Genomic DNA, 124,730 nt, shown 5'->3' with positions numbered 1-124,730 from the left:
TCTCTCTCTCTCTCTCTCTCTCTCTCTCTCTATATATATATATATATATATATATATATATATATATATATATATATATATATATGAGAGAACATTTCCTACACACTTGTGTAGGTAAGTTACCTATACACTACCTTAAAATACAGTGGGGGCCCACATTGTTTGGGTGATCCAAACCATTCATTTGAATGGTCCTCACATAGATAGGGTGTCTACAAAAAATCAGATCCATAGGATCATCCTAACCATTCAAACTATGGAGGCAAAAAATGGACTAATTTGTGAAGGTTTATACACGTCCATTTTACCTCCACAAATCGTAGGGTTGGGATGATCCTATGGATCTTATTTTTTGTGGACACCCTATCTATGTGAGGACCATTCAAATGAATTGGTTGGATCACCCAAACAATGTGGGCCCCCACTGTATTTTAAGGTAGTGTGTAGGTAACTTACCTACACAAGTGTGTAGGAAATGTTCTCTCTCTCTCTCTCTCTCTCTCTCTATATATATATATATATATATATATATATATATATATGAATTGATGGGGCCTGTTATGCCCGAAATCGGTAACAAATACGACAATGACGAAAGCGCTGATCTGGCGGGCCCAAGAGACTGAGTTGAAGGAACTAAGCCCTGCACAAGAGCGCACGAAGTCAGAAGACCAACCCGGAGTAGTTGCTCCGGACAGGCCCTTCAACACTTAAGTCAGCATGAGCAGAAGTGCAGAGCCAAAACTTTAATAGTGGTAGTTTAGAAGTTATTACCCCCTTCTTTGAGCCTTAGGAGGCTTTTTATAGAGAGGGCTTTGGGGTGGTTGAATTACCTATCCCAGGACAGGTGTCCGCCCATTTGTAGGTTTAGGTTTACCTGCTCTTGGCAGATTACCAGACTTCCCCTGGGCAGGTGCCAAATTCGTGGTGAGCCCTCTAAGGGCTACGTGTCAACAGCTAATTGGTCGTTGCTTTTCATACCCCATCAGTTGCCCACAGTTCTCCAAGTCATTGTGGTGATTTGGGGAAGTATGAGGCTGTGTTCCTGAGCGATTGAGTGAGCCAGCGCTCTGTCCGGCTTGGGATGGGCAGAGATGAGAAGTAGAAAAATCTGTTCGGCCAAGCCGTCTGTCCAGCCTGGGACGGGCAGAAAATTGAAGTGGAAAGTCTGTCCGGCCAAGCTGTCTGTCCGGCCTAGGCCAGCAGAGATGAGAAGTGGAATCTATCCGGCCAATCCGTCTGTCCGGCCTGAGATGACAAGATTTTTGTCGTTCTCTGCACGCGTAATATCCTTGCCGTCTTGGGACGACTAGATTTTTGTCGTTTTGCGAAACACATCGTATTCTGGCCAGCTGGGGACAACCAGATTTTTGTCGTTTTGCGAAACGCGTCGTATTCTGGCCGGCTTGAGACGATTAGGTTTTTGTCGTTTACTGAACGCGCCATATCCTGGCCGGCTCGGGATGACCAGATTTTTGTCGTTTTCTGCATGCGCCATATCCTGGCCGGCTTGAGACGGGCACAAACACTTGGAAGATTTTCCGCGCCCAAACACTTTGAGGATTTTTTTCGCGCCCAAACACTTAGGAGATTGTTCGCATCCACCTTGTACGTGTATACATAGAAGGTACGATCATAGTCTATATACGTACGTATTATACGTACCCCTATACGTATACATACGCTTGCCTCGCGGTGTGTGCCCTTCATTAATGAGGGACACGCGGCACCACCTGGTTCGGGCACACGAACCGCCACAAGCCTCTAGGCTATAAGAGGAGGTTTTCACCCTTCATTCTTCACTTTTCACTTTTTACTTCTGCCTCTTTTTGCTTTGCCTGCTCGGCTATGGTAGCTTGTGGTCGTCTGCGAATTAGGAGCCTTTCTCTTCAGACCGGTAATCTTCCTTTTAGCGCGTCTCTATTTGATTTCTCTTTTGTGTTCTTGATGTCCAGTAGTTCCTCTAGTTCTGAGTCCGGTTCTAGGTCGTCTTTAGGGGAGTACGCATCTTCTAGTAGTTCAGGGTCTAGCTCGTCGGAGAGGACCCAAACTAATTCGACCAGGACTCCCGGCCCCTTTATGGCAAGCCCTAGTATTAGTGTAATTGCTCTTGATGAGCCCATAGATAGTGGGGACGAGGTGATTTTAGATTTAAACACCACCCCCATCCGAACGGACAGCTTCTTCCGGGCAGAGGAGAGTGGAGGTAGTGATGTTGCCGAGGCGTCCATCACATTCATTCTGGGCCCGACTGTAGAGGTCATAGCTGAGGCTCGGATGGACGCCAACCCCTTGTACAACGTTCAAGCTCTTTACGAGGAGAACTACCTCGAAGTGTCCAAATTAGGGGAAGTTCGGGATAGGTACTGCATTCCTGAGCGGTTCATTTTGAGGACAACAATAGAGGGAGATAGGGCTTGTAACGATAGTACCGATGTATGCATCTACGAGGAATCCCTAAGAGCCGGGCTTAGGTTTCCCCTGCACCCCTTCTTCACAGAGGTTCTCCTGTATTATGGCCTAGCTCCACCTCAGGTTGCGCCGAACTCATGGAGAACGCTGATCGGATTTATGTACCTGGTATGGGGCCGGCTCTAGAGAAACTTGTCCATTCCGTTGTTCCATATGTGCGCGCATTTGAAGAGGCACAAGGACGGAGGTTGGATTTATATAAGCCAATGTCCGGAGGTGAAGATGATCACCGGCATCCCATCCTCCATACACGTATGGAAGAACATGTTCATCTACGTCGAGGACAGCAGAGCTACTGAGCCTTGGCCGTTTCCTTTAAAATGGGACACCCCGGACACGCTGGCGCTAAGCCGCAAGCCGGTCCTTGAAGGCGTGGATAAGCTTACGTTTACTCAGGTCTGCGAGGAGCTGCAACGAGAGGGCTTGATTCACTGTGGGGGGTTCTCTAAGGAAGAGATTCTGGTCGGGCTCGGCATTAGTACTGCGACCCAGGCACGTATGTGGTTTTAGGCTAGTTTTGATCTTTAGTCTTCTCTTTTGCTACTACTGACCGGTTTGTCATGTCGAATTTCAGAGATTCAGAAGCAGTCCGCGCTGGAGAAGGTAAGGCAGCCTTTGGGAGGGGCCAGGGCGAGAAAAGGAAGGCCCTCGAGATTTCTTGTCCTGCAACTGTGCTGGTGTGGGACCCGATCTCGCGAGAGGGGTGGGGCGCGAGCCGCCACGCTCTCTCTTGGTCTCTCGTACCCACGCGATTGGCGTGTGCTCTTTTATTATTGATTTTAATTCATCTTTTTATGTGAACTTATGATCACTAAGGCAATCCGAATTCCACACAAAAGAGACTGACAGAGTCACCACCTAGATGTGGGATCTAGGACCCATAATTAACCAGAAATCTAGACTCGTTACCTGGTTACAAGAATGGAAGGTATGTGGAATTATCCACCACATGCACCATTCCTGCCCGATAATTGGTCTTCAATTCCAAAAGTTAACTCTTTTAAATTTATTTTAAATGGCTCATTCAACTCTCTGTTAATGTGCGAACTAAGTGACATGCATCCTAAAGACTAATTTCAATATGAATCCTAAATGTGTATCTTGATTTCTTAATTTGTCTGGATTCAATCTAAGTGAAAGTTTTCCTAAAATTCTAATTTCATTGAAAGTCCTAAGTGATTAAATTTTACAAGAAAATTAATATACAAAACCCCACAATTTGTTGTGGAGCCGACTCGCGGTTGGTATGCCATCAGACATCCAAGATGCCTACGTACCCAAGCCTCACTGGGATCAGAGTCGACGTAGGTCGGTGCACCTAAGCTAAGCTACTTATGCCTAACCCAACTAAGACACCGACCTAGACGGGATTGACTGTTTCAACAGTTTTAAGAGAAGTTATTTAATTCAAGTTGAAGATTTTATTATCCTAGGATTTCATCTAAGATGCTGCATGATTCTTATCTAAATGCAAGTTGTTCCTTAGACTAATGCAGGTTAGCCTACATCCTAGTTTACTAGGCTTGTCCTAGGGAAAGATTTGGGTGACTAGTGTAACTAGACCTATGGCGCGGTTGCTATCTATAGCAAACGTCCATGATGAGGCTGGACTCCTAACTCTAGGACTCCCTAAAACCTAAGACTCCCTAAAACTTAGGACACGACACAACGTAAGTGTTCCTAAATTGGGCTCTAATGGTTCTTATATCGGAAACCATAATCCAATGGTTCCGAAAGACTCGAGACAAATCGATTCAAGTTCTTGAAGTTAATTAATTTCAGATTTCAAGGATTTTCAGTTTCTGGACATTTAAGGAATACCAAAGGTTCTAGGGTTCACCAATTTTGGCCTCGAATGGCATCCAAAGAACGGAATCGTGCGCTCTTTCCTTGTGCAATTTAATACTTAGGTTATAGCACCTTATTGCCTGGCATATCTCAGGATTTCCGTGGACAGTAACCTCGGAGCCAAGAACATGTTATAGCTTAAATATTCAAATTGTCAAAGATCGATTGCAATTGGGATACGATTATGGACGCAATGGCCATTTTACCAGAAATATCTAAAGATCCTAAGATTTCTGTTTCAATGGATTGAGGAGTGAATATGTGACAAAAATTTAGGATTCTTTAGAAATTTTGTGATGATTTTTAATTAATTTCAGTTTTTCAATGGATTTTATCAATTTTAAATCATATGAGTGATTTTACAAGTGAAATTATTGCAAACGAATTCAAAATAAATTAAAACTTCTACAGCAGCAAGATGGGAATGTATGTAGCATACTGGCAGAGTTCTATAGATTTTTATATTAAGCTCATATTTAATTTTGATTTAACCATAATGAGACCAGATTGCAAAAATAACACAGAAACTACTAGAAATTGAAATCTACATTCATTGAAATTTCTACAGAAATAAGATATGAGTAAACATAGCATGCTGTGAGATTTCATGAATTATAAAGACTATTTACTACCAATTTCGGATTTTTCAATTTTATGACCAGATTATGAATTTACACTACATCCCTAAGGAAACAAGATCCAAATCAATTGAAAATTTTACAGGAAAAAGATATATGAAATCTAAGACTAGTGTAAAAAGTTTGAGAATTTTAATTGTGATATGATGTCAGTAAGAATTCTCACAAAATCTGATAATTTTCAAAGAAAGCATTAAATAATATATCAAACAGAATCCAAAAATCCTTAAAAATTCATGGTAGAATGTATCAGTACCATATTATTTTTCCCATAAAAGTTTATTAATTTTAGAATCTATTTAGTATATATTTTATTTTTCTTCGTCAAAAAGACATTTTTGAAGAGTTTTCTATTTTTCAAACGCGCTTTTCGAGAAAATTACGACTCCGGAAAATGTCCTTTAATCTTGTTCTGATGTAATGAACACAAGAAAAATTTAAAATTTCAAAAAATAGATCATCCTGAGATAGCTATTTTTTCGAATTTTGTAATTTCTCAGCCATTATTTTAAATAAAATTCCATTCTTCCCTCAAATTTTCAAAACCCTTTGATCCAATGTCCGATCCGATCCGATGGTTATTTTAGTCTATTTAAGTAGATCATTGTATTAAATTTCGGGATGAATTGGAATTGAAACCCTCATGCAGATCATGATTTTTAGCACACACATATAATTTGGAATTAAATATAATTAAATGCTAAAAATCATGCAAAAATATATAAAAATGCCAAATAATCCTGGAAAAATCTGAGAATAATGCACCTACCTGTGGTGGAGATCCTCGCCCAATCCAAGAGCCGAAAAATCCGGAAAATCTCGCCGACGCCTAATTCGATGTCCGCTTTCTTTCTTTCTTTCTTTGTTTTCTCTCTTCTTCTTTTTTTTCTTCTTTACTAAGAATGGGGAGAGAGAGAGCTAGGGAGGGACTTTGAGAGAGGAAGATAGAAGGATGTGAGAGTAAGATAGAATGAGTGAGATAGAGAGTGTGTGTGTGTGTGTGTGAGAGAGAGAGAGAGAGAGTATGAGTATGAGAAAGTGATAGTAAAAAAAAAGGCCGAGAGAGACACGGAGAGATTGAAAGGCCAAGAGGTTGAGAGGCCGAGAGAGACAGAAAAAGAGGGAGAATAAGTAAGTGAGATACACAGAGGGATAGAGAGGGAGGGCGTGAGGAACAGAATGATTGAGAGAGAGAGAGCGTCGGCTGGTGAGAGATAGATTGAGAGTTAGAGAGGGTGAAGGTAAAACAAAGGGTGATAGGGAGTGAGAGAGAGTGTGGGATATAGAGAGTTTGTGAGAGAGATGGGGAGGAATATAGAGAGAGAGAGGGAGAGAGAGAGAGATAGAGTGTGAGTGAGTATTTGAAAACAGAAAACAGAGGGAGAGTGAGGAGTTAACGAAACAGAGGGTGAGAGGAGATTAGTGAAAACAGAGTGAGAGAGGGGAGAGGGAATGAACGAGAAATCCTCTGTTGCCTTCTTTTTTCCTTTTCCTTCTCACTGAACTGCTGCCGAGAGAGAGCGGGTAAGATAAGAAATGACAGAGGGAGAAGTGAAGATGGCTGAGAGAGGTGGATATGGCTGATGTGGAAGAGAAGAACATACGAATGGGGAAGAGGGCTGCTGCTCCTCGATCTTCTCCCCCAAAAAACAGAGTCTCGAGCTCATGTCCTCTTTCCCAGTGATAGCGTGCACAAATTACTAAATTAAAGAGATTTTCATTGCCTGGCTGAGAGATTGATTCCATATCTTTGGCCATGCCATAATGGAGGCTTCCTACCAAACGTATGTAACATGAATAGAGTAACAATGACATTCCTTGGCAACATTCTTTTTTACGTGTAAGTGGGTTGGCAATTTTAAATTTTAGAGAGTCTTGAAGAAGACTTCTAATAAAGTAACATATGCACCGTTTTTTTTTATAAAAAAAATTAAATTTATGGTAAACATTCGGCCCATGGTAGACGGTTTTGGAAAATAAGATGGGATAGAAATGTATGCACTGTCACACTCCCCCACGTTGGGAAACTTGAGGGCTACTCATGGAAAAGAGAGAAAGCAACTTGCCAAAATTAAGAAGATTACTCATGACCTTATAACCAAGATGAGGGTAAGAGGATTGGACGGTCGGGACTCTTTCCCATTCATTAGATGGTTAGGATCATGCCTTGGTGTGGCAGTACACTCCTTTAATATATATATATATATATATATATATATATATATATATATATTTTTTTTTTGAAAGGTACCTGTATGCCCATTTCGTTGGGTGATCAAGACCATCCCATGGGCTGATCCGAGCCATGCGAATGTCGAAATAGATGTGGATTGGTAGCACCCCCTAACTCATTTCCTTATAATAATCGAGAACTTCCCATTAATGGACCACAAAGCAAATTAGCCGCGCCCTCTTAAACCTTTTCCATCTGATAATCCAAACCGGGCTGCAATGTCCATTGGCCGAAATGCGCTATGCCCGTTATGAAAACAACGCAGTTCACACTTGCTTGATCCAAATCTAATCGAAATGCTCAATGCGCGGCCACCCAGTGGGTCCAAATTCTCTCTTGCTTGGATTCCTGCGAATAACCCCTCTCAACACTTAGCGGAAAAATGCGAAACATGACGGAAATGATTGAAAAGATCGAGAAAGCATAATGGACGGACACGGGAACAGAAAACACTGAAACTGACAGCGACACACTAACTTCTTCGTTGACTAAAACGGAGCAAAATGGGGGTGTCTACAGATGCCCCTCTTTGGTAGAGATGACATAGTCATCGAATATCAAAGCAAAAATGACAGGACCATTTTGCGTAGCTTTAATCGACAAAGGACTCTCTAGACACAATGCAACCTAACGAAATGCAAGACTCTAGATGAAATTCCAGAATTTGGACATCTATCAAAAATCATTTACTCTAAAATCCATGAGATGACAGTTTAGAAACACAGAGAATCAGATTTACCCTGGGTGCAAAAATTTTTGCAATCCAAAACAAAAGATGATTATGATGCGGCGCCGTTTTCGAACGGGCAATCAAGGAATGGGATACCATTTGCAAATGGATTTTCGGAGGGAAAGGAATACCGTTTTTAAACGGCTTCAGAGGAAACTAGACGCCATTTTCGAATGGTCTTAGAGAAAATGATGGATGACTTTCGAAAGATTTTTGAAGGAAACGAAGCATCATTTTTTAACAGGCTGAGACATATTTATATGGATTCAAAGGACATGAGATATCATTTTGAATGGATTCAACAAGAATGAGGCCTCGTATTTGTACGGGGTCGAAAGGCTAAGAGACCGTATTTGTACGGTTTCCCAAAAGAATGAGCAACCATATTTGTATGGATTCCAAAGAGGAATAAGAGACTATTTTGGAATAGACTGAGGAAGGATGAGATACCATATTTGTACGGTGCTCAAAAGAGAGTAAGAGACCATTTTCGAATGGACCTGGAGAGAATGAATCAACATATTTATATGAATTCCATGGAAATGAGTCATCACATTTATATGATGCTCAAAGAGATCAAGAGACCACTTTCGAATGATTTGAAAAGAATGAAATACCGTATTTTTACGGTTTCCAAGGAGACGAGACATCATATTTGTATGATGTTCAAAGAGAATAAAAGACCATAATTGTATGGACTCGAAGAGAATGAAATACCGTATTTATACGGATTCCAAGGAAATGAGACATCACATTTGTATGACGCTCAAAGAGAATAAAAGACCATGGTTATATGGACTTGAAGAGAATGAAATACCGTATTTTTACGGAGTTCAAGGAAAACGAGACACCATATTCATATGATGCTCGAAGATAACTCAGAGATAATGGAATATCGTATTTATACGAATTCCAAGGAAATGAGACATCATATTCGTATGATGTCCAAAGAGAAAATACCATTTTCAAATGGACTCAGAGAGAATGAAATACCGTATTTATACGGATTTCCAGAAAATGAGACACCATATTCATATGATGCTCAAAGATAGCTCAGGGACAATGGAATATCGTATTTATACGAATTCCAAGGAATGAGACATCACATTTATATGATGTTTAAAGAGAAAAGGCCATTTTCAAATGGACTCCGAGAGAATGAAATGACGTATTTATACGGATTCCATAGAAATGAGACATCACATTTATATGATGCTCAAAGAGAACATATCATTTTCAAATGGATTCAGAGAGATATGATAATTTGAGTTTTGACAAAGATTATCAAAAAATGGAAATCGAAATCTTCAATTAACAATTTTGGAAGCAAATGATTTAATAACACCATGCAACAAATTACTTTCAGGGCTCGAACATGAGATGCTACTTCATTAGCAACCTGCCCCAGTTTGAGGCATTCGATCATTCTTCTATTCATTAACCAGAGATCATCCTTTCAAAGATTTTTCGCCATTCGTGACAGTCTCACCTTTTCCAAGTTTCTCGGAACCTGTTAGTGAACCTTCCTTTAGGGTGATTGCACCCTACAACAATTCTTAAAATAGCATTCGTAAATTTTTCTAAAAATAGAACCACAAATATTTGTAATAAAAAGACAAAATAAGAAAGATTACTCCAGTAATCTCGTGATGCTTCTGACTTGTCAGTATTTTCTTTTGGGTTAGGTTAGCCTCTTTTAAAGAATATTTCTCCATTGATAAACATCTTCACTTATTTTTAAGACAGTGATACTTCATGTATATTTCTATCAACTTTCGAATTGCTTTGAAATCAATGCCCCTAGTTTCGGGAATCGTTGTTATTTTTGCTTGATCTACTGTGATTTCAGAGATTGATGCAATTCTTCTGGCGTGAATCCAATCTTACCACGACCAAGTCTTCCTTTTTGGATTTTCAACTTGGCGGACCGCTTGGCCTTAACTTTTGCCTGAGCCGCCTTTCCAGGTTTTCGACTCAGCAGGCTACCCCCTTAACTTTTGCCTAAGCCGCCCTTTTAGGTTTTCAACTTAGCAGGGGAATGATCCTAAATTTTGCCTAGATCGCCTTTTCAGGTTTTCAATTTAGCGGATCTTCAAGCTCCATTTCTTCTTTTTTCTTTTTTTTAATTTTCTTCTTCTTTTTTTTTATTTTCTTTTTCTTTTTACTTGAACACCAAAAGGACTTTATAGGTGAGGTAGGGCTTTTCAAAGAATGGTTTAAGGTTTTGCAAGAATTTTGACCGAACCTGTGAACAGGTTGCCTACGTATCCCAGTGTAGGAATCAGGTCATGCGTAGTTCAGGGCGAATGCCCCTAGTTTGAAGATATTTTAATTTTTCTTTTCTTTTTGCATGGATTCTCTTTTCTTTTCTTTTTTCAATTTCTTTTTGGAATGATTGATTTTCTTCTTTTGAAACAACCGAACTCGGTTTGGCCGAGCTGCCTACGTACCCCAGTGTAGGGATCAGGTCATGCGTAGTTCAGGGCGAATGCCCCTAGTATATTGGTTTTTTAAAGGAAAATGTTATTTAGGCTCAAAAGGGTTCGCAAAAGGTTATATATTTTTTAATTTTGGGTTATGAATTTGGGATTTGTTCGGCCAAAAGACGGCCTTCTGGTGTTCAAGCATAGAACCTCTTGAGTTGATCAAGATTTGTTGGTTCCGGTAATATTTCTCCATTTAAATTACGGAGCTTGACGGCTTTTCCGGGTAAGATTTGGTCCACAATGTATGGTGCTGACCAATTTGGTTTGAACTTGCCCCTTGGGTCAAACACTGGTGCTCGATTCTCTTTCAGAACAAGATTGCCTTCTTCTAAATCTCTAACCTTAACCTTTTTATTAAAAGCCCTGGCTATTCTGCGCTGATAACCCTGCACATGGTAAAGCGCCTTTAACCTCTTCTCATCTAGCATGTTCAGCTCTTTATATCTGGCCTCTACCCATTCATTTTCTGGCAACTTGACTTCAGTCAATATTCGGAGCGAAGGTACACGGATCTCAACAGGTAGCACTGCTTCCATCCCATAAACAAGAGAGTAAGGGGTTGCCCCAGTTGAAGATCTAATTGATGTTCTGTAAGCCCACAAGGCGTACGGCAACTTATTCGACAAATCCTTATAAGTTTCTGACATTTTGCTAATGATAGTCTTGACATTTTTGTTTGCAGCTTCCACCGCTCCATTCGTCTGCGGACGATAAGGTGAGGATTTATGATGCTTAATCTTGAACTCTTCGCAAAGAGTGATTACTTCCTTCTTGAAATGAGATCCGTTATCTGAGATGAGTTCATGGGGAATTCCATATCTGCATATGATATTGGTTCGTATGAATTTGGCAACTGATGCGGATGTAAGCTTTGCATAAGAAGCGGCCTCAACCCACTTGGTGAAGTAGTCAATTGCAACGAGTATGTACTCGTGACCATTAGATGACCTAGGAGAAATCTTGCCAATGATGTCAATTCCCCACATCGAAAATGGCCAAGGAGAGGTAAGAGAATGCAATTTGGTGGGTGGTACATGGATGAGATTCGCATGTATCTGACATTTATAGCATTTCTTCACAAATGTATAACAATCTGCTTCCAATGTTGGCCAATAGTACCCCAGACGTAGGATCTTCTTTGCCAGCATCGTTCCATTCATATGAGGCCCACACACCCCTTCGTGGATATCTGCGAGAATTTCTTCTGCCTGATCTTCAGTGACACATAAGAGTTGAATTCCGTCGAAAGACCGTCGATACAACTCTCCTCCACAAATGACAAAATTAGCTGCCAATCTCTGCAAAGTCCTTATTTCTTTATTCGACGCCTCATTGGGATGCCCTTGGCCTGAGATGTAGTTCTCTATGTCCGTATACCATGGTTTACCATCGGGACATCTTGCAGCTATTTCTATAGCATCTACATATGCAGGAGCCCATTGCTCTTGAACCGTGATGGGTTTCATCTTCATATTGTGAGGTATGTCGATCATAGAAGCTAATGTCGCTAAGGCATCGACGAATCTATTCTTCAACCTTGGTAAATAACTGAAAGTGATGCACTGGAATTGTTGAGCGAGAGCATCCAGGTATTCATGATATGGCTGTAGCTTTTCTTCTTTGGTTCTCCACTCTCCTTGAGTTTGGCAAATAATTAACTTCGAATCTCCATATACGTCAAGATTCTCTATGCCTAAGGCCAATGCGGCCTCAAGCCCAACAATGCATGCTTCATATTCTGCCATATTGTTGGTGCAATTAAATTGCAACTTAACGGCAAGGGGAACATGCTCATTTCGAGGTGACACAAGCAATGCCCCTACTCCTTGCCCTGCTTGGTTTGCTGCTACATCCAAATAGAGGGTCCAACCAATTTTTGGATATTCATCTTCTATCATCATGATCTCTTCATCTGGGAACATCGGCTTGAAAGGCTGATTTTCTTCTCGGGGTGCTTCCGCCAATTGCTCAGCAATGGCTCGGCCCTTTACTGATTTTTGGGTTACATGGGTGATGTCGAACTCAGACAACAATAATAACCATCTGGCAGTCCTGCCTGTCAGGGCTGGTTTTTCAAAGAGATACTTCAGAGGGTCCATCCTTGACAAGAGCAAGACCTTATGTGATAAAAGGTAATGCATGAGTCCCTGAGTATCCCAAACCAAGGCTAAGCAGGTTTTTTCTAGGACAGTATACTTCTGTTCATATTCCAACATCTTCTTGCTAAGATAATATACAGCCCTTTCATGCTTGGTTTCTGGATCTTGCTGTGCTAACATACAACCCATAGTGGTTTCTGTTCCTGACAAGTAAAGCAGCAATGGATGTCCCGGTATTATTGGTGCTACTATCCGTGGTTCAGCCAAACTTTGTTTTATCTTCTCAAAGGCCTGTTGACATTCCTTCGTCCATTCTTTGGAAGTATTTTTCTTTAGGAGCTTAAAGATAGGTTCACAAGTTGATGTCAGATGAGCGATGAATCGCCTTAGGAACTGTATCCTTCCTAGGAATCCTCGAATTTCCTTCTCGGTTTTAGGCGGCGGCATCTGTTGGATAGCCTTAATCTTCTGAGGATCTACCTCTATGCCCCTTTGGCTCACCATGAATCCTAGCAACTTACCAGAGGTAACCCCGAACACACACTTACTAGGATTAAGGCGAAGCTGGTATTTGAGTATTCTTTCAAAGAACTTCTTAAGGTTCGGGATATGATCTCTCCTTTCCTTGGCTTTTACAATCATATCATCGACATAAACTTCGACTTCTCTATGTATCATGTCATGGAGTAAGGCTGTAGCTGCTCTTTGGTATGTCGCACCGGCATTCTAGAGACCAAATGGCATTACCCAATAGCAATAGGTCCCCCATTGTGTAATGAACGAGGTCTTAGCCATGTCCTCGGGTGCCATCTTAATTTGATTGTAGCCCGAGAAACCATCCATGAAAGATAGTAATTCATGCCCGGCCGTATTGTCTACCAGGATATCGATATGTGGTAGAGGAAAATCATCCTTTGGACTTGCCTTGTTCAAATCCCTGAAATCTACACACATTCTCACCTTTCCATCTTTCTTTGGTACAGGTACCATGTTTGCGAGCCATTCTGGATATTCTACTACTTGCAGAAACCCAGCATTCAACTGCTTAGTAACCTCTTCCTCTACTTTCAAGACCCACTCGGGCTTCATTCTCTTTAGCTTCTGCTTTTTAGGTTTAATTCCAGGTAACAAAGGTAGCTTGTGCTGAACAATGTCTTCGCTCAACCCGGGCATATCTTTGTAGGACCAGGCAAAAACTTCTTTATATTCCTTAAGTAGGTTTATTAATTCATTGCGCTCTTCAGAGGATAGAGTATTTCCAATTCGTATTTCCTGTATTAAATCTTCTGTTCTGATGTTTATAATTTCGATTTCATCTTTAAGAGGCTGGGCTCGGCGCTCCTCCTCTTGTTTGAGCATATGCTGCAATTCAAGGGGAGTTTCGTCGATCCCTTCTTCCTTGTCTGAGGAGGGAGTGTTATCATTATTAAAGTCAGAAGCAAACACAGAGACATACTGAGAATCTGATTTCATTGAATTGAAAGGAATTACATCATTATCATTGGACTCATCCTGAACAGGCTCAGGATTCATATAGTAAATAAAATCAGAAAATGACTCGCCTGGACTAGGCACTGACTCGGATTCAATCGATTTGATGGGACTTGACTTAATAAAATAAGTAGGAAAAACCCTAAAACTCCAATTTGAAAGATTTTCTATTGCAGGTGCAATCTGACTCTGAGGTTCAGTAAATGTATCATTGCTCTGAATAACTGCTACTAGCACATCTTCACAGTCTGTCTCTTCTTGCTCTTCAGAATGGTCTAAAACTGACAACTCTTGCCAAGCAACATCAGGCACATCTTCTTCAAACAAGGACCCCAACACATCTGGCTCAAGGTAGACTAATCAGTCATCAACAGTCTTCTCAACATAATATGCCGGCGGTTCTGTTTCTGGGAGAGCAAGGCCACTAAATATTTCAAAACCAGGTATTGTGATCCCTGTCACTGAGTCATACCATGGTTCAGAAAACCCATAGTACGGAGAAGTCTCGCCTTCTTTGATAAAGTGACCATTCATTGATAAGGAATATGGAGCCATTGGGAGTATCCTTCCGGTGCGGCGGATTTCTTCCTTCAATTTCAACAATTCTTCCTCCTCCTCAGTAGGTACATATCCAAGACCGAAAACTCCATGATTTGCTTTGATTGGGCGCCAGTGAGATGCCTTGCTTGGATCACGGCCCAAATTCATACTAGGAAAGTAATTCATTTTTCTCATCATCTTGGCAATCACAGGACTGATAGCAAAAGGTAAATACAACTCCTCCCGAGAGGCCTCTTCATAGGAAATAGCAGCAACGTCGAAACCGAAACCATTCAAGTTGTAGTCTTCTGCTCTTGCAACTGGAAGGATCAGAGTTTCTCCTGTTATCTGTCCTATTTCTGGCACTTCATCACCTCTGACAGTGAACAACTTCTCATCTTTGATGAACTTCAATTTTTGGTGAAGGGTTGAAGCGACAACGCCCTCCTTATGCAACCAGGGACGTCCCAGAAGCATATTGAACGAGGCCTTGATATCAATAACTTGAAACTCAACCTCAAATTCTTGACCGCCTATAATGATCCTGGTGGTGAGGACCCCGACTACATTTCTGCGGGGGTTGTCATATGCGAGGATACCAAGGGTTGATTCGGCAAAATCAGTGGGACCGAAACCCAAGGTAATGGCAGTTCTCAATGGACACACATTCAACGCGGATCCGTTATCTACCAACACGGATGGTACTTTCTTGCCTCTACAGACAATGGTGACATAAAGAGCTCTAGCGTGATTCCGACCTTGAGGAGGCAGCTCCTGATCTGAGAAATTAATGACCCCGGTGGCCTGGGTTAGAGTAACAACTTCAGCCAGCTGCTCCGGAGATATTTCTGAGGATACCTGTGTGGTGTTCAATTCTTTCAACACGGCTTCTCTGTGTTTCTTTGACGCTATCAACAATCCCCAAACAGATATAACGGCCTGAGTTTTCTTCAACTGTTGCACAACTTCATCATCTGGATCTTTCACATATTGCGGCTCCTCTCCTCGAGCCAATGCCCCTGGATTCTTGACTCTCAATTCAGCAGGTTTGAAAATTCTTCCTCCCCTTGTAACTTGTCTAACTTCATCCAATTCTGGCTCATTATAAGTAATAACTTGAGGGACTTGTGGCTCATAGGTGATTACCAAGGGAAGTACAGACTCTCTTAGGTATGACTCATCACAGAAGATGATTTGGGGTTCACAAATGGGTTCTAAGGCACATATGAGGGTGAGAGGGTCAAACTCAGAATCTCCTATGGTTATGGCATTAACGGCAGCAGGAGGGTTAGCATGACCGGGTAGCGGGTTTTGGGTAACATTGGGTCTCGGCTGGAATGCAATGACTTTCTCATCAATGAGTTTCTGGAATCTAAATTTCAAGGCAATGCAATTGTCAGTAAGATGACCAGGACCCCTGTGATACTCACAGTGTAGGTCAGCTCGCCAATTTGCAGGTAGAGGATTGGGGGGAGGACGGATGGCAGGTAGGGTTATGCGACCTGAAGCAAGACACCGCTTAAGCACCTCTGAAGATGGAATGGGAAGAGGGGTAAATTCTACCCGGGTTTGTTGCCGAGGTGCGGTCGCGGGTTGAGCATAGTCCATCACTAAAGGTTCTTGGGATTTAGAGGGCTGAGCTTTGGAACGAGAGATACTACTGACTTGGGCTGGCGGGGATTTTTTGAAATCTCTGGGGTTTGGGTTGCTACGGTTGAATACACCTTGAGCTATAGCCTCCTCTATCTGGGTGCCTGCCACAATGAAGTGCTTGAAGTCTGGATAATATTGCAATGACATGTGATACTGGAGTTGGGGGGAAATATTTTTCATGATTATTTGAACTTGCTCTTCCTCAGACGGGCGCTCCATCATCTGAGCTGCTAGTCTTCTCCATCTCTTCACAAAAATTAGAAAAGATTCCCTCGAATCTTGCTTGGTCCTTTCCAAATCCTTTCTAGTAATTTCTGTCCCATCGTCATATTTGAACTGCCTGATGAATTGCTCACCGATGTCTTTCCATGTCCTATAACGAGTCTTGTCTAGGACCATGAACCACCTTCTAGCGACCTTGGTTAGGGAAACCGGGAACAATTGAGCCATTTGCTCAGGAGATAAGCCTTGAGGCTGACACATGATGGTAAACATCTGTAAATGGGTGATTGGACAACCCACACCATCATATTTGTCGAAATCTGGCATTTGAAAATTGGCAGGGAGACGGATTTCAGGAAATAGCGTAAGATCACTTGGATTGAAACCACCCTGGTCTTGAAACTGGATGTCTTGAACTTTCATGGCAAGACTTTCTAATTTCTCCATAACTGTCTTATCAACCACGGACTGAGAAGGCCTATTGCGATCCTCGTTGTACTGCTCTTTTCCCAAATCTTCTTCAGTTTTGTCAGGGATAGGGATGAACACTGGCTGGGCAGGTGCGGCTGCAGTAACTGCTTGGTGCATGGGCCCTTTATCTTTGGACAACGACGGTCCCAAATTCTCAGAAAGCTGAGCCTTGATAACTCAGTTCTCTTCTTTGAGTTCTTGAAGCTGCTGGAGAATCAAGGTAAGAGTATCGGTAATAGCAGCGGGTGGAAGGCCATCTTGGTTGTCTGCCATTGGTGAGGATGAGAAAGAAGGAGATGCTGGGGTTCTCAGAGAGGGTGGTGGAGAGACAGAATTCCTCTCCAATCGTGAAGAGATCCGAACCCAAGGAGTAGTAGGGTTAGCTATGGTGTTTACTGCCCTGAAATATTTGAAAGACATATTTTAAAATCAGAAAGAAGTAGACAATGATGTACGCATAGACCAAGATAATGAGAGAGAAAGATGAACTTTATTGATCAATCATTAAAGTTTGAGTACATGGTTCAATCTTTCAAAGATAAACGGATAAGATTAAACATGGAACTAAGCATTCTTTCTAGACTTCTTCTTTGGACGACAATTTTCCTCAGTTGACTCCTTTAAAGGTTTGATGATTCTGACATCCCAAGCAGATAAAACGGCTTTGACAATCTTGGGCTTGAGATCCTCAGGCGGATAGAAATGACGAAGGGGAGGCACAATAGATTGCTCCCTTCCATACTGACGCAGGATCCTGGCAGGAACATAAAAGGAAGTCTTTTTGAGACCAAGAAGGTGAACGTAGTTAGCTTCTCCGGTGTTGAAGACAGCTTCTTGGATTCCAGGAATTTGCCAATAAATCTGATCTTCTTGGCGAGAATTTAACCATTCAACCCAATTGCTTTTATGATCGAAAGAAACATCATGACGCCATACACTGAAGGTGTATAACGTATGATCGAAATGAACAGGAGCTGCAATTCTTAGCTTGTGGCACAACCACACCTAGAGTAATGCAGGACATCCTGAGAAGGACCCAACGAAGGAGCGAACATAAGAGCCTGGACCTGAGCTGGCACGAAGGCGAGCCATATCATCCAATCCATTGAAGGTTTATGCAAGTATAGTAGGAATTGGATTGGCGCCACAATCCATTTGATCAACGAGGTCCAAAAGAACAGCTGACGCAAAGCGAGAAGGTTGGACAGTGAGGAACCTAGCAAAGGAGCAGAATCTCAGAGCGCGACGTCGGGCTTTCTGAATATCAACAGCACCAATGTGTCCAACAGGAGGGTAAATGTCAATCAGTTGTTGCATGGACACTTCTTGGCCTTTCATGAAAGAGTTCATGGATTCATCTGGATTATTCATCAAGCGAAGGAACAAAGGATGATCATCTGGTACACAGGATGGCTTCACCAGAGGGCCATCCACAGGATATTCCAATAAGGCACACCATTCTTCAAAGGTGAGACACATTTCTTGGTTGCCAAAACGGAAGACATGATGATCGGGATCCCAACACTCTGATGCAGCATAGAGTAATCCCCAATCGAGCTTAATGGTTGCCACGTAGCCGAAGAGATTTTTCTCTTGCTCACTTATGGCATAGATGTGAGATTCTCTTAATGTACCACGGATCCAATCAAGAATTGTACGAGTAGACATGGTGCCTGTAAGCCAAGAGAAGGGATACGAGAATGATCAAGAATACATGGACACGAGATTGGGATAAGTTCCTGCCAGTACAAAGAAAGTATGAATACATGATCGAATCACATGATAGAAGATTGAAAGGTGCACGATCAAGAGATGAGATGAGATAGCATAAGATTGCTTTCAACGGATAGATCATGAATGACTAATCCTATGAGATCTTTGGAAATGATGGGATTTATATCCTAACCCCAAAGGGAAAGTTTTTAATCTTCGCACATTTTAATAGTGTTACCTGAAGGCATCAAACCCTAATCCTAATCTAGCGGAGTGGAGAGAGGATCTCGACTCATGATTTTGTTTGTGTACCTAAGGACCGATCGTAGCCATTGGAAGATGGACCACGGCCTATCTAGACACAAATGGATAGGATATCCTAAGCTAGGCTCACACATGTGATGCACATGTGTTCGTATACTACATGCATGTGTGGGTTAATCTAAGGGTAAGGCCAAGAGTTGCCTTAGCGCGAATCCATGTTCGATATACTGTACCAGTGTCCGACGTATCAGTACGTGAACAAGAGATCCGTTTACGCAACATAAGGTGCTAGGCTAAGGGTGGAATGCTTTTCTAGCACAGAGGCACCAGGTGATGAAATCCCAGTCAACCATGCTAGATAACACTCCGGGTTCCTAAATATGATGCGTGTGCATGTGAGATGCAAGAGTTTAGATGCAAGTGATGTAAGTGTGTGCAATATGTTTGCGCAATCTATGATGCCTTCAGGTTTTGTTAGATTAAGTTTGAGTATGATGTGATGAGAAAATAAAACAAGACAAACTAATCTAACAGGTATATAAGAGATAGAGTTTTTATGAGCCAGTTAAATTAAATCCAAATGAGTTATCCTTTGAAGTTTTGGTGAAGTTAGGTGATCCCCAGCAGAGTCGCCAAACTGTGGGACCCGATCCCGCGAGAGGGGTGGGGCGCGAGCCGCCACGCTCTCTCTTGGTCTCTCGTACCTACGCGATTGGCGTGTGCTCTTTTATTATTGATTTTAATTCATCTTTTATGTGAACTTGGGATCACTAAGGCAATCTGAATTTCACACAAAAGAGACTGACAGAGTCGCCACCTAGATGTGGGATCTAGGACCCATAATTAACCAGAAATCTAGACTCGTTACCTGGTTACAAGAATGGAAGGTATGGGGAATTGTCCACCACATGCACCATTCCTGCCCGATAATCGGTCTTCAATTCCAAAAGTTAACTCTTTTAAATTTATTTTAAATGGCTCATTCAACTCTCTGTTAATGTGCGAACTAAGTGACATGCATCCTAAAGTCTAATTTCAATATGAATCCTAAATGTGTATCTTGATTTCTTAATTTGTCGGGATTCAATCTAAGTGAAAGTTTTCCTAAAATTCTAATATCATGGAAAGTCCTAAGTGATTAAATTTTACAAGAAAATTAATATACAAAACCCCACAATTTGTTGTGGAGCCGACTCGCGGTTGGTATGCCATCAAACATCCAAGCTGCCTACGTACCCAAGCCTCACTGGGATCAGAGTCGATGTAGTCGGTGCACCTAAGCTAAGCTACTTATGCCTAACTCAACAAAGACACCGACCTAGACGGGATTGACTGTTTCAACAGTTTTAAGAGAAGTTATTTAATTCAAGTTGAAGATTTTATTATCCTAGGATTTCATCTAAGATGCTGCATGATTCTTATCTAAATGCAAGTTGTTCCTTAGACTAATGCAGGTTAGCCTACATCCTAGTTTACTAGGCTTGTCCTAGAGAAAGATTTGGGCGACTAGTGTAACTAGACCTATGGCGCGGTTGCTATCCATAGCAAACGTCCGTGATGAGGCTGGACTCCTAACTCTAGGACTCCCTAAAACCTAAGACTCCCTAAAACTTAGGACACAACACGACGTAACTGTTCCTAAATTGGGCTCTAATGGTTCTTATATCGGAAACCATAATCCAATGGTTCCGGAAGACTCGAGACAAATCGATTCAAGTTCTTAAAGTTAATTAATTTGAGATTTCAAGGATTTTCGGTTTCTGGACATTTAAGGAATACCAAAGGTTCTAGGGTTCACCAATTTCGGCCTCGAATGACATCCAAGGAAGGGAATCGTGCGCTCTTTCCTTGTGCAATTTAATACTTAGGTTATAGCACCTTATTGCCTGGCATATCTCAGGATTTCCGTGAACAGTAACCTCGGAGCCAATAACATGCTATAGCTTAAATATTCAAATTGTCAAAGATCGATTGCAATTGGGATACGATTATGGACGCAATGGCCATTTTACCAGGGAAATCTAAAGATCCTAAGATTTCTGTTTCAATGGATTGAGGAGTGAATATGTGACAAAAATTTAGGATTCTTTAGAAATTTTGTGATGATTTTCAATTAATTTCAGTTTTTCAATGGATTTTATCAATTTTAAATCATATGAGTGATTTTACAAGTGAAATTATTGCAAAAGAATTCGAAACAAATTAAAACTTCTACAGCAGCAAGATGGGAATGTATGTAGCTTACTAGCAGAGTTCTATAGATTTTTATATTAAGCTCATATTTAATTTTGATTTAACCATAATGAGACCAGATTGCAAAAATAACACAGAAACTACTAGAAATTGAAATCTACATTCATTGAAATTTCTACAGAAATAAGATATGAGTAAACATAGCATGCTGTGAGATTGGCATGAATTTTAAAGACTATTTACTACCAATTTCGGATTTTTCAATTTTATGACCAGATTATGAATTTACCCTACATCTCTAAGGAAACAAGATCCAAATCAATTGAAAATTTTACAGGAAAAAGATATATGAAATCTAAGACTAGTGTAAAAATTTTGAGAATTTTAATTGTGATATGATGTCAGTAAGAATTCTCACAAAATCTGATAATTTTCAAAGAAAGCATTAAATAATATATCAAACAGAATCCAAAAATCCTTAACAATTTATGGTATATTGTATCAGTACCATGTTATTTTCCCACGATATTTCATTAATATTGGAATCTATTTAGTATATATTTTATTTTTCTTCGTCAAAAGACATTTTTGAAGAGTTTTCTATTTTTAAAATGCGCTTTTCGAGAAAATTACGACACCGGAAAATGTCCTTTAATCTTGTTCTGATGTGATGAACACAAGAAAAATTTAAAATTTCAAAAAATAGATCATCCTAAGATAGCTATTTTTTCGAATTTTATAATTTCTCAGCTATTATTTTAAATAAAATTCCATTCTTCACTCAAATTTCCAAAACCCTTTGATCCAATGTCCGATCCGATCCGATGGTTATTTTAGTCTATTTAAGTAGATCATTGTATTAATTTTCGGGACGAATTGGAATTGAAACCCTCATGCAGATCATGATTTTTAGCACACACATATAATTTGGAATTAAATATAATTAAATGCTAAAAATCATGCAAAAATATATTAAAATGCCAAATAATCCTAGAAAAATCTGAGAATAATGCACCTACCCGTGGTGGAGATCCTCGCCCAATCTAAGAGCCGAAAAATCCGGAAAATCTCGCCGACGCTCAATCCGATGTCCGCTTTCTTTCTTTCTTTGTTTGTTTTCTCTCTTCTTCTTTTTTTCTTCTTTAGTGAGAATGGGGAGAGAGAGAGCTAGGGAGGGACTTTGATAGAGGAAGATAGAAGGATGTGAGAGTAAGATAGAATGAGTGAGATAGAGAGTGTGTGTGAGAGAGAGAGAGAGTATGAGTATGAGAAAGTGATAGTAAAAAAAAAGGCCGAGAGAGACACGGAGAGATTGAAAGGCCAAGAGGTTGAGAGGCCGAGAGAGACAGAGAAAGAGGGAGAATAAGTAAGTTAGATACACAGAGGGATAGAGAGGGAGGGCGTGAGGAACAGAATGATTGAGAGAGAGAGAGAGCGTCGGCTGCTGGTGAGAGATAGATTGAGAGTTAGAGAGGGTGAAGGTAAAACAGAGGGTGATAGGGAGTGAGAGAGAGTTTGTGAGAGAGATGGGGAGGAATATAGAGAGAGAGAGGGAGAGAGAGATAGAGTGTGAGTGAGTATTTGAAAACAGTAAATAGAGGGAGAGTGAGGAGTGAACGAAACAGAGGGTGAGAGGAGATTAGTGAAAACAGAGTGAGAGAGGGGAGAGGGAATGAACGAGAAATCCTCTGTTGCCTTCTTTTTTTCTTTTCCTTCTCACCGAACTGCTGTCGAGAGAGAGCGGTGAAGATAAGAAATGACAGAGGGAGAAGTGAAGATGGCTAAGAGAGGTGGATATGGCTGCTGTGGAAGAGAAGAACATACGAATGGGGAAGAGGGCTGCTGCTCCTTGATCTTCTCCCCCAAAAAACAGAGTCTCGAGCTCATGTCCTCTTTCCCAGTGATAGCGTGCACAAATTACTAAATTAAAGAGATTTTCATTGCCTGGCCGAGAGATTGATTCCATATCTTTGGCCATGCCATAATGGAGGCTTCCTACCAAACGTATGTAACATGAATAGAGTAACAATGACATTCCTTGGCAACATTCTTTTTTTTTCTTTTTTTTTTTTTTTAGAAACAATCCAAAAAACGTGTAAGTGGGTTGGCAATTTTAAATTTTAGAGAGTCTTGAAGAAGACTTCTAATAAAGTAACATATGCACTGTTTTTTTTTTTTTAAAAAAAAAATTATATTTATGGTAAACATTCGGCCCATGGTAGACGGTTTTGAAAAATAAGATGGGCTAGAAATGTATGCACTATCACACTCCCCCACGTTGGGAAACTTGAGGGCTACTCATGGAAAAGAGAGAAAGCAACTTGCCAAAATTAAGAAGATTACTCATGACCTTATAACCAAGATGAGGGTAAGAGGATTGGACGGTCGGGACTCTTTCCCATTCATTAGATGGTTAGGATCATGCCTTGGTGTGGCAGTACACTCCTTTAATATATATTGATGGGGTGCGAAAACGCAGCAGCCTGTTAGCTTCCAACACGTGGCTAGAGGAGGGCCCACTGCAGAACCCACGTCAGCAGGGGTAGTTTGGTAATTCCCTCGGAGTAGGTGAACCTGAACCTATAGCTGGTCGACACCTGCTTTGGGGCATTAACTCCCCACCTACCCCAAACTTTCCTTATAGAAAGGCTTCCAAAGCTCATAAATCAGGGTATTGAATTCTTACCCACCACTCTAAAAACCACCTCTTCACTCCGGCTCTTACTAACTTGAGTGTCGAAGGGTCTGTCCGGAGTACACTCCGGGTCGGCCATTCTGACCTCGTTTGCTTCTGTCCAGACACAGTTAATCAGGACTCTACCCTCCATTTCACCTCACTCGAGCCCCCCAGCTCGGCTCTTACGTCACTGTCATATCTGTTAACCAATTCGGGCCTAACAGATTGGCGCCATCCGTGGGACCCCAGAACTAAAGGCTGTTCCAATCACTTTACAAAAATGGCAGGGCGCAAGAGCGCGCGGGTGCCAACCGCACGGACTACCCGAGCCGTGCTACTCGGCAGGACTCGGAGTGAGCGACTCGCATCGCTGGTGGTGGCAGCTTCTGCTACGGCCGAACAGAGCCAGCCTCGTTCGGAGCACCTCAACCCCATGCCCACTCCAGAGCAAGTTCAAGCCCTCTTTCGGCAAATGACAGCTCTCGTTGGGCAGTACCAGCAGTTACTCCAGGCGCCCCCACAACCTCCTCCGGAAGCTCCACGACCTGTCCCCGAGAGGCCAGATATTCACAGGGGAGAGTCGTCGCGCCATGGTGAGGACCGAACTCACCACTCCACCAGACAAGTCCGTCACCCCGCGGCCAGGCACGCACAGACAGAGCCGCACCACCGTCGAAGGTCGCGGTCTCTCTCTCTGCAAAGGCACCGAGCTCATGAAGAGCGCGTGCCACAAGCAAAATCTCGGTCCCGTCGTAGAAGTCCGGAAAGCCACTCCGGCTCCGCGGCGAGCCCATTTGCGGAAAGAAACAGGTCCCCAGACCGTAGAGTTGACCCGGTGCTGCGGAAAATAGAAGAGATGGACCACAGAATTGAAGAGCTGGCTAAAGATCAAAGCCGGCCTGTTTCTAGGGCGTTCACGAGTAGAACGCCATTCACCGACGACGTCATGGCCGCCCCTGCACCCAGGGGATTTAAAATACCAACTATTCCGCAGTATGATGGGACCACTGTCCCCGTGGATCACTGGGAGACGTTCCGAACAATGATGCTCCTCCATGGTGCGTCAGATGGCTTCCTTTGCAGAGCATTCCCGACGACCCTGACAGGTGCAGCAAGGGACTGGTACTCAAGGATCAGACCGAACTTCATCAGCAGTTTTGATGACTTCGGGGAAGACTTGGTCCGCCACTTCATGAGTAGCCGCAGGCCAAGGAAGACAACAGCATCCTTAATGGCATTGCGGCAGGAGGATAATGAACCTCTCAAAGCCTTCGTCAGCCGATTCAACAGGGAGGCGCTTCAAGTGCCAAATCTAGACCCCTCGGCCGCTACAAATGCACTCCTCGCAGGTGCTAGATCCAATGACTTCCGCCGAGCAGTGGGCCGCCGGAATCCACTCTCCTTAGCGGACCTAATGGCTGCGGCGGAGGAATATATTTCAGTAGAAGAGACTCTGGCTGCTCTGGACTCGAATCGGAGGAGGGCCGCTGATGATATGAACCGAGACAAGCACCCTGCTAAGCCGCGTAGGGATGACAAGGTTGTTAGAAGAGACAAGTCCCCCCAAAGAAGGGAGGAAAACTTCACCCTTCTCAACACATCCCGAAGGCACATACTAGCTGCTATCAGCAGAGAGGAGTTCATAAAGTGGCCAACCCCAATGATCTCCAAGGGGAACAAGAGAGATAAGTCAAAATACTGCCGTTTCCACAGGGACCACGGCCACGACACGGACAACTGCTGGCAGCTGAAGGAGGAGATCGAGCAATTGATCAGCCGGGGCTATTTGAAAAAGTATGTCCGAGGTGACACCCACAGGAACGAACCCAAGGAGAGAGGTCCCCAGGGCCGGAGTCCTCGGCGGTCTCAACCGCCCCCAGCCCGAAGACAGTCTCCTCCACCGCCAAGTCCACAACCAGAAGTACCCCGCTCCCAACCAAGGGGAGTCATCGGCACAATCATGGGCGGTCCGGCAGCTGGTGGTACCTCATCCTCTGCACGAAAAGCTTATGCACGCCGAGTCAATGCCGTGCACGCATGCGACAAGAAGATGAAGACGGAGAATGAGATCTCCTTCTCAGACGCAAACCTCGACGGCCTGATATTACCACATGACGACGCCCTAGTCCTAACCATGCTCGTCGCGAACTGGGAGTTGAAGAAAATCCTGGTAGACAATGGGAGTTCAGCCGACATCCTGTACTATCACGCCTTCGAAAGGATGATGATAGATGACGACCGCTTAAGGCCGGCAAACTCATATCTCTTCGGCTTCTCGGGAGAGGTAGTCAAGGTTGAGGGACAGATCGAACTTCCTGTCCTCGTCGGAGAGTCACCCTGCCAAGCCTTCACCATGGTCAACTTCCTAGTAGTGAGGGCCACTTCGGTCTATAACGCTATTTTAGGACGGCCGAGCCAGAACCAAATCCGCACTGTCGCATCTGCTTATCACCAAAAGATGAAGTTTATTACGCCCAATGGCGTTGGAGAAGTAAGGGGGGACCAGCCGCAGTCTAGGGAGTGTTATGCAATGGTACTGAAAGGCAAAATCGCGACAGAGTCATTTCCGATTGAGCTACTCGACATGAGGAGCGAAGCTCAGGGATCTCAACCCGCAGACGACGTTATCTCCATCCCCCTGTGCAGAGGCGATGATGAAAAGGTCGTTAAGATCGGCTCCTCTCTAGACGACGGCACCCGGCGCAGCCTCACCCAATTTCTTCAGAACAACGCAGATGTCTTTGCTTGGATCTCCGCAGACATGCCCGGTATTAATCCGGAGGTCAGTACGTATAGGCTGGGTGTTGACCCAACCTGCAGGCCAGTAAAGCAGAAAAGAAGACACTTCGCCCTCGAGAGGCAGCGGGCGATCAAAGAAGAAGTGGAGAGGCTCCTGAAAGCCGACTTCATTCGAGAGATCCAATACCCGGACTGGTTGGCAAACGTAGTCCTGGTAAAAAAGGCAAATGGGAAATGGAGAACCTGCGTCGACTTCACTGATCTGAATAAAGCCTGTCCCAAGGACAGCTACCCACTCCCAAAGATCGATCAGCTCATCGACGCCACTGCAGGTCACGAGTTGCTGAGCTTCATGGACGCCTTCTCCGGATATAACCAGATCAGAATGTATGAGTCAGATATCCCGAAGACCTCCTTTGTAACAGACCAGGGGACCTACTGCTACCGTGTTATGCCCTTTGGCCTGAAAAACGCCGGGGCCACATATCAGAGGCTCGTAAACAAACTCTTTCGGACTCAGATCGGCCGCAACATGGAAGTCTACGATGACGACATGCTGGTCAAAAGCTGGAGTACGCAAGATCATGTCTCCGACCTGGAAGAAACGTTCCAAGTCCTGAGGGAGCACAGGATGAAGCTCAATCCCACCAAATGCACCTTCGGTGTCAGCTCTGGAAAATTCCTAGGGTTTATGGTTAGCCAAAGAGGCATAGAAGCCAATCCAGAAAAAATCAAGGCCGTGGTGGATCTCACTCCACCTAAAACCATCAGAGAAGTGCAGCGACTGACAGGGATGATAGCCGCGCTGGGGCGCTTCGTTTCAAAATCTGCGGAGAGGTGTCTCCCTTTCTTCAACGCAGTCAAAGGATTTAAGACCGCGCCTTGGACAGAGGAATGCCAGGCCGCCTTCGAGGAGTTAAAAAGATACTTGTCCTCTCCACCGCTATTAACAAAGCCTGAGCCTGGTGAGGAGCTACTCTTGTATCTATTTATAAGCCCCCTTCCTCTGGCAGTAGTCCTAGTTCGTGAGGATCACAGTCAACAAAAGCCGGTCTACTACGTTAGCAAGGTCTTACACGATGCTGAAATAAGGTACCAACGGGTCAAAAAATTGGCTTACGAGCTGGTGATGGCGGCCAGGAAGTTGAGACCGTATTTTCAAGCTCACACGATAAAGGTCCTTACTGACCAGCCGCTCAGGCAAGTTCTCCATAAGCCGGACACCTCGGGGCGACTCGTCAAGTGGGCCGTGGAACTGAGTGAATTTGACATCTGCTACATGCCCAGGCCCGCAATCAAGGCTCAGGTATTGGCAGACTTCGTAGCTGAATGCTCCATCCCCCGACAGGCTGCCGAATTTGAAATTGTTCAAACCCCAGTCACGAAAAATTCGGTAACTCATGAGGAGCGAGCGGCGGATGAGGCTGAGGTAGAAATCGTCCCCACGCCAGTAGAACAGGATCCATCAGCCGCCGAGCCCCTCTGAGAAGTGTACGTGGACGGGTCTTCGAACAGGGGTGGCTGTGGCGCCGGTCTGATTCTCACCGAACCAAACAGCTTCACCGCATATTATGCCCTAAGGTTCAGATTCCGCGCATCTAATAATGAGGCAGAATACGAAGCCCTCCTCGCCGGGATGAATCTCGCCGTTCAAGTCAAGGCCCAAAGGCTGAAAGCCTACTGTGATTCCCAGTTGGTTACAAATCAGATTCAGGGAACGTACGAAGCCCGCGACGAGCGTATGATCAAGTACCTGTCCCTGGTCCAACAGTTATCCACCAAGTTCAAAAGTTTCGAGGTCGTCAGAATCCCCAGAGCAGAGAACACAAAAGCAGACGTACTATCTAAGCTAGCCGCATCCGGATACACGACTCTCGGGAATATATGTATGGAGTTCCGACAGAGATCCAGTATCGAGAGAAAGGCCGCTGAAATCATGGAGGTAGAGCACGAGTCCTGCTGGATGGACGAAATCGTCGACTACGTGCGTAGTGGGAAACTACCCGAGGCGAAGAAGGAAGCCCGCAAGGTGATCCAAAGGGCAGCCCGGTTTTCACTCGATGGCGAGAGCCTGTTCAAAAGATCCTACACCCTCCCATACTTAAAGTGCCTCCGGCCCACCGACGCCGCGTATGCCCTGCAAGAAACACACGAAGGTATTTGCGGAGAGCACCTGGGGGGCAAGGCCCTGGCGATCAAAGTTTTGCTGAGAGGTCTGTACTGGCCGACCCTGAGACAAGATGCCCTGACCCTGGTCAGGAGGTGCGAGAGATGCCAAAAGTTCTCCCCCACCATCTATCAGCCTGCTGTATCCATGGCTCCAATTATCAGCCTGCTACCCTTCGCGATTTGGGGGATGGATATCTTGGGCCCCTTTCCACCGGCCTCCGGAAGGCGCACCTTCGTAGTAGTGGCCATTGATTATTTTACCAAATGGGTGGAGGCCGAACCTCTAGCCCATATCACCGAGCAGAATGTACAGAACTTCTTCGGGAAATCAGTGGTCTGCAGATTCAGGATTCCTCGCGCCTTGATAACAGATAACGGCAAACAGTTCGACTGCCGAAACTTTTGGAAGTTCTGCTCCGACCTGAAAATTGAGCAGAGGTTCACCTCCGTAGCACACCCGCAGACCAACGGGCAGACAGAAGTCACAAACCGAATCCTACTGCAAGGGATCAAGAAAAGACTGGACGAAAAAGTTGGTCGATGGGCAGATGAGCTCTATCATGTCCTATGGGCTTATCGCACCACCCCGCGCACACCAACGGGTGAGTCTCCATTCAACCTGTCCTTCAGAGCAGAGGCGGTAATACCTGTCGATGTAGGCACCCCGTCCGCTAGAATTTCCAACTTCAACGAACAGCTCAACGGTGACGGGCTCCGCGTGAATCTTGACTTATTGGAGGAGGCCAGAGAAGAATCCCGAATAAGAGTCGCCGCCTACAAGCAGAAAGTATCTCGCTATCATGACTCGAAGATACGCCCTAGAGAGTTTCGAGTTAGAGATCTGGTCTTAAGGAAAGCTGCTATCTCCCTACCCAAGAAGGCCGGAAAGCTTTCCCCAACCTGGGAGGGGCCTTACCGAGTAAAAGAGGTGATTCACCCGGGAAGTTATAGACTGGAAACACTCGAGGAACAACTACTACCACATGCCTGGAACTCAAAGAACCTTCGCAAATACCATCAGTAGCGAAGTAGCCGGCACACACAACAAAAAAAAAAACTTTGTAAATATCTCCTGAATGTGAATGAAAGAACTTTTTTTTTTTTACAAATGCCTTCGTGTCCGTCAAATTGGAAAACCCAGTTCACTAAAACTAGGGTACTCGACGTTTGGTTCACCACGGCTCGTCTCCGCAAAGACTGGGAGCCCACTCCTGGTCTGGAACCAGCCTGGATGCAAAAACCAAAGCTCCTTCAAAACCCAGTTCACTAAAACTAGGGTACTCGACGTTTGGTTCGCCACGGCTCGTCTCCGCAAAGACCGGGAGTCCACTCCTGGTCCGGAACCAGCCCGGATGCAAAAACCGAAGCTCCTTCGAAACCCAGTTCACTAAAACTAGGGTACTCGATGTTTGGTTCGCCACGGCTCGTCTCCGCAAAGACCGGGAGCTCACTCCTAGTCCGGAACCAGCCCGGATGCAAAAACCAAAGCTCCTTCGAAACCCAGTTCACTAAAACTAGGGTACTCGACGTTTGGTTCGCCACGGCTCGTCTCCGGAAAGACCGGGAGCTCACTCCTGGTCCGGAACCAGCCCGGATGCAAAAACCAAAGCTCCTTCAAAACCCAGTTCACTAAAACTAGGGTACTCGACGTTTGGTTCGCGACGGCTCGTCTCCGCAAAGACCGGGAGTCCACTCCTGGTCCGGAACCAGCCCGGACGCAAAGACCCAAGCTCCTGAAAAACATAGCACGTCAGGACCACCCTAAGTCCATGACGCCTACCCAGAGCGATAGCTACGCAGCATACGGCCAAGCAGTATAAACTAGAGACGGACAAGCATAGAAGAGGTAAACAATAAAAGTTTGCTTTCCATTCATATGTTGGGGCCTCAGAGGACCATTACAAAAGAGACGCCTCAACGGGCTGTTAAAAAAAAGAGGGAGTTGGGCCTCCAAGGGGCCGTTACAAAAAGGAATCAAGAAATCGCCAAAAAAGGGGAGAAAGAGAACTCAAGGCCCCTCATTGCCCCCATCCCGTGCTGAATCTGCCCCCGGGGGCAAGAGTGCGTAAGCTACGGCCGGCTCCTCGCCAGTAAGCGTCGGTGGGTCAGGTATAACCATCCTCGACAGGTCAACGCCCGGATTGGAATCCTTGACCTGCCCAAGGCAGTAAAAAAACCCTATCTTGTAGGCCTCACTGGATAGAAGAAGGAGTTCGTCCTCCTTTTCCTGAATGGCAGTCGCCTGCCTCGATAGGGCTCTCTCCCTCTGAGCGTTGAGGGCTTCCGTCGCTTCCTCCTTCTGCACGGCCAGCTGAGCGGCAAAATCCTCTCTCAGCCGCTTGATCTCGTCGGCAGATTTTTCGACGGACTTCTTCAGCTCCTTCGCATCCTTTTTCAGCTTCCCATTCTCCTCCTCAGACTTGGTTATAGCATCAAAAAATTTCTTACTCTTCCCCCGAAGATCATTGAAGTACACTCCGATCTATAAAATACAGATGAGCAAGTGTTAACACAGGTAAACGAAGTAGAAGGCGAACAAAAAGTGAGCGTACTCGTTAGCCATCTTACCTGATAAAGAGAAGAAAATACGGCCTCTTCGGCCATAGCTGGCGGCTCGTGGAGAACCTGTTGCTTGTCTTTGTCAAGAATACATTTACTTTGAATCTCTACAGCAACCGGCTCTCTCCAAGGCCGGTATCAGTCTTTTGGACGGCCCAATTTGGCCGAAAAACGTTATCTCCGGACCTCGCCGGAGGCGGGAGGATGCTAGCAGATGTCGCCACAGTCCTCGAAGACCCTGCGCCCCGGCCGGATGAACTCACCAATTTCACCGAACTCTTGGCCTTAGGCGGGGGCGGCGCGTCCTGGGTTGGAGCCGGACTCGCCGTCTCTGGGGCCTTCCTTTTCTGGCCCTGACGGACCGTCCCAAAGGCCCCCTTCCTCATCTTATCGACTAACGACTGCTGCTGCATCTCTGAAAGGTAGACGAAAACAAAACCAGTCAGAGACAAGAAAAAAGGAAAGACAAATTTTAAAGGAGGCTATCTACGTACGTGCCCGGGTCGCAGTACTAAGGCCCAACCCAACCAAAACCTCTTCCCCTTGGAAGTCTGAACAATCAGTAGGCCCCTCCCGGTCCAACACCTCCCGAAGTAGAGCGAGGGCTCTCGCATCTTCACCCTCAAGGAACGGCTTGCGACTCATCGCGACTGTATCCGGGGTTTCCCATTTCAAAGGGACCGGCCAAGGCTCGCTGGACTCCGCGTCCTTGACATAAAAGAACCTGTTCCTCCACAGGTGTATGGAGGAGGGAATGCCAGTGATCATTTTTATCTCCGGACGCTGGCTAATGTAAATCCAACCCCCACCCTTGTGCTTCTTCAATTGTGCACACGCGCGGAACAACGGTACTGACAAGTTCCTCTGAAGCCGGCCCTGAATGAGGTATACAAACCCCGTCAGCAGCCTCCATGAGTTCGGCGCCACCTGGGCCGGGGCCAGCCCATAATGCTGAAGCACCGAGGCGAAGAAGGGGTGCAGAGGAAATCTGAGTCCGGCCCTCAGTGACTCGTCATATATGCAAATGTCGGAGCTTTCATTACAGGCTCTATCTCCCTCCATCGCCTCCCTCAGTCCAAACCGGGATGGGATGCAGTACTTATCCCTAATCACTGCCATGGCGGACTCGTCCAGGTAGTTCTCCTCATTGAGAGCCTGTATGTTGTATTTAGGATTGGCATCCATCCGGGCCCGTGCCACGACCTCAATGGCCCGGCCCGGGTGAAACGTTGTAGATGCCTCGCCGGCGTCACTACCAACACTCCCCCCTTGTGGGACATAGCTATCCGTCAGAAGCAGAGCGTTGTTCAAGTCCAATATTGCCTCGTCCTCCACCTCCTCATCACTACCTATAACAGTCACACTCACCATTTTCGGGGCCGGTGACCAGGTAGGCCTATCCTCGGTCCTAATCAACGATCTAGACCCTGAACTACTAGAAGACGACTCCCCCGAACCGGACTCAGAACTAGAGCTACTAGACATGAAATCAGGAAAAGAAATGAATGAGACGCGCTCAAGAAAAATTACCGGATCACACTGAATGCTCCTGAATCCACCGCCGTTCACAAAAACTACACGATCCGAACTGGGCTTCGCCGAACCGACAGAGAGAAAAAGAGAAGGAGAAGGAGGAGAAGTAAAAAGTGAAAATGAGAAGGTAAAACCCACTCTTTATAGATTTCTCAGAGGCGGTGTACATTAAATGAAGGGCACACGTTTCGAGGACGCCCGAGTGGTGCCGCATGTCTTTTATTAATGGCGGGCAGAAACTTCGAGACAAGGGCGTAAGCGAAAATACGCGCGTACCTCTAAAAACCAAGGGGAGTCATACAAGTGCTCGTGCGGAGAAAGGCAGTCCGGCTCAAGCTGGACTGAAAAAGCGCCGGACTGGGTCGCAAAACGACAAAAAGCAGTCCGGCCCAAGCCGGACTGGATATGACGCGTTCCGCAAAGCGACAAAAAGCAGTCCGGCCCAAGTTGGACTGGGTCGCAAAACGACAAAAAGCAGTCCGGCCCAAGCCGGACTGGATATGACGCGTTCCGCAAAGCGACAAAAAGCAGGCCGGACTGGGTCGCAAAACGACAAAAAGCAGTCTGGCCCAAGCCGGACTGGATATGACGCGTTCCGCAAAGCGACAAAAAGCAGTCCGGCCCAAGCCGGACTGGGTCGCAAAACGACAAAAAGCAGTCCGGCCTAGCCGGACTGGATATGACGCGTTCCGCAAAACGACAAAAAGCAGTCCGGCCCAAGCCGGACTGGGTGGCTAAACGACAAAAAACAGTTCGGCCCAAGCCGGACTGGATATGACGCGTCTCGCTAAACGACAAAAAGCAGTCCGGCTTAAGCCGGACTGACAAAAATCCGGACTGACCCAAATTCTGGACTGCCTCCATTTTCGGACTGCTCCAAAATCCGGACTGCCTCCATTTCCAGACTGCTCCAAAATCCGGACTGCCCCCAGAATCCGGACTGCTCCAATTTCCGGACTGCCCCAGATTCCGGACTGCCTCCATTTCTGGACTATTTCAAAATCCGGACTGCCCCCAGAATCCGGACTGCTCCAATTTCCGGACTGCTCCAGATTCCGGACTGCTTCAGATTCGGGACTGCCACAGGCCAAGCCTCGACCACTTCCAATCAGAAATGTACTCTACCACATTTCCCCAAGTCACCATAATAACTTGGAGAACTGGAGGGCAACTGATGGGGTGCAAAAACGCAGCAGCCTGTTAGCTTCCAACACGTGGCTAGAGGAGGGCCCACTGCAGAACCCACGTCAGCAGGGGTAGTTTTGTAATTCCCTCGGAGTAGGTGAACTTGAACCTATAGCTGGTCGACACCTGCTTTGGGGCATTAACTCCCCACCTACCCCAAACTTTCCTTATAAAAAGGCTTCCAAAGCTCATAAATCAGGGTATTGAATTCTTACCCACCACTCTAAAAACCACCCCTTCACTCCGGCTCTTACTGACTTGAGTGTCAAAGGATCTGTCCGGAGTATACTCCGGGTCGGCCATTCTGACCTCGTTTGCTTCTGTGCAGGACACAGTTAATCAGGACTCTACCCTCCATTTCACCTCACTCGAGCCCCCCAGCTCGGCTCTTACGTCACTGTCATATCTGTTAACCAATTTCGGGCCTAACAGATATATATATATATATATATATATATATATATATATATATATATATATATATATATATTTTGAAAGGTACCTGTATGCCCATTTCGTTGGGTGATCAAGACCATCCCATGGGCTGATCCGAGCCATGCGAATGTCGAAATAGATGTGGATTGGTAGCGCCCCCTAACTCATTTCCTTATAATAATCGAGAACTTCCTATTAATGGACCACAAGGCAAATTGGCCGCGCCTTCTTAAACCTTTTCCATCAGATAATCCAAACCGGGCTGCAATGTCTATTGGCCGAAATGCGCTATGCCCGTTATGAAAACAACGCAGTTCACACTTGCTTGATCCAAATCTAATCGAAATGCTCAATGCGTGGCCACCCAGTGGGTCCAAATTCTCTCTTGCTTGGATTCATGCGAATAACCCCTCTCAACACTTAGCGGAAAAATGCGAAACATGACGGAAATGATTGAAAAGATCGAGAAAGCATAATGGACGGACACGGGAACGGAAAACACTGATACTGACAGCGACACACTAACTTCTTCGTTGACTAAAACAGAGCAAAATGGGGGTGTCTACAGCAGGACGCGCCGCCCAGAGGGAGCAAGCCTTCAGTAAAGATTGTTGGCATCTACGGACGGGGAGCTGGATCCTCGAGGCAATCGGACGTGGTCCTTAGCGTCCAATCCCCGCCGCAAGGCTTGTGGACAATGTTTTTCGTCCCAACTGGGATGTTCAGAAAAATGACACCGGCCTGGGTGACAGCCGGGGAGCCATGGAGATATTCACCAAGGGCTTGTTGAAGCAAGGCAAGCTCAAGGTCCTGCACGAGTCTCCGGACAAGGCCGATGAGGCCATGTTCTCCTCGATCTATCAGGTATATTTATTTATTTATTTTGCTTATACCTCACTTAATCCGCAGATCGGATGCTACTATAGTGACCTACGCGCGAAGAGCTGTGGCTTCTCCGCTGCGATCACCAAGTCAGAGGAGTAGAACGGTAAGCTAAAGCAGGACGTCATCGAGCTCAATAGGTCCATTCAGGAGCAGGACCAAGAGATCACGAGGCTGAAAAATGAGGTGGCCGTTCAAAAGGAGAAGGCCAGCGATGCCCTCAATCAGCAGAGGGAGAGGGCTCGGGAAAGGCTGAGGGAGGCCGTGAAGGAGGCCGTGTAGAAGAAAGAGGACGAGCTTGCTAGCTTGTCCACTGAATCTTATATGTTGGGTTTCATGGATTGCCTTGATCAAGTCAAAGGATCCAACCCAAATGTTATCCTGGAAGACCTTGTTCTGCCTGAGCCGGTGGCCGGGGTTCAGGATGTAAAACTATTAGTTGTAAATGGATTCTTAGAAGAAAACTAAAACCAGATGGAACCATAGATAAGTTTAAAACAAGGCTTGTGGCCAAAGGCTTTAAATAGAAAGAGAACATAGATTTCTTTGATACTTACTCTCCTGTTACTGGAATTACATCTATCAGAGTCTTAATTGCAGTGGCAGCCATCCATAACCTTGTTATCCATCAAATGGATGTAAAGACTGCATTTTTAAATGGTAGTTTAGAAGAGGAGATATATATGGATCAACCTGATGGTTTTGTTTCCTTTGGTCAAGAAGACATAGTGTGTAAATTGTTGAAATCACTTTATGGTCTTAAACAAGCACCTAAACAATGGCATGAGAAATTTGATAGTGTTGTGATATCAAATGGGTTTAAGAAAATAAAAGTGATAAATGCATTTACTGTAAGTATTTTGATTCATGTTGTATTATCATTTGCTTGTATGTTGATGATCTTTGGATTTTTTGGTTCTAACTTAGAAGTAGTTAATAAAACCAAAAGCTTGCTTATGCAAAACTTTGATATGAAATATAAGTTTAAAACAAGGCTTGTGGCCAAAGGCTTTAAATAGAAAGAGAACATAGATTTCTTTGATACTTACTCTCAAGTTACTAGAATCACATCTATTAGAGTCTTAATTGCAGTGGCAGCCATCCATAACCATGTTATCCATCAAATGGATGTAAAAATGGTAGTTTAGAATAGGAGATATATATGGATCAACCTGATGGTTTTGTTGCCTTTGGTCAAGAAGACAAAGTGTGTAAATTGTTGAAATCACTTTATGGTCTTAAACAAGCACCTAAACAATGGCATGAGAAATTTGATAGGTTGTGATATCAAATGGGTTTAAGGAAATGAAAGTGATAAATGCATTTACTATAAGTATTTTGATTCACGTTGTATTATCATTTGCTTGTATGTTGATGATCTTTTGATTTTTGGTTCTAACTTAGAAGTAGTTAATAAAACCAAAAGCTTGCTTATGCAAAACTTTGATATGAAAGATATTGGTGAGGCAAATGTAATCTTGGGAATTAAAATAACTAGATCTGAAAATGGTATTTCACTTGATCAATCTCATTATATTGAGAAAATACTTTAAAAGTATAAGTATTTTGATTGTAAACCTGTTTGTACTCCTTTTGATCCAAGTATTAGATTGTATTCTAACGATGGTGACAGTGTGAATAAAAAAGAGTATGCTAGTATCATTGGTAGTTTAAGATATGCTACAGATTGCACTAGACTTGATATTGCATATGCTGTTTGTTTGCTATGTAGATATAGTAGTTGTCCTAGTATAGAACATTGGAATGCTATATCACGTGTAATGAGATATCTTAAACGTACAATTACTAATGAGATTCATTTTCAGAGATTTCCTGCTGTCTTGGAAGGATTCCAAAGCTACCACAGGTTATGTATTTACTATTGGTGGTGGTGCTATCTCTTGGAGATCCAAGAAACAAATTATAATCGCTCAATCTACTATGGAATCAGAACTTATTGCGCTAACATCTGCTTCTGAATAAGCTACTTGGTTAAAAAAAATATTTATCTGACATACTTGTGTGGTATAAACATGTGTCTGCAGTTTTGATTCACTGTGACAGCATGGCAGCCTGAAATCTAAGTAGTGACTTGGTTTGGCAACCTAGAGGGGGGGTGAATAGGATGTTTATAAAACCTTTACCATTTTAAAACTTTTGCTAAGATTTCTCCCAAGACTTATCCCTTGTTTAATTAAGTTTGAAATAGTTGAACTTAAACAATATTACAAATTAATATAAGTTCAAAACACTTGTTGATTAGCAAACTTAATTAGGTAATTTTAATAGCCTAGTTAGCAAGGTTATGATATTTAGGTTGATTATCAATGCTAACTACTCACTCAATTCTATGCACAACTAATCAAATAAGAGAGTGAGAGGGAGTGAGAGAAATACCAATCACACAAGTGACACAAAGATTTATAGTGGTTCGGCAAACGGCCTACTCCACTCTTCTCAAGGTCGCACTTGAGGATTTCCACTATTGAGACCTCCACGACGCCCGGCTCCAAGGCTTTTACAATCCAAGGAAATTAAATAAGGATGCCCTTCCACCTTTACAATGACTCTCCTTCTCCGCCGAGTTCTAAGCGCTTCACCCAAGGGAATTAAAAACAACGGATGCCCTTGCCACCGATCGAATAAAGAAGAAGATAAAAGCTTTGCCTCTATGTAGGCTATAATGCAAGTTGAAGCTCCAAGGATGCTCTCAAGAATAAACAAGTTTAAGCCTAAACCAATCTCAAATCAAGACACAAAGAGTTTGGTTGGTGAGAGAATTTAACCCAAAAGTAGTTCACAAATGATTTTCTAGGGTTTGTTGAAGTTGGACAATGTTCATCTTATGTTTTAGACCCATTAGATGGGTATATATGGTGTCCCAACTCCATGTGACCATTTGGGAGGCAAAACAGTCAAAACTGGGTCAAATAGTCAACTAGCCGTTGGACCACAACGGCTATTTTTTTTGAAGAAAAACAATTCTCGGAGGTCCGAGAATTATTCTCGGAGGTCCGAGAATTATTCTCGGAGTTCCGAGCAAATTCTCGGACTTTTGAGAATTCAAACGGAGATTTTAATTTTAGAACCTGGATCATTTCTCGGAGCTCCGAGAATAATTCTCGGAGCTCCGAGACTGGATTTCCAGCAAACAGTGTCTCATTTGAAAAATTCATATCTCCTTCATTTCTCGTCGGATTTTGATGTTCATGTACTCTACGGATATGAGAAAAATGAGAGCTATCTGTTAAAAATATTTTAAAAAAATATTTGAAAATGTCTTAAATAAGTTTTGATAGGTTTTAGTTGCTGGTCCAGGTTGTTGCTTCGGAACTCTGTTTTGTTTAATATTGTGTTGAATGCCATATGGGTCCCAACATGTTGGTACACCACCATGGCCATTCACTTATCCATTTAAGTCCTTAAAGGGTGTGTTAGTCTCTTTGAAAAATATATTTTTAGGGGTTTTAAGATGCGCCTTGATAAGAGAAAACATAATAGAGATAGGTGATACAATCTACCATTTTTACCACTTTCTTGAATGAACTCTTGAGGTAGCCATTGCTTGATCTTCTCTTTGAGTGCATGGCTTGCTTTGGGATCTTCAAGGTTGAGCTTCTTTGCTTGACACCTTCCAAGGATGATGCCACAATTTGGTTCAAGCTCGTTTGCAAGTTGTTGATCCACAAGCTTTGGCCTTCATTGATCTTCCTTTGTTTTTACAATGCTTTGAGATGGTTGATGATGAGCTTCTCCTTGGTACCTCCAAGGTGTGATTGGTCCAAGTATGTTCCGAGCTCTTTCGCCATTGTGTTTGGTTCATCTTCAAGCATAGGCCAACAAGGTGTGTGCTAGTATGATTTGACTTTTGTAGGACCTGTCTAAAGCACAACACTCAAGGCAAATGATCAGTCCATAAACGACTAATCAATTTGCGTTTGTTAATCATCAAAACAAGATGATTGAATAAACCCTGGGGAACCCTTGGGCTTACAATCTCCCCCTTTTTGATGATGACAAACCAAATTGATTAGATAGGTGGGAGGAACCTCTTATGAGGATTAGATAGACAATTTAATCATTACTACTCCCCCTCAATATATGCATGAGTTATATTTAACAAGTTATAATACAAGAATGTATATGATAATGGATCTAATCAATTATACAAATTCTCCCCCTTTTGGCATTAGCAAAAAGGAATGATTAAGCATTTAAGCACAATTAGATAAAGTATCAAAGATATTCAATGAGAATATGATGCTCCCCCTAACTTCTTATCATGAGTTACTAATTAAAATCAAAGTATAATCCAAAGTATATATGGCATGATAAGAGACAATCAACATAGGAAATGAATTATCATAAAACAAATCAAGCCTATGTTGGCAAAACAAAGAGATATTTCAATTTTAGCACAGATTTTTAGGGTATATTATAGTATATGTATAAATCCAATATTAATCTACCCTATGACCCATAATATAATAACAGATTAGCAAGTTAACGCTTTTGTGTAAAATGATAGATCATTTAAGCTTCCCCTTTTATTATTATTTTTTTTTTTAAATAATGATATGCAATTTTTAGCATATTTAGTGGGAAAATGTTTGAATGGATAGTGTAAGCATCTTACAATGATCCATATAAACATAAAGATAGCAACAATTAGCTTTCCCCCTTAGTATTTGTCATTGGTCTTGGATAAACCTAAGATTTAAGACATGGCATGACAGAATAGGCTAAAGATATAACAATGGAATACTTGGCCACCAAAACTTATTCTTGGAATAGATGATATCATATTAGACCATCCAAGATAACTGAAGACGCCTAAATGATATGACACTAACACCTAGGCAATGTGCTTCTTATCTTCAACTACACTTGAAAACACAAGACAAGCCCGATCATAATCCATATGGAGTAACAATGCTCCAAATGAGTGTACTTATCATATGCATAATGATATACACATTTAATATCATATGATAAGCCATTTAGGACAAAATCTTATCATACTAAGCTCCCCCTTTGAAAATGAGTCATGCAATGCATGAATCCAAAGTGATGTCCTTGCATAGACTCCAAAGGTTTTTGGATATATTTTCCAAAAGATACCAAGTTAAACTCAACCCTTGGGCTACAATGACACTTACTCTCCAAGTGTCAGTTTATCATGATAAAATGATAGTCATAGTCTAGCTTATCATGATAAACAAGCATAGCACAAAAGATTTTCAATCTTTGGCTCATGCTCCCCCTAAATGTGATATCATATTTTCTAATTCACGCTTTACTTCCCTAAGTATGTAACATTCATAACTAGTTAGGGAGATCACATATAAATGTATACCTATTCATGTTTGAGATGTTGGCACAAGGCCAATTTGTTAGATATTTTAACTAAGGTGAATGTACCATCTCCCTCTTAGAATCTAATAAGGCTAAGGGCACCAATTGAGTGACTTTTAAGATTAAGGTTTAACATCTCATATGTGTAAATATAATCAAACAAGGGGTGATAACTATAGAATATGTATATACCAATTTAAGTTCAATTCTATAGGACTAAGACATAGTGAGAATGGTCAATAAAATACCATGTCTTAGAGAGACATCCATGATTCATGAAGGTGAGAGTATACCTTATGAGAAAGATATGATCATCAAGGTTTTCATGGATAATCTACCATATTTGGACACAAAGGACATGACACATAATGTGCATGGTCCAAACATTACATCTACATCCACAACCACATGTAAAATGACAAGGCATTAGGCACAAAGTACATAAGCCCATTGAAAACCAAAAATGTGTGGGAGACACACGTTCCCATCACAATCTAATGTATACAACCACCTTAGTGAATTTTAATTTTACTCAAGTGAGTAAATGCCCAAATATGATTCTAGATTTCTATGATATTTTCATATCAAGTCATACATTGAATCTAGATTCATGATTTAACTTTCCTATATAATATATATCATTTTATGAACTTAGGGGAAGATCCAAGGATTTTATAATATATATGTATCAAATGAGGCAAACTATCTTGGACACATGTATTCCATTTATGAACTTTCATGACTACTTGAACAAAATACATATAACATATGTATACATATTATGGTTCATCTTAGTCATGAGATTATTCAATTAAAGCTCTTTGTAAATACACTAATTTTTAACACATCTATGATTCTTATTAGATTTGATGAAAATCATTAAGCATGTAATAGAATGAGTTTTGATAGGACAACTAGGTGCAAAGTAATAAACATGTTTGTTCACCTAAGGCACAAAAAGATGTCTAAGAAGGGATTTGAGTTGTTTTCTTAGACATGACATTTAATACCTTAGTTTTGCTAGAAATGATATATTAGAACAATTCGAGTACATAATTATCTAGCAAGTGCCGTATTTGTCCAAAATAGAGTTTAAAGAATGATACTTTGGCAATTTCTTAAATTTTTGTAAGTATTATTTGATTGCCAAAAATTTTCATTTAAGTTCAAGTCTTTAAACCTATGGGTTTCTTCCCTTTTTGGTTTTGCTAGAGAGATGTGATAGATCGTTCAACCTAGCTTCTAGCAACTACCAAAATAATGTTCAAATATGATGATATACTTGTCAGTACAATTTGAACACAAGGGCACAAAGGTGTGGTTGAATATCCTGTAAGCACAATTTATGGTTTTCACATTAATGTTCTCTAGAGTGGCTTTCTTTTGTGGATGATCATTAAGTGCAAGAAGATCTAAATCATAATGTATACATTTAGAGAGATGTTTCTAATTATGATATTCAATTAAGCTGTGGTGTGTACACTTAGTAAAAATACATATAGATATATACAAGTCAAACAATATAAGTATATTGTATCTATAGGTTGTTTCATCACAAATGATGTGATCATGAAACACATATCGACTAGATATCAAAAATAAAATATCTAGGGAATCTTTTCCAATAGATATAACATTTTAGTGCAAGATATCAAAGTCTTGGAAAAACTAAGTTTCAAGCATAAAGACTTTGAATTTTCAAAAGATAATCATTTAAAGCACAAAATATGGATACATGGCATTCAAGCAAGACAAGTATATTGTATCCAAACAAATTTTCATATGATATAAAATTAAAGCACATCCCCTAATCTAAGATAAACACAATACAGATCATGCTGGGGGTTTTGGAACCCAAACCATATTGGTTCTAAGCAAGTTTGTCCTAGGTGATAAGTCCCTTTTAACCCAAACAAACTTACTACTTTTTACAAGTTTAAATGTACATTTAAACTTGTAATGTCCAAATCTACCACAATAGTCACAAGATGCATAAGAGTAGGTAGATGGACAGGATGAATAAGATGATTTACAAAAATGACTATGATGAAAACTATGTTTTGCACTTTCTTGTAAATAATGATTTTCCAACATTAATGTTTCATTCTTGATGTTTAAGTCATTGATTTCCATTTTAAAATTTATTAATTCAAGAGATGAAAGCAATTTGATTTTCTCTTCTTCTTCTTTAAGGAGTTGATTTTTCTCTCTTAGTGAAGCAATAGTATCACTTAGTTCAATAAAATCTTTTTAAAAAATTTCATTTCCTTCACTAAGATGTGCATGATCTATTTCTAGTGGCTTAAACTCCTTGTGAATACTAGCTAAATTGTTTTTCAAGTTCGAATTCTTAGCTAGTTGATCCTCAAGTTTCTTATGTAATTCTTGGACATTTTCAACAAGTTCTTCAAATTCACATGTGAATTCTTCAAATGTGAATTCGGTCTTCATTAGATAATCCCATTAAGCACATGCTTTGATTTTGAAGATTTTCAATAGAGTCCAAAACATTTTTAGCATTTTTACAAGAGGATACTTTTTCATAAATGTTAGGTGGTAATGCACAACATGTTGCAATTAGGGCTTTTGTATTTAGTAAAGATAATTTTTTATTATATTCATTTAATTCTTTAGATTTAGCATTTGAAATAAATCCATTTTCAATTATCTTTACCATATCTTTCTCTAGACCTTTTAAGTATGTCTTCATACGGATCAACCATGATCCATAATCCGAACCATCCAAAATAGGTAGTCTAGATCCCATCTTTTAAGTTGCCAAAAAATTTGATCTTTTAACTCTTAACCGGTTAGGGTCTTAATCAAGAGCCCATGCTCTAACACCAATTGAAATCCAAGTAGTGACTTGGTTTGGCAACCTAGAGGGGGGGTGAATAGGATGTTTATAAAACCTTTACCTTTTAAAAACTTTTCCTAAGATTTCACCCAAGACTTATCCCTTGTTTAATTAAGTTTGAAATAGTTAAACTTAAACAATATTACAAATTAATATAAGTTCAAAACACTTGTTGATTAGCAAACTTAATTAGGTAATTTTAATAGCCTAGTTAGCAAGGTTATGTTATTTAGGTTGATTATCAATGCTAACTACTCACTCAATTCTATGCACAAATAATCAAATAAGAGAGTGAGAGGGAGTGAGAGAAATACCAATCACACAAGTGACATAGAGATTTATAGTGGTTCGACAAACAGACTACTCCACTCTTCTCAAGGTCGCATCTGAGGATTTCCACTATTGAGACCTCCACGACGTCCGGCTCCAAGGCTTTTACAATCCAAGGAAATTAAATAAGGATGCCCTTCCACCTTTACAATGACTCTCCTCCGCCGAGTTCTAAGCGGTTCACCCAAGAAAATTAAAAACAACGGATGCCCTTGCCACCGATCGAATAAAGAAGAAGATAAAAGCTTTGCCTCTATGTAGGCTACAATGCAAGTTGAAGCTCCAAGGATGCTCTCAAGAATAAACAAGTTTAAGCCTAAACCAATCTCAAATGATTTTCTCAAATCAAGACACAAAGAGTTTGGTTGGTGAGAGAATTTAACCCAAAAGTAGTTCACAAATGATTTTCTAGGGTTTGTTAAAGTTGGACAATGTTCATCTTATGTTTTAGACCCATTAGATGGGTAGATATGGTGTCCCAACTCCATGTGACCGTTTGGGGGGCAAAACAGTCAAAACTGGGTCAAATAGTCAACTAGCCGTTGGACCACAACAACTATTTTTTTTGAAGAAAAACAATTCTCAGAGTTCCGAGCAAATTCTCGGAGTTCCAAGACTTCAAACAGAGCTTTTAATTTTAGAACCTGGATCATTTCTCAGAGCTCCGAGAATAATTCTCGAAGTTCCGAGACTGGATTTCTTGCAAACAGTGTCTCATTTGACAAATTCATATCTCCTTCGTTTCTCTTCGGATTTTGACATTATTGTACTCTACGGATAAGAGAAAAATGAGAGCTATCTGCTAAAAATATTTTCAAAAATATTTGAAAATGTCTTAAACAAGTTTTGATAGGTTTTAGTTGCTGGTCCAGGTTGTTGCTTCGGAACTCTATTTTGTTCAATGTTGTGTTGAAAGCCATATGGGTCCCAACATGTTGGTACACCACCATGGCCATTCACTTATCCATTTAAGTCCTTAAAGGGTGTGTTGGTCTCTTTGAAAAATATATTTTTAGGGGTTTTAAGATGTGCCTTGATAAGAGAAAACATAATAGAGATAGGTGATACAATCTACCATTTTTACCACTTTCTTGAATGAACTCTTGAGGTAGCCATTGCTTGATTTTCTCTTTGAATGCATGGCTTGCTTTGGGATATTCAAGGTTGAGCTTCTTTACTTGACACCTTCCAAGGATGATTCCACCACTTGGTTCAAGCTCGTTTGCAAGTTGTTTATCCACAAGCTTTGGCCTTCATTGATCTTCCTTTGTTTGTTCAATGCTTTGAGATGGTTGATGATGAGCTTCTCCTTAGTACCTCCAAGGTGTGATTGGTCTAAGTATGTTCCGAGCACTTTTGCCATTGTGTTTGGTTCATCTTCAAGCATAGGCCAACAAGGTGTGTGCTAGTATGATTTGACTTTTGTAGGACCTGTCTAAAGCACAACACTCAAGGCAAATGATCAGTCCTTAAACGACTAATCAATTTGCATTTGTTAATCATCAAAACAAGATGATTGAATAAACCCATGGGGAACCCTTGGGCTTACACAACTATTAGAAGAGTTCAGAACAAGTACCATAATGGAAACTCGCGACAGATCCGAAGAAAGCACAGTACTGTGAGAGAGTTGATATCCAATGGCGCAATCACCGTTGATTTTGTGAGATCAGGTGACAATTTAGCAGATCCCTTAACTAAGGCCTTATCAAGGGAGAAATCTGCTTTACATCGAGGGGGATGGGACTTAAGTACATAAATGTGTAATTACCTATGATGGATACCCAATCTAGGGACTGGAGATCCCAAGAACTAGATTTTCAATGGAAAAAATGAGTCATAGAGTAATTGGTGGATGGAGCCACGATCATACTAAATATGAGTTTATCTCGAAGTCCATCCCTATGGTGTAACCCATCATGATATCCTGAAGCTTTGTGAGGTTGAGTATTTTACTCTTAATGAGATCTATAACTCATATGAGTGGGATGTCTAGGCTACATGAGCATCCCAAATAGACTCACCTACATGTTTGCTAGGAAGTGGGCCACTTCCAAAGAGAATGTGAGCTTAATTCTCTTCTGCTTACATGGACACAGGGATGTGCACAGGGCCGTAATGTGAAAACTTGGAAGAACCAATAGAACACTTTAGCCTCATGCGTGTGGTGTATTTCTTTCTAGCCCCCAAGGATTGTAGTTCAAGACATAGTCACTTCAACTCCATGCAGTTAGAAGACACTTACACTAAGTAAAGGCTCAAGACATAGTCACCTTTATTATGCGTGTTGCTTCTCCGATTGCCCAACACAAGCTATATTTTATTTTAAAATATTTTCTATTAAAATAAGTGGGGGATTGTTGGTATTTTAATACAAAATAGCCCTTGTTGGAATTTTACAAAATTCTTTTGTTTACAAAAAGAAGCCACTTTGGTTTTGGAAAATGGGTTTGCTCACTTCCTTCACAAAAGCGAATAGTCCCGTATTGGAAAGTGAAGAAAAGCTTCATGGATTTTGTAGACACCCCATTTTGACTAGGCCCTATATCTCTTTGTTTGAACAAAACCTTTTCAAATCAGTGATTTAGATCTCCAAATTTTACCCTAGCGTAGCTTAGGGTCCCAGGTAGGTCTCTGCAAAATTTTGTCCAAATCCGAGCTGAATTACCAAATAAGACGAGCCGAGTGGGAACTGTATTGTAAATATAGCGGGTGCATTTATTCTGGGAAGGGCCAAACAGGGGCCAGAATAGGACACGATTTGTAATGCGCCTATCAAAAATTGCGCATCCGCGCGCCCATCAAAACCGGTAGTGCCAATATCAACACCCAAAATTTTCTATATATACCAACTTAACCCTCATTTATCATTAATTAGAGTTTTCATAGATTTTTAGAGAGAGAAAGAGAGGGAAAATCCAGAGAGAGAAACTAGATCTCATTAAACCAAACCCTAATTTTCCATTTTTTCCGATCACTCTTCATCTTCTCCAGTCAAGCTCCGGTGAGATTCCGGCTAAAATTCCGATCACATTAATTCCACTAGACTGCTCTGATCAAATAAAAAACTCTATTATTTCTACCCTTGATCTTATAAAGAGGAGTAGAGGGGAGAATGGGTTAGCTTCTTCGGCAACGATTCTTTTTCACAGATCCCTCGGCTTGCCATATTCTCCTTTAACGATCAACAGGTTGCTCCAATTTCTGCAAATCCAAGGTAATCCTAACTAACTCTTAATCTCTAATTGTGTTGTCTAAATTGGTTTTTTAGAGAATATATGCAAAGAATGGAGATAAGGCCATGGTAATTGGGCTAATTTGAGCCCTGGGACTTACATATTTCATGCTTGAAAGTTTGGGTATGTTGGGAAGATATCTATTAGCTTCAAAATACATGTATTTGGAAGATCCCTCTCATTTTCTTTTTACCTTCAATTTCATTTTAGTTTTTCTTATGCTTGTGATGCTCATTGTTTTCCCCTCTTAACCTCTGTTTTCAACTCTTCGCATGTTATTTGGTTGTGAGTACATTGATCCTATTTCAATCTCACCGAATGTTAGTGAGAAATATGCATTGAGTTCAGTTTTGCTCTCATATGCCAAGGAGCAAGTGGACTAGTGAGTTAAACTTATACAAATCAGGATAAAAATTTTAGTGGATTGGTTTCTTGGCAGAAAATGTACTTTTAGGGGGGGGGGGATGCTATTTGGGCTAGCTTGGATTATGCTTTAGATAAGAATGTATAGGAACTAACCTAAATCTGTGAAATTTTAAAGCAAAGTCCCAAGTTGAGTCTCCAAGGGATCAATCCGGGTAATTTTCCTGACCTGTGAAATTTTATGATGCCATTTTGGCATATGGTTTAAATTCTCTTCCTTTTGATATAATGAGGTGTAGGATTTTTAGTTGGTGCTAAATGTCAGTCGAATCCAGGCTCATTGTGATTTTGGTGGTTGATGTTTGCAGCTCAAAACTGTCATAAAAAACTGCTTTTACATGCTGTAAGTTACGGAGTTTTCAAATTTTGGAGCTGTTCTGGTTGGAATCAGCAGAAATGTTCAATGTCAAAGTTGTAGACTAACTTAAGTACATAAATTTTGATATAAATTTCATTAAATTTGGTGAAGCAATGAGTAAGTTACATTGATTTTAAGATTTTAGTTTAAAAAATAACTTAAATGAAGATTTTCATAATTTCTGCTAATTTCTAATGAAAATTAGCTGAAAGCCTCAATATAAAGGTTGTTAAGAATGATGTTTAGAACAAGTTCTATGTTCACAAGAGTTTTTGATTTGAAGTGTGTAAAGGGTTATAATAGAAATACTATTTTATTTTATGCATTCTATTTTTCTGGAAATCAGATTGGAAATGTCAATTTACCGACCGTTTCCGGCCAGATGTGGCCAGAGTGGTGAATTAAAAAAGTGTTCTCCGATCTGTTGTATAAAACTTTGATGTTGAGTACTTTTCTTGAATTTGAGATTTGATTGGTTAAAATTGCAATTCAAATTTTCACCCTTCTTAAAAACTGAGATTCTGAGATCAGCACAGAGATGACCATTTTCCGATCATCTCTGGGAAGATTTGGCTGGGGAGATGAACTAGAGACATGTTCTTTAATGATTCCTCTAAAACTTTGTTGTTGTCCGTGTTTGATGAAAATGAGGTTTATTGTGTGAAAAATTCAATACAAAATCTCAATTTTTGCTGCATTGTGCTTTTAATGGCAATCAGCCCAGAGATGGCCATTTTCAGGCCACTTCCGGCCAGAACCAGCCGGAGATGTAAAGTAGGAAAATGTCATTCAAGTTTAGATCTACAACTTTGATGTTTATGGTGTTTTATGAATTCGATGTTTGAGTGGTCAAATTTTCCATTTCAAATCATATTTTTCACATCAAATGTCATTATTATGTCTTTTCATGCAAGTCATGGATAATTTGAGCTTTAGGCAATACAAATGATTGTTTTTTGGATGTTGTGAACTTATTAAGATGTCATAAATCATATATTAGATAATTTCCAGGATTTACTTTCTACTTTTGGGCATATTTTGTGAAAATCCGATGTTGTTTGAAATTTTAACCTTGCTACTCTTCTCGAATGATTTAACCTGTCACATGAGTAGATTTGTGGGACTTGCCTAGTCTTTTAAGTACCTTTAGATATAAGCTCTCCCTCATTGCAAGGGCAATGAAATGGATACTTAGAGCCCATATTTAGGGGACTTGCTCAGTCCTAATAGCACTCCCCTCTTTTATAAAACTAGCCCAGTCTTTTAAGTACCTATAGACATTAGAACCCCTATTCATTACAAGGGCGATGAAGGAGTCATCCCAAGCCCATCCTTAGGGGATTTGCTCAGTCCTAATAGCACTCCTCTCTTTATTTAGTAGGCTAGCCTAGTCTTTAGACATCTTTTAGACATTAGAACCCTTTCCCCAATGCAAGGGCAATGAAAGAGTCATCTAGAGCCTACTCTTTTTTGGAGACACGCTATGTCTCATGTAGAAAAGCCGCACCCTTGAGAGATATGCTTTGTTTCATTAGAGAGTTTACCCATAGGAGACTATCTAAGTCTCACAACAAGTTGTCCCCCCTCTAAGTTAAAGACTAACTTAGTCTCTCCAGTTGCCTTAACCCTTTTTATCATAGCATGGGCAATGATAATGTTACTTGGAGCTCTCCATAGGAGACATTCTGTCCAACTCCCGGAAAGTATAGGATTCTGTCCAACCTTTGCTCGATGCGGGAATCTGTCCTACCCTTATGATGATAGGAATCTGTCCTCTTGAGTAAAAAATATCAAAAATATTTTAAAAACATCAAAACATCTGAAAAGTCGTGAGTCATAAGGAGAGTAGTTTGAAAGTCTGTTTCCAAACTACGGTGGCTTGATCACCTCCCACGAGGTACGTAGGCAGCTTGAGGTTGTCACCTCAGGTCCAGTCACCATTTTGTAAATATTTCTCACCATTTTGTAAATAAATAAATCAAAATCTTTAAAAATTATTAATGAATTCAAAACCCTAAAAATAAGTGAGAAAAAACTCTTAAAAAATCAAATATTTTTCTAAAAGCTCTTCCCCTTAGTTTCTAGGATGGTGTGAGAAGGGGTTTAGATTGTTTAGAGTCTTGTTTGGTATTGTTCGCTGTGTCATGTCGTGTGAGTGTCCCTAGAGTTAGGAGGCCTCGAGTCGAGGTCGGTTAGACACTTAGTCGAGCCGATGGCTAGATTAGGATGCACTTAGTCAGCCCACTTTCTAGGGTCTCAGCCTAGTCACACATAGGATGTAGGGTCCACCTCCATTAAACTAGGTTGACTTGCATTAGTTTAGGACCATATAGGCGTGTCTAAAATATTTAAATAATTTAAACATGAGTCGAGTAGTGTCGTATCGAGTTTAGTGTGGTCTAGGCACATTTAGGCATCGTAGCTTAGAATAGGCCACCGAACTACGTTGACTCTGATTCTTTCCTAGGCTGGGATACGTAGAGCAGCTGGGATGACCATCCTGGTCCGAGTCAAACTTCACATTAGAGTCTTAGGGTTTTTGTTTGTGTTTTAGGGTTTGTAATTGTGGTTATCACTATTTCTTGCATAGGATCATGACAGTGTGTTTTCTTTTAATCGAGATTATTTCTTTATGTGATTATTTCTTTACTTGCTTACTCGCATGCTTAGTTGTAGCTCTTTACTGCTTATCAGTTTATTGCTTTTAATTATATTGCTTAGCTGTAGCTCTTACATGCTTAGATGTAGCTCTTTATTATTGCTGATTATTACTTTTGTTATCATCTACTGACGTTTGCTCACTGTGCAGGTTCATTTCTTTAGCTATAGTTGTGCATGTGTATGCTTAACTGCTTTCTAGATGAGATGAGTTAGGACTAGATATGATTGGTAGAGATCGGTAACATGATTATCTGTTATTAGATCAACATTAGTCTTCTCTGCCTCTATCTGAGAGACGGTGGATTATAGTGTTCATTTTAATGACAGATGATATCGGTACCAACGCTCTTTAGGCATGGATGTTAGACATGATGTATGGAGATAGGTAGCAGGGTTATCTTATATTGGATAAACATTAGTCTTTTACGCCTCTCTAAGAGACGTTGAATTCTAGTGTTCGTTCCAATGACAGATGACACTGATATCAACTATTCTTAGGACTTGGATGTTTGTTTTTCTTTTTGAAATAAAGGTGTGACAACCTAAGATGGGGGTGAATTGGTCAATTAGAAATTTTAGGCTTAATTAGGAGAAGATTAAATTTAATCCACTAATTAAACACTAATTAATTTAACCCTTGTTCAAATAGGCATATTAATCAAAGCTAGTGTTTTGACATTCTAATCATGCACATTTCCTAACCCTTGTTCAAATAAATATTATAATGCAATTAGGGTTTAAACATTTTAACCAAGTGTATTTACTAACCCTTGTTCAATTAAAAGCTCAAATACAAGTTAGGGTTAGAGTTTACCAATCACCACACGTGCAAGAGAAGGAAAGGAAGAGAGAGAGAGAGAGCGAGAGGGTGAGAGAGAGACAATGAACACAAGATTTATAGTGGTTCAGTCTATCACAAGACCTACTCCACTCTTCACGTTCACGCGCGAGTTCCACTATCTCGATCCTCCTTCAAGGCCGGATTAATGAGCCATTACATGACCAACCTTTTCCATTCTCAAGGGCCAAAGCGAAGCCCATCTGCACGAAGTCTTCGGCAAGGGGACACACCCTCATATGCCAGATTCACCTTTGTTAACGGGTCGAATCGGAAACCCTCTTCTTCACTTTTCTTAACGGGCCGAAGAGAAGACCCTCAATGAAGAACAAAGAAAAATAAAAACTCCCAATGCCTCTTAATAGGCTGATTACAACATTGATAGCTCACAATCACTCTAAAAGAATAGCAAAGTAAAAGCCCTATGGAGTGCCTCCTGACAAGATGTAGAAATGCAAGTTCAAAGAGGTTTCGCTTTTGATTTTCAAAGATGAAGCTTAAAGAGAAATGGGATTTGATCTTTCTCAAATGTTCAAAAGCATGTTTAGATAGGTTTAGATAGTGTATTTACAGTGTATTTAAAAATATGACCGTTTAGGGGTAAAACCGTAAAAAACTGGGTTGAAAAAGTCAACCTGCGAAAGCCCCAACGGCTAGTTTGCCAGAGTGTCGCGGTCGACCGGGCTATATCGGTCGCCCGCCCCTATCGGGCGCACTTTTTTGTTTTCAAATTTCTTATCGTCGCGATCGACCGGCGAGGGCTACCTGTTGGCTAAAAAATTTGGCTCTCAAATCCTATCTCGGTCGACCAACCCACTGTGGTCGCCTACCCAAACCCATGATGGAGTGTTCCTGACTTTCAAGGACACCTCCACGGTTGCCTGACTTTTCCCGGTCGACCGGCCCGCTAAAATTCGCAAGAGCTGGATTTCCAGCTATCTTGCTGCGGTAGCTCAGGAGACCCCCGGTCGACCGGCCCTGGTAAAAATTTCATTTTAACTTTAAAGTTCAGGGACTTTTGGGCTATGGTTTTTGGGCTTAAGTCCTAGGTTTTCAAACACATTTTTGGGTGTGTGTATGGTTTTCAAAGATATAAAAACTTAAGTATGAAAATCATTTGAAAACCTTTTGAAATTGCATTTAAACATAAAATCAAGAGGACTCCAAATACAATCTAAAAGATGTAACCTTGAGTATTCTTGGAATGTATAGGCTCATTTGCACTTTCTTAAACTTCTTTGGCTTGAGTGAACATCTTGACCTTGTCTTGGCTCTTGTCACTTGTCCTCCAATTTTCATTGCATGTTGAGGTACATGAGGTGTCACCCTGGCATGTTCAACTCCAAGCTCATTCTTGACACTTGTTGGGAACTTGTGGAATCTTCATGTTGAGCTTCTTGACTTGAGCATCTTCAAATGAGGATGTCTCCAATGTATGTGCAAGCTCTTGGTTCTTTTGATCCTTGACCCACAAGTCAAGTGTTGAGAAGAGTTGTGTAATGGCGATTATGACATGAAATTCATGTATACAACACAACATCTCAAAGCAACACATCAGTCCATAAATGCTAATCAATTTGGTTTGCTATCATCAAAACAAGAAGGTAAGGTGAATGATTAACCCATTGGAACCCTTGGGCTTACACTTTTGCTTATCCCCGGTACATGCATGCTTAGGTAGACGTTATCTCGGGGATATCTGTTGCCATTTCATATGATTTTTGCCTAAAATTCTTCAAAATTAATAAATAAATGGCATAAGAGACCGAGTGCTTGCACTCGGGTTGATGGGGTGCTCTTCGGACCTTCCTCATTCGTAATCAGGCACGGACCCAAATTATATCTTTGGATTTTATCCATTGCACAGAGTAGATTTTTTGTTCCATGGCCTATCCATGGATGGCGACTCTGAGCTATTTTAGGTACGTCTTTGTTCCGGGTTAGTCCTCGAATCAAGAGGTATCTCACATATATCGCCACTCATGCTGTGAGGGGCACTCTTTCGAGAGTTCCTTGTAGTGCTCTCCTTCAGATGTGGAGATCTTAGAGGCCGTTGGGGGCTCGCCCCTCACCAATCTCGGGATCGGGGTCCACAGGCTAGCGACTTTGCTGGAGATCTTTCGAGATATTGCCTAACTCTGCTAAAAATGCCATTTAAATTAATTTTGATGAAATTTGGGCTAAAATCATTATAAATGGGAACCTTTTCGTTAGAAACCAGGGGCACCAAATAGGTGCGTAATAAAATAAGGGCTCACACACCACTCTCATCCCTGCATATATTATACCGTTTTGTGGTTACTTTCCTACTGTGGTTTGTTGTGGAAGTGCTATCAGATGACCTATTCGGGACACTATGAGCAGGAGCTGTGAGGGTTATACCCGCCTTCTAGGGAATGCCTGCACTAGTAGTATACTCAACACTTGGACACTTCATGTGTAAAACGAACATAGTTCGTATGATGGGCGACAGTCACGGCATACACATAAAAGTAACTATGCACCCGGCCAGGTGGACCTCGCAGCCTTACCCCGTCTATATATTGCATTGTCCTTTTGTTTGCATATAGGGATGAACATGTGTTACTTACACATGTGGAGCCTAAAGCTAGGGGCATTGTCCTATCTATAGATTAGGGTAGTTCACCTTGTGTGGCTTCAACACGGTCCTACTACACTCATCAGTCTATCATGAGTCAAGACTTCCTTGACTCCGCTAGATTAGAATTAGGGTTGGTGCCCCTGGTTAGGATATATATATATATATGTATTGATTATTAGATTAGGGCCTACTCCTTAGTGAGGCTTCCTTATCTAATTCAAATCAATTATATTCATCCATTGTTCAGACCCAGATCTGGTCTGTAGTTCCTACTCGCCATCATTATGGCCATAGTCTATCCTTTGCCCCTTTTAGTATACATTTGACACATATCTTGTATCATTGATCTATATCCTATACATTGATATTTAGATTAGGGCCTATTTCTTAGTTAGGTTTTCCTTCATAATCTAGTCAATTATTGTTATCTATCCATTCTGTGGATTGCAATTAGATTATTGGTTCTTTACCCACAATCTATTCCTTGATCTATTGGTTATAAAATTGATCCGTGTTTTCCATCATGGATTTACATTATTATATTAGGGCTTTCTTCTTAGTCTGAGTTCCTTATCCAATTTAGGCAATTATCCTTACCTATCCATTATCTGGATTCTAATCAGATCATGGATTTCTCACCACCATCATTATAGTCATGATCTATTATCCATGGACCTCATCCTATGATTGATTCTGATCCGATTGTGTTCCACCTGTTGATTGAGAGTTTATCTAGCTGACATTTACTCGAGTGTGTGTACTTGCTGAGAGCCTTACTTTATCTTAACCCGTTGGAATACCCTTTATGATTAACTGTTTCAAAGCCTCTCTATATAGCTGTTATGCTGCAGAATTTTCTCCAAATTTGTTGACAAACTTTATGTTCTTATCCTACCATTTCTCCCTGCATAGTTGTTTTGCTGCCGAATTTTCTCCAAGTACCTTGAGTTTGGTCATTATCCTTTAGACGTGTTACAAACTCTATATGCTTATCTTACCATAGCTCCTTGCATAGATGTTATGCTGCCGTATTTTATCCATGGGAAAGATATGTTTGTGTCATCTCTTGTCTCCACTTGCATATGGCATTTTCATTTGATTACCCTATACTGAATTCTAGTGTTTGACAATTCCATGGCAGGGGTCTGACTTTGTTGGCTTCACTCATTTGTTGCACCTATTTCCTTTCACCTACCCCAGTTCAAATGGCTGAATCTGAAAATACTTTAGTAGAAATGATCGAAATGATGAAAGCAGTGCTCCAACATATGAATAGCATGGATGATGAAATAGCTCGTTTGAAAGCTGATAGACCCCCTACTTCTAAGGAACCTGTTCCATCGAACTCTCGACCAATGGAAGAATCTTTTAAAAGTTCGGCATTCATCAGAATGGAAAACTGGATAGTTAAACTTTTTGGTGAGATGATCATGTTAACTGAAGAAGTGAGAGAGATGAAAGTCCAGATGCAATACTTGTCCACCAAATGTGATTCGCTCCTAAGCAATTTGCCGATATGGATACTCTGACAGAAAAGACATCAGTTCAGAGTTTGATTCTCGAAAGATCTGTTGAGTTGCATAACAAGGAAAGACATTCTATTGTTTCTAAGGAGGTTAAGAATGTTGGACCCTATCATCAACCCCTTAAGAATTCAGTGGTAATGGAAGAAAAGATGGGTCAGCAACTGAAGAGAGAATTCACTCAGCTGCCATGTTCTCTTCTGTTATCATGAACAAGTGGATTAATGAAGGGAGTCTGACACTCCCAGATCCGAGGCCTTTTCCTAACCAACTCCCTAGAAGTTGGAAAAAGGATCAGTACTGTGAGTACCACAGAAGTATTGGTCATATAACAGATAAGTGTTTGACTTTGAAACACATGATCCAGGACAAGATAGAAGGAGACCCTTCGTTTCTTTCTGAACTCCATGCTTTTGTGAATCCTGCACCTGTAAGACCTATTCAACCCTTCAAAGGTCCCACCACCTCTGCTTATACCACCTCAGAGCTGAGAAATGAATCGAAAGGAAAAGGAAAGATGTCAGAATTTGAACATCTGAAGAATGTCAGGGCAGAGAACATGATGTCACCAACAGGTTTTCAAGGACAGTTTGGGCTAGTCCACAGAACTACATTGGACCACCTCTTCCGAGATTCCTATACGAGGGTCGAACTCCTTAGCCAGCTTTATCATGGAGGAAGGCATGCTACTCGTAAACTTCAGTGCAGAGTCCTTGTCCAAGTCTAAGTGTTGTGTTTCAAGTGATGTGTTCCAAGTGTCATGTTTTAAGATTTATTTTTTGTCAAGTGTATACCAATTCTTGTGTTGAAAGTTGGTGAGTCTTGTTAGTGTTAAAAAAATGTGTCAAGTCTGTCAGTCTTTCTCATTCAGAGTCAGTGTTTTGTTTTCTGTTAAATCTGATGTAGAGCCCACTGAGGCGCGTTGAAAATTATTGATGTACTTAGAAGCTTTCAATTCAATAAACATTTGGTTTCATATCTTTGATGTTTTAGGATTCACTCTTAGATCTGATGTTTAAACAAATTAAAAGACACCCTCCTCAGATGAGGATGCAGACGAAATTCCCTTCGAGATCTGAAAGATGATCAAACGAGAGGAAGAGCGTTGAGCATAGCCACTCGAAAAAGAAATCGAAGTTATTGATAGTGGTATCAAAATCTGAAATTCGGGAAAGATGGCTTGGTAAAATTGTATCCCCCGATGAGCGTGAAGAATTGATAAACCTATTTAGAAGGATTTGAGGTAGTCTTGCTTGATCCTATAAGGATAAACCGGGTGAATGCCCTAGTGTGGTGCAAAGCAAGACTCCATCGGCTTTAGACATCTAGTCGAAAAGCGGAAGTTCAAGAGAGTGAACATCAAAATCCAGTGGAGCTGATGAGAATATTGAGAGAAGACTTTCAGATAGTGATGTCATGGTTACAGGATTAAGCCCTAAAAGAATGCTTGTGATGTGTATTTTAGTATGATTCCGAGGTGGGACATTTCAAAAATGACGATATTCCTAATGTCTAATGGTAAAAGGAAAATGAAAGAGAACATCCAATAGAAAGAGAACATAAAAAAAGAAGAGAACGTCGAAAAGAAAGAAAAGTGTGAGAGAAAGAAAAAGGAGAAGGGAATGTGTCCCTGAGACAACTCCTTCAGAATGTCAAAGACCCAGATGATGGAATCAATGAGATGGACTGAACATGGGACCCGTCTTCAGCATTTGGAAGACTAATAAGAGTTATAGAATCTTGAGCATAAAGTCAAGATCTTCAAGATGAGAAGTTGAGTATTATGGTTAAAGTCTTGCCTAAGAATACTGCCAGACTCTTTGATAAAAATATTCAAAGCCGTTGAACCTTATTCTTCAAAAGCTTGTACAATAAAACACCAGGAGGCCATCCTTGGACGTTTGAGCCCTTATAGCCAAAATCCTGACATCTAAAAATCCGTTTGTGAACCTTTGAGACGAAAAGTAAAACCAAACAATTCTTTCAACCACATTATAAACTAGGGGCATTATGCACCCGAACTACGTCGGACCTAATCCCCAGCTCTTCAGGAGTACGTAAGCAACTTGATCAACTCAAGTTCGGTCAACCTTTGGGAAAAAGTTAAATTATTTCCTTTCAACATTTGAAGCTAAAAGCTAAACCATTCTTTGTTAAACCCTAAAGTGAATTACGCGGACCTGATCATCAATTTTTGGGGTACGTAGGCAATCCGGCAAGACTAGATTCGATCAAAATCATTTGAACCTAAGAGATATCCTACCCTTTTGAACCCAAGCCTACCTAGGAAGTCCTTATGGTAAAACGAGCAAAGGTTCAAGGCAAATAAAAGCAAAAATAGAAGAAAAACAAAAGAACGAGAGTCTGAAGACCCGCTAGGTTGAAAACCCAAAAGGACGGCCTAGGAAAAAGTGAAAGGCATGTACCTGCTAAGTCGACAACCAAAGGGGGTTGGCTTATGCTAAAGCAAGGGTAGCGGTCTGCCGGATTGAGAACCTGAAGAGGCAATCCAGTCAAGGGCAAAGACTTCCCAGGAAAATCGAGTTGCAGAGATATAAAAAGAGTTCCTTAGTCATGAAGGATTCCAAAGCTTGAGTAATACAAGTGATCCAGGAAAAAGTCAAGACAAGCGATCTGCAAGATCGAAACCCTGGAAGATAATAAGTCATGGCTTCTTGTGAAAGAGAGAAGTCAATGAGATGGAGAAACAGTCTTCAAATAGGGCAAGCTCCCGGAATCCAAGTGGTGTCGGCAGGGCTTACTTTGATACCTTTCTAAACTAGGAGCCTTAAGAATAAGCAATCCGAAGGGGGTAATAACCATGACAGAAATCCTGATGGAGAAAATTAGAGCTTCTTGACATAGTCTTCGAGATTACTCTAAAAGCGGCTAGCCTTACCATAAAACATATAACACATCAGATCTGAGAGTAATTCAATAAGTTAGTCGAGTTCTTAAAATAAATGGTGAGTCTCTTGAAAGTGAGTTAAGTCTATTGAAAAATCTGAATCCTCCTTGATCGAGTCCTCGAAAGTCATTTCCTCATTCATATCCATTTCTCTTTCGAAGTCCAAAGTTGTCTGGTACTGAAAAGAATGGGTGTATACCTTCTGAAATGAAAAAAAACAGAGTAGATCCTGGCTTACGAATCAAAGCAGGACAAGAAACATATTGTTCAGACCCACCAAAGACATTGAGCCTCAATCAGTGAGTAGTAAAAGAGGGAATTCTCAGACTCAGCCATTGTGGAGACTGTCCTATCACTGAACCAAAGAAAGAACTCATACAAACTCAGATTTTTCCTACTTATCCTGGTGTGGACCCCGATCCGAGAGGGGCGGGGGACGGCCCCCCACACTCATCTCAGGATCATCCACGAGAATGGAGAGCTCTACCAAGGAACTCTCGAAGAAGAATGCCTCTCACAGCATAAGTGGCGATACAAAGAGAGATACCTCTCGATTCGGGAACTAGCCCAGATTCGAGGCGTACCTTAAACAAAGAAGAGTCACCATCCAAGGAAGTGGGCCAAGGATCTCATACTATGCTCTGTTGCAACGGATAACCAGAGATTATAAAAAGAAGGTTCGTGCCTGGTTACGAATTTGGAAGGTCCGAAGAGCACCTGGTCCGCCCAACTGCAAGCACCTGGTCTCTTATGCCATTTATTATTGATTTTGAAGAGTTTTGGGCGAAAGTCATATGAAATGGGAACGAAGTTCTCCGAGAAGACGTCTATCTAATCATGCATGTCTCGGAGATGATTAATAAGCACACACAAAATAAATGAAAGTAGTGTCGCCTAAGAATAGCTAAGTTATGAGCGTCATACCTAATTGCTGTCTGAGTTCTGGTGTGAAAACACATGCATGCTACCGCTAAAGGTATAGGATCTGTACATGAAAGTAAGAAAACACAGCAAAACACACAACACAAATCAACTCTATATATGACTGGACAAGATGAATCCTAAAACTCTAATGTGACTTGACTCGGACCAAGATGGCCGTCCATCCCAGCTGCTCTACATATCCCGACCTCGGGAAGAATGGGAGTCAAGGTAGTTCGATCACCTATTCTAACTACGATGCCTAACCATCTAGAACCGCTATCCTAGACTCGATCCACTAGACTCGACTGATTTTTAAAGCTTTTTATACAATTGCTTAAGTTCAGGTGAATTGTAATTTTTAGGACTCTCTATATGCCCTAACTAATGCAAGTTGGTTAGCCTTAAGCTAATGCAGGTGGGCCCTACATCCTATGTGTAACTAGGTTGTGCATCCTAAAGAAAATCACGGGCTGACTATATGCTTCCTAGTCTAGCTATCGGTTCGACTAAATGTCTAACCGACCGATTCGAGGCCTCCTAACTCTAGGGACACTCACACGACAGGACACACCATATCAATACAAACAAGACAGACTCTTAACTCTAAAACACCCCAAACAATCTAACACAGACTCCTAACTGTAGGGGAAGATCTTTTTGAAAAGGTTTTAAAGAAGTTTTGTATTTTTGGAAGGTTTGAAATGTTTATTTTTAAAGGTTTGGCTGGACTTGGGATTAAGATCCCAAGCTGCACTACGTACCTCGTGAAAGAGGATCAAGCCAACGTAGTTCGGAACAGAATTCCTAACTACTCTCCTAAAGACTCAAAAATTTTGAGATTTTTGGTTTTTCATATGTTTTGAGTTTTTAAGATTTCTGAATGTTTTTGAGTTTTTGACACAAGAGGACAGATCCTATCATTATAAGGGTAGGATAGACTCCTAATATCCCGCAAAGGTTAGACAGCATCCTATGCTTTGCGGGGGAAAGGCAGAATCACGATTCTGCAAGGGTTGGACAGCATCCTATACCTTGCAAGAGTGGATAAAAATCACATTATTTAATGAGAGGTTGGAAAGAATCCTAACCCCTATGATAATAGGACTGACTCCTGAAAGATTGACTCTCTTACTAAAGACAGAATCCCTAGCTAAAGACTGACTCATTGTAAACACCCCCATTTTGCTCCGCTCTAATCAACAAAGAAATTAATGTTTTGCTATCGGTCTTTTTCAGTGTTTTCCATTCCCATGTCCGTCCCTTATGCTTTATCGATCTTTTCAATCATTTATGCCATGTTTCGCATTTTTTCGCCAAGTGTTGAATGGTTATTCCAGAATCTAAACTAGAAAGAATTTGGACCTATTTAGTGGGCCCGCATTGAACCTGTTGACTAGATTTGGGTCAAGCAAATGTGCCCCGCATTATTTTTAATAAAAAGCATGAGTTCTGAATTTATTGGGATCGAATAGGCAAAGCTGACTTACCTGGTTGCCATAATGTATTTCGGCCAATCTAGCATGGGCACTCGGTGTGGGACCCGATCCCGCGAGAGGGGTGGGGCGCGAGCCGCCACGCTCTCTCTTGGTCTCTCGTACCCACGCGATTGGCGTGTGCATTTTAATATTGATTTTAATTCGTCTTTTATGTGAACTTGGGATCACTAAGGCAATCCGAATTCCACACAAAAGAGAGTAACAGAGTCGCCACCTAGATGTGGGATCTAGGACCCATAATTAACCAGAAATCTAGACTCGCTACCTGGTTATAAGAATGGAAGGTATGGGGAGTTATCCACCACATGCACCATTCCTGCCCGATAATCGGTCTTCGATTCCAAAAGCTAACTCTTTTAAATTTATTTTAAATGTCTCATTCAACTCTAAATTAATGTGCGAACTAAGTGACATGCATCCTAAAATCTAATTTAAATGTGAATCCTAAATGTGTATCTTGATTTCTTAATTTGTCTGGATTCATTCTAAGTGAAAGTTCTCCTAGAATTCTAATTTCATGGAAAGTCCTAAGTGATTTGATTAAGCATTTACAAGAAAATTAATATACAAAACACCACAATTTGTTGTGGTGCCGACTCGCGGTTGGTATGCCATCAGACATCCAAGCTGCCTACGTACCCAAGCCTCACTGGGATCAGAGTCGACGTAGTTCGGTGCACCTAAGCTAAGCTACTTATGACTAACTCAACTAAGACACCGATCTAGACTGATTTGACTGTTTCAACAGTTTTAAGAGAAATTATTTAATTCAAGTTGAGGATTTTATTATCCTAGGATTTCATCTAAGATTCTATATGATTCTTATCTAAATGCAAGTTGTTCCTTAGACTAATGCAGGTTAGCCTACATCCTAGTTTACTAGGCTTGTCCTAAGAAAAGATTGGGTGACTAGTGTAACTAGACCTATGGCACGGTTGCTATACATAGCAAACGTACGTGATGAGGCTGGACTCCTAACTCTAGGACTCCCTAAAACTTAGGACACGACACGACACGACACCAGTGTTCCTAAATTGGGCTCTAATGGTTCTTATATCAGAAACCATAATCCAATGGTTCCGAAAGACTCGAGACAAATCGATTCAAGTTCTTGAAGTTAATAAATTTCAGATTTCAAGGATTTTCGGTTTCTGGACATTCAAGGATTACCGATGGTTCTAGGGTTCACCAATTTCGGCCCAAGATAGCATCCAAGGAAGGGAATCGTGCGCTCTTTTCTTGTGCAATTTAATACTTAGGTTATAGCACCTTATTGCCTGGCATATCTCAGGATTTCCGTGGACAGTAACCTCGGAGCCAACAACGTGCTATAGCTTAAATATTCAAATTGTCAAAAATCGGTTGCAATTGGGATACGATTATGGATGCACTAGTCATTTTTCCAGGGAAATCTAAAGATCCTAAGATTTCTGTTTCAATGGATTAAGGAGTTAATATGTGACAGAGATTTAAGGTTCTTTAGAGATTTTCAGATGATTTTCGATTGATTTCGATTTTTCAATGAATTTTATCAATTTTAAACATATGAGTGATTTTACAAGTGAAACTGTTGCAGACGAATTCAACATGAGTTGAAACTTCTACAACAGCAAGATATGATGAAATGCAGCTTACTGAAAGATTTTTACAGATTTTTACATTAAGCTCATATTTAATTTTGATTTAACAATTAATTGATCAGATTGCCAAAATAACACAGAAACTACTAGAAATAGAAATCTAAATTCAATGAAATTTCTACAGAAATAAGATATGAGTAAAGATAGCATGCTGTAAGATTTTCATGAATTTTAAAAACTATATACTATCAATTTCGGATTTTTCAATTTTCAAACCAGATTATGAATTAACACTACATCCCATATGAAACAAGATCTAAATCACTTGAAACTTTTAAAAAAACTAGAAATATGGAATATAAGACTACTGTAAAAATTTTGGGAATTTTATCTGTGATCTGATGTTTGTAAAAATTCTCCCAAAATTTGATAATTTTTAAAGAAAACATAAAATAATATACCAAACAAATTCTAAAAATTCTCAAAACTTCATGGTAGAATGTACTAGAATCGTATTATTTTTCCACGAAATGTCATTAATTTTGGAATTCGTTTAACATATATTTTATTTTTCTTCGTCGAAAAGATATTTTTGAAGAGTTTTCTATTTTTAAAACACGATTTTCGAGAAAATTACGATTCCGGAAAACGTCCTCCAACCTTGTTCTGATGTGATGAACATAAGAAAATTTTAAAATTCCAAAAAATAGATCGTCCTGAGATGGCTATTTTTTCGAATTTCGTAATTACTCAGCCATTATTTTAAATAAAATACCACTCTTCACTCAAATTCTAAAAAACCGTTGATCCAATGCCCGATCCGATCCGATAGTTATTTTACTCTATTTAAGTAGAACATCGTATTAAGTTTTGGGACGAAACGGATTTGAAACGCTCATGCAGATCATGATTTTAAGCACACACATTTAATATTCAATTAAATTCAATTAAATGTTTAAAAATCATGCAGAAATCTAGAAAAATACCAAATCATCCGAGAAAAATCTGAGAATAGTGTACTAACCTGCGATCGAGATCCTCGCAGAATCCGAGAGCCGAAACATCCGAAAAATTCCACCGCCGCTCGATCCGCTCCGCTTTCTCTTTCTTTCTTTCTTTTGTTTTTTTTTTTTTCTTTTCTGTTTCTTCGCACTGCTGAAAAAAAAAGAGTTCCACCAATGAAACTTCCTGTTACCGCAAGGATCCACCGAGGAGGGTCTCGGCTCTTAAGAATTTGAGCCAAGGGTGGCTCGAATATAAATTTTGCCTCAAAGAGACTTGCGGCCACAACTCACAAGTGATTTGAAGAAAGAGGGCTGCCAATATCAAATAGCAATTGGGATGCAAATATCAAGTGATTTGAAAAGGGAACTGCCAATATCAAGTGGTGAGAGGAATACTAATGGAGGTGAGAGAGTGATGAGATAACCAATGAGAGTTATGACCGTCTGTTGGGAGATTTCAAAAAGATGCCGTGTGAGGATTGAGCTGATGAGATGTGATTTACTATGGGTGATGATAGCTGGGAATTAAAACATATGGTAGATGGGATGAATAGGTGGCTCAACCAAAATTATAAGAAGGACGTAATTTGGCTAGGTAATAGGGGAGATTAAGATGTGATAAGAAGTGAGATGGGATATGAGAGGGCTGAGGAGAGTGGTGGAGGGCGGCTCTTGGGGATATGGAAACAGAGGGAGGGAGAGGAGAGTGGTGGAGGGCGGCTCTTGGGGATATGGAAACAAAGGGAGGGAGAGAAGAGTGGTGGAGGGCGGCTGTTCGGATCTGGAAACAGAGGGTGAGTGGGGTGGTGAGGAGGAAAAACAGAGGGCGTGAGTGAGATGGTGAGGAAAAAAAAAAAAAAAAAACAGAGTAAGATGGGAGATGGAAAAAAACAGTGGAGAGGGTAAGGGAATAAGAGAGAGAGAGAGAGAGAGAGAGAGAGAGAGAGAGAGCAAAACAGAAACAGAGCCGTGGAGATGCTCTGTTTTCTGTTCTTCTTCTTTTTTATATATATATATCTTGAGAGAGAGAAGAGGATAGTGATGGAGAGTTGCTGTTGAAGGGATAAGAGAGGGAGAGAAAAATTGAAAGAAAGTGATTGAGAGATGGAGATGTGAAGGCTGTGAGAGAAGAGGGCTGTGGAGAGTGGGGAGAGATGAGAGTGAGAGAGAGGGTGGTGAGAGGTTGAAGGAGATGCAGAGGGTGAGAAACGAGAGAGAGAGCCACAAAGGGTCGTGAGAGGAAACCAGAAAAACCAGAGCTTCTCCCCCGAGGCTCCCTCCTTTTCTTTTTTTTAACCTTTTCTTTTTTAGAATCCCAGCAACCCCTCCTAAGATTGTCGGCCAATTCTTTCTATAGCCAGCTCTTGCCAAAACTTCAATCCCTTCCAAAAAAGAAAACCTTGTTCTCTATTTCCATATACGTACATGCATGCCTTTTTCTTGCTTACCATGCTAAGAAAGAAAAGCAACAAAATTTTTTATTCACCTTCTAATAACCCAACATGGGATAACCGAATATGGGTAGGACCCATTTGGAATGGTAGCGCGATACATGGATAATGGTGGATCCACAGACACATGGGTTGATGATGACCTTACCCACATCCAATACAAGTGAAGCTAGTAGGCCCCACTATAAATCCTGATGTGTAGAATATGATGCATCGAAAGGTGGGTCCCGCTCATGACCGAATTCCCTATTGTGATTAAAGTCCATGCTTATAACATAATATGCCCCACTCCATAGGATGATCCGAACTACTTAATTGATGGATCCCCAACATGAATAATCATACCATACAAATCAGCCATTGGATGATCCAATCCGTCCAATTTGACGAGCCACAGCTTTAAACTTTAATTTTTCTTGATGATGGGTCCATATCAGATTGGCAAAAATACACTATACCCATCGTAGAAATTGATCTCTGAAATACTCAAGAGGGGGGGTGAATTGAATTTAACTCAATATTAGGCCTTTTGAAAATTATCTATAAACCCTAATTGGAATTTTTCTTCACTTAATTAAATATTTGGTTAGTGCAAATATAATTGAAAGAACAAAGTGAAATGCCAAACCAAAACAATAATGGAAATGCAAGAGTGAGAAATGACACACCGATATATAGTGGTTCGGCCAACGGCCTAATCCACTCTACTCAAGGTCGCACTTGAGGGATTCCACTATTGGAGACCTCCACGATGCCCGGCTCCGAGGCGGTTACAATTCCAAGGGATATTAAACAAGGATGCCCTTACACCTTTACAAAGACTCTCCTTCTCCGCCGAGTTCTAAGCGGTTGCTCTCTAGGGAATTAAAAAGGGAATGCCCTAGCCACCTATACAAGATATGGAAGATTTGATAGCTTGGCTTCTTCTTGAAAGCTTGATGCCCTTTGTAGTTCCTTGATTGCTCTTCAACAAAGATTGCAAGTGATAGCTCTAAATCCAAACTCAATAGGTTCACAAGTGAAAGGCAAGTTTGGGAAAAACCAAAAATCTTAAGCTTGAAAGGGTTGCAAGTTTGCTTGAGTGCTTAAGAGGGTTTTTCAAAAATCAAGAGAGAGGAAATAATCCTCTAGATATTGTATAAATAGTCTCTCCTCAAAATATGACCGTTTGGGGGTGTAGATAACAAAAAAAAAATTTTAATTCAAAACCCAACGGCTCTTTTTTGAGCTGTCGCAAGGTTCTCGGAGTTCCGAGAACCATTCTCGGAGTTCCGAGAATTCTCGGAGTTCCGAGAAATATTCTCGGAGTTCCGAGAAATATTCTCGGAGTTCCGAGACAACGGCCAGAAGAAATAAAATTTCTACTGGACCATTTCTCGGAGTTCCGAGAAATTTTCTCGGAGTTCCGAGAAAATGTCCAGATGCTACTGGACCTTTTCTCGGAGTCCCGAGGGAACTCTCGGAGTTCCGAGCTCGGAGCTCCGAGAAGCCTAAAAATCCGCAGTTTTTGATTTTTATTGCTTGTTTGATTTTTAGCTTTTGGAACTCAACTCCTATGGTTATTTTGGAATGTTTATGAGGGTCCCAACATGTTGGTCCACCACATAACCATTCACTAATGCATTTTAAGTTCTTAAGTGTTCTTTGAAAACCAAGTTGAAAACACTTTGAAAAACGTTTTGCCTTGACTTGAAAATCTAAAGAGAAAGGATGTACAATGATACCTATGTAGCTTTCAACTTCTCTTTAGTCTTGGTCTTCAATTGATCTTCCATCTTGTGTATGCTTGCTTGAGAGATGAGGTGAGCTTCACTTAGCTCCTTTGACTCTTGTATGGGATATCTCCAAGCATGACCATGTTGTGTGTTGGTTTCTTCAATGATCAATCCTATCTCAAACACAACACTTCAAAGCAAATTGATTAGTATTCAAAAACACAATCAATTATGTTTAGAATCATCAAAACAAGATAGGAGAGTAGACCCTTGGGCTTACAATCTCCCCATTTTTGATGATGACAAACAAAATTGATTATGAGGTGTGTGTGGAGTGACATAGTAGGCAAGTGAATACTAGAACTCCCCCTCAATATATGCACACATATAAATGATACAAGTTATAAGCATGAGGTGCATATAGTAAATTTGAATAGATAATCAATTTCAAACCTTCTCCCCCTTTTGTCATCGACAGAAAGGGTGTAAAAAAAAAAAATTTAGGAGTAGATAACTCCCCCTAAATCAATGCTTATGGTATAAAAATATTTAACCAAGTAATGCACATATACCTGTTCATGATTGAGATGTTGACATATGTCAAGATGTTAGGTATTTTAATTAAAGTGAAGATACCTCTCCAAATTAGAAAAACTAAGAAGGCTAAGAATATCAATTGAGTGATTTTTAAGATTAAAAGTTTGACATCTCATTCATGCAGATACTACCAAACAAAGATTATATATATAAATACTATATAAATAAGCTGGTTAAAGGCACAAAGTATTTATTTGGCAATTTCTTTAATTTGATCCGCACTCCAAATGTTTAAGGCACTTCGGATATAACAAATTCTATCATCACTAAGGGGTTTTGTAAAGATATCCGCTAATTGATCTTCAGTGTTGATATATTTTAAGCAAATATCCCCTTTTTGTGAGTGATCTCTGATGAAGTGGTGCCTAATCTCAATGTGTTTTGTTCTTGAGTGTTGTATGGGGTTCTTTGTTAAGCATATAGCACTAGTATTGTCACATTGGATGAGAATATTTTCCATTTTGATTGCATAGTCCATCAATGTGCTTTTCATCCATAGGACTTGAGCACAGCAAGCTCCAGCTGCCACATATTCTGCTTCTGTTGTGGACAGAGCTACTGAATTTTGCTTCTTGCTAAACCATGAAACAAGTGATTTACCCAAGAATTGGCAAGTCCCACTAGTGCTTTTCCTATCTACTCTACATCCAGCAAAGTCTGCATCTGAATATCCGATGAGAGTGAAGGAAGATGATCTTTCATACCACAGTCCTAGACTTTGGGTTCCTATTAAGTACTTGAAGATCTTCTTAACTGCTGATAGGTGAGATTCTTTAGGATCCGATTGAAATCGAGCACAGAGACAGACAGTAAACATAATGTCTGGTCTGCTGGCTGTCAAATAGAGCAAACTACCTATCATACCCCTATACAGTTTCTGATCCACAGATTTGCCAAATTCATCTTTTTCTAGCTTAGCAGTAGTACTCATGGGAATTCTTGATGTCTTACTGCTATCCATGCCATACTTCTTTAATAACTCCTTTGTATATTTTTCTTGATTTAAAAATATTCCATTTTTGTATTGTTTAATTTGGAGTCCTAAGAAGTAGGTGAACTCTCCCATCATGCTCATTTCAAATTCATTTTTCATTAAGGTTGCAAATTCATCACACAATTTTTGATTAGTTGAGCCACAGATGGTATCATCCACATAGATTTGGACAAGGAGGATATCATGATTTTCTCTTTTGATAAATAAGGTTTTATCCACCTTTCCCATCTCGAATCCCTTTTCAACTAAGAAAGTGCAAAGCCTCTCATACCAAGCTCTAGGAGCTTGCTTTAATCCATATAAAGCTTTATCAAGCCTGAAGACATGATTTGGATGTTTGAAGTCTTCAAAACCTGGAGGTTGCTCAACATACACTTCCTCTTGGATATAGCCATTTAGGAAGGCACTTTTGACATCCATTTGATATAGTTTAAATCCTTTATGAGATGCATATGCCAAAAGTATCCTAATAGCCTCCATACGGGCAAAAGGAGCAAATGTCTCATCATAATCTATCCCTTCCTCCTGATTGTACCCTTGGGCTACAAGCCTAGCTTTATTCCTAGTGATAATTCCATTTTCATCCAATTTATTTCTATACACCCATCTCGTGCCAATGACTGGATGATCACTAGGTCTAGGTACTAGCCTCCACACTTTGTTCCTTTCGAATTGACTTAGCTCTTCTTGCATGGCCATCAACCAATATTCATCCTTTTCAGCTTCCTTGATGGATTTTGGTTCTAATTCGGATAGGAACGCCAAATTGTTACTCACACTACGATAGTATGATCTAGTTCTTACTGGCAATGTGGCATCACCTAAAATTTGGGATTCAGGATGATCTACCAATGTTCTCCTATCCCTAGGCAATGAGTCATCAATTTCATTTTCTACTTCCTCACTAGGTAATGTATGACTTGTTGATGCATGAGGAGGAGCACTCAATTTTGGAAAAAGATGTTCAATGGGTTCATCCTCATCATGTGGCATTTCTTGTGGTGTTGGCTCTCTTTCATCAAATGTCACATGCATGGATTCTTCTACTACTAGGGTTCTCCTATTAAATACTCTATATGCCTTGCTATGAGAAGAATACCCTAAGAATATTCCATCATCCGATTTTCTATCAAATTTGTGTAGATTATCTTTGATGTTTAAAATAAAGCATTTACATCCAAACACTCTAAAGTAGCTTATATTTGGTTTCAAGTTTTTCCAAAGCTCATAAGGTGTTTTCTTAGAAATTGGCCTTAGATATACCCTGTTTATGATATAGCAAGCGGTGCGAACCGCTTCCGCCCAAAAATATCTAGGGAGATCATTTTCATGCAACATAGTTCTAGCCATTTCTTGGAGAGTTCGATTCTTTCTTTCTACTACTCCATTTTGTTGAGGTGTTCTAGGTGCGGAAAAATTATGTTTTATGCCATGTTCATTACAATAAGTGTCAAAATGTACATTTTCAAATTCAGTTCCATGATCACTTCTAATGTACGAGATAGCAACACCTTTTTCATTTTGTATTTGATTGCACAATGTAAGGAAGTTTTCATAAGTTTCATCTTTGTGTGCTAGAAATATGACCCATGTGAATCGCGAGTAGTCATCCACAACTACAAACACGTACCTCTTTCCACCTAGGCTACTAGTCTTCATTGGTCCAAAAAGATCCATATGAAGTAGCTCCAAGGGGTAGGAAGTTGAAATCATATTTTTAGGTGCAAATGAGCTTTTCAATTGTTTTCCTAATTGACAAGTTCTACAAATGTGATCCTTGATGAATTTGAACTTAGGCAATCCTCTAACACTTTCTTTTGAGGAGAGGGTCGAAATGAGATCCATTCCGGCATGACCCAACCTCCTATGCCATAGCCAAGAATCCTCACTAATGGCATTAAGACAAGTTACATTTTGGAGTCTAAGATCATCTAATCCAATTGTGTAAATGTTATTGTCTCTAGAACCTATGAATTTGACTACTCCATCTATCTTATTTTTAACAATGCATTTATCGGGATTGAAGACAACTTCAAAACCATCAACAAATAGTACATCATGTATGGGAGAGGTAGAGTTACCTATGGTGCCTTCACCTTTGACTTTTCCTTTCTTATCATCTCCAAAGGTAACGTCTCCACCATCCTTGAGCGATAGGGATGCGAATTGAGTAAGGTCTCCGGTCATATGTCTAGAGCATCCACTATCAAGGTACCATGTGTTCTTCTTGTTATGGCTTTTAAGGCATACCTACATATGAATAGGCAAGTGAGATCCCTTAGGTACCCAAATCTTCCTAATCTTGCTATGTTCATTTGTTTTCACATTAGAGTTCAACTTAATCTTATCTTGTTTAGCATGTAAGCAAGCAACCTTGTAATGACCTTCTAGACCACAATAAAAGCAAATTTTGGTACCGCTAGAAGAAACCTTTTCAAGTTTAGTTTTATAGTTGGATATTGTGGTGTTCCATTTATGTCCAAGTCCACTTTTGTCACTTGACATTCTTTGAAGATTTACAAGTCTATCCAATTTTAATGAACTATTTTCAAATTTTTCAAAAAGTTTCTTTAGTTCATCATACTCAAAAGATAATCTACCATTTTCATGCTTTAGATTGTTGTTTTCATTTGAGAGTTCTTGTCGGTTTTTATTTAAGATTTTGATAGAAGCATTTAACTCATGAATTTCTACTTTGTATTTTTCATTCTTATCATCTAAAAATTCATGATCCTTTTTCAACCAACCAAATTCTTTTGTCATGTTAGCAAGAGAATTTTCAAGAGATGCAATTTTATCAAATTGAATTTCAAGTTCATCATTTGCATTTTGTAGGGAATCAAGAACTTCTTTTAAAACAATAACATCATTTAAAGTGTTTACCTCATTGTTGTCGTTTGTTGAGGCCATGAAGCATACGTTCCTTGCTATCAAGCAATCTTCGCCATCATTTTGTTCGCCTTCGCTTTCAATTTCTTCATCCCACGTGGCGGTCATTCCTTTCTTGCCTTCTCTTCTCTTGAAGCGGTTGTTTGAAGTGGGTTCATTGTTGAGTGGACAATCCGGGCGAATGTGTCCAAGCTTCTTGCAACCGTAACATCGTGGTTGAGAAGATCCATCACCGAGTTCTTCTTTCTTCTTGAATGGAGGGTTTGTCCTTCTATTTCTCATCCCTCCCATGTTCCTTTGCAAGAATTTGATCCTTCTTGTTAGGAGGGCAACTTCATCTTCCATGTCTTCTTTTGCATCTTCATTTTCACCTATATTACAAGCAAAAGTAATTCCTTTTCCTTTTTCGATTTTAGTTTCAATTTCGGGTGCTTTTGTTTTGAAAATCATTTCATGGGTGATCAAGGACCCTATTAGTTCATCTAGGTTCAATGTGTTCATGTCCTTGGCTTCGGTGATTGCGGAGGTTTTGGATTCCCAAGACAAAGGTAAGGACCTAAGGATTTTAGTCACTAAATCTCTATTGGAAAATTGTTTTCCAAGACCCCTTAATCCATTTACAAGATTGGTGAATCTAGTGTACATGTCGGCAATTGTTTCATCGGATGTCATTTGAAAGAGTTCGTATTGCCGAAAGAGATGGTTCATTTTAGATTCTTTTACTTGATTGGTTCCCTCATGGGTGACTTCTAAAGTGTCCCAAATTTCCTTAGCCGAATTCAAATTTGATACTCTATTGAATTCTCCGGGAGATAGAGCACAAATAAGAGAATTCATGGCTTTGGCATTATAATTCGAAGCTTGTTGTTCGGCTTCGGTCCAATCATTTAAATTTCTTGTGGGTAAGATGTATTCATTATTAATTGCTCTTCACATTTGATAGTCTTGGGTTAAAAAGATTTTCATTTTGGTTTTCCAAAAACCATAGTTTGTTCCATCAAAATAGGGTGGCCTAGTGTTTGAATAACCTTCATGGTGTTGAGGGTAGTTTGCCAATTTAGAATCTTTACTCTAGACCGGTTAGGGTTTTCTAAAAATTAGAGACGAGGCTTTGATACCAATTGAAATACTCAAGAGGGGGGGTGAATTGAATTTAACTCAATATTAGGCCTTTTGAAAATTATCTATAAACCCTAATTGGAATTTTTCTTCACTTAATTAAATATTTGGTTAGTGCAAATATAATTGAAAGAACAAAGTGAAATGCCAAACCAAAACAATAATGGAAATGCAAGAGTGAGAAATGACACACCGATATATAGTGGTTCGGCCAACGGCCTACTCCACTCTACTCAAGGTCGCACTTGAGGGATTCCACTATTGGAGACCTCCACGATGCCCGGCTCCGAGGCGGTTACAATTCCAAGGGATATTAAACAAGGATGCCCTTACACCTTTACAAAGACTCTCCTTCTCCGCCGAGTTCTAAGCGGTTGCTCTCTAGGGAATTAAAAAGGGAATGCCCTAGCCACCTATACAAGATATGGAAGATTTGATAGCTTGGCTTCTTCTTGAAAGCTTGATGCCCTTTGTAGTTCCTTGATTGCTCTTCAACAAAGATTGCAAGTGATAGCTCTAAATCCAAACTCAATAGGTTCACAAGTGAAAGGCAAGTTTGGGAAAAACCAAAAATCTTAAGCTTGAAAGGGTTGCAAGTTTGCTTGAGTGCTTAAGAGGGTTTTTCAAAAATCAAGAGAGAGGAAATAATCCTCTAGATATTGTATAAATAGTCTCTCCTCAAAATATGACCGTTTGGGGGTGTAGATAACAAAAAAAAAATTTTAATTCAAAACCCAACGGCTCTTTTTTGAGCTGTCGCAAGGTTCTCGGAGTTCCGAGAATTCTCGGAGTTCCGAGAAATATTCTCGGAGTTCCGAGACAACGGCCAGAAGAAATAAAATTTCTACTGGACCATTTCTCGGAGTTCCGAGAAAATGTCCAGATGCTACTGGACCTTTTCTCGGAGTTCCGAGGGAACTCTCGGAGTTCCGAGCTCGGAGCTCCGAGAAAAATTCTCGGAGTTCCGAGAAGCCTAAAAATCCGCAGTTTTTGATTTTTATTGCTTGTTTGATTTTTAGCTTTTGGAACTCAACTCCTATGGTTATTTTAGAATGTTTATGAGGGTCCCAACATGTTGGTCCACCACATAACCATTCACTAATGCATTTTAAGTTCTTAAGTGTTCTTTGAAAACCAAGTTGAAAACACTTTGAAAAATGTTTTGCCTTGACTTGAAAATCTAAAGAGAAAGGATGTACAATGATACCTATGTAGCTTTCAACTTCTCTTTAGTCTTGGTCTTCAATTGATCTTCCATCTTGTGTATGCTTGCTTGAGAGATGAGGTGAGCTTCACTTAGCTCCTTTGACTCTTGTATGGGATATCTCCAAGCATGACCATGTTGTGTGTTGGTTTCTTCAATGATCAATCCTATCTCAAACACAACACTTCAAAGCAAATTGATTAGTATTCAAAAACACAATCAATTATGTTTAGAATCATCAAAACAAGATAGCAGAGTAGACCCTTGGGCTTACAATCTCGCTCATTGGGTCCAAAGTGAGTTCAAAACCCATATTCTTTGTTATTCTTTGTTAATGTCAATGCAAGGCACAGTGCGGGATCTCATTTTAATAAGAAGCGCTCAATACGGGCCCAGCAAACGGGTCAAAATTCTCTCTTGCTTGGATTCTTGGAACAACCCCTCTCAACGCTTAGCAGAAAAATGCAGAACATGACCGAGATGCCCGAAAAGATCGAGAAAACATACGAGGCGGACACGGGGATAGAAAACACTGAAAAATAATGATAACAAGAACACTAACTTCTTTGTTGATTAAAGCGGAGCAAAATGGGGTGTTTACACTCGGCTGTTGTAATTCAAGCTTAAGGTGGCAGCCCATCAATGGAGTGATTTTCACTAAAGCGATTTAGTCGTCACAATCTATTTATGTGGTAGCCCATAAAATGGACCGTTACGATCGCCTTATCGGAAGGGGTGGTGGGCACAGTCTATTCATGTTTAGCCCATCAATTTGATGGCTGACATCTTCCTTTCTCTTCCCGCGTTTTGGTTTGTGGATCAAAATCCTACCCTGGGGCCCACCATCATAGAGCAACTAATTTAATTCCATGGGGGTTTGGCAAATTTGAGTGGGACCCGCAATTCCTAGAGAATGAGATCCTCATGAGACTTAGAAAAATATCAAAAGAGGGAAATTCGAGTGATGGTCTTCAAGCCAAATTCGTTTGCTTTAGGTGGGGTCCATTTTAAAGTGATAGATCTTATCTTTAGTAATAAAATATCTTCTCTTATCTTCTTGGAAAGGTCTATAATAAGCTCATGGCAAAATATAATTCTTGGAATCTTGGCTGATTCCCGCTCTCTCTAGTTTAGCAAGAAGCCAAAATCTTTGGTTTCTTTCTCTTCTAGTTGGAAGAAATTATCTTGGCAAGCATTATTTAAATAGAACTAAATAAAAATTCTAAGCTCTGAAGAAGAAGATTTCGGCAACTCTCTCCTCCATTAGCTTACGAAACCGGCAATTTCCTTATGAAGATTGAGGCAAGCATATGGCAATAAAAGAAAAAAAGAAACCAAGAAGGAGGGGAGGATTGGTCTTAAGAAAAGGTGTGGATAGACCATTGAAAAAAAAAAACAACCTCTCTGCAACCTTCCCTCAAGAGGACTCACGTTTTTCCTTGGACAGAACTCACCTTGCTACAACTCTATCATCTCTCGCATATCACTCTCACTCTCTCCCACGCTCAACAGAGTATCTCCATCTCTCCCTCTCCATATCACTCTCGCCCTTTCCCACACTCAACAGCAGTCTCTATCTTTCCTTCTCCAACTCTCTAAAAACAGAGTATCGTTTTCTTTTTTTGCAAAAACAAGAAAAAGCAGAGGATCGTATTTTCTATCTCAAATTCACTCACGCAATGTTTTTTACTCTCTCCCTTTCATCCCTCTGTTTTCAATCTCTCACTCTCCATTCCTTTGTTTATCTCATACTCCCTTAATCTCAATCTCTCACGTTCAATCCCTCAATCCCTCAATCCCTCACACTCTTAATCTCTCCCTCTCACGCTCTCAATCCCTCAATCCCTCACACTCTTAATCTCTCCCTCTCACGCTCTCAATCCCTCAATCTCTCACACGCTTAGTCTCTCTCTCTGTCACGCTCTATATCCCTCTCCATCCCACGTTTAATCTCTCTAACATTCTCTCACTCTCTATCTCTCTCTATCTTACTCTCCCTCTCTCATCTCTCAAGTTGTCTCTCCCTCTCTATCTCTTTGTTTCGATCTCTCTCACCCTCTCTATCTCTCTATCTCTCCCTCTCTATCTCTGTGCATCTCTCACTCACCTTCTCGGTCTCACTCACACTCTCTCTCTCTTCTCTAACTCTCATTCTCATTCCATATCTCTCTCTCTCTCTCCACAGTGAGAAAAATAAAATAAAAAAAACAAAGAAAGAAAGAGAAGAAAGGACATCGGATCGAGCGTCGGCGGGATTTTTCGGATTCTCAAGCTCTTGGATTCGGCAAGGATCTCAATCAAAGGTAGGTGCACTATTCTCAGATTTTTCCAGAATCGTTCTATATTTTTTTGCATGGTTTTAGCATTTAATTGTATTTAATTCAATATTATATGTGTGTGCTAAAAATCGTGTTTTACATGAGTGTTTCAAGTCCGATTCGTCTCAAAATTTAATACACTGATCTGTTTAAATAGACTAAAAGAACCATCGGATCGGATCAGACATTGGATCAAAGGATTTTGAGAATTTGAGTGAAGAATGGAATTTCATTTAAAATAATGACTTAGAAATTAAGAAATTGGAAAAAATAGCTATCTCAGGATGATCTATTTTTTGGAATATTAAAATGTTTTTGTCTTCATCACATCGGAACAAGGTTAAAGAACATTTTCCGAAGTCGTAATTTTCTCAAAAATCATGTTTTAAAAATAGAAAACTCTTCAAAAACATCTTTTTGAAGAAGAAAAATGGAAAATATACTAAATAGGTTCCAAAATTAATGAAATTTCATGGGAAACTAATATGATGCTGATACATTCTACCATGAATTTTTAAGGATTTTTGGGTTTTATTTGGTATATTATTTGATGCTTTCTTTGAAAACAATCAGATTTTGTGAGATTTTTTACTGACATAAAATCACAATTAAAATTCTCAAAATTTTTTTAGTAGTCTTATATTCCATATTTCATGCTTTTGTAAAATTTTCAATTGATTTAGAATTTGGTTCCTAAGGGATGTAGTGTAAATTCATAATCTGGTTTGAAAATTCAAAAATCCAAAATTGATAGTAAATAGTATCTAAAATTCATGAAAATCTCACAGAATACTATCTTTACTCATATCTTACTACTGTAGAAATTTCGATGAATTTAGATTTCTATTTCTAATAATTTCTGTGTTATTTTCACAATCTGGTCATATTGTTATTTAATCAAGAATTAATAAGAGCTTAATATAAAAATCTGTAAAATTTTTCCAGTAAACTACATTCCATCACATCTTGTTGCTGTAGAAATTTCAATTTATTTTGAATTTGTTTCCAATGAGTTCACTTGTAAAATCACTGGGTCGTCTGAAATTGATAAAATCCACTAAAAATTGAACTTAATCAAAAATCATTATGAAAATTTCTAAAGAACCTTAAAATTCTTTCACATATTCATTCCTTAATCCATTGAAACAGAAATCTTAGGATCCTTAGAATTCCCTTGTAAAATGGCCATTGCATCCATAATCGTATCCAAATTGCAATCGATTTTTGACAATTTGAATATTTAAAGTTATAGCATGTTATTGGCTCCGAGGTTTACTGTCCACGGAAATCCTGAGAGATATGCCAGGCAATAAGGTGCTATAACTTAAGTATTAAATTGCACAAGGAAAGAGCGCACGATTCCCTTCCGTGGATGCTATTCGAGGCCGAAATTTATGAACCATAGAACCTCTGGTATTCCTTAAATGTTCAGAAATCGAAAATCCTTGAAATCTAAAATTCATTAACTTCAAGTACTTGAATCAATTTACCTCGTGTCTTTCGGAACCGTTGGATTACGGTTTCCATCATAAGAACCATTAGAGCCCAATTTAGGAACACTTGCGTCATGTCGTGTCCTAGGTTTTAGGGAGTCCTAGAGTTAGGAGTCCAGCCTCATCACGGACGTTTGCTATGGATAGCAACCGTGCCATAGGTCTAGTTACACTAGTCACCCAATCTTTCCCTAGGACAAGCCTAGTTACCTAGGATGTAGGTTAACCTGCATTAGTCTAAGGGACAACTTGCACTTAGATAGGATCATATAGCATCTTAGATGAAGTCCTAGGATAATAAAATCTTCAACTTGAATTAAATAACTTCTCTTAAAACTATTGAAACAGTCAATCCAGTCTAGGTCGGTGGCTTAGTTGAGTTAGGCATAAGTAGCTTCGCTTAGGTGCACCGAACTACGTCCACTCTGATCCGAGTGAGGCTTGGGTACGTAGGCAGCTTGGATGTTTGATGGCATACCAATCACGAGTCAGCTCCACAACAAATTGTGGGGTTTTGTATATTAATTTTCTTGTAAATTCTTAATTAAATCACTTAGGACTTTCCATGAAATTAGAATTTTAGGAGAACTTTCACTTAGATTGAATCCAGACAAATTAATAAATCAAGATACACATTTAGGATTCACATTGAAATTAGATCGTAGGATGCATGTCACATAGTTCGCACACTAACATAGAGTTGAATGAGCCATTTAAAATAAATTTAAAAGAGTTAACTTTTGGAATTGAAGACCGATTATCGGGCATGAATGGTGCATGTGGTGGATAACTCCCCATACCTTCCATTCTTGTAATCAGGTAACGAGTCTAGATTTCTGGTTAATTATGGGTCCTAGATCCCACATCTAGGTGGCAACTCTGTCAGTCTCTTTTGTGTGGAATTCGGATTGCCTTAGTAATCCCAAGTTCACATAAAAGATGAATTAAAATCAATAATAAAAGTGCACACGCCAATCGCGTGGGTACGAGAGACCAAGAGAGAGCGTGGCGGCTCGCACCCCACCCCTCTCGCGGGATCGGGTCCCACAGTTTGGCGACTCCGCTGGGGATCACCTAACTTCATTAAAATTCCGAAGGATAACTCATTTGAATTTAATTTAACTGGCTCATAAAAACTCTATCTCTCATATACTTGTTAAATTAGTTTGTCTTGTTTTATTTTCTTATCACGTCATACGCAAACTTAATCTAACAAAACCTGAAGGCATCATAGATTGCGCGAACTTATTGCACACACTTACATCACTTGCATCTAAACCCTTGCATCTCACATGCACACACGTCCTATTTTAGGAACCCGGAGTGTTATCTAGCACGGTTGACTGGGATTTCATCACCTGGTGCCTCTGTGCTAGAGAAGCATTCCACCCTTAGCCTAGCACCTTATGGTGTGTAAACGGATCTCTTGTTCACGTACTGATACGCCGGACACTGGTACAGTATATCGAACACGGATTCGTGCTAAGGGAACTCTTGGCCTTACCCCTAGATTAACCCACACATGCATATAGTATACGAACACATGTGCATCACGTGTGTGAGCCTAGCTTAGGATATCCTACCCATTTGTGTCTAGATTAGGCCGTGGTCCATCTTCCAATGGCTACGATCGGTCCTTAGGTGCACAAACAAAGTCTTGAGTTGAGATCCTCTCTCCACTCCGCTAGATTAGGATTAGGGTTTGATGCCTTCAGGTAACACTGTTAAAATGTGCGAAGATTAAAAACTTTTCCTTTGGGGTTAGGATATAAATCCCATCATTTTCAAAGATCTCATGGGATTAGTCATTCATGATCTATCCGTTGAAAGCAATCTTATGCTATCTCATCTCATCTCTTGATCGTACGTCTTTCAATCTTCTATCATGTGATTCGATCATGTATTCACACTTTCTTTGTACTGGCAGGAACTTATCCCAATCTCGTGTTCATATAAATCCTCATCATTCTTGTATCCCTTCTCTTGGCTTACAGGCATCATGTCTACTCGTACAATTCTTCATTGGATCCGTGGTACATTAAGAGAATCTCACATCTATGCCATAAGTGAGCAAGAGAAAAATCTCTTCGGCTACGTGGCAACCATTAAGCTCGATTGGGGATTACTCTATGCCGCATCAGAGTGTTGGGATCCCGATCATCATGTCTTCCGTTTTGGCAACCAAGAAATGTGTCCCACCTTTGAAGAATGGTGTGCCTTATTGGAATATCCTGTGGATGGCCCTCTAGCGAAGCCATCCTGTGTTCCGGATTATCGTCCTTTGTTCCTTCGCTTAATGAATAATCCAGATGAATCCATGAACTCTTTCATGAAAGGCCAAGAAGTGTCCATGCAACAACTGATTGACATTTACCCTCCTGTTGGACACATTGGTGCTGTTGATATTCAAAAAGCCCGACGTCGTGCTTTGAGATTTTGCTCCTTTGCCAGATTCCTCACTGTCCAGCCTTCTCACTTTGCGTCAGCTGTTCTTTTGGACCTCGTGGATCAAATGGATCGAGGCGCCAATCCAATTCCTACTATACTTCCAGAAACCTTCAATGGATTGGATGATATGGCTCGCCTTCGTGCCAGCTCAGGTCCAGGCTCTTATGTTCGCTCTTTCGTTGGGTCTTTCTCAGGATGTCCTGCATTACTCCAGGTGTGGTTGTGTCACTAGCTAAAAATTGCAGCTCCTGTCCATTTCGATCATACGTTATACACCTTCAGTGAATGGCGTCATGATGTTTCTTTCGATCATAAAAGCGATTGGGTTGAATGGTTAAATTCTCGCCAACAAGATCAGATTTATTGGCAAATTCCTGGAATCCAAGAAGCTGTCTTCAACACCGGAGAAGCTAACTATGTTCGCCTTCTTGGTCTCAAAAAGACTTCCTTTTATGTTCTTGCCAGGATCCTGCGTCAGTATGGAAGGGAGTAATCTATTGTGCCTCCCCTTCGTCATTTTTATCCGCCTGAGGATCTCAAGCCCAAGATTGTCAAAGCCGTTTCATATGCTTGGGATGTCAGAATTATCAAACCTTTAAAAGAGCCAGCTGAGGAAGATTGTCGTCCGAAGAAGAAGTCTAAAAAGAATGCTTAGTTCCATGTTTAATCTTATCCGTTTATCTTTGAAAGAATGAACCCTGTACTCAAGCTTTAATGATTGATCAATAAAGTTCATCTTTCTCTCTCATTATCTTGGTCTATGTGTGCATCATTGTCTACTTCTTTCTGATTGTAAAATATGTCTTTCAAATATTTCAGGGCAGTAAACACCATAGCTAACCGCACTACTCCTTGGGTTCGGACCTCTTCACGATTGGAGAGGAAATCTGTATCCCCGCCACCTTCTCTGAGAACCCCAGCATCTCCTTCTTTCTCATCCTCATCCTCACCAATGGTAGACAACTAAGACAGTATTCCACCCGCTGCTATTACCGATACTCTCACCTTGATTCTCCAGCAACTTCAAGAGCTCAAAGAAGAGAACCGAGTTATCAAGGCTCAGCTTTCTGAGAAGTTGGGGCCGTCGTTGTCCAAAGATAAAGGGCCTATGCACCATGCAGCTACTTCAGCCGCACCTGCCCAGCCAGTATTCATCCCTATCCCTGATAAAACCGAAGAAGATTTGGAAAAAGAGTAGTACAGCGAGGATCGCAGTAGGCCTTCTCAGTCCATGGTTGATAAGACAGTTATGGAGAAATTAGAAAGTCTTACCAGGAAAGTTCAAGACATCCAGTTTCAAGACCAGGGTGGTTTCAACCCAAGTGATCTTACACTATTTCCCGAAATCCGTCTCCCTGCTAATTTTCAAATGCCAGATTTCGACAAATATGACGGTGTGGGTTGTCCGATCACACACTTGCAAATGTTCACTATCATGTGCCAGCCTCAAGGTTTATCTGCTGAACAAATGGCTCAGTTGTTTCTGGTTTCTCTAACCAAGGTTGCTAGAAGGTGGTTCATGGTCTTAGACAAGACTCGTTATAGGACATGGAAGGATATCGGTGAACAGTTCATCAGACAATTCAAATATGATGATGGGACGGAAATCACTAGAAAGGATTTAGGGAGAACCAAGCAAGACTCGAGGGAATCTTTTCTATTTTTTGTGAAAAGATGGAGAAGACTAGCAGCTCAGATGATGGAGCGCCCTTCTGAGGAAGAGCAGGTTCAAATAATCGTGAAAAGTATTTCCCCCCAACTCCAGTATCACATGTCATTGCAATATTATCCAGACTTCAAGCACTTCATTGTGGCAGGCACCCAGATAGAGGAGGCTATGGCTCAAGGTGTATTCAACCGTAGCAACCCAAACCCCAGAGATTTCAAAAAGTCCCCTCCAGCCCAAGTCAGTAGTATTTCTCGTTCCAATGCTCAGTCCTCTAAGTCCCAGGAACCTCTAGTGATGGACTATGCCCAACCCGCGACCGCACCTCGGCAACGAACCCAGGTAGAATTTACCCCTCTTCATATTCCATCTTCAGAAGTACTTAAGCAGTGTCTTGCCTCAGGTCGCATAACCCTACGTGCCATCTGGCCTCCCCCCAATCCTTTACCTGCAAATTGGCGAGCTGACCTACACTGTGAGTACCACAGAGGTCCTGGTCATCTTACTGACAACTGCATTGCCTTGAAATTTAGAATCCAGAAACTCATTGACGAGAAAGTCATTGCATTCCAGCCAAGACCCATTGTTACCTAAAACCCGCTACCTGGTCATGCTAATCCTTCTGCTGCCGTTAATGCCATAACCATAGGAGATTCTGAGTTTGACCCTCTCACCCTCATATGTGCCTTAGAACCCATTTCTGAACCCCAAATCATCTTTTGTGATGAGTCATACCTAAGAGAGTCTGCATCTCCCTTAATGATCACCTATGAGCCACAAGTCCCTCAAGTTATTACTTATGATGAGCCAGAATTGGATGAAGTTAGACATGTTACAAGGGGCGGAAGAATTTTTAAACCTGCTGAATTGAGAGTCGAGAATCCAGGGGCATTGGCTCGAGGAGAAGAGCCGCAATATGTGAAAGACCCAGATGATGAAGTCGTGCAACAGTTGAAGAAGACTCAGGCCGTTATATCTGTTTGAGGATTGTTGATAGCATCAAAGAAACATAGAGAAGTTGTGTTAAAAGAATTGAATACAATCCAGGTGTCCTCAGAAATATCTCCAGAGCAACTGGCTGAAGTTGTCGCTCTGACCCAGGCCACCAGAGTCATTAGTTTCTCAGATCAGGAGCTGCCTCCTCAAGGTCAGAATCATGCTAGAGCTCTTCATGTCACTATTGTCTGTAAAGGCAAGAAAGTACCATCTGTGTTGGTAGATAACGGATCCGCGTTGAATGTGTGTCCATTGAGAACTGCCATTACCTTGGGTTTCGGTCCCACTGATTTCGCCGAATCAACCCTTGGAATTCTTGCATATGACAACACCCGCAGAAATGTGGTCGGGGTCCTTACTACCAAGATTGTTGTAGGCGGTCAAGAATTTGAGGTTGAGTTTCAGGTTATTGATATCAAGGCCTCGTTTAATATGCTTCTGGGACGTCCTTGGTTGCATAAGGAAGGCGCTGTTGCTTCAACCCTTCATCAAAAATTGAAGTTCAGCAAAGATGGAAAGTTGATCACTGTCAGGGGTGACGAAGAGCCAGAAATAGGACAAATAACAGGAGAAACTCTTATCCTTCCAGTTGCAGAAGCAGAAGATTATAACTTGAATGGTTTAGCGTTCGACGTTGCTGCTATTTCCTATGAAGAGGCCTCTCGGGAGGAGTTGTGTTTACCTTTTGCTATCAGTCCTGTGGTTGCCAAAATAATGAGAAAAATGAATTACTTTCCTGGTATGAATTTGGGCCATGATTCAAGCAAGGCATCTCGCTGGCGCCCAATCAAAGCAAACCATGGAATTTTCGGTCTTGGATATGTACCTACTGAGGAGGAGGAGGAAGCCATGGAAGAATTGTTGAAATTGAAGGAAGAAATCCGCCGCACCTGAAGGGTACTTCCAATGGCTCCATATTCCTTATCGATGAATGATCGCTTTATCAAAGAAGGCGAGACTTCTCCATACTATGGGTTCTCCGAACCATGGTATGACTCGGTGACAGGAATCATGATACCTGGTTTTGAAATATTTAGTGGCCTTGCTCTCCCAGAAACAGAACCGCCGGTATGTTATGTTGAGAAAACTGTTGAGGACTGGTTAGTCTACCTTGAGACAGATGTGTTGGGGTCCTTGTTTGAAGAAGATGTGCCTGATGTTGCTTGGCAAGAGTTGGCAGTTTTAGACTATTCTGAAGAGCAAGAAGAAACAGACTATGAAGATGTGCTAGTAGCTGTGAGACCCGATCCCGCGAGAGGGGCGTGGGGCGCGAGCCGCCACGCACTATCTCTTGGTCTCTCGTACCCACGCGATTGGCGTGTGCCTTTTATTATTAATTTTAATTCATCTTTTATGTGAACTTGGGATCACTAAGGCAATCCGAATTCCACACAAAAGAGACTGACAGAGTCGCCACCTAGATGTGGGATCTAGGACCCATAATTAACCAGAAATCTAGACTCGCTACCTGGTTACAAAAATGGAAGGTATGGGGATTTATCCACCACATGCACCATTCCTGCCCGATAATCGGTCTTCAATTCCAAAAGTTAACTCTTTTAAATTCATTTTTAATGGCTCATTCAACTCTCTTGTTAATGTGCTATCTATGTGACATGCATCCTATGATCTAATTTCAATGTGAATCCTAAATGTGTATCTTGATTTCTTAATTGGTTTGGATTCAATCTAAGTGAAAGTTCTCCTAAAATTCTAATTTCATGGAAAATCCTAAGTGATTTGATTGTTTCAACAGTTTTAAAAGTGATTAGCCCGAGTCCTCAGATGGTCTGGTATTCATCCAAAGAAGCCTACGTATCCCCGCCTCCACGAGAATCAAGGCAACGTAGTTCTTCGCGCCTATTCTAAGTTATGATGCCTAAGACACCTAGCCCTCTATCCTAAACTCGATCTAAAAGACCGGACCAATTATTAAAGTTTATTGTACGATTATTTAAATTCCAGTGAATTGTGAATTTTAGGACACCCTATATGCCCTAACTAAATGCAGATTAGCCCTACGCTGATGCAGGTGGTTCTTACAACCTATGTGTGACTAGGCTGTATTTCCTAAGGAAAACCAAGGGTGGACTAGCGTATCCTACTCTAGTCATCACTCGGCGATGTGGATCGCCAACTGACCGGACGGAGGCGCTCCTATAACTCTAGGACAGACCTCTAACTCTAAAACAAGCACACAGCAAACAATCAATCAAACAACCTATCAAAAGAAAAACCCTAACTCTAAAATTCTCTATCGAGGAGAAACTCCTAACTCTAGAGGAAGGTCTTTTGAAAACAATATTTTAAAGGTTTTTGAAGAAGGTTTAAAACGTTTATTTATAAAAAAAGTTTGGCTGGACTTGGGATATAAATCCCAAGCTGCACTACGTACCTCGGAAGAGGATCAAGCCAACGTAGTTCGAAAACGAACTCTCAAACTACGCTTCTAAAAGAAACACTCACACTTCAGATTTTTTAAGGTTTTTTTATATTTTCAAATGTTTTTGATATTTTTAAAGTTTTCAAATATTTTTGAGTTTTAAATTTCTAATGTTTTTTGGATTTTAAAGCTTTTCCAATGCTCAGGACCTTTAGATGAATTCACTCTTACAGAGAACAAACAAGCATAACCATAAACTAGGGCAAAGCCCTAAAGCAAAAAGGGGAAACCCCAAACAAGCAACTAACGCCTCAAAGAGACGAACCACAACAAGAAAGATAGCGTCCCAAGAAGAGAGAAAACGATCCAAGATCCCAAGCAAGCAAAGCTTTAATAAGACTGAGTTAGCCTCTAATCAAAGCGAAGTAATCAACAACTCTAAAGGAGAAACTCCGAACTAACAACACTAAAGAGGGGAACAAATGAGTCAGAGACTCTCTAATACTACAACTTAGAGGAGGAATGAGTCAAAGACTCCCAAAAAACGCCAACAGAAGAACCAATGAGTCAAAGACTCCCTAGTAATACCACAAAAGAACGAATGAGTCAAAGACTCTCTAATAATACCTACTAAGAAAACGAAGTGAATCAAAGACTCTCTAAAAGAAAAGGAAACACGAGTCAGAGACTCCACTAACACCCACTAAAGGATAGATGAGTCAAAGACTCTATAAAAGAAATGGAAACATGAGTCAAAGACTCCACTAACACCAACTAAAGATAAATGAGTCAAAGACTCTCTAAGAGAAAAGGAAACACGAATTTGAACATTTGGCAGAGGTAAAACACCCAGCCGGGCCGGACAGCTACCTAGCCCTAGGGTGCAACAAATGTGCAACCCAATACCCATAAGGGTAGGGGTATGAAGCCAAGCCGAGTATGGTGTTCTCCCAAAACCAAACGGCGCACAAAGAGGACTAACGAGAGAATGAGACCGGGCGGGTCTCCCAAACAAACACAAAGATGGGCTCCAAGTAACCTTATCATTGCCCTTGCAAGGGGGAAGCAAGGCTAAGACAACTAATTGACCAAATTGGTCTCTAATTAACAGAGGCACAAATTGAGGTGCAACCTCAGAGAGGATTCTACAAATGAGGCAAAGCAGACCTTCTTAAGGAATTAAGATGTGACAGAATTTAAGGTCCTTTAGAGATTTTAAGATGATTTTCAATTAATTTCGGATTTTCAATGAATTTTATCAATTTTAATCATATGAGTGATTTTACAAGTGAAGTTGTTGCAAACGAACTCAAAATGAGTTGAAACTTCTCCAGCAACAAGATATGATGAGATGTAACTTACTGGAATATTTTTATAGATTATTACATTAAACTCATATTTAATTTGGATTTAAAAATTAATTGACCAGATTGCAAAAATAACACAGAAACTACTAGAAATAGAAATCTAAATTCCATGAAATTTCTACAGTAGTAAGATATAAGTGAAAATAGCATGCTGAGAGATTTTCATGAATTTAGAAAACTATTTACTATCAGTTTCGGATTTTTCAAATGTCAAACCAGATTATGAATTAAGACTACAGCTCATATGAAACAAGATCAAAATCACTTGAAACTTTTACAGAAGCAAGAAGTATAGAATTTAAGACTACTGTAAAAATTTGGAGAATTGTATCTGTGATTTGACATCAGTAACAATTCTCCCAAAATCTGATAATTTTCAAAGAATGCGTAAAATAATATACCAAACAAAATCCAAAAATGCTCACAAATTCATGGTAGAATGTATCATTATCATATTATTTTCCCACGAAATTTCATTATTTTTGGAATCTGTTTAGTATATCTTTTAGTTTTCTTCGTTAAAAATCATACAAAAATCCGAAAATATACCAAATAATTCTAAACAATTCCGAAAACAGTGTACCTACCTGTGATGAGTTCCTCGCCGAATCCGAGAGCCGAAAAACTCGAAAATTCCGCCTCCGTGCGATCGCTTCCGCTTTCTTTCTCTTTTTGCTTCTTTTTTTGTTTCTTTTTCTTCTTTTCTTGTTTCTTTTCTTTTTTTTTTCTTTTCAACCCCTCATAGCAACTTTGTTAGAACACATGATAGAAGAGAAATGAGTTCTCCCTCCCTCTTACTCACCCTCATTGAACCATTTATAGCAAAGGAATGGGAGGGTGGTGGCCACCATTGTGGACTTATTCCATGGTAGGTGGCCACCATTGTGGACATATTCCATGGTAGGTGGCCACCATTGTGGACATTGAATTTTGACATGTGTGTGGCCCCATGCATGTTTTTTAAAGTTCTTTTGAGTAGGTAAAAGATAACCCAAATGGGTCCCATATGTGACCAAATTCCCAATTGTGCATAAAATCATATGCCCCACTCCAAAGTATGATCGGAACCGTTCATTTGATGGGCGACAATGTGATTTAATTTGTGCTCCGCTAATCAATCCTATGGGCTGATCCAAGCCATCCAATAGATCAAAATGTGAATATGTTACCCCATTTTTAAATCACTCCTATTTGATGATCCGAACCGTCCATTTGATGGGCGACAATTGATGATCTTGACCGTTCAAATGGTGGGTCGCAATGTAAATTGGTTGTGCCCCCTTAAATCATTCCTCTATGACGATCCAGACCATCCAATTGATGGGTCCCCTACCTAAGTAGGTTGTGTCCTCCTAAATCATTTCAATGGGCTGATCCGAGTAACTCAACCTGATGATCGAAACAAAATTGGTTGTTAAAACGACTTCTCTGAGATCTTGACCGTTCTCTTGATGATCATCTTTAGGTGTTGGATCGAAGTAGGTTCAAAACTCATTTTTCACTAAAACAATGTGCGGGCCACCCTGTTTGATCCAAATCTAAACAAATGCTCAAGACGGGCCCATCAATCGGATCCAAATTCTCTCTTGTTCGGATTCTTGGGAATAATCTCTCTCAACACTTAACGGAAAAGTGCGAAACATGGCGGAAATGATTGAACGGGATTTCGCCCAAGCATAGCGAACTTGGGTCCGGTCAAAATGGGGTGTCTACAGATGCCCCTCTTTGGCAAAGCGTGTGTAACACACGAATGGCAAAGCTGAACAGACGACACATTTTGGCCGGCCCGAAAACAAAGTAAAACAAGTTTTTTTTTTTTTTTTTTTTTGTTTTTAAAATGATGTTCATCAGGGTAAAACAACAAAATAGCACTACGAGACTGAAAGACTAGAAGCAAAAGGGAGATGACCTCTCACCGACCCTTAACTCGGCAATCACGACATCTCAATGAGATGGCCTCTCTCTAATACTCACAACTCAACTATTTAAATCAATACGCAAAGACTCTATTAAAGCAAACACAAACATACTCTGTTAAAATAAAGCTTTTAAGAAAACGAACCCAATGAAATTACCTCAAAGAAAGTAGACCACTATCGATGCAGACGTAAATCAACCCTTCAAAGAATATCAAATCAAATTACTCAAAGAGTATGTAACACTCATAGAGTCTCAAATCAAACACTCAGAGAGCTTCATAGAAATCTTTATACTCAAAGAGCCTCAACTACCCGAAGAGTCTGTAACACTCAAAGGGGCTTAACTACTCAAAGAGTCTCAAATTAACGCAAAACATTTATACTCAAAAAGTCTCAACTACCCGAAGAGTCTGTAACACTCAAAGGGCCTTAACTACTCAAAGAGTCTCAAATTAACGCAAAACATTTATACTAAAAAAAGGTCTCAACTACCCGAAGAGTCTGTAATACTCAAAGGATCTCAACTACTCAAAGAGTCTTAAATCAACAAAGATCATTTATACTCAAAAAGTCTCAACTACCCGAAGAGTCTATAACACTCAAAGGATCTCAACTGCTCAAAGAGTCTCAAATACATCACAAGAACATTTATACTCAAAGAGTCTCAACTAACACTCAAAGGATCTCAACTACTCAAAGAGTCTCAAATCAACAAAGATCATTTATACTCAAAAAGTCTCAACTACCCGAAGAGTCTGTAACACTCGAAGGGTCTCAACTACTCAAAGAGTCTCAAATCATGGCGAAACATTTATACTCAAAGAGTCTCAACTACCCGAAGAGTCTGTAACACTCAAAGGGTCTCAACTACTCAAAGAGTCTCAAATCAACACAAAAAATATTTATACTCAAAGAGCCTCAACTACCCGAAGAGTCTGTAACATTCAAAGGGTCTCAACTACTCAAAGAGTCTCAAACACATGCAAAAATCTTTATACTCGAAAGAGTCTCAACCACCCGAAGACTCTGTAACACTCAAAGGATCTCAACTACTCAAAGAGTCTCAAACGCACACAAAAACATTTATACTCAAAGAGTCTCAATTACCCGAAGAGTCTGTAACACTCGAAGGGTCTCAACTACTCAAAGAGTCTCAAATACACAAAAACCATTTATACTCGAAAGAGTCTCAACTACATAGAGAAACATTTATACTCAAAGAGCCTCAACTACCCGAAGAGTCTGTAACACTCAAAGGGTCTCAACTACTCAAAGAGTTTCAAATACACCAAAATCTATTTATACTCAAAGAGTCTCAACCACCCGAAGAGTCTGTAACACTCAAAGGGTCTCAACTACTCAAAGAGTCTCAAACACATGCAAAAACCTTTATACTCGAAAGAGTCTCAACTACATAGAGAAACCTTTATACTCAAAGAGCCTCAACTACCCGAAGAGTCTGTAACACTCAAAGGGTCTCAACTACTCAAAGAGTCTCAAATACATCACAAAAACATTTATACTCAAAGAGTCTCAACTACCCGAAGAGTCTGTAACACTCGAAGGGTCTCAACTACTCAAAGAGTCTCAAATTAACGCAAAAACATTTATACTCAAAGAGTCTCAACTACCCGAAGAGTCTGTAACACTCGAAGGGTCTCAACTACTCAAAGAGTCTCAAATCAACACAAAAAACATTTATACTCAAAGAGCCTCAACTACCCGAAGAGTCTGCAGCACTCGAAGGGTCTCAACTACTCAAAGAGTCTCAAATCAACACAAAACATTTATACTCAAAGAGTCTCAACTACCCGAAGAGTTTGTAACACTCAAAGGGTCTCAACTACTCAAAGAGTCTCAAACACACACAAAAAACCTTTATACTCAAAGAGTCTCAAATCAACACGAAAATATTTATCGATCTTATATCGAGTTCATTGATAGCATAGCTATCTCCTGCTGAGAATAAATTGGAGTGCATAATCTTTGCTGAAAGCAAAACTCAAGTAGATTGATGAGATTTTTAGGTGCTGACTCTCTTTAACAGATGAAAAGCATTCTAATGAGGTTTGAAGGATGTAGGAGTAGATTATATACCCCGCTGGAAATTGAAGTTTATGAAACTTTGACTCCAAAAGAAACAACTTGATCAAGGAATTCAACTCAAAGAGTATGTTCAAGCTTCTCTGGTTTCTATTTGCTAAGAATAGATATCCCAGTTATCATTGTGTAATATCTTTTATGACGCAAGTCATAAAAGATGCCCCTAGTATGATGTGCTTCCATGACAAGGTCTTAAGAAAGCAGAATTCTTTGGTATAATGGTAAGACCACCTTCACAAAGGCTGAACGTAAGAGTTCTTCATTTTGCTCAGTGCTTGAGGCTTTGATGTTTCAGGCAGGTCTGAATAACAAATCTCTTGCCCTTCTTTGATTCTTAAACCAGGATCTACTCTAGATTTTTCTTTACATTTCGGAAGGTGTACACCCATTCTCTCCAGTGCCAAACACTTTTGATTCTAAAAGAAAACAATGAGAAACAAGGAACAGACTCCTGAGGACTCTTTCAAAGAAGACTTACAATATTCATGGGACTTGACTAAATTTTGATTCACTCTTAAATCAAATGTGTTATTTTTAAATGGTAAGGTCAGCCACTCTTAGAGTAGTCTCAAAAACCATGCCAAAAGGCTCTAGTTTCCTCCATCAGGACATCCGTCATGGTTATACCCCTTCGGATTGCTCGGTTTTAATGCCCCTAGTTTAAAAAGGTGTCAAAGTAAGCCTTGCTGACACTATTCGGATTCCAGGATCCTGCCCTATAGAGGTTGCTTCTCGGTCTCCTTGATTTGTCTTTTCGGAAGAAGTCAAAATTAATGTCTTCCAAGTTTTCAGTCTAAAAGACCACTTATCTCAACTTTTGCTTTCCAAGCTTTCAGTCTAAAAGACTACTTATCTCAATTTTTGCTTGTACTCAAACTTAGGAATTCTACGTAACTGAGGAACTCCTTCTGCTTCTATTCAACTCAACTTTTCATGGGAAGTATTTGCCTCTGACTAGATTGTCTCTTCAAGTTTTCAATCCAGCATACCACTACCCTTACCTTCTGATAAGTCAATCATTTTGCTTGTTGACTTAGCAAGAAAAACGACTTTCACCTTTCTCTAGGCCGCCCTTTCGGGTTTTCAACCTAGCGGATCTTCAGACTCTCATTCTTTTCTTTCTGTTTTTCTTTTCATTCGCCTCGAACCTTTACTTGTTTCACCAGAAGGACTTTCTAGGTGGGCTCGGGTTCAAAAGGGTTGAATACCTAAGGTTCTAAGGATTTGGACCGAATCTGGTCTAGCCAGACTACCTACGTACCCCAAAAATGGAGGATCAGGTCCGCGTAGTTCGCTTAAGGATTTTTCAAAGAATGGTTTAGCATTTAGCTTCAAAATTTTGAAAAGGGATTTTATCCCAAGGTTTGACCGAACCTGAATTAATCAAGTTGCCTACGTACCCCTGAAGAAATGGGGATCAGGTCCGACGTAGTTCGGGTGCATAAATGCCCCGGGTTTATAATGTGTTTGAAAAGAAACATTGGCTTTAAATTGCTGACCCAAAGGGTTCTCAAAAGGATTTTAAAACGTTGGATTTTGGCTATTAAGGCTCAAACGTCCAATGATGGCCTCCTGATGTATTTGATGTACAAGCTCTTTTGTTTAAGGTTCAAAGCCTTTGAAAATTTTTATTCGAGGAGTCTGGCGGTTTTCTGGCAAAACTTCAACCATTGTGCTTCACTCCCATCTTGCCTTGAAATCATAATGAAAATACACAGCCCAATTTTTCTTTTAGGGCTCAAATCTATGACTTCATTTCGAGAAAGTCTTCTCTCACTTCTTCATCAGCTCCACAGGATATCTGATACTTATCTCTTTAAAATTGTACTCTTCAACTGGATGCCTAAAGCAGATGAAGTCTTGCTTTGCTCAACGACAGGGCATTCCCCTAGTTTATCCTTATAGGATCAAGCAAGACTACCTCAAACCCCTCTAAACAGGTTTATCAATTCTTTGCGCTCCTTAGGAGATAAAGTTTTTCCAATCCATTTCTCCCGAGTTTCGAATTTCGATACCACTATCAATGGCTTCGATTTCTTCTTCAAGTGGCTATGCTCGACGCTCTTCCTCTCGTTTGACCATCTTTCAAATCTCGAGGGGAATTTCGTCTGCATTCTCATCCGAGAAGGGGGTCTTGTAGTTGTTTTAAACATTTAATCCAAGAGTGAATCATAAAAAATTGAAGATACAGACTCAAATGCTTTATTGAATTGAAATACTTTGAAGTACATAGATGACTTTGAACGCGCCTCAGTAGGCTCTACATTGAATTTAATCAAAAAGCTAAACACCGACTCTGAACGAGAAAGACTGATTGACATGACACATTTTCTTTTCTTTTTTTAACATCAACATAACTGAACTTTTCCAACTTCGAGAGAAGAAAGTTGATGTACACTCAATGAAAGACAAATCTAAAGACACATGACACTTCTTCAAAGGTAGTGAACCGGCACTGAAAGTTTATAGGTGATACACCTTTCTTCATGATAATGATAATTACAAAGTTCGATCCTGAAGTAGGAATCCCAGAAAAGGCAACTCCACAAGGTCTAGTTTAAATGGGGCAACAAAAGGCTTATGCTGACAATGTGGGTAAAGCAATAGACTGATGTATCGAATGAATTCAGAAATGGTCAGTCTTTTGGAAGAAGGGCTTTTTGTTGAACACAGACTTTTGACTTAGAAGCAATCACACTATCTCAATAGTCATGGGATAAAAATTCTAAACAAATAGAGAAAAGAGTAATCTTGACATACATCAACGGGTATGTTAATTTGGAAAGAATCCTCAATCTATTCCTTAAGATGTTCTTTGGGTATAACCGTTCTTCTTTTGTGAATGAAAGAGTCAGGAACGATAAACATCCCTAATTAAAATAAGTTTCGATCTCAGCAACGATCATGCACTCAAAGAATACAGGTAAGATCAAACTTTTCCATCAATGATTTCGATATGATCCAAGGGTAAAAGATATATGATAGGTAAACATTGATCAATGAAAAATCAATGGCTCAGATAATAGACCATGGCCATAAGAATGACAAAAGTAGAGTCAAGGGCCAGATCTAAAATCTGAATGATGGATATCAACAACTGTAGATCAATATGATTAGATCAAGATGAGATGAGATAGCATAAGATTGCTTTCAACGGATGGATCATGAATGACTAATCCTATGAGATCTTTGGAAATGAATGGGATTTACATCCTAACCCCAAAGGAAAAGTTGTTTTTTTTAATCTTCGCACATTTTATCAGTGTTACCTGAAGGCATCAACCCTAACCCTAATCTAACGGAGTGGAGAGAGGATCTCGACTCATGACTTTGTTTGTGTACCTAGGACCGATCGTAGCCATTGGAAGATGGACTACGGCTTAATCTAGACACAAATGGGTTGGATATCCTAAACTAGGCTCACACACGTGATGCACATGTGTTCGTATACTACATGCATGTGTGGGTTAATCTAGGGGTAAGGCCAAGAGTTCCCTTAGCGCGAATCCATGTTCGATATACTGTACCAGTGTCCGGCGTATCAGTACGTGAACAAGAGATCCGTTTACGTACCATAAAAGTACTAGGCTAAGGGTGGAATGCTTCTCTAGCACAGAGGCACCAGGTGATGAAATCCCAGTCAACCATGCTAGATAACACTCCGGGTTCCTAAAATAGGACGTGCGTGCATGTGAGATGCAGGGGTTTAGATGAAAGTGATGTAAGTGTGTGCAATAAGTTTGCGCAATCTATGATGCCTTCAGGTTTTGTTAGATTAAGTTTGAGTAAATGTGATGAGAAAATAAAGCATACAAACTAATCTAACAAGCATAAAAGAGATAGAGTTTTCATGAGCCAGTTGAAATAGATTCAAATGAGTTATCCTTTGGAATTGTAATGAAGTTAGATTGTCCCCAGCAGAGTCGCCAGTCTGTGGGACCCGATCCCGCGAGAGGGGCGTGGGGCGCGAGCCGCCACGCACTATCTCTTGGTCTCTCGTACCCACGCGATTGGCGTGTGCCTTTTATTATTAATTTTAATTCATCTTTTATGTGAACTTGGGATCACTAAGGCAATCCGAATTCCACACAAAAGAGACTGACAGAGTCGCCACCTAGATGTGGGATCTAGGACCCATAATTAACCAGAAATCTAGACTCGCTACCTGGTTACAAAAATGGAAGGTATGGGGATTTATCCACCACATGCACCATTCCTGCCCGATAATCGGTCTTCAATTCCAAAAGTTAACTCTTTTAAATTCATTTTTAATGGCTCATTCAACTCTCTTGTTAATGTGCTATCTATGTGACATGCATCCTATGATCTAATTTCAATGTGAATCCTAAATGTGTATCTTGATTTCTTAATTGGTTTGGATTCAATCTAAGTGAAAGTTCTCCTAAAATTCTAATTTCATGGAAAATCCTAAGTGATTTGATTGTTTCAACAGTTTTAAAAGTGATTAGCCCGAGTCCTCAGATGGTCTGGTATTCATCCAAAGAAGCCTACGTATCCCCGCCTCCACGAGAATCAAGGCAACGTAGTTCTTCGCGCCTATTCTAAGTTATGATGCCTAAGACACCTAGCCCTCTATCCTAAACTCGATCTAAAAGACCGGACCAATTATTAAAGTTTATTGTACGATTATTTAAATTCCAGTGAATTGTGAATTTTAGGACACCCTATATGCCCTAACTAAATGCAGATTAGCCCTACGCTGATGCAGGTGGTTCTTACAACCTATGTGTGACTAGGCTGTATTTCCTAAGGAAAACCAAGGGTGGACTAGCGTATCCTACTCTAGTCATCACTCGGCGATGTGGATCGCCAACTGACCGGACGGAGGCGCTCCTATAACTCTAGGACAGACCTCTAACTCTAAAACAAGCACACAGCAAACAATCAATCAAACAACCTATCAAAAGAAAAACCCTAACTCTAAAATTCTCTATCGAGGAGAAACTCCTAACTCTAGAGGAAGGTCTTTTGAAAACAATATTTTAAAGGTTTTTGAAGAAGGTTTAAAACGTTTATTTATAAAAAAAGTTTGGCTGGACTTGGGATATAAATCCCAAGCTGCACTACGTACCTCGGAAGAGGATCAAGCCAACGTAGTTCGAAAACGAACTCTCAAACTACGCTTCTAAAAGAAACACTCACACTTCAGATTTTTTAAGGTTTTTTTATATTTTCAAATGTTTTTGATATTTTTAAAGTTTTCAAATATTTTTGAGTTTTAAATTTCTAATGTTTTTTGGATTTTAAAGCTTTTCCAATGCTCAGGACCTTTAGATGAATTCACTCTTACAGAGAACAAACAAGCATAACCATAAACTAGGGCAAAGCCCTAAAGCAAAAAGGGGAAACCCCAAACAAGCAACTAACGCCTCAAAGAGACGAACCACAACAAGAAAGATAGCGTCCCAAGAAGAGAGAAAACGATCCAAGATCCCAAGCAAGCAAAGCTTTAATAAGACTGAGTTAGCCTCTAATCAAAGCGAAGTAATCAACAACTCTAAAGGAGAAACTCCGAACTAACAACACTAAAGAGGGGAACAAATGAGTCAGAGACTCTCTAATACTACAACTTAGAGGAGGAATGAGTCAAAGACTCCCAAAAAACGCCAACAGAAGAACCAATGAGTCAAAGACTCCCTAGTAATACCACAAAAGAACGAATGAGTCAAAGACTCTCTAATAATACCTACTAAGAAAACGAAGTGAATCAAAGACTCTCTAAAAGAAAAGGAAACACGAGTCAGAGACTCCACTAACACCCACTAAAGGATAGATGAGTCAAAGACTCTATAAAAGAAATGGAAACATGAGTCAAAGACTCCACTAACACCAACTAAAGATAAATGAGTCAAAGACTCTCTAAGAGAAAAGGAAACACGAATTTGAACATTTGGCAGAGGTAAAACACCCAGCCGGGCCGGACAGCTACCTAGCCCTAGGGTGCAACAAATGTGCAACCCAATACCCATAAGGGTAGGGGTATGAAGCCAAGCCGAGTATGGTGTTCTCCCAAAACCAAACGGCGCACAAAGAGGACTAACGAGAGAATGAGACCGGGCGGGTCTCCCAAACAAACACAAAGATGGGCTCCAAGTAACCTTATCATTGCCCTTGCAAGGGGGAAGCAAGGCTAAGACAACTAATTGACCAAATTGGTCTCTAATTAACAGAGGCACAAATTGAGGTGCAACCTCAGAGAGGATTCTACAAATGAGGCAAAGCAGACCTTCTTAAGGAATTAAGATGTGACAGAATTTAAGGTCCTTTAGAGATTTTAAGATGATTTTCAATTAATTTCGGATTTTCAATGAATTTTATCAATTTTAATCATATGAGTGATTTTACAAGTGAAGTTGTTGCAAACGAACTCAAAATGAGTTGAAACTTCTCCAGCAACAAGATATGATGAGATGTAACTTACTGGAATATTTTTATAGATTATTACATTAAACTCATATTTAATTTGGATTTAAAAATTAATTGACCAGATTGCAAAAATAACACAGAAACTACTAGAAATAGAAATCTAAATTCCATGAAATTTCTACAGTAGTAAGATATAAGTGAAAATAGCATGCTGAGAGATTTTCATGAATTTAGAAAACTATTTACTATCAGTTTCGGATTTTTCAAATGTCAAACCAGATTATGAATTAAGACTACAGCTCATATGAAACAAGATCAAAATCACTTGAAACTTTTACAGAAGCAAGAAGTATAGAATTTAAGACTACTGTAAAAATTTGGAGAATTGTATCTGTGATTTGACATCAGTAACAATTCTCCCAAAATCTGATAATTTTCAAAGAATGCGTAAAATAATATACCAAACAAAATCCAAAAATGCTCACAAATTCATGGTAGAATGTATCATTATCATATTATTTTCCCACGAAATTTCATTATTTTTGGAATCTGTTTAGTATATCTTTTAGTTTTCTTCGTTAAAAATCATACAAAAATCCGAAAATATACCAAATAATTCTAAACAATTCCGAAAACAGTGTACCTACCTGTGATGAGTTCCTCGCCGAATCCGAGAGCCGAAAAACTCGAAAATTCCGCCTCCGTGCGATCGCTTCCGCTTTCTTTCTCTTTTTGCTTCTTTTTTTGTTTCTTTTTCTTCTTTTCTTGTTTCTTTTCTTTTTTTTTCTTTTCAACCCCTCATAGCAACTTTGTTAGAACACATGATAGAAGAGAAATGAGTTCTCCCTCCCTCTTACTCACCCTCATTGAACCATTTATAGCAAAGGAATGGGAGGGTGGTGGCCACCATTGTGGACTTATTCCATGGTAGGTGGCCACCATTGTGGACATATTCCATGGTAGGTGGCCACCATTGTGGACATTGAATTTTGACATGTGTGTGGCCCCATGCATGTTTTTTAAAGTTCTTTTGAGTAGGTAAAAGATAACCCAAATGGGTCCCATATGTGACCAAATTCCCAATTGTGCATAAAATCATATGCCCCACTCCAAAGTATGATCGGAACCGTTCATTTGATGGGCGACAATGTGATTTAATTTGTGCTCCGCTAATCAATCCTATGGGCTGATCCAAGCCATCCAATAGATCAAAATGTGAATATGTTACCCCATTTTTAAATCACTCCTATTTGATGATCCGAACCGTCCATTTGATGGGCGACAATTGATGATCTTGACCGTTCAAATGGTGGGTCGCAATGTAAATTGGTTGTGCCCCCTTAAATCATTCCTCTATGACGATCCAGACCATCCAATTGATGGGTCCCCTACCTAAGTAGGTTGTGTCCTCCTAAATCATTTCAATGGGCTGATCCGAGTAACTCAACCTGATGATCGAAACAAAATTGGTTGTTAAAACGACTTCTCTGAGATCTTGACCGTTCTCTTGATGATCATCTTTAGGTGTTGGATCGAAGTAGGTTCAAAACTCATTTTTCACTAAAACAATGTGCGGGCCACCCTGTTTGATCCAAATCTAAACAAATGCTCAAGACGGGCCCATCAATCGGATCCAAATTCTCTCTTGTTCGGATTCTTGGGAATAATCTCTCTCAACACTTAACGGAAAAGTGCGAAACATGGCGGAAATGATTGAACGGGATTTCGCCCAAGCATAGCGAACTTGGGTCCGGTCAAAATGGGGTGTCTACAGTAGCAGTTATTCAGAGCGATGATACCTTTACTGAACCTCAGAGTCAGATTACACCTGCAACAGAAAATCTTTCAAACTGGAGTTTTGATGTTTTTCCTGCTTATTTCATTGCTAAGTCGAGTCCAGTCAAGTCGGTTAAATCCATGTCAGTGCTTAGTCCAAGCGAGTCATTTTCTGATTTTATTTATAATGTGAATCCTGAGCCTGTTCAGGATGAGTCCAATGATAATGATGTAATTTCTTTCCAGTCAATGAAATCTGATTCTCAGTATGTCTCTGTGTTTGCTTCTGACTTTAATAATGATAACACTCCCTCCTCAGATGAGGAAGAAGGGATCGACGAAACTCCCCTTGAATTGCAGCATATGCTCAAACAAGAGGAGGAGCGCCGAGCCCAGCCTCTTAAAGATGAAATCGAAATTATAAACATCGGAACAGAAGATTTAATACAGGAAATACGAATTGGAAATACTCTATCTCCTGAAGAGCATGATGAATTAATAAACCTACTTAAGGAATATAAAGAAGTTTTTGCCTGGTCCTACAAAGATCTGTAGACACCCCATTTTGACCGGGCCCTAAAATCCCGAAATTCAATAAAATTCTCGAAATTTGAGTTCCGAAATATCCGAAATCCCCAAAGAATTGAGCTAAAAAATGCAAAAGAACCTGAAAATGCCCGTTTGCAGATCATTGTTTAAACTTTTGTGGAGCCGGAATGATCCTGAACCCCGTCGATATCCCCCGTTCAATTGCCTTGATTCCTTTCTTTATGCCCCAAAAATCTAAAAAAAGAAAAAAATAGTCATCAATATACCTCATGGGGCTGTACGGGAGAAGAAAATGGGAGTCCTTGTTATTCACCCTGTTTTTACCCGGACCACCCTCTTGTGCATAAAGAGCTAACAAAATACACATGAGAGGGCTGTCCAGAGAGGGAATGGGGCCGAATATATCATTTCCCCTAGGATTCGTTCCTTACCCAGGCACCCCCCTGATGGGTAGACAGTAGTTGAAAATTCACTTGAAGTGGCTGTCCTTGGGAACAATAGGGGATGAAAAATTTGTCATTTTTAGTATAAAAAAAAAGAAGCAAAGCTCGTAAAGGAGAAGGGGGTTTTTTTCTCATTTTTTCTAAAAAAATCCGCAGATCTGAAAACCAGAGAGGGAGAAGAGTCGGAGAGAAAAGAGAAGCTCTGCAATTTGGGCCAACATCTGACCTTCACCATCACCTCTCAATTTTATCTCTTTTAGCTCCAGTAATGGCCATGAATTCTGGTCTCCTCTACTAGCCACCATCACCTCCATCACTTCAAGATCCAACCTGCAAACCCTAACTTATTTCCCAACCAGAATTTCTCATATTCCGACGAGTTTCTTATAGATCTGATGATCTAATTCGCCTCCGACACTCCTACCTTGCAAATCTAACCCCGAGCAGATCCAAGGTCTGCAAAAGAGGAGGATCGGCAGAGAAAGAGAGAAATTCCAGAAAAGGAGAGAGCGTGTTTCGATCATTTTCTCCGGTGAGCTCCGAAGATTCGATTTCCAGATCCGAAATTAGAGAGAAAGAGAGAGAGAGAAAGCTCCGGTCAATTCTTCTGGTCATTTCATCTTCTTCTCCGGTAATCTCTGCAAATTCCGGCAACATTCCAACTCTGGCCGGTCACATTTTGGTTAGTTTCTTCTTATCCTTTCTTTGAAACATCATTAGATCTGAGTTTTTCCCCAAATCCAAGCTTTTCCCCATTTTTTCCGATCAAAATCCACTAGATTCCAACCGATTCACCTCCTCCGGCGAGCGCAAATTACCTTCAGATCTTTGGAAAATACCAAGAGAAACCCTCTCTCCCTTTCATTCTTGGCTCTGATTACTCCGGAGTTGTCGAATCTGTCGAAACTGATGTCTCTAAATTTAAAATCGGAGACAGAGTTTACTCGGTGGTTTCTCTCAGATCTTTCGCTGAATTTATCATTGCGGACGAGAAAGATCTATTTTTAGTGCCTGATGGATGTGATCTGGTTGCTGCTGGTGCCCTTCCAGTTGTATTTGGAACCTCCCATGTAGCACTTGTTCACAGGGCACAATTGGGATCTGGTCAGGTCTTGCTTGTTTTTTTTTTTTTTTTTGTGGCTGGTGGTGTTGGGGTCTCAGCTGTACAGATAGGAAAGGTTTGCGGTGCCATTGTCATCGCTGTTGCTAGGGGTGCTGAAAAAGTGTAGTTTCTCGAGTCATTGGGAATTGACCATGTTGTTGACTTAAGTAAAGGCAGCATTATAGAAAGTGTGAAGGGGTTCCTGAAGACAAGAAATCTCAAAGGGGTTGATGTTCTCTATGATCCAGTCGGCGGCAAGCTTACAAAGGAAAACATGAAGCTATTGAATTAGGGAGCAAATATTTTGGTCATGGGATTTGCAAGTAGAGATGTTCCTGTCATTCCAGCAAATATTGCTCTTGTTAAGAACTGGACAGTACATGGACTCTACTGGGGAAGCTACAAAATACATCAACCTCATGTTCTTGATGACATTATGAAGGAGCTACTTTCATGGCTAGCGAGGGGCTTGATTACCATCCACATTTCTCATGCTTACAGTCTATCACAGGCAAACCTTGTATTCTCTGCTATCAAAGAGCGTAAAGCTATCGGCAAGTGATAAGCAACAAGCTCAGCTCCAGAATATGGGAACTTGCAATGGATCGATGGTTTCTCAGACAGCGGATGATTCACATGTTGAAACTATTCCTACATTTTCCAAGCTAACAGCATCAAATTCTGAACTTGATGATAGATCAAAGGTTCCAGTCGTCCAGCAAAAGGGACGTTTTAAAGTGACATCCGAGAATGTTGACTTAGAAAATGCAGTTCCATCTATCTTACAAAAGAGTCAAAGTTTGCAGGAGCCTGATATTGGGACTGATCACGAGATTCTGTAGATTGGAAATTCTGTTTTGAAACTTCAATTGTGTAAAGAATGACTATTGGAAGCTTTGCGCCGGTGAAGGAGGAGAAACCACGGAAAAAACAAGCAGATTGTGGATGAGAAAGCTCCTTTGTTGCCAAGGAAGCACGGGGAAGATGTTTAACTCGATGGATTTACTGGAGCTTCTTTTTCGGGGGCTATGTTCAACTTGTTGACAACCATTGTTGGAGCTGGAATCATGGCCTTGCCTGCAACCATGAAGGTTTTAGGGCTCGGGCCTGGTATTGCCATGGTCATCTTCATGGCATTCCTTACAAACGCTTCAATTGAGATGTTGCTCAGGTTTAGCAGGGCAGGCAAATCAGTTTCATATGGAGGACTCATGGGGGATGCCTTTGGAAAGATTGGGAGGATGCTGCTGCAGTCTTGCGTTGTAGTCAATAATGTGGGCATGCTGATCGTCTACATGATTATCATTGGTGACGTGCTTTCTGGAACATCTTCAAGTGGAGTTCATCACTCGGGTATCCTAGAAGGATGGTTTGGACAACACTGGTAGAACGGGCGCTTCTTTGTTTTACTTGTTACAACTCTTGCTATATTTGCTCCATTCGCATGCTTCAAGCATGTAGATTCATTGAGATTCACATCTGCCTTATCAGTTGCTCTGGCAGTCATCTTTGTTGTCATCACTGCTGGCATCACAATTGATAAATGGAAGCATAGCAGTGCCCTGATGGCTTCCCGATATCACTGATCTAGCATCTGTCTGGAATCTTTTCACCGTGGTCCCTGTTCTTGTCACAGCATATATCTGCCATTACAGCGTTCATACAATAAATAACGAGCTCGAGGACTCTTCCCAGATACAATCGATAGTAAAAGCCTCACTTGCACTCTGCTCAACTGTTTACATAAGTACGAGTTTCTTTTGCATCCTCCTTTTTGGAGACTCTACCCTCGATGACGTGCTTGCCAACTTTGATGCCAACCTTGGGATCCCTTATAGCGGGCTGCTCAATGACGTTGTCCGTGTCAGCTATGCCATCCACCATATGCTCGTCTTCCCCATTATCTTCTTTGCCCTGCGCCTCAACTTAGATGGCCTTCTCTTTCCCTCCGGAAAACCATTGGTTATGGACAACCGGAGGTTCACACTGATCACTGTTGGCCTCATTTCTCTCGTCTTCTTGGGTGCGAATTTCATACCCAGCATTTGGGATGCCTTCCAATTCACTGGAGCAACTGCCGCAGTTTGCATTGGATTTATCTTTCCAGCTGCCATCACCCTCAGGTGAGCTCCCCTATTCCATGGTTGGATGGAAATTTTTGCACGAATGGTAGTCATCGTGGATTATTGGGAATATTTTAGTTACAGGTGAACTATACTAATGATATCCAAGGAAAAAAGGGACTGGTTATTACTCTCGTAGAAATGCAGTGTTTCACTTAATCTCTGAGAAATTTTACTTTGACCTTTGAGGTAAATTCTTTATGTTGGAATTAACATATGGATAAGCTTGTTATATGGAATTATACTAGAATAATTTGAGTGTAAATAAAGGAAATCACCTGTGTATGTCTAGATTATGTTATGTTGGGTAATTGTGGTGTACTCTAAAATTACAGTGAAAATTGGATGCTCATGTCCATTTTGCTTCTCATTTTTTGTTTTTTTTTGTCATAGAGGATTGCTGAAATTTTCATTTTCCTAGGATGTACACGGCTGATATCTGAATTCATTTTCTTCCAATAGTGGCACTCTCTTTTTATTGATTCAGGAAATCTTCTTTTAAAGGATGTTAGTATAGAGGTGTCAATGATCCATAGGGGACTCGCTTAGTCCAAGTAGTACTCCCCTCATTTATTTTTAAGACTTGCCCAGTCTTTTGGAAATCCTTAGAATTTGTCCTCTCATTGCAAGGGCAATGAAGGCGCTAGCCCAAGCCCATCATTAGGGGACTTGCTCAGCTAAGTAGCACTCCCCTCCTTTGTTTAAAAGACTTGCCCAAGTCTTTTAGATGTATATTCCTTAAACCTTAGGTCTCTCTCATTGCAAGGGCAATGAAAGAGATATCTTAATCAAACCTTTTAGGGAGACAAGCTACGTCTCAGCAGATAGTCATACCCATTTAGGGAGACAGGCTATGTTTCATACAGAATGTTAAAACCCTTTGGAGACAGGCTTTGTCTCATTAGCCCTAGTTATCTTTTTGTCTTAGGAGACATGTCATGTCTCATTAGAGCCCTTTTCAGAGTCGTTAGCATAGGAGTCTGTCTTATCTAATCAGTCCTTCAGTTTCAGGAGTCAGTTCTATCATCTTAGGGGTTAGGATTCCATCCAACCTCTTATCAAGTCATGTGTTTTTTATCCTCTCTCGCAAGGTATAGGATGCTGTCCAACCCTTGCAGAGCTGTGATTCTATTATTTTCCCCCGCAAAGCATAGGATGCTGTCCAACCTTTGCGGGATTTCAGGAGTCTGTCCTCCCCTTATGATGATAGGATTCAGTCCTCTCGTGTCGAAAACATCAAAAACATTTCAAAAAACCAAAAACCTTAAAAATCTTGAGTCTTTCAGAGTAGTTAGGAAAATCAATTCCGAACTACGTTGGCTTGATCCCTTTCAACAGGGTACGTAGTGCAGCTTGGGATCCACATCCCAGGTCCAGCCAAACCTTTAAAAATAAACATTTCAAATCTCCCAAAAATATAAAAAAAAAAAAACTTCAAAACCTTTTCAAAAAGATCTTCCTCTAGAGTTAGGAGTCTGTCCTAGCTATTTAGGGTGTTTTAAGAGTTGGATGTCTGTCCTGATTTGTTGATATGGTGTGTCCTGTCGCGTGAGTGTCCCTAGAGTTAGGAGGCCTCAAGTTGATCGGTTAGACACTTAGTCGAACCGATGGCTAGACTAGGAAGCATATAGTCAGCCCATGGTTTTCATTAGGTTGCACAGCCTAGATACATATAGGATGTAGGGCCCACCTGCATTAGTGTAAGGTTAACCAACTTGCATTAGTTAGGGCATATAGAGAGTCCTGAAAATTACAATTCACTTGAATTTAAGCAATCATACAAAAAAGCTTTAAAAAATCAGTTGAGTCTAATGGATCGAGTCTAGGATAGCGGTTCTAGATGGTTAGGCATAGTAGTTTGGAATAGGGCATCGAACTACGTTGACTCCGATTCTTCTCGAGGCTGGGATACGTAGAGCAGCTGGGATGGACGGCCATCTTGGTCCGAGTCAGGTCGCATTAGAGTTAGGACTCATTTTGTCCAGTCAGGTATAGAGTTGATTTGTGTTGTATGTTTTTGCTGTGTTTTCTTACTTTCATGTACAGATCCTATACATTGAGCTGTGACATGCATGTGTTTGCACACCAGAACTTAGACACCCATTAGGCATGTCACTTATAACCTAGCTATACTTAGGTGACACATGTTTCTTTTATTTTATCTTGTGTGCCTTTGATTTCATCTCCGAGACATGCATGATTAGATAGACGTCTTCTCGGAGATATTCATTCCCATTTCATATGATTTTCGCCCAAAACTCTTCAAAATTATTAAGTAAATGGCATAAGAGACCAGGTGTTTACACTTGGGCGGATGAGGTGCTCTTTAGACCTTCCGAATTCGTAACCAGGCACGAACCCTCTTTTTATAATCTCTGGTTATCCGTTGCAACAGAGCATAGTATGGGATCCTTGGCCCACTTCCTTGGATGGCGACTCTTCTTTGTTTAAGGTACGCCTCGAATCTGGGCTAGTCCCCGAATCGAGAGGTATCTCACCTTTTATATCGCCACTCATGCTGTGAGAGGCACTTCTTTCGAGAGTTCCTTCGTAGAGCTTTCCATTCATGTGGATGATCCTGAGACTGACTCGCGTGGGGGCACGTCCCCCGCCGCCTCTCTCTCGGATCAGGGTCCACAGGCTGGCGACTCTGCTGGGGAGTTCTTGGAACATTGCCTAACTCTGTTAAAATGCCATTTGTTATTAATTTTGAAGAATTTTGAGCTAAAGTCATTATAAATGGGAATTTAAATCGCTTAGAATCCAGGGGCACCAGATAGGTAAAACAAGGGATTCACACACTGCACAGCATACATCATTTTGTTCTTTATTTTCTTTTATTGATTTTCTTATTATTGGCTCCACGGGATAGATATAATGCGTGCCTCATGGGATATCACTATCCAGATGGTGCTGTTGTATCTATTACCAAGCTATGCACCAGTGCTGCAGTCGTAAACACTCGGTGTACTTGTGTTTACAGCAGCCGGTGAGCAATGAAGCATACTGTATATAACACTCGGTGTACTTGTGTTATATACTTAAAGTATGGATCATATGCATAGTACCTGATATTGAGTCCGGAGCTCTACTTTCATTTTACATATATTATGTACTTGGATATATTTGTTGATTTAGTAAAACCCAATTAGGATCTGCATGTGCTTATATATATATTGCATTCATATAAGGACGAACATGTGTTCCTTACACATGTTGGAGCCTAGATTTAGGAGCCATGTCCTATCCATAGATTATTGTAGTTCACCTTATGTGGCTACAGCGCAGTCCTAGTACACTCACATGTCTGTCATGAGTCGAGACTCTCTCGACTCCATTATATTAGAATTAGGGCTGGTGCCCCTGGTTAGGGTGTATATATGTATATATACTTATTTATTGATTATTAGATTAGGGCCTTCTTATTTAGTGGAGATTCCCTATCTAATCCAATCAATTATATCAATTCATCTTTCCGATATAATTCTGGTCTATAGCTTTTACTCGCCATCATTATGGCTATAGTCTATCCTTTGACTCCTTTTACTATACATTCGACTCGTATCTTGTATCATTGATCCATATTCCATATATTTAGATTAGGGCCTATTTCTTAGTTAGGTTTTGCTTCTTAATCTAATCAATTCTTTCTATTTATCCATTATGTGGATTATCATTAGATTATTGGTTCTTTATCCATAATCTATTCATTGATCTATTGATCTTAAAATTGATCCGTGTTTTTCATTATTAGATTAGGGTTTACTTCTTAGTTAGGTTTTCCTTCCTAATCTAATCAATTATCCCTATCTATTCATTCTTTTAGATTATGATCAGATCGATGGCTTCTAATCATCATTCTTATGGTCACGATCTACCCTTCGATCTTTGGTTGCAAATTCAACCCATCTCTAAATGTCGTCGTTCATGGTTAGTCCTTCATTTGAGTACATCTCTTTGATGACCATATGCCTCCTCTCGATTGTGAGCTTATCTTGCATCTTGCCACCATCATTTGAGTGCAAGTATCCTTGCTGAGAGTCTTACATTACCAAGTTTCAATTCATTTACCCTTGAGATGACTTGTGGGGATCTTTTTATATAGCTATCATGCTGCCGGATTTTACCCAGCACATTTTAAGTGTGATTGCTATCGTTTAGGGTTATTGATAAATCATATGTTTATCTCACCATACCCTTCTTACAATTGTTATGTTGTTGGTTCTTACCCAAGGGAGAGATGGGTTTGTATTATCTCTTGTTTCAACTTGTGTATAACATTCAACGAGATTGCCTCATACTAAAGTTAGTGTTTGTCATTTCCATGACAGGAGTCAGACCTAACTGACTTCACCCATTTGTTGAACCAGTTTCCTTTCATTTTACCCAGCCAGGTCAACAGAACCTATACCAAGATTGGACTCTCCAGTCATACGTCATAGAGGAAGGGGTGCTACCCATAAACTTTCAGTGCCAGTGCATTACTGACGAAGAAGTGTCCTTTTTTGTTAGGTTTGTCTTTCATTGAGTGTACACCAACTTTCTTCTCTCAAAGTTGGTAAGCCTCATTGTGTCGATGTAAAAAAAAAGGAAGAGAGCAAAGAGTCATGTTTGTCAGTCTTGTTCATTCAAAGTCAATGTGTTGTCTTTTGTCAAGTCCAATGTAGAGCCCAGTGAGGCGCGCCGAAAAAAAAAGAAGAAAGAAAGAGTGTTACCATTGTACATCCAGTTTTCAATTCAATAAAGTTGTTAATTTCATATCTTTGATATTCTATGATTCACTCTTAGATCTAATGTTTAAAATAACTAAAGACACCCTTCTCGGATGAGAATGCAAACGAAATTCCCCTCGAGATCTGAAACATGATCAAACGAGAGGAAGAGCGTCGACCATAGCCACTCAAAGAAGAAATCAAAGCTGTTGATAGTGGTATTGAAATCCGAAACTCGGGAAAGATGGATTGGCAAAACTTTATCTCCTGAGGAGAGCGAGGAATTGATAAACCTGTTTATAGGGGTTTGAGGTAGTCTTGCTTGATCCTATAAGGATAAACCAAGTGAACGCCCTGTCGTTGTGAAAAGCAAGACTCCTTCCGCTTTAGACATCAAGTCAGAAACTAAAATGCTCGAGAAATGAGCATCAGACATCCAGTCGAGCTGATGAGAAGACATTGAGAGATGACTTTCAAAAAAAGAAAGTCATAGACTTGATCCCCATGAAGAGCATTTGTGTTGTAAATCTTGGTGGGATTTGAAGTCATTGTATTCAGAGAGTGGGACAGTTCTTATATCCAAAGAAAGGAAATATTCAAGAGAAAGAAAGAGCACATCTAAAAGAAACAAGAGCCTGAGAAAGACGAGAAGGAGAAGGGAATGTGTCCCTTAGACAACTCCTTAGAAAAATCAAAGACCCAAGTGATGGAGTCTATGAGATAGATTGAATATTAGAATTGTCTCCAACATTTGGAGACTATCGAGAGCGATATAATCTTGAGCATTCAAGATATTCGAGAAGCGCACAAGTTTAAGTGGAGCACCGTGGTTGAAGTCTTGCTTGCAAATACCGCCAGACTCTCGAAAAAAAAAAAAAAAATTTCAAAGTCTTGAACCTTAAACATTTCAAAAGCTTGTACATCAAAACACCAGGAGGCCATCCTTGGACGTTTGAGCCTTTATAGCCAAAATCCCAATGTTAAAAAAAAACATCCTTTTGTGAGCCCTTTGAGCCAACATTTTAAAACGAAACAATTCTTTCAACCACATTATAAACCAGGGGCATTTTATGCACCTGAACTACGTCATGACCTGATCCCCAACTCTTCGGGGGTACGTAGACAACCTGATCAACTCAGGTTCGGTCAAACCTTGGGAATATGCTAAATCATTCCCCTTCTAAATTTTTGAAGCTAAAAAGCTAAACCATTCTTTGTAAACCCCAAAGCGAACTACGCGGATCTGATCCTCCATTTTTGAGGTACGTAGGTAGTCTGGCAAGACCAGATTCGATCCAAATCGTTTGAACTTCCGATATCCAACCCTTTTGAACCTGAGCCTACCTGTAAAGTTCTTCTGGTGAAACGAGCAAAGGTTCAAGGCAATTGAAAAACAAAAAAACAGAAAGAAATGAAAAAACGAGAGTTTGAAGACCCACTAGGTTGAAAACCCGAAAGGGCGGCCTAGAGTCATGCGTTTGCTAAGTCAACAACCAAAGGATTGACTTATGCGAAAGTGAGGGTAGCGGTCTGATGGGTTGAAAATTGAAGAGGCAATCCAATCAGAGGCGAAGACTTCCCGCAAAAAAGTGAGCTGATAAGCATGGAAGGAGTTTCCTCGATTATGGAGAACTCTGAAGTTTGAGTAGTATGAGAATTCCAGGCAAAAGATGAAGCAAATGGTTTGCTAGACCAGAAACATGGAATGCAATAATTATGAGTTCCCACCAGAGAAGACTCGAAGAGATGAAGAAGCAATCACTACACAGGGCAGGATCTTGGAATCCAAGTAGTGTCAGTAAGATTTACTTTGACTCCTTTCTAAACTAGGGGCATTAAAACTAAGCAATCTAAATGGGGTAATAACCATGACAAAAATCCTGATGGAGGAAATTAGTGCCTTTTGACATGGTTTTCGAAATTATTCTGAGAGCGGTTAGCCTTACCATAAAAAAATAATACATTGGATCTACGGGTGAATCAAAAGTGAGTCGTCCCTTGAATCGTATAAATTTTCTTTGATCGAGTCATTAGAAGTCTATTCCTCATTCTTATCCATGTTTCTCTCAAGGTGTAAAGTTCTCAAGGTCTAAAGTTGTCTGGCACTGGAGAGCGAGAGTACACCTTCCAAAATGCGAAGAAAAGTCAAAGTAAATCTTGGTTTAGGAATCAAAGAGAGGCAAGAGACATCTTGTTCAGACCAACCAGAGACATCAAGGACTTAAGCAGTGAGCAGCGACAGAAGGAATTCTCAGACTCAGTCATTCTAGAGATTCTTCTTCCTATTCCAAAGAAAGAACCCATACAAATTCAAATTTCCCTTACCTATCCTAGTTCCGCTTCCTTAAGACTCTTGTCATGGAATCACAAAACACTAGGGGCATCTTTTATGACTTGCGTCATAAAAGATATCAAGCACACAAAAGGCAATCAGTGTCAATGTCTTCAGTAAGTTGAGATAAGAGATGTACGAGTATATCTCGAGCCAAATTTCCAACTTCTCAGACGAGTCCACTCTCTGAAAGGTCAACTTTCCCAGAAAATCAGTTTCTCCAGTGGAGTCTAGAATTTGCTCCCGCAGCTTTCAATCCTCAGCAGAATACAATTCTCTTGAAAAAAGGGGTTTAATACCCAAAACCCTGCAAGTTATCCGAGTCCGGTCCTCAGCAAGGAACCTTCTCGGCAAGAGACAATCAATCTCCCAGTGGAATCGATCAAAATTTTCGTATCCAGAAACAAAATTATTGTTTGAACCTCCTAGCCATTAGTATGGAGAATAGCCTTTCCACAGGTCCATCTAACTGTTATTCTGGTGTAGCCTCTTCACAGGCCCGTCATACCTTTGATTCCCGTATTGTCTCATGTAGATTTCTGCTCGATCAAGGTATCCTCAACTTTTCGGTTCATTCGCAACCAAGTCAATCCTTTGAGCTTTTGACTCATTCGCAGTCAAGCTTTTATACTCAACTTTTTGGTTAGTCTGTAACCAAGTCTATCTTTTAGTGTCTGACTCATTCGCAGTCAAGCTAGTGTTTCCGACCTTTCGGTTGATCTATAACCAAGTCAATCCTTCATCTTCTGATTCTGTCAGGTTATTATATTTTTGGTTCATTCGCAACCAAGTCATCATTTCGACCTTTTCGGTTCATTCGCTACCGGGTCAAATCTCGGCCTTTTGGTTCATTTGCAACCAAGCCAAAATCTTAGGCTTCCGACTCATTCGCAGTCAGGTCTATCTTCTAATTTCTTGACTCATTCGCAGTCAAGTTAATCTCTTTGACTTCGGTTCGTTCGCAACCAAGTCATCATTCCGGCCATTTTGGTTCATTTGCAACTAGGTCAAAATCTTAGACTCTTCGGCACGTTCGCTGCCAAGTTTCTCCCTGATTTCTTGATTCATTCGCAATCAAGCTAATCTCCCCGACTTCAACTCAATCGCAGTCGAGTCAATCTTCCAATTCTTAGCTCATTCGCAGCTAAAATCAAATTTCTGACTTTCTGGTTCATTCGCAACCAAGTCAATTATCCGGTCTCATAGTTCATTCGCAACTAGGCCAGTATCCCTGACTTTGGCTCTTTCGCAGTCAAGTCAACCCTTTGCTTTTCGGTTCGTTCGCAACCAAGCAAATTTTTGACCTTCTGACTCATTCGCAGTCAAGTCCATTTTCACATGGCATTCTAAGTCCGTTTTCACACGGCATTCAAGGTATTCAAGTTCGTTTTCACACGGCATTCAAGGTATTCAAGTTCGTTTTCACACAGCATTTCAAGTCCATTTTTACATGGCATTCAAAGTCCGTTTTCACACGGCAGTCAAGTCATTCCAAGTCCATTTTCACATGGCATTCTAAGTCCGTTTTCACACGGCATTTCAAGTCCATTTTTACATGGCATTCAAAGTCCGTTTTCACACGGCAATCAAGTCATTCCAAGTCCATTTTTACATGGCATTCAAAGTCCGTTTTCACACGGCATTCAAGTCATTCCAAGTCTATTTTCACATGGCATTCTAAGTTTGTTTTCCACACGGCATTCAAATCATTCGAAGTTCGTTTCCACGCGGCATTCAAGTCCGTTTCTACACGGCATTCAAATCCATTTTTTCTCCAAATTTCAAGATCATTTACAATCAAATCTATCTTTTAATGTTTTGCTAGAGAGGCTATCTCGTCAATATGTACTGAGTTAAGAGTTGGAGAGAGGCTATCTCACCAATATGTTTTGAATGCTGAGTTATGTGTCCAGTGTTTCACCAAATTACTCATAAGTCATGTTGAATGAGAAATTTTAAAACCAAATTCTCCCTGAGAGCATCCACCCCGAGTGAAGAAACAACATTCTCCCTGAGAGCATCCACCCCGAGTGAAGAAACCACATTCTCCCTGAGAGCATCCACCCCGAGTGAAGAAACCGAATTATCCCAGAAAACATTCGCTCCAAGCGTAAAATCAATTTTATTTCTTTGAAAGCATTCGCTCCAAGCGTAGAACCCATTTCTTCCTGAAAGCATTCGTTCCAAGCGTGGAACCCAATTTCTCTTGAGAGTTTTTCGTCCTGAACGTAAAATCTAAAATTTCCTTGAATAGTGTTCGTCCCGAGCGTAGAAAGAACCAAGACCCCTGAGGCATCTCTTCCATTTAAGACCCCTGAGGCAACCCTTCCATTTCAAGACCCCTGAGGCAACCTTTCCAAATGAAGACCCCTGAGGCATCTCTTCCATTTAAGACCCCTGAGGCAACCTTTCTATTTCAAGACCCCTGAGGCAACCTTTCCAAATGAAGACCCCTGAGGCAACCTTTCCAAATGAAGACCCCTGAGGCATCTCTTCCATTTAAAACCCCTGAGGCAACCATTCCATCTGAAGACCCCTGAGGCAACCTTTCCAAATGAAGACCCCTGAGGCATCTCTTCCATTTAAAACCCCTGAAACATCCATTCCATTTTCAGCCCCCTGAAACATCTATTCCATATCACAACCCCTGAGATATCTGATCCTTCCAAAAGTCCAATATTCGCAAAATCATCTCCTTCATTCTTCTTTCTCTCCAATCAATTTTGGGCCAGTCAAAATGTGTTGTCTGTTCAGCTTTGACATTCGCGCGACAAGCACGCTCTGCCAAAGAGGGGCATCTGTAGACACCCCATTTTGACCGGGCCCTAAAATCCCGAAATTCAATAAAATTCTCGAAATTTGAGTTCCGAAATATCCGAAATCCCCAAAGAATTGAGCTAAAAAATGCAAAAGAACCTGAAAATGCCCGTTTGCAGATCATTGTTTAAACTTTTGTGGAGCCGGAATGATCCTGAACCCCGTCGATATCCCCCGTTCAATTGCCTTGATTCCTTTCTTTATGCCCCAAAAATCTAAAAAAAGAAAAAAATAGTCATCAATATACCTCATGGGGCTGTACGGGAGAAGAAAATGGGAGTCCTTGTTATTCACCCTGTTTTTACCCGGACCACCCTCTTGTGCATAAAGAGCTAACAAAATACACATGAGAGGGCTGTCCAGAGAGGGAATGGGGCCGAATATATCATTTCCCCTAGGATTCGTTCCTTACCCAGGCACCCCCCTAATGGGTAGACAGTAGTTGAAAATTCACTTGAAGTGGCTGTCCTTGGGAACAATAGGGGATGAAAAATTTGTCATTTTTAGTATAAAAAAAAAAGAAGCAAAGCTCGTAAAGGAGAAGGGGGTTTTTTTCTCATTTTTTCTAAAAAAATCCGCAGATCTGAAAACCAGAGAGGGAGAAGAGTCGGAGAGAAAAGAGAAGCTCTGCAATTTGGGCCAACATCTGACCTTCACCATCACCTCTCAATTTTATCTCTTTTAGCTCCAGTAATGGCCATGAATTCTGGTCTCCTCTACTAGCCACCATCACCTCCATCACTTCAAGATCCAACCTGCAAACCCTAACTTATTTCCCAACCAGAATTTCTCATATTCCGACGAGTTTCTTATAGATCTGATGATCTAATTCGCCTCCGACACTCCTACCTTGCAAATCTAACCCCGAGTAGATCCAAGGTCTGCAAAAGAGGAGGATCGGCAGAGAAAGAGAGAAATTCCAGAAAAGGAGAGAGCGTGTTTCGATCATTTTCTCCGGTGAGCTCCGAAGATTCGATTTCCAGATCCGAAATTAGAGAGAAAGAGAGAGAGAGAAAGCTCCGGTCAATTCTTCTGGTCATTTCATCTTCTTCTCCGGTAATCTCTGCAAATTCCGGCAACATTCCAACTCTGGCCGGTCACATTTTGGTTAGTTTCTTCTTATCCTTTCTTTGAAACATCATTAGATCTGAGTTTTTCCCCAAATCCAAGCTTTTCCCCATTTTTTCCGATCAAAATCCACTAGATTCCAACCGATTCACCTCCTCCGGCGAGCGCAAATTACCTTCAGATCTTTGGAAAATACCAAGAGAAACCCTCTCTCCCTTTCATTCTTGGCTCTGATTACTCCGGAGTTGTCGAATCTGTCGAAACTGATGTCTCTAAATTTAAAATCGGAGACAGAGTTTACTTGGTGGTTTCTCTCAGATCTTTCGCTGAATTTATCATTGCGGACGAGAAAGATCTATTTTTAGTGCCTGATGGATGTGATCTGGTTGCTGCTGGTGCCCTTCCAGTTGTATTTGGAACCTCCCATGTAGCACTTGTTCACAGGGCACAATTGGGATCTGGTCAGGTCTTGCTTGTTTTTTTTTTTTTTGTGGCTGGTGGTGTTGGGGTCTCAGCTGTACAGATAGGAAAGGTTTGCGGTGCCATTGTCATCGCTGTTGCTAGGGGTGCTGAAAAAGTGTAGTTTCTCGAGTCATTGGGAATTGACCATGTTGTTGACTTAAGTAAAGGCAGCATTATAGAAAGTGTGAAGGGGTTCCTGAAGACAAGAAATCTCAAAGGGGTTGATGTTCTCTATGATCCAGTCGGCGGCAAGCTTACAAAGGAAAACATGAAGCTATTGAATTAGGGAGCAAATATTTTGGTCATGGGATTTGCAAGTAGAGATGTTCCTGTCATTCCAGCAAATATTGCTCTTGTTAAGAACTGGACAGTACATGGACTCTACTGGGGAAGCTACAAAATACATCAACCTCATGTTCTTGATGACATTATGAAGGAGCTACTTTCATGGCTAGCGAGGGGCTTGATTACCATCCACATTTCTCATGCTTACAGTCTATCACAGGCAAACCTTGTATTCTCTGCTATCAAAGAGCGTAAAGCTATCGGCAAGTGATAAGCAACAAGCTCAGCTCCAGAATATGGGAACTTGCAATGGATCGATGGTTTCTCAGACAGCGGATGATTCACATGTTGAAACTATTCCTACATTTTCCAAGCTAACAGCATCAAATTCTGAACTTGATGATAGATCAAAGGTTCCAGTCGTCCAGCAAAAGGGACGTTTTAAAGTGACATCCGAGAATGTTGACTTAGAAAATGCAGTTCCATCTATCTTACAAAAGAGTCAAAGTTTGCAGGAGCCTGATATTGGGACTGATCACGAGATTCTGTAGATTGGAAATTCTGTTTTGAAACTTCAATTGTGTAAAGAATGACTATTGGAAGCTTTGCGCCGGTGAAGGAGGAGAAACCACGGAAAAAACAAGCAGATTGTGGATGAGAAAGCTCCTTTGTTGCCAAGGAAGCACGGGGAAGATGTTTAACTCGATGGATTTACTGGAGCTTCTTTTTCGGGGGCTATGTTCAACTTGTTGACAACCATTGTTGGAGCTGGAATCATGGCCTTGCCTGCAACCATGAAGGTTTTAGGGCTCGGGCCTGGTATTGCCATGGTCATCTTCATGGCATTCCTTACAAACGCTTCAATTGAGATGTTGCTCAGGTTTAGCAGGGCAGGCAAATCAGTTTCATATGGAGGACTCATGGGGGATGCCTTTGGAAAGATTGGGAGGATGCTGCTGCAGTCTTGCGTTGTAGTCAATAATGTGGGCATGCTGATCGTCTACATGATTATCATTGGTGACGTGCTTTCTGGAACATCTTCAAGTGGAGTTCATCACTCGGGTATCCTAGAAGGATGGTTTGGACAACACTGGTAGAACGGGCGCTTCTTTGTTTTACTTGTTACAACTCTTGTTATATTTGCTCCATTCGCATGCTTCAAGCGTGTAGATTCATTGAGATTCACATCTGCCTTATCAGTTGCTCTGGCAGTCATCTTTGTTGTCATCACTGCTGGCATCACAATTGATAAATGGAAGCATAGCAATGCCCTGATGGCTTCCCGATATCACTGATCTAGCATCTGTCTGGAATCTTTTCACCGTGGTCCCTGTTCTTGTCACAGCATATATCTACCATTACAGCGTTCATACAATAAATAACGAGCTCGAGGACTCTTCCCAGATACAATCGATAGTAAAAGCCTCACTTGCACTCTGCTCAACTGTTTACATAAGTACGAGTTTCTTTTGCATCCTCCTTTTTGGAGACTCTACCCTCGATGACGTGCTTGCCAACTTTGATGCCAACCTTGGGATCCCTTATAGCGGGCTGCTCAATGACGTTGTCCGTGTCAGCTATGCCATCCACCATATGCTCGTCTTCCCCATTATCTTCTTTGCCCTGCGCCTCAACTTAGATGGCCTTCTCTTTCCCTCGGGAAAACCATTGGTTATGGACAACCGGAGGTTCACACTGATCACTGTTGGCCTCATTTCTCTCGTCTTCTTGGGTGCGAATTTCATACCCAGCATTTGGGATGCCTTCCAATTCACTGGAGCAACTGCCGCAGTTTGCATTGGATTCATCTTTCCAGCTGCCATCACCCTCAGGTGAGCTCCCCTATTCCATGGTTGGATGGAAATTTTTGCACGAATGGTAGTTATCGTGGATTATTGGGAATATTTTAGTTACAGGTGAACTATACTAATGATATCCAAGGAAAAAAGGGACTGGTTATTACTCTCGTAGAAATGCAGTGTTTCACTTAATCTGTGAGAAATTTTACTTTGACCTTTGAGGTAAATTCTTTATGTTGGAATTAACATATGGATAAGCTTGTTATATGGAATTATACTAGAATAATTTGAGTGTAAATAAAGGAAATCACCTGTGTATGTCTAGATTATGTTATGTTGGGTAATTGTGGTGTACTCTAAAATTACAGTGAAAATTGGATGCTCATGTCCATTTTGCTTCTCATTTTTTGTTTTTTTTTGTCATAGAGGATTGCTGAAATTTTCATTTTCCTAGGATGTACACGGCTGATATCTGAATTCAGTTTCTTCCAATAGTGGCACTCTCTTTTTATTGATTCAGGAAATCTTCTTTTAAAGGATGTTAATATAGAGGTGTCAATCTTCTTTTAAGACTTGCCCAGTCTTTTGGAAATCCTTAGAATTTGTCCTCTCATTGCAAGGGCGATGAAGGCGCTAGCCCAAGCCCATCATTAGGGGACTTGCTCAGCTAAGTAGCACTCCCCTCCTTTGTTTAAAAGACTTGCCCAAGTCTTTTAGATGTATATTCCTTAAACCTTAGGTCTCTCTCATTGCAAGGGCAATGAAAGAGATATCTTAATCAAACCTTTTAGGGAGACAAGCTACGTCTCAGCAGATAGTCATACCCATTTAGGGAGACAGGCTATGTTTCATACAGAATGTTAAAACCCTTTGGAGACAGGCTTTGTCTCATTAGCCCTAGTTATCTTTTTGTCTTAGGAGACATGCCATGTCTCATTAGAGCCCTTTTCAGAGTCGTTAGCATAGGAGTCTGTCCTTATCTCATCAGTCCTTCAGTTTCAGGAGTCAGTTCTATCATCTTAGGGGTTAGGATTCCATCCAACCTCTTATCAAGTCATGTGTTTTTTATCCTCTCTCGCAAGGTATAGGATGCTGTCCAACCCTTGCAGAGCTGTGATTCTATTCTTTTCCCCCGCAAAGCATAGGATGCTGTCCAACCTTTGCGGGATTTCAGGAGTCTGTCCTCCCCTTATGATGATAGGATTCAGTCCTCTCGTGTCGAAAACATCAAAAACATTTCAAAAAACCAAAAACCTTAAAAATCTTGAGTCTTTCAGAGTAGTTAGGAAAATCAATTCCGAACTACGTTGGCTTGATCCCTTTCAACAGGGTACGTATTGCAGCTTGGGATCCACATCCCAGGTCCAGCCAAACCTTTAAAAATAAACATTTCAAATCTCCCAAAAATAGAAAAAAAAAAAAAACTTCAAAACCTTTTCAAAAAGATCTTCCTCTAGAGTTAGGAGTCTGTCCTAGCTATTTAGGGTGTTTTAAGAGTTGGATGTCTGTCCTGATTTGTTGATATGGTGTGTCCTGTCGCGTGAGTGTCCCTAGAGTTAGGAGGCCTCAAGTTGATCGGTTAGACACTTAGTCGAACCGATGGCTAGACTAGGAAGCATATAGTCAGCCCATGATTTTCATTAGGTTGCACAGCCTAGATACATATAGGATGTAGGGCCCACCTGCATTAGTGTAAGGTTAACCAACTTGCATTAGTTAGGGCATATAGAGAGTCCTGAAAATTACAATTCACTTGAATTTAAGCAATCATACAAAAAAGCTTTAAAAAATCAGTTGAGTCTAATGGATCGAGTCTAGGATAGCGGTTCTAGATGGTTAGGCATAGTAGTTTGGAATAGGGCATCGAACTACGTTGACTCCGATTCTTCCCGAGGCTGGGATACGTAGAGCAGCTGGGATGGACGGCCATCTTGGTCCGAGTCAGGTCGCATTAGAGTTAGGACTCATTTTGTCCAGTCAGGTATAGAGTTGATTTGTGTTGTATGTTTTTGCTGTGTTTTCTTACTTTCATGTACAGATCCTATACATTGAGCTGTGACATGCATGTGTTTGCACACCAGAACTTAGACACCCATTAGGCATGTCACTTATAACCTAGCTATACTTAGGTGACACATGTTTCTTTTATTTTATCTTGTGTGCCTTTGATTTCATCTCCGAGACATGCATGATTAGATAGACGTCTTCTCGGAGATATTCATTCCCATTTCATATGATTTTCGCCCAAAACTCTTCAAAATTATTAAGTAAATGGCATAAGAGACCAGGTGTTTACACTTGGGCGGATGAGGTGCTCTTTAGACCTTCCGAATTCGTAACCAGGCACGAACCCTCTTTTTATAATCTCTGGTTATCCGTTGCAACAGAGCATAGTATGGGATCCTTGGCCCACTTCCTTGGATGGCGACTCTTCTTTGTTTAAGGTACGCCTCGAATCTGGGCTAGTCCCCGAATCGAGAGGTATCTCACCTTTTATATCGCCACTCATGCTGTGAGAGGCACTTCTTTCGAGAGTTCCTTGGTAGAGCTCTCCATTAATGTGGATGATCCTGAGACTGACTCGCGTGGGGGCACGTCCCCCGCCGCCTCTCTCTCGGATCAGGGTCCACAGATATGCCCGGGTTGAGTGAAAACATTGTTCAGCACAAGCTACCTTTGTTACCAGGAATTAAACCTAAAAAGCAGAAGCTAAGGAGAATGAAGCCGAATGGGTCTTGAAAGTAGAGGAAGAGGTTACTAAGCAGTTGAATGCTGGATTTTTGCAAGTAGTAGAATAACCAGAGTGGCTCGCAAATATAGTACCTGTACCAAAGAAAGATGGAAAGGTGAGAATGTGTGTAGATTTTAGGGATTTGAACAAGGCAAGTCCAAAAGATGATTTCCCTCTACCACATATCGATATCCTGGTAGACAATACGGCCGGGCATGAATTACTATCTTTCATGGATGGTTTCTCGGGCTACAATCAAATTAAGATGGCACTCGAGGACATGGCTAAAACCTCGTTCATTACACAATCGGGGACATATTGCTATCGGGTAATGCCATTTGGTCTTAAGAATGCCCGTGCGACATATCAAAGAGCAGCTACAGCCTTACTCCATGACATGATACATAGAGAAGTCGAAGTTTATGTTGATGATATGATTGTAAAAGCCAAGGAAATGAGAGATCACATCCCGAACCTTAAGAAGTTCTTTGAAAGAATTCTCAAATACCAGCTTCGCCTGAATCCTAGCAAGTGTGTATTCGGGGTTACCTCTGGTAAGTTGCTAGGATTCATGGTGAGTCAAAGGGGCATAGAAGTAGATCCTCAGAAGATTAAGGCTATCCAGGAGATGCCGCCACCTAAAACTGAGAAGGAAATTCGGGCATTCCTAGGAAGGATACAGTTCCTAAGGCGATTCATTGCTCATCTGACATCAACTTGTGAACCTATCTTTAAGCTCTTAAAGAAAAATACTTCCAAAGAATGGACAGAGGAATGTCAGCAGGCCTTTGAAAAGATAAAGCAAAGTTTGGCTGAACCACCGATAGTAGCACCAGTAATGCCGGGACATCTATTGCTGCTTTACTTGTCAGTAACAGAAACTACCATGGGTTGTATGTTAGCACAGCAAGATCCAGAAACCAAGCATGAAAAGGCTGTATATTATCTTAGCAAGAAGATGTTGGAATATGAACAGAAGTACAATGTCCTAGAAAAAACCTGCTTAGCCTTGGTTTGGGCTACTCAGCGACTCAGACATTACCTCTTATCACATAAGGTCCTGCTTTTGTCAAGGATGGATCCTCTGAAGTATCTCTTCGAAAAACCAGCCTTGACAGGTAGGACTGCCAGATGGTTATTATTGTTGTCTGAGTTCGACATCACCCATGTAACCCAAAAATCAGTAAAGGGCCGAGCCATTGCTGAGCAATTGGCAGAAGCACCCCGAGAAGAAAATCAGCCTTTCAAGCCGATGTTCCCAGATGAAGAGATCATGATGATAGAAGATGAATACCCAGAAACTGGTTGGACCCTCTATTTTGATGGAGCAGCAAACCAAACAGGGCAAGGAGTAGGGGCATTGCTTGTGTCACCTCGAAATGAGCATGTTCCCCTTGTCGTTTAGTTATAATTCAATTGCACCAACAATATGGCAGAGTATGAAGCATGCATTGTTGGGCTTGAGGGCGCATTGGCCTTAGGCATAGAGAATCTTGACGTATATGGAGATTCGAAGTTAATCATTTGTCAAACTCAAGGAGAGTGGAGAACCAAGGAAGAAAAGTTACAGCCATATCATGAATACTTGGATGTTCTTGCTCGACAATTTCGGTGCATCACTTTCAGTTATTTTCCAAGGTTGAAGAATAGATTCGCCGATGCCTTAGCGACATTAGCTTCTATGATTGACATACCTCACAATATGAAGATGAGGCCCATCACGGTTCAAGAGCAATATGCTCCTGCATATGTTGATGCTATAGAGATAGCTGCAAGATGTCCCGATGGCAAACCATGGTATACGGACATAAAAAACTACATCTCAGGCCAGGGCCATCCCAATGAGGCGTCAAATAAAGAAATAAGGACTTTGCAGAGATTGGCAGCTAATTTTGTCATTTGTGGGGGGAAGTTGTATCGACGGTCTTTCGACGGAATTCAACTCTTATGTGTCACTGAAGATCAGGCAGAAGAAATTCTCGCGGATATTCATGAAGGGGTATGTGAGCCTCATATGAATGGGAAGATGTTGTCAAGGAAGATCCTACGTCTGGGGTAGTATTGGCCAACATTGGAACCAGATTGTCACACATTTGTGAAGAAATGCTATAAATGTTAGATACATGCGAATCTCATCCATGTACCACCCACCGAATTGCATTCTCTTACCTATCCTTGGCCGTTTTCGGTATGGGGAATTGACATAATTGGTAAGATTTCTCCTAGGTCGTCTAATGGTCACGAGTACATACTCGTTGCAATTGACTACTTCACCAAGTGGGTTGAAGCCGCTTCTTAGGCAAAGCTTACATCTGCATCAGTTGCTAAATTCATACGCACCAACATCATATGCAGATATGGAATTCCTCATGAACTTATCTCAAATAACGGATCTCATTTCAAGAAGGAAGTAATCACTCTTTGCCAAGAGTTCAAGATTAAGCATCATAAATCCTCACCTTATCGGCCGCAGACAAATGGAGCGGTAGAAGCTGCAAACAAGAATGTCAAGGCTATCATTAGCAAAATGTCAGAAACTTATAAGGATTGGTCGAATAAGTTATCGTACGCCTTGTGGGCTTATAGAACATCAATTAGAGCTTCAACTGGGACAACCCCTTACTCTCTTGTTTATGGAATGGAACCAGTGCTACCTGTTGAGATCCGTGTACCTTCGCTCCGAGTATTGACTGAAGTCAAGTTGCCAGAAAATGAATGGGCAGATGCCAGATATAAAGAGCTGAACATGCTAGATGAGAAGAGGTTAAAGGCGCTTTACCATGTACAGGGTTACCAGCGCAGAATAGCCCGGGCTTTTAATAAAAAGGTTAAAATCAGAGATCTAGAAGAAGGCAATCTTGTTCTGAAAGAGAATCGAGCTCCAGTGTTTGACCCAAGGGGCAAGTTCAGACCAAATTGGTCAGGACCATACATTGTGGACCAAATCTTACCTGGAAAAGCCGTTAAGCTCCGTAATTTAAATGGAGAAATATTACCGGCACCAACAAATCTTGATCAACTCAAGAGGTTCTATGCTTGAACACCGGAAGACCGTCTTTTGGCCGAATAAATCCCAAATTCATAACCCAAAAGAAGAAAAATATATAACCTTTTGCAAACCCATTTGAGCCTAAATAAAATTTTCCTTCAAAACCCAATATACTAGGGGCATCCGCCCTGAATTACGCACGACCTGATCCCTACACTAGGGTACGTAGGCAGCTTGGTCAAACCGAGTTCGGTTGTTTCAAAAGAAGAAAATCAATTATTACAAAAAGAAGTTGAAAAAATAATAATAATCCATGCAAAAAGAAAAGAAAAAGTAAAATACCTTCAAACTAGGGGCATTCGCCCTGAACTACGCATGACCTGATTCCTACACTGGGATACGTAGGCAACCTGTTCACAGGTTCGGTCGAAATTCTTGCAAAACCTTAAGCCATTCTTTGAAAAGCCCTACCCCACCTATAAAGTCCTTTTGGTGTTCAAGTAAAAGAAAAAAAAAGAAAAAAAAAGATAAAAAGAAATGGAGCTTGAAGATCCGCTAGATTGAAAACCTGAAAAGGCGATCTAGGCAAAATTTAGGATCATTCTCCCGTTAAGTTGGAAACCTGAAAGGGCGGCTTAGGCAAAAGTTAAGGGGGTGGCCTGCTGAGTCGAAAACCTGAAAAGGCGATTCAGGCAAAAGTTAAGGCCGAGCGGTCCGCCAAGTTGAAAATCCGAAAAGGGGAACTTGGTCGTGGTAAGATTGGGTTCTTTCCAGAAGAATTACAGCAATCTCTGAAATCACAGTAGATCAGGCAAAAATAATAACAATTCCTGAAAGTAGGGGCATTAATTTTTAGCAATCGAAAAGTTGATAGAAAGATATATGAAGTATCACTGTCTTAAAAATGAGTGAAGATGTTTATCAATGAAGAAACATTCTTTAAAAGAGGCCAGCCTAACCCAAATGAAAATACTGATAAGTCAGAAGCATCACGAGATCACTTGAGTAATCTTTCTTATTTTGTTTTTTTTATTACAAATGGCTGTGGTTCTATTTTTAGAAAAAAATTTACGAATTCTATTTTAAGAATTGTTGTAGGATGCAATCACTTTGAAGACAGGTTCATTAACAGGTTCTGAGAAACTTGGAAAAGGCGAGACTGTCATGAATGGCGAAAAATCTTTGAACAATGATCTCTGGTCAATGAATAGAAGAAGGTTAGAATGCCTCAAACTGGGGCAGGTTGCTAATGAAGTGGCATCTCATATTCAAGCCCTGAAAGTCCTTTGCTGCATGGTGTTATTAAATCCTTTGCTTCCAAAATTGCTAATTGGAGATTTCGATTTTCTTTTTCTGATAATCTCTGTCAAAACTCAAATTATCATATCTCTCTGAATCCATTTGAAAATGATATTTTCTCTTTGAACATCATACGGATATGATGTCTCATTTCCTTGGAATTCGTATAAATACGATATTCCATTATCTCTGAGTTATCTTTGAGCATCATATGAATATGGTGTCTCATTTTCCTTGAAATCCGTATAAATACGCTATTTCATTCTCTTCAACCATTTGAAAATGGTCTCTGCTCTTTGAACATCATACAACTACGATGTCTCATTTTCTTGGAATCCGTAAAAATACGGTATTTCATCTTATCCGAGTCCATTCAAAAATGGTCTCTTAATTCTCTTTGAACATCATACAAATGTGATGTCTCATTTCCATAGAATCTGTATAGATACGGTATTTCATTCTCTCTGAGTTCATTCGAAAATCGTCTCTGTTTCTCTTTGAGCATCATATGAATATGGTGTCCCATTTCCTTGAAATCCGTATAAATACGGTATTTCATTATCTCTGAGTCCATTTTGAAAATGGTCTTTTCTCTTTGAACATCATATAAATGTGATTCTCATTTCCGTGGAATTCCTATAAATACGTTGATTCATTCCCTCCAGGTCCATTCGAAAATGGTCTCTTACTCTCTTGAGAGTCGTATAAATACAGTATCTCATCCTTTTTTAGTCTATTAAAAAATGATCTCTTAGTCCTCTTTGAGATCCATACAAATGTAGTATCTCATATTCTTTTGGGAAATCGTACCAATACGGTGTCTCATTCTGGTGTCTCGTTTCCTCTGGGTCTGTATAATTGCAGTGTCCTGTTCTATTTGAACCCATCCAAATATGATATCACATTTTATCTGAGCTCGTGATGCTTCGTTTTCTTTAAAAATCTTTCGAAAGTCATCAATTATTCCCTCCAAGACCATTTGAAAATGGCATCTCATTTCCTCTGAAAATCCGTTTGAAAATGGTATCCCATTCCTTCATTGCCCGTTCGAAAACGGAGCCACATCATAATCATCTTTTGTTCTGGATTGCAAAATTTTTGCACCCAGAGTAAATCCAATTCTCCGTTATTCTAAACTGCCATCTCATGGTGTTTAGAGTAAATGATTTTGATATATGTTCAAATTCTAGGATTTCATCTAGGGTCTTGCATTATGTTAGGTTGCATTGTGTCTAGGGAGTCCTTTGTCAATCAAAGCTACGCAAAATGGCACTGTCACTTTTGCTTTGGTATTCAATGACTAAGTCGTCTCAACCAAAGAGGGGCATCTGTAGACACCCCCATTTTGCTCCGCTCTAATCAACAAAGAAATTAATGTTTTGCTATCGGTCTTTTTCAGTGTTTTCCATTCCCGTGTCCGTCCCTTATGCTTTCTCGATCTTTTCAATCATTTCTGCCATGTTTCGCATTTTTCCGCCAAGTGTTGAATGGTTATTCCAGAATCTAAACTAGAAAGAATTTGGACCTATTTAGTGGGCCCGCATTGAACCTGTTGACTAGATTTGGGTCAAGCAAATGTGCCCCGCATTATTTTTAATAAAAAGCATGAGTTCTGAATTTATTGGGATCGAATAGGCAAAGCTGACTTACCTGGTTGCCATAATGTATTTCGGCCAATCTAGCATGGGCACTCGGCTGTTGTAATTCAAGCTTAAGGTGGCAGCCCATCAATGGAGTGATTTTCACTAAAGCGATTTAGTCGTCACAATCTATTTATGTGGTAGCCCATAAAATGGACCGTTCCTATCGCCTTATCGGAAGGGGTGGTGGGCACAGTCTATTCATGTTTAGCCCATCAATTTGATGG

The 124,730-nt window shown here is 40.7% G+C and overlaps 1 protein-coding gene and 4 pseudogenes across 1 annotated transcript; all 5 read left to right on the top strand.

Moving 5' to 3' along the window:
• The first annotated feature begins 28,105 nt into the window (after nucleotides 1–28,105).
• On the top strand, nucleotides 28,106–29,662 carry LOC143883034 (uncharacterized). The gene is made up of 2 exons (XM_077386400.1): nucleotides 28,106–28,625; nucleotides 29,010–29,662. Exons 1-2 carry the CDS (start codon nucleotides 28,106–28,108, stop codon nucleotides 29,660–29,662), a joined length of 1,173 nt encoding a protein of 390 aa, XP_077242515.1.
• A 25,943-nt stretch (nucleotides 29,663–55,605) lies between these two features.
• On the top strand, nucleotides 55,606–101,045 carry LOC143883033 (uncharacterized; annotated as a pseudogene).
• An 81-nt stretch (nucleotides 101,046–101,126) lies between these two features.
• LOC143883032 (amino acid transporter AVT6A pseudogene) lies at nucleotides 101,127–102,373 on the top strand (annotated as a pseudogene).
• A 3,911-nt stretch (nucleotides 102,374–106,284) lies between these two features.
• Nucleotides 106,285–114,553, top strand: LOC143883031 (uncharacterized; annotated as a pseudogene).
• Nucleotides 114,554–114,634: 81 nt separating this feature from the next.
• Nucleotides 114,635–115,881, top strand: LOC143883029 (amino acid transporter AVT6A pseudogene; annotated as a pseudogene).
• The last annotated feature ends 8,849 nt before the right edge of the window (nucleotides 115,882–124,730 follow it).

Source organism: Tasmannia lanceolata, unplaced genomic scaffold (genome assembly GCF_043159265.1).
Source record: "Tasmannia lanceolata isolate RefF3 unplaced genomic scaffold, GAP_Taslan_0.1 ptg000008l, whole genome shotgun sequence".
Lineage (NCBI taxonomy): Eukaryota > Viridiplantae > Streptophyta > Magnoliopsida > Canellales > Winteraceae > Tasmannia > Tasmannia lanceolata.
Note: the sequence above shows the minus strand (reverse complement) of the source record. Positions and strands in the feature narration are given on the sequence as shown.

Bases quoted from the DNA above. Each gene is read 5' to 3' on its own strand.
- LOC143883034 (XM_077386400.1), top strand. From the start codon at position 28,106: ATGAATCTCGCCGTTCAAGTCAAGGCCCAAAGGCTGAAAGCCTACTGT. The intron at 28,626-29,009 runs GTATTTGCGGAG...CCTTGATAACAG, and splicing joins CCTGCAAGAAACACACGAAG to ATAACGGCAAACAGTTCGAC.